Source organism: Chiloscyllium plagiosum, unplaced genomic scaffold (assembly GCF_037043375.1).
Source record: "Chiloscyllium plagiosum isolate Xiang-an unplaced genomic scaffold, Cpla_swu_hap1 HiC_scaffold_37, whole genome shotgun sequence".
In the NCBI taxonomy this organism is placed as follows: Eukaryota; Metazoa; Chordata; class Chondrichthyes; order Orectolobiformes; family Hemiscylliidae; genus Chiloscyllium; species Chiloscyllium plagiosum.
The window spans coordinates 18,875,437-19,019,615 of NW_028270175.1; the positions used below are offsets into that span (position 1 = coordinate 18,875,437).

Below are 144,179 nucleotides of genomic sequence, written 5' to 3' on the forward strand. Positions count from 1 at the left end.
AGCCTCCGCCACTTTCTCTAGCAGCTCATTCCATACACACACCATCCTCTGCGAAAAAAAGTTCTCCCTTAGGTCCCTTTTTAAACTTTTCTCCTCTCACCCTAAAAATATGCCTTCTAGTTCTGGACTTACCCACCACAGGGAAAAGACCTTTTCTAGTTATCCTATTCATGCCCCACATGATTTTATAAACCTCTATAAGGTTTATAAAATCAGCCTCCGACACTCCAGGGAAAACAGCCCCAGCCTATTCAGCCTCTCCCCATAGCTGAAATCCTCCAATCCTGGCAGCATGCTTGTAAATCTTTTGTGAACCCTTTCAACTTTAACAACATCCTTCCTATAACATGGAGACCAGAATTGCACACAAGATGCCAAAAGTGGTCGAACCAGTGTCCTGTACAGCCGCAATGTGACTTCCCAACTCGGATACTCGAATAGTTATATTGGAGTCAAGGATCAGCTACGTGGAGTAAAACAAATAACTGTGAACGCTGAAAATCTGAAACACAAAAGTTCTGAAGAGATCATACTGCACTCAAACATTAATTCTGCTTTCTGGCCACAGATGCTGCCAGACTTGCTGAATTTCTCCAGAAATATCTATTTTTATGTGTTTCAGCTAAATGGAACTGATCTCAGCCCCAGACTCAGTTTACTTCGGGTTCTACATCAAAGCGTTGCTATTAAGATTCTGAGCGAAGGGTTGCTATTAAGATTGCAGTGCAAACCCTATGTCTCACATTATAACAGACACCTGGCCCAACCGAAAGGAAGAACTAACATAGACTGTGGTTCTTCAATCAGACAGAATTATGTCCATCATCTAACAGCCTCTAATTATGCCAACCTATTTAGAAAGGTAAAACCTACATATGCAAACTAGCCTCTTCTCAATAATTTTACCAATTATATTAAAATATGCCTCTTTATGTGAATGAGCAGACACGCTTCAACAAACTGCAAAAAAGCTTGCATTTTGATAATATTTTAAGCTCAATACTTCTCAAAAGTCTTTGTAAACATCAGTAAATATTTCTGAAGCGATGTTATTTTTACTATTGGAAATGTGATAACCAATTTGTCCATAAATATTGGCTAGGACATCAGGGAGAACTCATTAATTCCCTATTCTCCATTTAAAAAAAGAATCCATGGGACCTTCTACATCCTTCGAAGAGGAAAATCAGAGTCTCATGCAAAAGTCAGCGCCCGTCTGAAGGATATGCTCGAATCAATTAACTGAAATGTCAGTGTTGCTAGCTGGGTCACAGCTAACAGTGAAACCGATAAAATATTGGGTTTTATGTTCTGCACAGTGCCTTTCTCATTGAGGATGTTAACTGATTTATCCTTAGTGCAGTATTTCCCTATTTTCTAAGTATTGCACAATACAGGATTATCAGTAACCAGCGTTACAGAGTTGTCAGTACCCAGTATACATTATTGAACTGTCAATGCAAATTGTTTACTACAGGATTGTCAATGCTCAACATCGAGCTCATTGCAGGATTATCCCCATTCAGAGCTCTCCGCCAGGCGAATCTCGCGATGTTTCTTGTGCCGGATGAAGTCTCGCGGACCTTGGTGCGAGTTCTCGCGAGATTGTCGGGGAGATGGCGGGTGGCCGCCTGGTACCTGAGGGTCGCCTGAGTGCCGGCTGCTTCGCGCTCGGGGTGTCAGTCACTTTGGTGCCGGGGCTGAGTGGCACCCAGTCTGGTTTCATCACCCGCGTACTGCTCGCTATTTACCTGGCCTTCATTAACGTCTTGTTACTGCTGTTATACCGGGGGCTCCATTACCAGGTAACAAGGGGCGGGAGGGGATGAGCCCGAGCGCGGACTGGGATCAGCCCGAGCGCGGACTGGGATCTCTGCTCTTTACACATGTTACTTACTGATAAAGCTAACGGAGTCATTTCGGGCGGTAACAAGGGGAAGCTCAAGGCGCCGCCCTCTACTGCCCCGAGACGGAGTCAGCAGTGATGGCTCCTGCAGTTGAATAACATGCTCGTTCTGCGCCTTTACCTTGGGGCGGGTGGTTTTTGTTACAAAAACAGAAATTTCTGGAAAAACTCAACAGGTCTGGGCACCAGCTGTGGGGAGAAATCCGTTAACACTTCGGGTCACTTCGGAACTGTTCCACTTTTTGTTTCTGATTTCCAGCATCCGCAGTTATTTCGGGATTTTTTTTTGTTTCTCCTTGGAATGTTATTTTTTTTAACCATATATGTTCGCAATAAGAAGCAGAAATATTGAGTTCAGAATCCGAAACGTCAGAGCTCAGTAAATTTCGCTGAGCTACTGCTCTACCAATTGGGCAATAAACTGTCCCTGCTTTTTGCTACCTTTTTCAGTAGTGCCAAGAGATTTTAAGATCCGTGATAAATAATTTTCAATTTAATGTCTTTACTACAAAGATTTGCAAATCAATTTAATAACTTTGCATTTATAAAACTCAGAGAAAATTCCATCAGATGCTTTTTGGGAACTTTATCAACTCGTACTTGATACCAAGTCTCATGAGAAATTACTGTAGCTGAATAAAATATTGTCTCAGAGGTTTTAATGTATTTGAAAAGCTAGGACTGATTTAGGGATAGTCAACGTGGCTTAGTGTGTGGGAAATCGTGTCTCACTAATTTGATTGAGTTTTTTGAAGAAGTAATGAAGAGGATCGATGAGGGCAGAGTGGTGGACGTGATCTATATGGACTTCAGTAAGGCATTCGACAAGGTTCCTCATGGTAGACTGGTTAGCAAGGTTAGATTGCATGGAATACAGGGAGAGGTAGCCATTTGGATAAAGGACTGACTTGAAGGTTGAAGACATAAGGTGGTAGTGGAGGGTTGCCTTTCAGACTGGAGGTCTGTGACCAGTGGAGTGTCACAAGGGTTGGTGCTGGGTCCACTACTTTTCGTCATTTATATAAATGATTTGGGTGTGAGCACAAGAGGTATAGTTAGTAAATTTGCAGATGACACCAAAATTGGAGGTGTAGTGGACAGCAAAAAAAGTTACCTCAGAGTAAAATGGGATCTTGATCAGATGGACCAATGGACCGAGGAATGGCAGATGGAGTTTAATTTAGATAAATGTGAGGTGCTACATTTTGGAAAGGCAAATCGGGACATGACTTATACACTTAATGGCAGGGTCTTGGTGAGTGTTGCTGAACAAAGAGACCTTGGAGTGCAGGTTCAAGGCTCCTTAAAAGTGGAGTCTCAGGTAGACAAAATAGTGAAGATAGTATGCTTTCTTTTATTGGTCAGAGCATCGACTGTAGCAATTGGGAGGTCATGTTGCAGCTGTACAGGACATTGGTTAGGCCATTTTTGGGATTTTGTGTAATTCTGGTCGCCTTCCTATCGGAAGAACAGTGTGAAACTTGAAAGGATTCAGAAAGGATTTCCAAGGATGTTGCCAGGGTTGCAGGGTTTGATCTTTAGGTTGAGGTTGAATAGGCTGGGGCTGTTTTCCCTGGACTGTTGGAAATTGAGGGGTAACCTTATTGAGGTTTATAAAATCATGAGGGGCATGGATAAGGTAAATAGACAAGGTCTTTTCCCTGGGGTGGGGGAGTCCAGAACTAGAGCGCATAAGTTTATGGTGAGGGGGAAAAATTTAAAAAGGACCTAAGGGGCATGCAGAGGGTGGCGTGTGTATGAAATGAACTGCTAGAGGAAGTGGTGGAGGCTGGTATAATTACAACATTTAAAAAAGCATCTGGATGAGTATATGAACAGGAAGGGTTTAGAGGGATTGGGCCAAGTGATAGCAAATGGCACTGGATTAGTTTAGGTTACCTGGTCGGCATGGATTCTGAAACAGGCACTGAAGGGGCCTGTTTCCGTGCTGTACATCTCTAACTGTATTACAGCACATAAGATGACTATTCAGCCCTTTGTATGCACTCTGGGCTATAAAGATCTGACTAATTCCATTTTCCAGCTCTAGACTCATGGGTCTAGAGGCTGTGGAGCTGCAAGTGAATATCTAAATTGTACTTCAATGCCATGAGACTTTGACTCAATCATTCTTTCAGATAGTCAATTTCAGATTCTCACCACTTTAAGTGAAAAATGCCCCATAACTCTCCTCCTATCATCCTTACTACCATAAACCTATGCATCCTGGTTTTGAATCCTTCACTAATGGAAAAAAATGCCTATTTATACCCCTCATAATATTTTATATCTATCATGTCCCCTCTCAACTATCGCTGGGCCAAGAAAACCAACTACAGCCCTTCAGATCTTTTCCACAGCTCAGACTGTAGCCTAAACAACACTGATGAATCACCTCTCCATCCTCAAGTGCAGTCACATCCTTCCTATTATGTGGTGACAGAACTCAGCAGTCAAAGAGATACATTTTAAGTGTCTTAAACGAGAGATGAGAAGGCTCGGGCAACAGCATTCTGTGAATTTAAACTGATGCAGGAATTAGTGATTGAGAGGTGATTAAATTGAACTCTCCTTTTTAAAATTCTATCCAAGATGCTAGCTCTGCAGTTGGAAAAGGTCCTGCTTCATATTTATAAAAGAAGATCAGACTGGTTTTATCAAGGGCCATAGCTCCTCCAATAATATCATGAGGGTATTGAACTTAGTGCAGGTATGCCAGCAAAGATTGATCCCAGGATTAGTGGTGTCCCTTGACGCATAAAAGGCATTTGATCGGATAGAATGGCCATATCTGTTTGGGGTCCTGGAGCGCTTTGGTATGGGGGGGGGGGGAATCCTTTGCCAGATGGGTGGCAGTAATGTATAATGATCCTACAGTGGCAGTCATTACAAATGGTGTTAAGTCAGATAACTTTAACATTGGGAGAGGTAGTTGATAGGGGTGTCCTCTCTCACCGCAATTATTCACCTTGGCAGTTAAGCCGTTAGCTGAGGCTATCAGGAGGGATCCTGAAATAGTGGTGCCAAGGGTGGGAATGGGGGAGCATAAGGACACCTTGTATGCTGACGACATCTTGTTCTTGGCCAATCCGGAGAAGTCTGTTCCTCGACTGATTCAAACAATTAGTTTATTTGGCGATATCTCAGGTCACAGGATCAACTTTACAAAATCGGAAGCCATGTCAGTTGGGGAATTAGCGGAGGTGTCTAATCTGAAGGATGGAATGCAGTTCCTGTTTAGATGGTCGCCAAAAGGATTTTTTGGGAATTTTTATTACCCCTTCCTTCCACCAGCTGTATAAAGCTAACTATGTACAATTACTGGAGAGGATAAAACAGGATTTGTAGCTGTGGGAGGGGTTACCGTTATCATGGTTGGGCCGAAAAACCCTGATTAAAATGAATGTTATTCCCCCCCCCCGTTGTACCCCATGAGAATGCTCCCGTTGCTGCTACGCAGACGAGTGTTAACTGAGGCTCTGTGGTTGGCTAGGGTCCTTTATTTGGTGCCACAGGCGCCCTCTAATTAAAATCACTAAATTGCAGCTTTCACAGGGTGAGGGAGCGGTGGATCTTCCGGATTTGAAGAAATATCAAATAAGCGCACTGTTAGCATATGTTGGTGACTGGGTACGGGGGAATTCGGAATTGATTTGGCTTGACATTGAAGCCTCGCAGTCGAGATGCCCTCTAGTTAATTTATTATTTATGAATAAGATCAGGGTGTCCCAAATGTAAGATTAATATCGGCACTCTCACACACTGCTACTGGTCCTGTTGTAAGATCTAGAGATACTGCAGTGCTATAGTAAGGGAGCTAAAGGACATCCTGGTGATTGAAATTAACATGGATCTGGTATTTCTTCTTCTGGGGTTGCCAAATTTGCCCTGTTTGGGGGAGCACTGGAAGAGATTGTGTAACATTCTTACCCACTGTGCAAGGAAGAACATTCTAGCGAATTGGGTGTCGGAAAATCCATCATGTCTTATGGGGTGGCGTTGGCTGGTGATGGAGCATCTTCCCCAAGATTACCTCACAAATATGGTGCACCACAAAACGGAGTCGTTTTACAACTGCTTTTTAAATTATATTGATTCAGACTTATCAGCAATATTAATTAGGGCCGTGGTATAGCCATGGGAATCAGTATGGGTGCCTGTGGGGCCCTGGGAGGGGGAGGCTGGGGCAAAAAAAGAATACGGGTACTGTAACTGGTCCTCCCAGGGATGGGAGCCTCAGTGGAGGTGTGATGAGTGCCCAATTGCTTCTTATCTCAACTCATTCATGTTTCTAAAACCTCTGGGCAATTATAGGTGGGCAATAAATGCTGGTCTAGCCATGACACCCTCATCCTGTGAATGAATTAAAAAAAAACCTGAATCAAAGAGTCAAATGGCTTACTCCTGCTCCTCTTTGCAATGTTTCTACATCACTGCTGAGGAAATCACTTACACTTAACGTATCTCATTTATCTAGTTTTTTTTTAAATTACAACAGGATATAGCAATAATTTTCTTTCTTGACAAACAATAATGTTTTGAAGGAGTCCTGTGAGCGTTATCTGAATTCTTTTCCCAATCTCTCTTTACTTTTTCCCAGTCCCAATCAGTTAATCAAATTAATGATTATTATTATTTTATTCCAAACTGACCAATGCCAGCCTCTATTTCCCTCTAATAGAGCGACTGTAGTCCAAACCTATCAATGCAACAATCTGTTTTTCAAATCTTTGCTGTCTGAAGATAATTTCTGCACACATTAATCTGCTCAACATCCAGTATTCCAACTTTACTAAAGTTCACATCTGTTAATTTCCCCATTATCCAATACCCATTTCATTGACTGCAATCCTGTTCAGATTATCTTAACTGTATCCCATCTTAACTGTCTCCCATTTTCCCCAGGGCTGACGTAAGTGCCTCATAAATTGGAAACTGTGCCTGACTTCACTAATTAGTCACGTATTGCACACAGTTGGAGAACATAACCTGATTACAAATCTTAAGTCCTCCTTCTGAATTGCTTTGTAATCTTTTAAAATACCTTTTGCAGAATTACATGTTTTTCCTTCTCATGTTTTCAGCTTCCACTGTTTGTGGAGACTGCTATTACTTCTCCCTTTCCATAATTTTCTGTTGTCCTGAAATAAAATTTTACCTTGGAGTTGGGAGGTAATAAATTTTACTCCCACCACCCTCTCTGACCACAATCTTCTTACTCAGGCTGGTTGAAATAATTCAGGTAAGGCAGTTGAATCAGATTTGTGGATGAACACGTTGAGGGTGAATTTGGTAAATTGGAGGATTAATGGGTCTCATCAATTTTTCTCAGCTGAAGCTGAAACTGTACTACTTTGCTTGAGTTCCTATTGAGTTGAGGTTACTCCTCAAATGTATTTCCTGACTTTTAATCTCTGCCCCTAGGTTGCAGTGAGGGCTTGTTTCCTCGGCTTTGTTTGTGGCTGTGGTTTGTTACTGAGCTTTGGAGGATCATCATGGCAGCACTTTGGCTGGTAAGTTGTCTGTAGAAGTAAACCTCATTTGCCACCTCATGTTTGAAAATGTTGCTCACTGGTTTAAAAGTTGATTTGTAATATTGATGCCTGCTGTGTGATCCATCTAAAGCATTTTATCCTGTTATACTATATATGGCTCATGAGCATCAACTGAAAGGAATGCTATGGAAGATTCATTCATATATATTCTTTAAAGAGAAGTATGAATGTGACTAAAGACTTTCAAGCTGTTTCCAAAGATCTCTCCCGGTACTTAACCATCTGTTTAGAAAATGGGAGCAATGCACTAAAACAGAGTGATTTTCCTACAAATATAGATTATAGAATGCAACACTGGAAGGGTAATTACAGTCTCGGCACTTTCCCCTTCCAACTGTTAATGCTCAGAATTGTACTGTCTGTGACTGTTTTCTGTTTAATAGTAGGCATAAAAAACTCATGAGTTTCACAGTAATGTTGCAAGTTTCTGTTTATTCTTTGACAGGTACTTGTGCTCTCTGAGTTTTTTTCACTATTCAGAATATCTGGTGACTGCAGTTATCAATCCCAAGTCTCTCTCTCTGGATTCCTTCCTGTTAAATCATAGCATGGCATACACACTTGCAGCTATGTCATCCTGGGTGGAATTCACAATCGAGAAACTTCTCTTTCCAGGTGTGTGAACAGTTATGGCATTGTTTTCTTCTGTGATCTATAGAGTGTAGTGCTTTGTTTGAGGAGTGGTGCTGAGTACATAATTTTTCTGCACATCATAGGTCTAGTGTGGTTCATTATATGTACCCAGATCTATTTTCTGGCGTGGTGTGTTGTGGTAAAATCACTGTATCACAGTTTTGTTCAGTTATGACACCTAAGCATTAAACATTTGACTCTGCAGACCACAAAACAGCCGTGTCCATGTGTGACATTTGCATGAGGACAGTGACCCCTAGATAGTAATGAGCATTGTATATTCTTATGCATTTGTTAACCAGGAAACCAGTATCTTTTTTTGTATTATTCCAATTGTTAGCTCAAGGGAGATTAGCTAACTCCTGAAGGAGAAATTCAACCTGAAGCATTCCTTTTTCTGTAGATCAGGTCAATGTAATTGACCGTATTTTTGTTGAGTTGGTCAGGATCAAGAGCAATATTGCAACTCTCATTGATGTAAAGCTCATAATGACTCTTCATTCACAGGAACTTGAGTGCGTAATAGGAAGAGTTAGAATGATTACAGCACAGAAAGAGACCGTTTGTCTATTCATTATGTTCTGGCTCTCTTCATAAGAAATGTGTTTTTTGAAAAAGTAACAAAGAGGATTGATGAGGGCAGAGAGGTAGATGTGATCTATATGGACTTCAGTAAGGCATTCGACAAGGTTCACCAGGGGAGACTGGAGAGCAAGGTTAGGTCTCATGGAATACAAAGGGAACTAGCCATTTGGATACAGAACTGGCTCAAAGGTAGAAGACAAAGGGTGGTGATGGAGGGTTGTTTTATTAGATTGGAGGCCTGTGACCAGTGGAGTGCTACAAGGATCGGTGCTGGGTCCTCTACTTTCTGTTATTTATATAAATGATTTGGATGTGAATATAAGAGGTATAGTTAGTAAGTTTGCAGATGACACCAAAATTGGAGGTGTAGTGGGCAGCGAAGAAGGTTACCTAAGATTACAACAGGATCTTAATCAAATGGGCCAGTGGGCTGAGAAGTAGCAAATGGAGTTTAATTCACATAAATGCGAGGTGCTTCATTTTGAGAAAGCAAGTCTTAGCATGCCTTATACACTTAATGGTAAGGTCCAAGGGACCTTGGAGTGCAGGTTCATAGCTCCTTGAAAGTGGAGTCGCAAGTAGATAGGATAGTGAAGGTGGCATGTGCTTTCCTTTATTGGTCAGAGTATTGAGTACAGGAGTTGGGAGGTCATGTTGCAGTTGTACAGGGCATTATTTAGGTCACTGTTGGAATATTGCATACAATTCTGGTCTCCTTCCTATCGGAAGGATGTTGTGAAGCTTGAAAGGGTTCAGAAAAGATTTACAAGAATGAAGGGCTCATGCCCGAAACGTCGATTCTCCTGCTCCTTGGATGCTGCCTGACCTGCTGCGCTTTTCCAGTAACACATTTTCAGTACAAGAATGTTGCCAGGATTGGACGAATTGAGCTATAGGGAGAGGCTGAACAGGCTGGGGCTGTTTTTCCTGGAGCGTCTGAGGCTGAGGGGTGACCTTATAGAGGTTTACAAAATTGAGGGTCACGGATAGGATAAATAGACAAAGTCTTTTCCCTGGGGTCGGGGAGTCCAGAACTAGAGGGCATAGGCTTAGAGTGAGAGGGGAAAGATATAAAAGAGACCTTAGGGGCAACGTTTTCACACAGAGGGTGGTACGTGTATGGAATGAACTGCCAGAGGAAGTGGTGGATGCTGGTCCAATTGCAACATTTAAAAGGCATTTGGATGGGTATATGACTGGGAAGGGTTTGGAGGGATATGGGCTGGGTGCTGGCAGGTGGGACTAGATTGGATTGGGATATCTGGTCAGTGTGGACGGATTGGACCAAAGGGTCTGTTTCCATGCTGTACATCTGACTCTATCACTTGTGGGACGTGGGTGTTAATGGCTGGCCAGCATTTCTTGCTTGTCCAGAGTTGCGCTGCCCTTGTCCTTCTAGATGAAAGTGGTTGTGTGTTTGGCAGGAGCTGACTAAGGATTTTTGGTAAATTTCTGCAGTGCTGCTTCTACTTAGTATTGGTAATGGAGGGAGTGGATCCCTGTGGATGTGGTGCTGATCCACTGGGATGCTTTGTCCTGGATGGTGTTAAGCTTCTTGAGCATTGTTGAAACTGCACCCATCCAGGCAAGTGGGGAGTATCTCATCACACTCCTGATTCGTACCTTGTACACTGTTTATGCAACAACTCCAGTTTCTGGGCAGTGGTATCCCCCAGAAAGTTTATAGTGAAGAATTCAGTGATGGTAATGTTGTGGACCAGCCAAATCCCCTCAAATATATTAAGCTAACAGCCTAGACCCCAACTTTTGCATATTTTTAAGGGCAAGTGTAAGGCTTTATGCTTGGGACACAATTTGATTAGTCAGGCCTGAAGCAAAACACTTTGTATTTTAACAATAGTGTAAAAATACAGGCAAAATATTAATTTTAAAAATCAGCTTTACTGTAACTCTATTGAAATACTTAACAAGATAATATATATATTAACGCCACTAATTAGATGTTCCAAGATAGTAACATCCCACAAACACACCCTTGGCAGAGGCAAATTCTGTAAAATAGATTGTCCCACATGCAATGTTTCCCCAGTCCCGAAGGAAGGAATATCAAGAAAAAACTGTGTGTCTGTGTAAGAGAGAACTCAGGCATTTCACTGTAGCAGGAGAGATTTATAGCAGCTTCCAAACGCCAACAGCTCCTGAAAGTTAAACTAAAATCCTGGTTCTGTGGGAGCTTGACCCCACCCCTTCACATTGCTTCTATTATTCCAATTTTTAAAAAGCCAACACTAGCTGGGCTCCAAGTTTACAACACTTGCTTTCAAAAGATACATGACAGACAAATCCTTCTTAAAGGCACATCTCATAACAGTATGTCAAGGGACAATGGTTAGATTGTCTCTTATTAGAGATGATCATTGCTTGGTATTTGTGTGGCTCGAGTGTTATTTACCACTTGTCAAACAAAGTCTGAATATTGACCAGATCTTGTTGCTTTTGAGTATGGACTGCTTCAGCATCTGAAGAGTCGCGAATGGTGCTGAACATTGTGCAATCGTCAGTGAACATCCCCACTTCTGACCTTATGATGTCGGGAAGGTTATTGGTGGAGCAGCCAAAGATGGTTGAGCCTTGCTGAGAAACTCATGCAAAGATGTCCTGGAGCTAAGATGACTGACCACCACCAACAACAACTATTTTCCTATATGCCAGACATGACAAAAACCATTGGAGAGTTTGCCCCCAATACGCATTGATTCCTGGGTGCCATACTCAATTGAATATGGTCTTGATGTGAAGGGCTATCATTCTCACCTCAACGTTGGATTTTAGCCATTTTGTCCATTTTTGAACCAAGGCTGTAATGAGGTCAGGAGCTGCGTGGCCCAACTTTTATTTTGAGCATCGTCTACCAGCATTAATTGCCCAGAAGGCGGTTAAGTGGCAACCACATTGCTGTGTGTGGCATTTTCCTTCCCTAAAGGACATTAGTGAACCAGATGATTTTTTTCATCAATCAACAATGGATTCATGGTCATCATGAGCCTCCTTCTTCTAGATGTTAGTCTAGTGATAATACCACTAGGCCATTGCCTCCCTTGCTATCTTAAGTGCTTCCTCCAACTTTTGTTCAACTTGGAGGAATCTAACTGGCCCAACTCCAAATCCCTTTCCCTATAGCCTTCCAATTTTATTTTTTTACCTTCAAGTACTCATTATTAAATCTGCCTCCACACTGTCAGATAGCATATTTCAGTTCATAATCGCTTGTTGTGTGTAAAAGGTTTTCCTCATCACATTTGGCTCTTTTGCCATCTGATTAATATTGGTGTCCTCTTGAGGCTTCTGCCAGTGGGAACACTTTCTGTCTATCTCCACTATCCAGACCACTCAAGGTTTTGAACATCTCTCTCAAATTTCAATCTTCTCTGCTCTAAGGTCCACAATCCCAGCATGTCTAATCCATCTGGAACCATTCTTGCACATTTTCTCTGCACACTCCCGAAAGAGTTCATTTCCTTGTTAAAGTATCGTGCACAGAATAGGCCACAATTTGCCAATTCAGGCCAAAACAGTATTTTATCAAAGGTCACCATTACTTTTCTGCTTTTGTACTCTAAGACACTATTCTGAGATTCTATATGTGTTTTTAACCATTTCTCAACCTGCTCTGTGAATGTAGATAATTTGTGCAAATGAAGTCTCGGGTCCCTCTGCTCCCTCACTCACTTTAGAATTGTATCTATTGGCTTGTCTTGCCCCTCACCTTTCTTCTTACCAATTATTCATCCTGCAGTTCATCTGTCAAGTGTTGGTCCATTCCATCAGCCTGTCTTGCTTCTTGAAAAGTGTTACCATCTTCCTCGCTGTTCGCTGCACTTCCATGTTTTGTATCATCTGCAAACTTTGAAGTTGTCCCATGTACCCTGTATCTCCAGGTCCAAGTCATTAATATAGATCACGAAAAGCAGTAGTCTTGGTACTGGTCCCTGGTGAACGACACTGTAAACTTCATCCAGTTTGAAAAACAAGCATTCAGCACTACTCCTTCCTGTTGTGATGAAAGGTGTGTGATTTATATATAAAATATGACTTTTAATAATGAAACACTGAGGCATTAGCTTGTTTTTAATTGAGAATAATTGAGGATTGATTTTAGCTTAGAAAATCCCAGAGATTGGAAAGCTTTTAGGGTAGTTTTTGAGGAGACCTGACTGAGGTCAGGAGCAAATATTATATCCCTCTTAGAAAAGAGTGTACGACAGTGCAGGAAAACTCTGGTATCTCGCCAAAAAAAGTTTAGCATGTGAAACTTCCACAACAGGAATGTCTAGTAATAAAAGACTGAAAAAAATTAAAATACTGCATGTTTGTGTGAGAATACCTCATGGTTCAGAGAACAGAATTAGGGAGAAACTGTTAAGTTAAACCTAAAGTAGGAGTAAATTACTGCAGATGCTGGAATCTGTACTGAAAACAAAAAGTGCTGCAAATCTCAATGGGTCAGGCATTATCTATGGAGAGAGAGCAAGCTGAGTCTAGATGACTCATCTTTAGAGCTGTTAAAGCTAAAATTTGATATGAAATGCTAATTTTTCTGGAATTGAATATCTGTAAAGTAAGGATGTTGGGGAGTAGATGAGACTTTGTTTTCCTTAATGTTTTATATCTTGCAAACAGTGTTCTATATTTAGATAGCCTTGCTTTGCTTTTGTTTCAGTTTTTGTAATAAACTTGTTTTATTTTTAAATAAAATGTACAGTCTTGTGTACTTGTTCAGTGAATGACCACCACGTTAAATTGAAAGATTGAAGCCAGATTTTATTCTGGGGTCTTGTTTATTCAGTGGTAAAATTACCTGGGAACATAACATTGTATTTTAGCCAATTTCTATCAATTCTGCCATTGTCCCCTATATTCCATCAAATTTGTTGACGACAAGCATTTTCATTTTATTTTGATTGAAAAAAAATACATTTTTTCTCTTCACTTGCAGGTCTGAAACAGATTACGTGGCTCAGTTTCTTGGGTTTGCTGATGGTTCTCATTGGCGAATCTCTACGTAAGGCTGCCATGTTAACAGCTGGGTCAAATTTCAATCATATTGTACAGAATGAGAAGGCTGAAAGCCACCGGCTTGTCACCAATGGCGTCTACTCTTGGTCGAGGCATCCTTCCTATGTGGGCTGGTTCTACTGGAGTATTGGCACTCAGGTAGGTTCACCATTGGTTTCTGCATGTTCGTTGTGCCTTTTGGAATAGGAATGTGCTACTTTGATGTGCTGAAAAGTGGACCAACATTTTCTGGTACCGGTGTTGAAGTTTCTTCCTGTTTCTTATGGCCTTATGGTTATAGCACAGATAAAAGCCATTTTTACTGGCGGTCATAAGGAGCAATTCACTGCAACACCCCAAAACCTTGCACATTTCTGCTCTTCAGATATTTAGAATATTTTTAAAATGTTTAAACATTTACAGCACAGAAGGAGGCCATTGTGCTCATTGGGTCTGTGCACATTCATAAAGAACTATTGAAATCAGTCCGCTTTTTCACCAATATCCAGAATGCAGAAATTCGGGTGTGTATCCAAACGCTTTTCTGCCTCTACTAGTCTTTTAGGCAGAGAGTTCCAGATCCCTGACATTCTCTGGGTTAAAAAAAAAAACCCCACCTCTCCTCTAATCTTTCTGCTTTAAACAGATGCTTCACTGTCAATGAACCTTCTGCTAAGGGAGATTAGTCCTTCCCATTTACTCTGTCTAGTTCCCTCACAAATCTGTATACCTCAGTCAAATCTGCCCTCAGCCTATCTCTTCCCAGAATTATGAAGATGCTTTTTTTTTGAGGATTCATGTTTAAAAGATTGTAGGTAATGGTTCATTTGAAAAGATTGAGGAGGTAGGTCGACTTCTGTTTAAAAGGGGTCACTAAAAGGACACATTGAGACGTTTTAAAAACAAACTTGAAGTCATTTGACTAACTTACTGGACTTATTTACTGGGTAAATGCCTGGATTTAGGGCTGTCAGGATTAAGTCTTTGGTTTGGGTATTATTTGGAGTTTCATTTGTGTTAGCCTGCTGAGAAAGAGAAAATAGTCAGCTCATCCACTGCCTTGCAGAGAAAGCCTTTTCAGGGTCCAGTGTGGTAACTGGAACACTCCTGAAAAGTCTCTGTAGGGACTCTCCTTGATGTTTCCTGAACAAACTCTATCTGCAAAGTGACAACTGCTTGTGTTTTTTGACAGGCATTTAGATATGCCAGGATATTAGTTTAAAGCCATCATGAACATTTTGTATCTTACCCTTTTTCTTTCAAGAACTAATTATTATTTAGCCAAGTCTTCTTTCTTTAATTTGATGCTGAAAAAAATCTTTATTTCCTTTCAATTACCTGTGTCTAAGTCTGCGTTTGTGTTGAGTTACTTAGAAGGGTGGATAAAGAGTGGAGCTGGAAAAACCACAGCAGGTCAAGGAGCATCAGAGGAGAAGTCCAAAGCTGTGCAGGTTAGGTGCATTAGTCAGGAGTAAAATGTACAGTAATGGGGAATGGGTTTGGGTGGGATACTATTGGGAAGGTCGGTGTGGACTTGTTGGGCTGAAGGGCCTGTTTCCACACTGTAGGGATTCTACTCTATAAAAAGAGTTGCTGAAAAACTCCAGCATCTGCAGTTATCACTGTCTTGGAAAAAGACACCCCTTCTCCTTTGCTGCTTGACCTGCTGTGCCTTTTCCAGCTCCACTCTTCAGCATCTACAGTTCTCACTATCTTCAAGTTATTTAGAAGGATAAACACTTACACTTTCATATTTCAAACTGTTAAAATGATTTGTATATTTGCCAAATAAGTTCTGTTTCCCCAATAAATCAACAATTTAGAAACATAGAATCCCGACAGTGTGGTACGAGGCACTTCTGCCCATCAAGTCCTGCCCTGACTGTTGAAGAGCATCCCACCCAGTCCCACCTCCACCTTTTCCTGTAAACCTGCATTCACCATGGTCAATCTACCTAGCCCACATATCCCTAGATACAACAGGGCAATCTAGCATGGCATACTCCACACAAACAGTCAATCAAGGCTGGAATCAAACCTGGGTACCTGATGTACTAAGCCACCATTTGCCCAGTTTGTTTATTAAAGAAACCTGGTTAGTTTTTTTTTATTCTAAACGTAATATAGGTAAAGTATGTATTGGTCAATATTGGTAACTGGGTAAAGTATTTAAATTTATAATATCAGAGGGACTAGAGGTAGACAATGCACGCTCCAACTTCAGTCATATCACAGGGGAACAACCTCAGCCTGTCTAATTTTTCCTCAAAGCTGCAATTTTCTAGTCCTGGAAACATTTTTGTTTAAGGCATAGGAAAACAAACAAAATTATTCTTTGTTGTCTTCCGATTGATGTGTTGGGAGATCTTGTCAGCCATTATCATATTGAATGGCGGATCAGACATGAAGGGTCAAATGGCCTACTCCTCCTATATTCTATGTCATGTGTCTCAGTGTTACATGTGTGGAGCCCTGATGCTGATCTGAAAGTCCCCTGAAAGATTAGGTTTGAGGATCTGGAATGGTTCTCATATCAAATGGAAAGGGCCTCTAATGGTCTGGATTCATATGACTGGTTTATTTCTTATGATTAGCACTTAATATAAGGTGTGGGGGTTTGGACAAACCAGTGAGGGTTTCTTGCTCTGTAAATGCGTCTTTGACAAGGAACTCTGACTGGTACGAGATCCGGCACAACCAAATATACTATGATACAAAGTTTGTGAGCAGATTTGTAGCTCGGGTGCTCGTTACTGTGGTTCTGTTCACTGAGCTGGACGTTTTTGTTGCAAACGTTTCATCCCCTGTTTCCCCGGAGGAAACACCACAGAAGCGCTTCACAGGAGGCTCCCAAGCACTGAAGATGTCACCTAGACAGGGGACGAAACGTTTGCAACAAAAACTTCCAGCTCGGCGAACAGAACCACAGCATAGTATGATACAATTAAGATAGAATAATTTTTTCTTCCTTGGTCTGCCACAACATATAGGTGCATCAGAAACGGTAACAGCCTTTTTCCAAGTAATGAATCAATTGTTGCCTTTTGTTTCTTTTCAGGTAATTTTGTGTAACCCCATCTGCATTGTAGGATATACGTTGGCTTCATGGCATTTCTTTTGTGAGCGAATCGAGGAAGAGGAGATTACTCTGATTCAGTTTTTTGGCAAAGACTATGAGCAGTACAAGAAGCGGATTCCAACACGGCTTCCCTTCATCAAAGGTGCCAAAATAGATCCATGATGTTCGACGATGTGGGAGAGGGAAATGCACAATCAAACGGACCGTGAATACATGGGCTACCGTTTAATCCTTAGTACCTGAATATTGTTTGATTTCAGCTTTGAAAAGAATTCCACAGCTGTTGCTGTTGAGAATATGTTAGCTAGCTTCTCACTGTTAGAGCAAGGAAGTGGTGCTGCAGGGGACAATGAGTTATGAATGGTGGGAACCAGAAACATTGCGAATTGTAGAGGCCACTTGCTGCAGCTATTGCTATGACAAAGCCATTTGTTATAAACTTGGTACTTCTCATAAAGACTGTTCTTTTTTGACCAAAAAAAAGTCCACTGAGGGCTGCTTTATACTGTGTAGGGATGCAGCAGTATTGCAATATACGAACACACTTTATCAGGAAAGTAAATTCCATAATTTACTGTTAACAGAGGATAATCATGATTTGTAGAAAACTGGGTCAGTTGCTTTTTGTTTTATCTGGACCAAAACTTGTTGCATCTTATTTAGGAAGATGCTAAAATTAGTGATATTCTGCATTGAACTTTTTTTTTAAAATGACTATCAAGATCAGTTTTCCTCCTTTGTTCCAGTTAAACATACAACCAGGCTAATAATATGCAAGTTTCCAATGCTAAAGGACCTTCGTGAACATATTGCGTGATATTTCTACTAGCTATGGGTCAATTTTTCACAATCTACAACATTTGAGTCAAATTGGCAAATACATTGCCATTTTCAGTGAAGAGAAGTGAACTGGGGATTGGTGATATTGGTGTAATCAAGAGTGCCCTTTTGAATGTTTTGCTGAGACATATTGAATTGTGTAGAGAGAGCTGTATCTAATACGTGCTGTACTAGTCCTGGGAGTATTTGAGGGGGCCATCTATAAGAACCTTTGTTCTATATTTAACCCATATGGTATCTGACCTGATCAACTACTTGATGATTCCAGGTACTTGAAATGAATGTGTCCCATTGCCCAGCACATCCCTCAACTTCATGAGAAAAATGCACACAAATAAATTTCCTCATTCTATTGAGTACAATTTGATTACCTCTGCACTGTTGGAAAGGGAAGGGGAAAGCTTTAATTTACTTAAATATGATAAGTAAAAACTGTAAATGCTGGAATTCTGAAATAAAATGGGTGCTTACCTGAAATATTAAGCTGTCTTTTCTCTCATGCATGCTGAATGATTCACTGTTTTCCATCATTTTCTAGGTTTTTTTTGCACGTGCCATGCTTGATTCTAAGCCTCACTTTGAGTTATCATGAGCATGATCAGTACTTATTCCTGTACCTGTAGATTTCATGAAGATATTCATAACCAGGTTTCTCTTGAAATCTACCAGCAAATATCTTTTCAAATCCAGAAAAAGTGCTGCACCAGATCATCATCTGCCATTTTGATGTCCGGTCCTCATCTCAATTTCTCCCCTTTTTCAGGCTGAACAATGTGAAAACAGCTGATTATTGATTAAGATTCCAAAATAATACGAATTTTTCTCTGACATTTTGGACCATCGATAATAGCATTTATATTGTATCTTTCATGTTGAAAAATGCTCCTCTGCTTCATCAAAATGTAATCAGTCAAAAGTGGGTGCCATGTCAAAGGTGATATGAGGGGAGTGGGGTCATCAATAACTTGACTAAAAACTAAGGGGGAGAATTAGAGGTATGCAGAAAGAGCAGGGACTAAAGAGGGATTTTTAAAATGTTCGCACAGGCACAATAGGTGGAATTGCAGATGCTGGAAATTTGGAAATAAATAAATAAATAAAAACAAAATTGTTGAGAAACTCAGCAGGTCTGGCAGCATCAATGGAGAAAAAGCAGAGTTAACATTTTGGGTCCAGCGACCCTTCTTCAGAACAAAGAGACTTGCCTGTTTTCATGCTGGAGGTTTAAATAATTTTGAGGAGAGTGATGTTGAGAGGTTTATGGAGTAAGGGCACATCTATCAGGTGATGTGAGGAGGGGAGTGAACAAAAATGATCAGTTTGTTGGAACATTATATGGGGAGAGTTATAGGGGTACGGCAAGTTTTGTATTAATGTCAAGGATATTGTGATTAGCCTGCAGCAATTGTGTTGTACTGTTAACATAGTCACTGCCATCTGTAATAATCATGCCAAGGAGTAGAGGTAGACAAAGAGTGGATCTCGAGACTTTGCTGAAGACCCAGTGACAATATTGATGTAGGTGAACATATACAAATATGCATCAGAAAGTTATACCTTTGCAGAGTTATCCTATTGTATATTAATATTCTGACATGCTTATTTTATGAATGTCATTTCAGTTGCTGCATAAGCTACTGTTAATGGCTATTATTAATGCAGCTTTGGATCAATATGTCAGAGACTGGATTCCTTATTCTTAATGAGGAAATTGACTTTTTAGAGATGACGAATATACTGTAATAGTTTTCTTCAGAGCTGTTGGTTTGGTGGTGGGGGCGTATTTAGAGTTCCTCTGGTTGCAGTATTTTGATTTCCCCAAATGAAATTGTGTTTGAATGGATGTTAACTGTAAATGAGCTTGCTAGTGCTCGCTAGCATAGGCTCCATTATGAAGGGCTGTTGTGGGACAGTAACAGTTTCTCTACCACTGAGTTAGGAGGCCTTGATTCAAGTCCTCCTGCTCCAGAGGTGTGTAATAACATTGCTGAACAGGTTGATTAGGAAAATACCTCGGTTTGGATACAGGCTGGCTACTTGGAGTGTGGTAACAAAGTGCACTGATACCAATTGACTAGTGCCCTACTTAGCACTGCATGTCCAGAAAAGGAGTTAAAGGTTTTGGGAACATTCTTAACAGACTAATACGACTTTTGACATATTAAAATCTGTACTGTCACATTGTCCCGTTACCTCCTTTTGCTTTATAATGACCGCTGTCTTTGCCCAATACTGTGATTTGTAGAATCACAGAGTAAGACCATTATGTCTGTATGAAATATGATTTTACTAGCTATGGCATATTATAGATTATGTGACTTTCCTGCATTGTACAAATTTGAACAGAAATAATACTAATCTTATTTGTAGATGAAAACTTTTAAATATACATTTATGGATGGATGCTTAAAGTCAGAACCTACAGGTGCTGCGCTTACTGTGGTAAGTGATTAACTGTTAATGTGCAAGCTCTTTGGAGATGATGATGGGCGAGCTGGTATAGAATCGTCATCCAGTCTATAAGTTTTTCTAAGGTATAACTCAGGATATTTATGTTTTGTGAGCACTGCTCATCAATTCGCCAGATACGCAGCTGATAACGGGAGTAGAGATTCCCGGCAACGAAATCCCTCAGAGGCAATCCAATACTAGAGAACAATTCCATTCAGACCATGGAATCTGAGCCTAATTATACTCCCACTCAAAGCCACACACAATGGCTAATGACCTTTCCATTTTAAAGGCTATATAAACAAAGAATCCCAAAGTGCTTCAAAAAGATATGATTGATCAAAGTTAATGGAAAGTCATAATGAAAGAATTCAGTGAGGATGCATGTGGAGAAACTGCTTCCAGTAATGGGTGAGACCTGAACAAACCATATATTTATAGATCAAATAAAGAATTTGGAAGTAATTTATTTTACAGCATAAGAATGTGGGATTCTCTTCCATATGGAGTGGTTGGGCCAGATAGGGAGCTAGAAGTGATGGGCTTGAGTCTGTCAGAACAGTAATTACAAATTAACTCTTTACTGCTTACTTTTCTGAATTGCTATTTAGAAACAGACTAAAATAAACCATAATAAAAATATGCATGTCAGTTCCCAGTCAGACTATTACTTCTGATTACTGAGTTGGTAAAGACATTGAGCCATTGGGAACAGGAATGTTTCACAGACTTCATTTTCTGGTCAAAGGGGATCTGCTTTGAGCCTCAATGCTCTGGGTTAAAGAAAGGAAGAATCAACAAGAATTCTTGCTGTTCAATGGGTGTGCAAGGTTTAGGTGATGACAATAGAATCTGTTACAGTCCACACCACGTTTAAGTTCTCTATCCACGCTGTTTATTTTTAGCATGCTTCAGGATGTTGACATTGTTCTCAAGGCCAGCATTTATTGCTCATGTCAAGTTGTCCTTGAGTTAGAAATGTTAAGCTTTTGAGTAGATGCATTGTCAATAAATGGGGGAATTGCTAATTCAGCTTAAATCCATCAACTTTTTAGCCTGAAACAGATCTGAGGAAAATCACAGATGACGTATAGAATGTGCAGCAATTGTCAGATTTTTTTTTTGAGCTGACATTTTTCATATTTTTGATTTCCTTTTGTTTTGCTTAATGTTAGTTCTTTCATGGGATCCTATTCCAAATATGTCAATGCTATAAATTCTTTTCCCAAACAGTTGCTCTTCTTTACAAATGTTTAAATGTATGAAAGATAGTCAACTATTGGGAAATCATTTTCAAGCCTGATTCTATCATAAGTCATTGCGCATTTCTTGCAGATGCCATTTGAAGCACCCAGCTCCAACAGAGCATAAGCCCTTCTTCATGTCGATTCTCCTTCTCCTTTGATGCTGCCTGACCTGCTGCGCTTTTCCAGCAACACATTTTTAAGCTCTGATCTCCAGCATCTGCAGTCCTCACTTTCTCCTAGTTATCACAGAGGACAAAGTAAACCTTCTGGTTGTTACAGGCCACTGCACAGAGGTTACATCATAGAAATAGGTCATTCAGTCCAATAGGAAAATATCAGTGCTTATGTTCTCCTCTTCCCCCGCCCCCCCCAAATCAGTGTTTACTTCAGCTCATGTTGCACATGAACCTCCTTCCACAACAGATCCTATTCTTTTCTCCTGCCTCTACTACCTCGTTTCCCTTTTAAATGTACCTATACTATTCTCCTCAACTACTCTGTTCCACATTTTCACCACTCTGGATGAAATACTTTCTCCCAAAATCTTCATTGGATTTATTAGGGACAGTGTTCTATTTATGACCAATAGTTGTGGATTTCTGCTATAAATGGAATTATTTCCACCTCGCATAAGAAGCCATTTCATAATTTTAAAAGTCGATCATTCCTCAGTCTTCCTTTGTGCAGACAAACGTGCCCCAGGTTTGCTTAATCTTCCCTTCTTATGTGAAGATGTATTTCGCTCCTAGTGCTGTTAAACTAATTAAAGTGCTGTTAAACTAATTAAAGACTTATTTGATAGACAGGAGCTCTAGTTAAGAAACAGATTCATTTTCTGCTTGCTTTGCAACATCCCCAAATCTGACCACTGCTTCTTGTTTTCACTTTACAATTCCTTGTGGCAGTACACTGTTAAAGACAACTAACATTCTGCTTCGCGTTCCTGCATTTTAAATAGAACACATCTGTACTCAATCTTGTAACCATCACTATTCCTCAGTAAGGTTGCCAATCCTCCAAAGCAGCCCTGGCATCTTCAAAAACTAAAGGTTAATCTCCATGACCCTGCTGCAAGCAAAATCCAGTGTAAGAATCAGGAGCAATAAAACAAAGTTCTTTTTAAAAATGTTTGAATACCATTGTATACAATACTAAGCGAGCACTTCACCTTAGAAATGATATTTTGAACATGGATGGAGTGCAGTGTATATTCACCAGAATTACTTAAGACTTGACTTTAAAGATTAGAAGGTTGAAGGGAGGTGATTTAAAATTTTTTTGGGATTTTGATAGGAATTGACAGTAGATAACTTTTGTCGCTGGTAGAGGAAATATAGGACAAGTGAACATAACCTTAAAATCAGAGGCCGCCTATTCATTGAAGAGGGGTTAGGACACACTTCACACAAAGGATGATAGAAGTTAGAATTCTTTCTCACAAAAATTATATCTCTCAACAACTATCAAAATTAATTGTTTAAATCTAAGATTAACAGATTTACACGAGCCAAGGACATGAAGCCAGGATAAGTAAATGATACAGATCAACCATGATTTAATGAAAAGGCAAAGCGAACTTGAGGGGCTGAATGGCCACGATTTTCTGATTTGTTACAAAAATATTGGATTTTCTGGGGATGGATATGAGAAAAGACTTTGACTGAGAATAAAGTATCACCCACTTTGGTAACCCTGTCTGTTCACCTTCTGATTAAGGAAAGTAGGCCACCGTGAAGATGGGGAGGTTGGTTGACCAATGACAAAAAAATTGAAGGCAAAAAAATAATGTGATATAATCTCCAGGAATAGTCCAACCAGAACTCTAAAACTGCTTTCTGGATACGTCCTGGGAACTGATTTTATTTCTTCTCCTTCCCAAAGCAGAACCCTCCTTCCCACCCCAACTGGAACTGCACAATGTTCTATTCCTGTGATATTTTGTGCATTGTGGGGTGGTCTCATTCTGGTGTATGATATTTAAAGCATGCACCACCTGTGGCAAGGCCTGCACAACATAACAGGATACAAAATGAAGCGGACAAAAACACATCCCTCCCTGATGCGCTCGATACTTTCTATGCTTGGTTCGAGCAGAATGCCAACAGTGCAGTGTCATCTGTCTCAACAACCCCGGATGCACCTGTTCTATCTGTCACCGTTGCAGATGTCAGATCGGTCTTCCTGAGAGTCAACGCAAGGAACGCGATGGGCCCAGTTGGAGTCCCCGGCCATGCACTTATATCCTGTGTGGACCAACCGGCAGAGGTATTCAACCCCTCCCTCTTACAGGCCCAAGTCCCCAACTTCTTCAAGAAGACCACCATCATTCTAGTAGCAAAGAAAGCACACGCAACATGCCTTAATGACTATTGCCCAGTGACTCTGACCTCCAATATCATGAGGTGCTTCGAGAGGTTGGTCATGGCCCACATATGCCTTGATCTCCTAATTTGCGTACTGACGTAATAGGTCCACAGGGGATGCCTTCTCTCTGGCCTTGCACTCAACCCTGGAACATCTGGATAACAAGGATATTTACGTCACACTCCTATTAATCAACTACAGCTCATAAACCTCTCCAGACTGATCTCAGAACTCCAAGACCTAGGTCTCTGCTCCACCCTCTGCAACAGGATCCTCAGCGTCCTTACCCACAGACCACAATCAGTGAAGATAGACAATTGCACCTCCTCTTGATAACCCTCAGCAATGGAGCCCCCTACTATACTACCTGTATGCCCACAACTCTAGACAAATTCTGAATGAATGTCATCTACAAGTTTGCTGACGACATCACCATGGTAGAATGATTAGTCAGAATACAGAAAGGAGATAGAGGCTTGGTGTCGTGGTGCAATGATAACACACACACACACACACACACACACACACACACACACTCTCTCTCTCTCTCTCTCTCTCTCTCTCTCTCATCAACTTCAGCCCCCATCTACAGCATTGGAGTGGAGGATGGCAGTGGAGTGTCAAGTTCCTCAGAGTGATGATAATTAACAACCTGTCCTGTACTTCCCACATATATGCAACAGTCAAGAAGGTACAACAATGCCTCTTTCTCAGAGAAAGTGAGGTCTGCAGATGCTGGAGACCAGAGTTGAGTGTGTTGCTGGAAAAGCACAGCAGGTCAGGCAGCATCCGAGGAGCAGGAGAATTGACGTTTTGGGCCAGAACCGTTCCTGATTAAGGGCTCTGGCCCGAAACATCAATTCTCCCGCTCCTCGGATGCTGCCTGACCTGCTGTGCTCTTCCAGCAACACCCTCTCAACAATGCCTCTTTCCCCTCAGGCAGCTCAGAAACGTTGGCACGTTGATAAGGACCCTCACCAACTTCTACAGAAATACCATTGAAAGCATACTGTCTGGGTGCATACTGCTACTGGTATTGCAACTGCTCTGCCCAGCACTATAAGAAACTACAGAAGGTTATGAGCACAACTCAGACCATCATGGAAGTCAACCTTCCATTTACATTTCTCATTGCCACGGAGAGGCTGTCAACATCATCAAAGATCCCTCCCACCCTGGCAACGCTCCCTCCAACCTCTTTCATCAGGCAGAAGGTACAGAAGCTTGAGCACATGCACCAACAGCTTCTTCCCTGCTGTTATTAGACTGATGAATGGACCTCTCTAACTTCAAATGACATTGATCTTGATCTTGCTTCGTGCATCATCTGTGCAGTGTAACCTGTATATCTCACTCTAAGCATCCCATGATCTTTATCTCCTTGTTTGCTATGATCTGCCTGTACTGCTTGCAAACAAAACGTTTCACTGTATTTAGGTACACGTGACTGTAATAAATCAAAGCAAATCAATTATTTTTACAGGAACCTATAAAGCATCTACTACAACTTGCTATTTTGAAGCCCACCTAACTCTTTCCTGAGGAGGTGTCAATTTAAAGTTTCACTCTGCAATTTATCCATGAGTTGCACTGTCTGAATGAAATTTGTACTTTCTGGAAATTATAACCTTGTCTTTCTTGTCTAACTTTTATGATGGAAATATTTTGAATGTTTGATCTTCAGTTATTGAGACCCATGTGACCAATTGATCTGTTTATTCCCTTTCTTATTCTTTTTGCTGGAAGCTTTCCTTGCTGTTTGTTTTCACAGACAATAAAAATTACTGCTGGAAGTATGTAGCAGGTTAATCAAAAAAGACAAAGCATTAGTATTTTGGGTATGCACCTTTCATCAGAATTCCATGGTATAAACAAGGACATTAACTTGTAATTTCTCTTTACAGGTACTGACTAATATTGTGTTTATCAACACATCAATTTTCATTTCAACCCATCAGTTTTTGCACTCTTCTATTTAATTTTTGGTGAGTCAGAAGCTCATGGGTTCAAGTGGCCAGATTGAGTGCCAGTTGCGAGTGCTGGTACAGAGGGAGTGCTACACAGCTTCATTGCTCAGTTTACTACTTGCTAATTCCTTGTTTTTTGGTTGGTTTCTCATCTGCATTTCAAGCTACACAGTAACACTTGAGACGTTTGTAATATTCAGCTATCAGCTTTTTTATCACTCCTATTGTATTCAATCAAGTATGGATGATTCTTGAAAGTATGAAACATCTTATTTACGCTCCATATGAAAAATTATTAACTTATTTTAGCAAGGAGCAATAATGGGGGAATTAGCTAAAACTGAAAATCTCACCACCTTGTCACTATCCACCAACTCTTGCTGTAAAATTTTGTGTGTGGATATCAAGTGAGGACAGGATCAGACTCTGCTGGATTGCCTTTGATGACTGAACTCTCCGCAACAAAATCCTGATTTTAATCTAACCCATGCTTTGAAAATGGGATTACTTTGGGTTGGACACCGGCTTATGCCCGAAACGTCGATTCTCCTGCTCCTTGGATGCTGCCTGACCTGCTGCGCTTTTCCAGCAACACATTTTCAGCTCTGATCTCCAGCATCTGCAGCCCTCACTTTCTCCCCGGCTTCACATCATGACCAATTTATCCAACTTTTACATTTATAGAATGTATTCCCAGCAGCTATGTTCCCTTTTTTTTCTCTACTGTGTGAACCTTCAAGGTTCATGTGTGGCAGCAACTTCAGCATGCACAAGTCAATGCATTGACAATGCAATTGGGACCTCCAAGCTTTGCCTGTGTGAGATGTGGTTGTGCAGTTCAGACAGAACATTGCTCACCAGGGAATTTGGTTTTAATCAGGACTCATAGATGAAACATTATAATTGTGTACAAGGTATATCTGTCAAATTGTACCTAGAAAGAAACTAGAACATACAAAATTTTCACATGGGAAGAGACCAGCTGACCACACCGCCTGCTGCATATAATGACCAGATCATGTCTCCTCACCTGCGAAACCTATTGGATTGCAAATTTCCTGGATGGAGATAACTTAAGGTTTTGAATTCTGAACAGTTTAGTAGTTCTTAATTAAGCAATTATCACTCTGTGTACTACAAACACTTCAGAGCATTTTAAGCTTTAGTTAAAATAAAATGTACCATTTTAAGGGCAGTGATCAGATTCAGATCTATATAAAATGAGAAAAACCAGAACGTGCTCAAAAGGCAATATCATGAACAAACTGTAATATCTGCTCTTGCATCTTTGTCGAACTTTGTATGTTAATGCTCCTGTGAAGTGCCTAAGTATACCATACAACACAAAAGTCAATAGGTAAATGCAAGTTGTGGCTAGTCATTTGACATTAATTCCCTGCTAAAAGATAATGCAACCAATGTTCTTATCCACACTTATCTTCTATTCTATTTAAAAGAACAAATCTGCTGATTGTGCACTAGATCCAAGGTTGCAAAAATCAAATGCAGATCATCAAAGTCATGGAAAAGTTAATGTCTTCTTCTTAGATTCGGAGGGCTATCACAGTTCATTGGATGTGCTGTGTCTCTTGTCACTCTGCATTATAAGGTGAGTTCCATCCTGTCAGAGCTGTCCAGTCCAGTCTTTTGTTTTGTCCGGTGCAATTCCCTGGATTTCAGCTCTGAATCCGCTGGCAGAATGTTCAGAGTTCGATTGTCAATGACCTTGTCCTTGTTGTCGGTAAGTTTTTCTTTGTCTTCACTGGGACACGTGAGATCGTTCCTAAAAAGGAATCAAAATATTATACTTGTCTTTTTACGGAATCCTCCACTGTCAACATCCTAGGGCTACCACTGACCAGAAACTCAACTGGATTTTCCATACAAATACAGTGACTACAACAGCAGGTCAGAGGCTAGGAATATTGCATTAAGTAACCTAACTCTCAACTCCCCAAAGTCTGTCCACCATCTAAAAAGCACAAGTCAGGAGTGTGATGAAATACTCCCCACTTGCCTGGATGACTGAAGCTCCAACAACACTCAAGAAGCTTGACACGAAGCCAATTTAGCTGGCACCACATCCACAAGTATGTGGATGTGGTGCCAGTTAAATCAAGTGGGGAGTATTTCATCACACTCCTTCACAAGCATCCATCCCTACTCCCTCTACCGCCAACATTCAGTGATTGCAGTGTGTGCTATCTACAAGATGCACTGCAAAAATTCATCAAAGACACACTTAGACAGCACCTTCCAAACCACTTCCATCTGGATGGACAAGGGCAACAGATACCACTGCAAGTTCCCCTCCAAGTCATTCACCGTCCTGTTTTGGAAATATGTTGCCATTCCCCCATTGTCACTGGGTTAAAATACTGGAACTTCCTCCTGAACAGTATTGTGGGTTTACCTACAGCACATGGACTGCAATGTTTCATGATGGCAATTCGCCACCTTCTCAAGACCAACTAGGGACAGGCAATAAATGCTGACCATCAAGTAATGTCCACATCCCACCAGAAGACTTTTAAAAATAACTGGCCACTTAGTTTGTACCCACCCTCCTTACCATCCCCACCTTACTATCTCCAACCCATTTGGCATGAGATCAATTCTGTTAATACCAAGTCACCCCAGCCACAATCAACTAATTCAATACAAACTGAACTTTAATGATGTATCACTTCAGCACAGTGACTGATGATATAGTTATTTACTGGTTTTCAAGGAACTACCAGTTTAAATATTGGACATTGAAAGGGAATCATAAATTGTGTATACAGAACTTGTATTTACCTGAAACAGCACTGGAAGTGGATTAATTGTAACATTCAAAGCAGAATTGAATATATACTTAAAAAAGAAAAATATGCTGGGTTCAGAAAGTAGGGGGATAAGATTAATTGATAGTTATTTCAACACAGAAACAGGCATGATGAACTAAATGACTTTCATGTGGTCTATATGTTTCTATGACATTCTACTCTATCACAGTAGTTCTACAGTGACACACCCACAATTCCACTACCTATTGCATTGATTATTGCAGTGAGATCTGAATTAGGATCAATTCAGCATTTGAGTCACTGTAGAATGACTGGTCAACCTCTCCCCTCTTCTGTCCCCACCCAACACATACACACAAACTCTACCATAATTCACCAGTATAATTGAGAGGTATATTCTGATGTTGTCAATCTTTGGGTAAGTTACCAAAATGAACCTTAGGCCTAGGATACTACTGGCTTATATCAGCTATCTCAGAATAGATCATTAGCTGTGCTCAACAGGTAGCACTTACTTCTGAGGTGAAGGCTTTTGGGTTGAAGCCCTACTTCAGAAACCTGAGTACATCACCTAAGCCAACATTTTCAGCTTAATATTGGTGGACAGCTGCAATGTTGAAAGAAATGTTAAACTGAAGACCCATATGCCTTCTCAGGTGCAAGGAGCCAATCTCATGATGTTAATTCAAATAGAACAAGAAAGTTACTTGGTGTCATGAACCAGAGGTGAGGTGATGTGAGAGTAACAGCCCTTGACATCAAGGCCACATTCGTTTGAGTGTGGCATCAAGGAGCCCTAGCAAAACTGGAATGGAGGGGTATCGGGGCAAGCTCTCCATTGGTTGAAGTCATACCTGACACATAGGAAAATAGTTACGGTTGTTGGAAGTCAGTCATCTCAGCTCCAGGACATCTCTACAGGAGTTCCTCAGGATTGTGTCCTAGGCCCAACCATCTTTAGCTTCTTCATCAATGACCTTCCTTCCATCGTAAGGTCAGAATTGGGAATGTTCACTGATGATTGCACAATGTTCAGCACTATTGCGACGACTCAGATACTGAAGCAATCCATGTTCAAATGCAACAAGATCTGGATCATATGTGGGTTTGGGCCTACATGTGGCAAGTAACATTTGCACCACACAAACGACAGACTATGACTATCTCCAATAACAGATGATCAAAGCACTTAACATTCAATGGCATTACCATCACTGAATCCCCCACTATCAACATCCTGAGTGTCACCATTGACAGAAACTCAATTGGACTCACCACATTAACACAGTGACTACAAGATTAGGTCAAAAGGTAGAAATATTGTGTAACTCACCTCCTGACTCCCCAGAGTCTAACCACCGTCTACAAGGCACAAGTCAGCAGTATGATGGAATACTTTTCACTTGCCTGGATGTGGAGTTGCAACAACACTCAAAAAGCTTGACACTATTCAAGACATAGCAGCCAACTCAATTGGCACATCCACAAGCATCCACTCTTTTCCCCCGCCAGCCCTCAGTAGCAGCAGTGTGTACTATCTACAAATTGCACTGCAGAAATTCACCAAAGATCCTTAGCCAGCTCCTTCCTAATCCAGAAATACTTTCATCCAGAAGGGCAAGGACAGTACGTGTATGGGAACACCACCAGCTCCAAATTCCCCTCCAAGCCACGCAGCATCCTGACTTGGAAATATGTCGCTGTTTCTTCACTTGCTGGATCAAAATCCTGGAATTCCCTCCCGAAGGGCATTATGGGTCGACCTACAACAAATGGACTGCAGGAGTTCAAGAAGGCAGCTCACCACCACCATCTTCTCGAGGGCAAGTAGGGGCAGGGAATAAATGTTGGCCAGCAGTGATACCCATGAGCCATGAGTAAATACATTTTTTAAAAAAATTATCTCCCAATCAACGTTTGCTGTTTCTGGGACATTGCAGTGTACAAATTAGCTGTGACACATCTGAATTAAAATAGTGACTAAATTTCAAAAGGAATTAATAAAAATAATGTGTCATATTTAAGATCATGAAAGGTGCTATATTCATGCAATCCACTCTCTGGAGTCTCTTCGAACAATTCAGCATGAGGGATAGTGCTAATAGCCACTTTGCAAGAACGATCTTACCTGTGCTGACCATCTGTAGTCATGATGGAGCTTTCATCGTAAATCTTCAGCATGCTGTCTGTTCTGTCATCCTTTGCATCTCTTGGCTCTTTCAGTCTGACAAAAGCAAGTAAAATCCAAGTTTTGATTAAAGGAACAGTCATGAAGGATGGAATGCCATTTGTTCCATTGGGAGAAATGGATCAAAGATTATGCTGATAAGGTTAGAATGGGAAGGATGGGAGGAGGGTTCCTGCTCTTTTCAGGTCCATAGAGGATTCATATCGGATTCAACACATTAACTTGGTTTCTTTCTCCATAGATGCTGCCAAACCTGCTGAGTTTCTCCAGGAGTTGTTGTGCGATTCCTTACTCCGATTCAGTTTGAGAAAGATGGACATAATGTAGAGGAAATGGTGTGTTACAAGGCATTATGTACAAGTCAGCTGTTTTTCAGTGTAAAGCATTAGTTGTATCAATAAATATTCATAACCACCACCTGAACAGTGCTGGAAAACCTCGCTGTATCTTCAAGAGGCTGCATGTCATAGAGTCAAAGAAATGTACAGCATGGAAACAGACCCTTCAGTCCAACTTGTCAGTGCCAACCAGATATTCTAATCTAATCTCGTCCCATTTGCCAGCAGTTGGCCCATATCACTCTTAACCCTTCCTATTTATGTACTCATCCAGATGTCTTGTAATTGCACCAGCCTCCACCACTTCCTCAGGCAGCTCATTCCACACACACACACAACCCTCTGTGTGAAAAAGTTGTCCTTAGGTCCCTTTTAAATCTTTCCCCTCTCACCTTAAACCTATGCCCTGTAGTTTTGGACTCCCCACCCTGGGGATGAGCTTGTGTACTTACCCTATCCATGCCCCTTATGATTTTATAAACCTCTATAAGGTCACCCTTCAGCCTCTGACACTCCAGGGAAAATGGCCCCAGTCTATTCAGTCTCTCCCTATAGCTCAAACCCTCCAACCCTGGCAACATGCTTATAAATCTTTTGTGAACCCTTTCAAGTTTCACAACATCCTTCCTATAGTAGGGAGACCAGAATTGCACACAATATTCCAAAAGAGGCCTAACCAATGTCGTGTATAGCTGTAACATAACCTCCCAACTGCTATATTCAATGCACTGAACACAGGCAAGCATACCAAACGTCTTCTTCACTATCCTATCCACCGGTGGTTCCATTTTTAACGAACAAAGATCCTGCACTTCAAGGTCTCTTTTTTTCAACAACACTCCCAGGACCTTACCATTAAGTGTATAAGTCCTGCCCTCATTGCTACATTTCCAAAATGTAGCACCTCACATTTATTTAAATTAAACCCCAATCGGCACTCCTCGGCCCATTGGCCCATCTGAAAAAGATCCTCTTGTACTCTGAGGTAACCTTCTTTGCGTCCACTACACCTCCAATTTTGGTACCATCTGCAAAATTACTAACCACATCTCCTATGTTCACATTCCTTATGAGAAAATAAACATGTGGAAAGGTTACATGAAAATTTGTTTCTTTTTTGTTTCCATTTGTGGGTTAAGGAGGACAATGTGAGAATCGAGGTCCCTGCTTCAGATTATCCCACTCAGTAATTAATGATCTGTGTCTGTTAATATTGGCTGAAGACCTGCTCTGAATGCTGTCAAAAAAGAAACAACTAATCCTTCATCATCTGTGGATGAAGACAAGTCAGTAGAGGAAGGCTGGTACTTGCAAGGAAAATACCCACCCCAGTGAGAGACAGAACTTCTAAGAGAGGAAAGGAACACAGAAATATAAGGGAAGAAATGTAGGTATGATGGGAATTACTAACCTGGGCTCGAGGCGTTCCTTCACCTTGGCAATTGAGCGGATGTATGGACTTATTTGACGTGCAATTGTCATTAGATAGGTGTTCTCTTGTTTGAGCAGCATGAGGTCGTGCAGTTGGGCTGGAAAATATAACAATATGGAATGCATATAAGAGTCCTGGGTTTACTTTATTGTAGTCACATGAATGCACATTCTGTACTGTGGTACGACAATGATGGAATGCTGACATTTGTCTGGTTCTTGGATCTTGGACTTGACAAGAACCCCAAAGGGATAGCAGAAGTGCTTTGGGATGCCTTCAAAGCATTCCCATAGAGGTCAATCATCCCTAACGACTCAAGGGAGATCTGGCTTGTGACCAACCAAAATAGTGAAATCTCGGTTGGGAAGGCACCAAACCCATTATGTGACTTTGTTGGGAACGTGCAGAGGTACAATGGAAACATCAGAGTGGGTGCAAAAATCTAATCAGTCCATTCACTCAAACTCTCAAGCACCATGTGCCCAACATGTGGCTGAATCTGCAGGTCACCCACTGGATTTATTAGCTGTCTCAATCCATCGAACCTGAGTGGAAGGAAGTCCTCCTCCATCCAAAGGGATTGTTAAGAAGGAAGACAAGCTTGGAAAGGGGAAGTACAACTCTTATCATTTCAAATGATGCAGACTGGGGTTAGGGTAGTGATGCCAAAGAAGTCTTTGGTGAGTTACTGCAGTACATCTTGTACATCCCACACATATTGAAGGTCTAGTATGCTGGTAGTGGGAACTATATGTTTACAGTGTTTTATCAATTAGAAACAATAGATCTTGCAGACCAGATTGTGATGGAATGAGACACCTAAAGTCTTCCCACAATGGAACATACAACTTTAAAAAGAATCCAGCCAACCAAGTGCATGAGCAACATTTGGGTGAGAAACTGACACAACTAGCGATACCTTCATAAATCTCATGTTCATTTGCAACTCTCTGGTAGGTTTCCTCCCAAACCTGAGGAACAAAGAAGAGTGAGCATTGGTTTATCCTTCCTGTATGAGGATTTATGTAACTACGTGCATTTCTTTAGCATCTTTAACACAGATAAATCCAAAAATACTTCAACAGATGTGTGACTAAAAGGTATAAACTGGGTCAAAGGAGGAAATATTACAATAAGTGATATTGGTCAGATGTGTATTTTAATGAGGCTGTGAAGAGGCAGAGAGAGGAATTTAGTGTGGAGCTTAGGCAGCTGAAGGAGTGTTGGGGACAGGTGACATACTTGTATTTATGTTGCAGAAGCGCTGATCTTAACAAGTCCAAAAATGTATTATTGTTGTAATATAGGAAACGCAAAGCAAGGTCCCACAAGCAATGTGAAAATGGTCAGGTAATCTGTTTCTTGTGATGTTGGTTGAGGGATAAGTATTGAACAGGATACTAGACGGAGTCCCCCCTGCAGTTCTTCAAAATAGTGCCGTTTTTACGTCAATCTAAGAAGGCAAGCAGTGCCCGAATTTAATGTCCCTGACTTCAGCTGAGGTGACAATTAGGTGCAACCAAATTGTTGTTCTGCCTCTGCATGAGCAAGGGGTCAACTGGCCAGCAGTTCCAGTTACTATCTGATGATCCCTGCTGGGAAAAACAAATCTGAGAACCATGTGTGAAAACAGGAATTAGCTCACCTATGATCTCTTGCCCTATCAAACCCACACATATCAGCTGCTGACATTGTGAGTTTGACCGCACACCCTAATAGGCACTTGATTGGACTTGTCCAATTTCCGTGGATTTGAAACACTCCTTGAGCTCAACCCAGGGGAGAGAACTGGCAAGACGATGAGTTTAGGCAGAACTTTCTCAACCATTGAATAATACGAATAGTAGAGCCAGGTTTAAGCGAATGACTTTTAGGTGGGTGTTATAAATTTACTTCTGTTCCTTTATTAATTCATTCATGGGATGTGGGCATCAACGGCTGGGCCAGCATTTATTACCCATACCTGATTGTCCATAGGGCAGTTAAGAGTCAGACATTTTGCTGTGGGTCTGGGGTCATTTGTAGATTAGACGAGGTAAGGATGGCAGATTTTTTTCAGTATAGGATACAAGTGAACTCATTGTGTTTTTACGATAATTGACAATGTTTATGTGGTTGCCATTAGACCAGCTTTTTATTGGATTTAAATTTCACCATCTGCCATGATAGGATCCAAACCAATGTCCCCAGAGCATTAGCCTGGGCCTTCAGTAACAATGCCAGTGGGCAATCATCTACCAGAGAATTTTCTAAAGATAAAAAATTGAAGGATGTGGCAAGAAGATGGGTGAGTTGAGTTAATCTTTGAAAAGAGCCAGGTTGTGGAGCAGTTGACATTCTTGTTAGGTGAGGCAGTCAAGGGACATGGAGCAAAGGCTGATAAATGGAAGTGAGAAGCAAGTCAGCCATAAAATACTAGACTCAAGGAGTAAAAAAGTTTATGCATGTTCTTGTGCCACTAAGTTTGTACAAAATGATTATCTCAGAGCGTTTGGTAGAGACAATATAAAATATTCTGTAAAAGAGTCCTCCCTGCCTGGCATAATGCATTGGATGTTTTACTCTGTAAATAACCAGGCCATGTACTGACAGAGCCCCTCAATGATCCATCATTCATTCATTCTAATTTTTACTGGAATCAAAACAAAAACCAAGAAACCTCTACAGTGAAACTATTGGCATTATCTGTACCTCCTCAAACATGGTCCTCATAGTCTCCACAGAGGAGTATTGGGAAGAAATCTGAGTTTCCATTTGCAGCGATTTCTGTAGGATCTCATCAATTGCATCTGTCTTGACGAGCGAGTGATGTTTGGTCAGATCCCGGTGCATCTCTTGCACCTGGTCCTTCAGTGACTGTAGTTCTGTCTGTAAGGCCTTGGCAAATCAGACAATCACCAGTGAGAGACAGGAGATGGGCAGGTAGTTGCTAACATTTCTTAAGCCTCACAATTGCCTCCCACTAGCCTCTTTACTCTCAAGGTCATTTAAGAATGGTGACTCCTTTTAAGTCATGTCTTTACTGAACCCCTGGCTTTCTCTCATCTCACTCAGATGGTCATTCCTCAGGAATGAGCCCCGACAATGAATGTCACCATGATAGTTACCAATGAAAAGTGTCACATTACCCAAACTGTCTACACCCTGGATAGTGATTGGAATTGGGAATCTTGCCTGATCCTGCCCTTGCTCCCACCAGAGATGACAGGCTTGGTGGAGCTGGAGATCAAATCTAGGAGTTTGTTGTAAGTTAAGAAAGAATATATTGCATTTATACCACATTTTCTCACAACCTCAGGATGTACCAAACATGAATTGATTCCAGCACTTCCTTAATGACAATGCTGCAAATGTATTTGATTGTCTGTAAAACTCTTGGAGAAGTTTCTAGATCAACAAGTGCAAGTCTTTCTTGTTGATGGATTGTCAGCCTGTTCCACAGTAAAACCACCAGACAATGTCTTGATCTCTGGTCACTACTTATTCCATACTTCTCTTACCTTGAATGTATTCTCGTAAGTCCGGCAATGCTCTGTGAAAGGACTGTGACCTCCCTCTGCCAGCAGGACCTTTGTGCTAATGTAACGATGCGAGGTGGGCTTACATGTCACTGTGTTTGTCAGGGACATTTCGCCCATGGATGCACAAGAATCAGAAAGTGGAAATGTCTTGGTGCCCACCAAGTTCCTGTATTTAAAAACAAACACAAATAACATGGCTCATTGTTAAAGACAGACTACAAAAATGTTATGACGGTGTTCTCTTGTTGAGTTCCTGCTTTTGTCCGAAGGTGTAGACTGTTACTGAGATTGAGTTTGATAGGTGTCAATCCCTCACTCAACAGTCTTTCAGCTGTAATGTTAAATGAAGGCCCATCTGTCCCCTCAGGTGCACTGCTACTACAAGACAGCACTGTGTACTTGCTATCTGTCTTTTCTCTAATTCTAAACATTACATGTAGTCAGTCTATTCTGTGGTGAATCACACTGTTAAGACCAGTCCAGCAAGGATCATAGAGTATTAATGATGAGCAGGGCTCCTGGGTGACAATTAACTCCTCCTTTCTGTACCACATTCTTAATTGCTTTTCAGTATGAGCTACTAACTTATTAGAGAGTGTGGCTAAAACCCATGCACTCCTGGAATATATGGTTCGAGAACTTACTGGATAAATATGCCATCAAGACAGCTACCAAATCACAGATCTGTCAAAAAGCCAACACTTATCCAGAGGGCAGTGGGTTCTGCAGAGTGACTGCATTTGCCAAAAGATCAGAGTTCATATTTCAGGAGATTGTTGTGCTTCTCTTGATGCTGAGGAACATTGTATGAAGTTAAATATTTAGTCCCAAGTGCTGAAAGCAGGAGATGTAAGCATATTGGCTAAGAGTTTCAGGCGTGATTCAGATCCTCAGAGTTTTGGGCTATCACAAACCTTAATTTACTCTGATACAAAAACTAGTAGAAAATAAGGGTAGAGAGAAACAGGAACGACTGCATACCCTCAAAGGGAAAATGTGCCAGAATCTTGGCAGTTACAAGCAGCATCAAAGGATGTGCAGAGAAAGATAGAGTCAATTGCAGCCTCAAGGATGACAATCTTAAATTGATTAAAGAATAAGTTAAATCAGCAACTTACCTGTGACCTAACTTCCCTCTACCTCTCTGCTCGCCAGGCAGAAGACTTCTGCTTTGAAATCTCTTGCAACTATCTTTCGTACTCCAGACCCTGGTCTCGTTGATGCTCCCCCCTGTCTGTGTAACTATTTCACTTTGTGAGGGCCATATACTGACATCAACAAGACTAAATATAAACAATCCCAGTGAATTGTGTCCTAGACAGTTCCCTGAAATTCTGATAAAAATAGTGGCAGCAGGCAAGGCCTTGTTCCTGCAGGGGCCACACTCGGCTGGAGACATTTGTCAATCACTCACGGGAGAAACTGGGCCTGAAAACTGCAGAGGTTATATGGAAAATATTACAGGGATGTACGTCATCATTCAGCAAAGAGCAGATAATGTGTTAATCCATCCAGCACAGCCTGTACCATTGCACTGACTATAAAAGGCAGATAAGGGTCTGACTGCCATCTTGTGAAGGTACTGTTCACAAAGCAAAGCTGCCGTAAGTTCACTGAATAACTCATTACCAGCAAATGACAAAGGGATAATATACAACTTTAAAAAGAAAATACTTGCATCTGTATAGTGCCTTTCAAAACCCTAGAATGCCACAAAGTGTCTTACAGCCAATGATGTACTTTTGAAATGTAATCCCTGTTGCAGCATAGGAAATGCAGCAGTCAGTTTACTTACAGCAAGTTTCCACAAGCAGCAATTTGCTGATATTGATTGTCAGATAAATATTGGCCAGGACACCAAGGAGATTTCCCTCTGCCTTTTCTCGAATAATGTTGTGGAATTCTGCACATCCAGCTGACAGTATATAGGCACTGGTTTAATGACTGATCAAAAAGAAGGCACCTCTTACAGATGAGAACAGAGGGACGGAGTGATGCCCCACACAATTGACCATCCATCTCACAATTGCCAACTGGTGCAAAATGAGCTTAATAGCAGAGGGTTGTTTTTGAAACTGGAAGGCCTGTTACCAGCAGTGTTCCACAGGGATCGATGCCACGTCCACTTTTGTTTGTCATTTATATGAGTGATTTCGATGAGAATATAGAAGGCATAGTTAATAAGTTTGCAGATGACACTAAAATTAGTGGTATAGTAGACAATGAAAAAGGTTATCTAAGATTACAAATAATTCATGATCAATTGGGTCAATGGGCTGAGGAGTGGCAGATGGAGTTTAATTTGAATAAATATGAGGTATTGCATTTTAGTAAAACAAACAAGGGCAGGATATGTACAATTAAAAGTAGGACCTTGGGTAGTGCTGAAGAACAGAGAGACCTAGGGGCTCAGCTATATAATTCTTTGGAGCTTGTGTCACATATAGACAGGGTGGTTAAGAAGGCATTTAGCATGCTTGTCAGTCCTTTGAGTACAGGAGTTGGTAAGTCACGTTGAGGTTGTACAGGACATTGGTGAGGCCTCTTCTGGAATACTGTGTCAAGTTCTGGTTGCCCTGTTACATGAAAGATATTATCAAGGTGGAGAGGGTGCAGAAAAGATTTACCAGAATATTGCCAGAAATGGAAGGTTTGAGTTATAGGGACAGGCTGGATAGACTGGGACTTTTTTCACTGGACCGTAGGAGGTTGAGAGATGACCTTATAGAGGTTTTTTAAATCACTAGGGGCATTGATAAGGTAAATGGCAGGTGTCTTTTCCCTAAGGTGGGCGATTTCAATACTAGGGAGCATATTAGGAGGAGAAAAATTTAAATAGGATACGAGGGGCAACTTTCATATATAGAGAGTGAATAGTGTGGAATGAACTTCCAGAGGAAATGGTGAATGCGGGTACAGTTACAATGTTTAAAATATGTTTGATAAGTTTTGGGGGATACGGGCCAAGTGCAGGCAGATAGGATGAATTTAGTTTATGATTATAGTCGGCAAGGTTGGGCCGAAGAGTCTGTTTCCCTGCTGAATGACTCTATGACACTATCTTCCCAGATTCACACAAAGGTGCTGAGTGGTTGTTTGGACTATACAGCCATTTTCTAGTGTGAGCTTGAAGAGAAATATAAGAAAGAATTGGGAAAGAAAGTAAAAGAAAAGGATTGCAATGGGTTTGCTTCAGTCTGGAACATGTGGCTGTGCCCAGCCCCCACGGACCACACTGCAGCACTGCTTGCCACACTTGCGTATCGACATTTCCAAGAACTGTCAGATTTGGCAGACATAGCTTGGAAATAAAACTATTCCATGTAATAAGGTTATCCATCTGCCACCTGTTAGCTGATAGAAAGCAGCTCCACTTCAGTCAAGTAAAGATTCTGCCTTGCACACTAAGTTAGAGATATTTTCTAAGCAACCTGTTCAGAGAATTTATTACACACTACTGGTACAAGTGGGACTTCAATCTGAGCCTCCTAGATATGAGTTAGGAACACTACTACTGTACCAACATGAGGCCCCTCATGTAATATTATTGAATAATATTGAATGGTGAAGCAGGTTCCACAATGTGTATGACATTCTGCTCCTGTTTCTTATGGTTTAATATAGCATCTGGCTCCACTGAATACAGAGTTGGGAATGGGTTCTCGGGTCATCCCACTGGGGTCTTATCACTGGGGACGAGTTTGTAGGTATATGGTTCACATGAGACACAAGTGGAACTCAATCTTTCCCTTGATGTAAATTGTGTGTGGGACTGAGAAGCAATTAACTGTATAAATTTAGATGAATGTTATCGCAATGTGTCTGTTAGGCATCCTGGATCTTGGGTTAGCACTGGGCCAGAGACAGAATAAACTCAACAATGAAGGTAGGTACCATGGATATCACCAGGGTCCTCAGAATGATTTTGGAACAACAGGGGGTTTTTTTGCCCTTGTGAAAGAAGGAAAGAACTACAGCAAAAAGGGAAAGTGAAACAAGTTCATGATATTTATCGACAAACCAAAGTAACTAAAATTGCTGCTTGTCACCTTTTTTTTGTTGTACATCAATAGATCATTAGGCCTCTCCAGATTATCCCGATGATTAACTGTTTTGATCATCTTGCTGATCTTTATTACTCATTCTTGTTTCCAAGTCCCTCCATGGCTTCATCAGCCCCTTCAACATGTTATTATACATTCTCCAGCTCCAAGATCTCTGCACTCCTCCAATTCCGACCTCTTGTGTTTCCCCAATTTCCTCATCCCACCAATGGCTGCTTCATCTCCAAGCCTCTTCATCTCTGTTCTCAAAGATTGCTCTTTCAAACTGCTCCTTCTACCCTTCTGACTTATGATTACATACGAAGCCAAGGCTGTACCTGCTTTCTCAGGTGGACATGAAAATTCCCATGGCACTATTTCGAAGAAGTGCAATGGAGTCACCTTCAATGTTCTGGTTAATATTTATCCCTCAATGACCTTTATAAATAAACAGGTTATCGAACAGGCCAAGGCTGTTTGTGGGAACTTGCTGTTCACAAATTCACTGCACTGCTTCCATACTATAACAACTGTACTTCAAATAAGTACTTAATTGAATATAATTTGCTTTGATTCATCTTAAGTTCATGAAAGATGCTACAGAAATGTATTCCTAATATCTCTTCCTGTAGTTTGATGTCAGATTTTGTTTGTCTGATGATGCTGCCATCTAAGCGATCATGCAACATGTCCTGTGCCAAAATTGCTACGTAAATGCAACGTGTTGTAGACCAGCTTACATTCCATTTCCATTGCTTATTCCAGTTCCTGGACCTCCTCCAGTCATTGATCCAGAACGCCGATGGTTCAGGAAGAGCAGGGGCTCCAGACATCGGGCAAACTCTGGCCTGTACTCTGTGTTAATCTGGAAAAGGAAATCACCTCTGTTGAACTTAGAACAGTTGGCCTTTCTCAGTGGTGTTCAATTCCTAGTGCTGGCAGCTTGTATCTTACCTTGCTGCTCTGTGTGGGCCTCAGGCGATGGGGGAGTTTAACAATCTTCTGCAGCCTCTCCATGAGTTGCTGTGGAAAGATAGAAAGTAAAAAAAAAATGGAATTCCAATCCTGGATTAGGAATCCCAATGTACTCCCAGTGATGTCATGAAAGCACATGTTGCCAGTCAGATAGCTTTTCTTTCCCTCATTTCTAGTATCTTTTAATTAACAATTTGAAGTTATTTTTAAGCCTTTTTTCTGTGTTGCTTGCAGCAGCCTCCAGCATATTATGCTTCAGTTGCTAAAGACTGTAGGGCCAATTGTGGATGGCTAACAACATCTGCCAAGACTCAACTTCACATCTGAAAAACTTTACTGAACTCAACACAAAATAAATTAGACATTTGTGAAGATTCTGAACTTTTGCAGGCCAGAGCCTTTGCACTAATCAGTCCACACCCATGATTCACAGGTTCCTCACTGTTTTTCACATTGGAAGGTGTGACCTTATTGAGGCAATGTTTGTATCCTGTTCAGTAATCATCCCTGTGCTCACTGGCTCCTGGTCTAGAAACACCTCAAATTTAAATTGCTTATTTTTGTTTTCAGATTCCTGCATGGCCCCAACCCTTCCCCACCTCTGTAGCTGCTGCAGTCCTATACTTCTAAGATGCTGTACTCTTCCAATTCGAGCCCCTTTCATGTTCATGATTTCCTTTGTTTCACTATCGGAGATGCTTTCAGCTTCCTGGCTCTCATGTTCTAAAATCCATTCCCTAAACCTCTCTGCTTTTCTATACATTTCACTATTCCTTTTAAGATGCTGCTTAAAATCGACCTTGCTGATTACACTTTTGGTCATCTATACTAATATTGCCTCCCATGTCAAGGTTTATCTGATAATTCCTCTTTTGAAGTGCCTTGGGGCATTTTTATGAGCTAAGGATGCTATGTGAATACAAATTGTTTCTGTTGGTTGGTGTCCGATTCTGTGGTTGAAGAGCAGTAGTTCAAACTGGGTGGAGCTTTTCCAAGAAAACAGTACTGTTAACCTTTCATCCAGGACAAAGCAAGGAGAGTGGGGCATGAGTCTGTGCATGGCAGAGCAATGACTGGAATGCCCCAGTAATACCTCATCACACATCTGATACCCTGTCCACATGTAATGAACTTTTGTCTGATTGAAGCCATTTACCTCAGATACATTTTGAGTTGTCTTTAAATGGGTGAAAAATTGTTGTCATGTCAGTGCATCTTTATTTTTCACCTACAACTCTCATTAACCTGTGCTCACGGACTAAAATCAGCTCCCAGACCAGCAATGCCACCAGGTTAAAATTCTTAACCTTGTTTTTAAATCTCCCCAATCTCTGTAACATCCTCCTTCTCAACAACTTTGCACTCCTCCATTTCTGGCCTTATGCACATCTCTGATTTCCTTCATGCTTCCGTTGGCAGGTTTATCTTTAGCTGTCTAAGCCTTCCTCTCTGGAAATCGCTCCCTAAGCCTCTCCACCTTTCTATGCCATAAAGATGCATCTTAAAAATTCTCTCTTCAACCAAGTTTTTGCATGAGATATTTGTCAATCAATCACAATGTATATTGTTCAGGGAATTAGGAGACAATTCCCTGTCCTGATGCTTAGTAACACCTGTTAGAAGGGTGAGCAGCTCCTTATTTAAATGCAACATGGACTCCTTTGTGATACCTCACGCAGTTGAATAGATTGTCCAGAGTGCATACAGGGTCAGAAAGGTATCTTCAGGACAATAAGCAGAAAGGAAAGCAGGGGAGAAAGGAATGCAAAGTGAAAAAAGAATAATTTCAAAAAATCATTGAATGAGAGAGGAGGCAATTTGAGATGGAATGTTCCAGAAATGGAAGTAAGCAAAGGAATCAATGGGAGATGGAATGTTGGATCAGTGGAGAGGTCAAAGGTGGTGGAATGTATATGGGGATAGAAATGCTAAGAAATCCAAGAGGCATTACAATGAGTTATTCTGACAATGTATTTATGACCTTTCTTCCCAGAAGGAAGGCCATCAAAACTGATCCTGCCCTTGTCCAATGTGAACAAACACACGCATGTACACACACGCGCATACACACACACACACTAACCATATATTCCAGGGGTTACTGCAGGCAATGTTAGTTCCTATTACTGACCCAGCCAAGACTGGCTAACTAGGCAGAGTTAAAAATCACACAACACCAGGTGAGGCCCTCCAAAAGCTAGTGCTTCCAAATAAACCTGTTGCATTACAACCTGGTGTTGTTTTAACTTTGTACACCCCAGTCCAACACCTTCACCTTCACGTCATATCCGAGCAAAGACAGTGCTGGATCAAACCCAGACTCTGTTCAATAGAGCTCAAAGTGTTTACAAACTGGATAATTGAGGTGATAAGAGACCAAAATATTCCATCAGTAAGCCAATTGTGTTTTTCAAGCCTTTTGGTGGCTGTTATGAGAGCACTTTCCTCCTTTCATGTCATTCACCTTTTAGAAACTATTGCACATACTTACATAGCCCAAGTCCAAGAATTCAAACTTATTGGCAGAGCTGAGGAAAGCAGAACAAGTGACAAGGTGGACCTGACCAGAAAGGAAAACGTTAGAGAGGGAAAGCAATTAGATGATCCCGTTCATTTACTTGAAAGAAGCAACAAAGTAAATGTTTTTTTAATGTTAAACTTTATCATGTCTTCAAAACATTATAAAGCATGTTACACTGTGATCCAGCTTTGTGTTCAGTGACTGTTGTGTAGAGCAAGGATGAGGCACACCATGACATAAAGGTACACAAAGTGAGAAAGAACGGAACAGAGAAAGGAAAACTTGCAATTAGATAGCTTTGCAACCTTTGTAGCTTTATAGCTATTGCATTAATTGTATGGTAAATACAATACAAGAAATGTGACAACCAGGTCTTAATCAGGTACCTACTGATATGAATTGGGGATAAATATTGATCCCAGAACACCAGGGAGATGTCCCCGACTCCTCTTCAGAAAGGCACAGTGTAATTTCTGCATTCTGCTTTACAGAACAAATGAGGCCTTGGCTCAACACTCAGCTAAAAGATGGATGTCTAATAATGTAGCACTTCCTCAGGGCAGCACAGCAGTGTCAGCCCTGAGATTTCTGTGCACACAAATTGGTACATTGTTGGAGAGAGATTGTTAGGAGTATGTTGGAGTCCAATACCCAATGGCACACAGCAGTGTACTATATAAACTCCAGCCAATCTTCCAAATTACTCATCTCTGTGGTTTGAGGAATGGTGAGGATTAGCTCAGATCTCACTATGGGACAAGGATATTCCTGCAGGACTCATGTTTTCACACACTCCCTGAAGTAGGCCTGGTGTTTTGTTAGTCAAGAGAGTCAAGGGTTATGAGGGAGAGACAGGAAAATGGAGTTCCTGATTCACTCACCTGAAGGGTGGGTAACAGTGCAGCCATATTTGAAAGCTGCTCTTTAAAAGCTTTCTCTTTATCTTCATGTTGACTGGAAAAAGAATCAGAAGTTTTAAGTTAGAGCAAGAGGCTCATTTTACTGGCTTTGTGATTCCTCTAGTCAGTTTCATACTCAAGTCTTTTGAAGGTGCAATAGGTACAATAGTTGCTTTAGTTACCTAAGGGGGGCAACAACCAAGGAGCAGGAGAGTCGATGTTTTGTGCATAAGCCCTTCATCCTAATGAAGACCTTACGCTTGAATTGTCGGACTCTCCTGCTCCTTGGATGCTGCCTTACCTTCTGTGCTTTTTCAGCAACACCTTTTTCGCTGACTCTCCAGCATCTGTAGTCCTCACTTTCTTGTAGTTACCTAACCCAACTGACCTTCATTGTGCAAGGCTGCAGTAATTGTCACCAATTGATCACAACAATATAACAATGGAACTAACATTCAGTCTTTTCCAGCAGGGGTCACTGGATGATCAGGAATGGGAATGCTACCACAGGGACATTAAGGCTTGATATTATGTCCGTTATTGCTGGGTTTCTTTTGTGTATCTATAGCCTGCTGTTCCTCTTAATCAATATGAGATGAGGATAGCACGTGAAGCAATGAGTCTGGATCTATTATACATCTCTGTATGTGGGAACCACCGCATCAAATAATGGGAAAAGATTTCACAAAATCCCTACAGTGTGGAAGCAGACCATTGGCCCATCCACACTGACCCTCCAAAGAGAATCCCACCCAGACCCAGACTCTTATTCCATCCCTGTGATCCTGCATTTCCCATAGTTAATCCACTTAATCTACACATCCCCGGACACTATGGGCCAATCCACCTAAACTGCACAATCTTTGGACTGTGGGAGGAAACCAGAGCAGCCAGAGGAAACCTATGCAGACATGTTCAAATTCCAATCCATCTCACTCTTATTAGAATCATAGAGTTCTTACAGTATGGAAAGACGCTTTTCAGTTCATTATTTCCATGCTTGTCATCAAACATCCACCTTTCCTCATCCCAATGTTACATTCAATAATCACTCAAACTGAAGAGACAATGTAATATCTGCTTTAATTAATACCTGCTGAGCTTAAGTTCCTTCAATGGAACTTAAGGCAATCCAAAACTAGAGGCTGTAAATAAAAGATAATCACCAACAAATTCAATAGGTAATTCAGGAGAAACCTCTTTACCGAAAGAGTGGCTAAAATGTGGAACCCTCTACCAGATGGACTGATTGAGATGAATAGCACAGATGTATTTAAGGACAAACTCAGCACATGTGGGAGAAGTATAAGATTATGTTGAACCGGTTAGATGAAGAGAGGGAGGGAAGAGACTCGTGCAGAGCATAAACAGCCTATTGGGCTGAATGCCTATTTTTGTGCTGTAGATTCAATGCAAGGGTAATTCCTGCAGTACACTGACAGTACTGAGCAGACTATCCAGGAGGAGGTGGAAATGGTAGATTAGGAGAGTGGGTCTTTGCTTAGTTCCAGTCCTGTTACTAATCTATACCAGCAGCTGGTTGGGAGCAGTGCACCATGACATTCCTCTCAGGAGGACATATTGTCAGGATTAACTGATCCCAGTGCAATGAGTGGGTTAACTATTCTAACTTCAAGCTGCCCTGGGGCACAGGAATAAAACTGTGTTGAAGGTACTTTATAAACTGTGCCCATCAGGGAGGCATTCAGATAGGCAGTTGCAGTTTGATAAAATATTATGATATTAATGATACATTATAATTAGGAGCAGGAAACCTGGCTGATTTATCTCCCTTCTCCAATAACTCAGGCCGTACAGAAGTTGCATTATTTATCACAATCATAGCAGAGACTTCAGTCTTTTGAAGAGACTGAAGTGAAGCTGCTCTTCACTGAGCATGGAAGATTAAGGTGAAACTGAGTAGACATTCAAAATTATGACAGACAGGGAGAAACCATTTCCAATAGAAGAGGTTATTAACCAGAGGGCACAGGTGCAATCTGATTGGCCAAGGAACCAATGGCAAGAACATGAAGCAAAACTCAAATTCGCTCTGAGTGCTCATCTGGGTGGATCAGCTACTCACCGCCTCAGCCAATGAGCCTTTAGGGAGAAGCCTAGCAATATTCTGTTGTCCTGCCCTCCCACTCTGCTGTCCCCCTGACAATCCCCTCTGCTGTCCCCCTGACAGTTCCATCTGCTGTCCCCCTGACAGCCCCCTCTGCTGTCCCCCTGATAGTCCCCCCTGCTGCCCCCTGACAGTCCCCCTTGCTGCCCCCTGACAGTTCCATCTGCTGTCCCCCCACAGTCCCTTCTGCTGTCCCCCTGACAGTCCCCCTTGCTTCCCCCTGACAGCCCCCTCTGCTGTCCCCCTGACAGTCCCCCTTGCTGCCCCCTGACAGTTCCATCTGCTGTCCCCTTGACAGTCCCCCCTGCTGTCCCCCTGACAGTCCCCCCTGCTGCCCCCTGTCAGTTCCATCTGCTGTCCCCCTGACAGTCCCCTCTGCTGTCCCCCTGACAGTCCCCTCTGCTGTCCCCCTGACAGTTCCATCTGCTGTCCCCCTGACAGTCCCCTCTGCTGTCCCCTCTGATGCCCCCTGACAGTCCCCTCTGCTGTCCCCCTGACAGCCCCCTCTGCTGTCCCCCTGACAGTCCCCCCTGCTGCCCCCCTGACAGTTCCATCTGCTGTCCCCCTGACAGTCCCCTCTGCTGCCCCCCGACAGTTCCCTCTGCTGTCCCCCTGACAGTCCCCTCTGCTGCCCCCCTGACAGTTCCATCTGCTGTCCCCCCTGACAGTTCCATCTGCTGTCCCCCCTGACAGTTCCATCTGCTGTCCCCCTGACAGTCCCCTCTGCTGTCCCCTCTGATGCCCCCTGACAGTCCCCTCTGCTGACCCCGACAGTCCACTCTGCTGCCCCCTGACAGTCCCCTCTGATGCCCCCTGACAGTCCCCTCTGATGCCCCCTGACAGTCCCCTCTCCTGCCCCTTGCCCTCTCATTCTACTGAGAAGATCGCACTTACTTCTGAGCAGTTTTCAGGAGTATTTTCTTCCTCTCGGCTAATGTTTCCTGGAATATGAAAAGTAAACTGTCAGGTCTTCATCATGTAAGCACCATTTAGAACCCACCACTCTGAATCTCCATCCCTTACACACTCACGCCTCCACTCTTAACACCCAGCCTAGCATACACCTGCAGTCAGAATTGCTGACTCAGACATGTTTTTATTAGGATTGCACCAAGGACCCAATGAACAATTGCTTTTTTTTGTTCATGTGACCAAGTCCTCACTTCAGTCAGATTTGGGCATTACACTCATTGACCTTGAAGGGGATGCCGCAGCGAAGGCTCACCAGATTATATGCATGTAAACATTGAGGCCTGGTTCCATAACTTTGGCTTGTACTCACTTAAGATGGTTAAACTGGGATCCTGATAACAGTATTAAAAATGTTAACAGGATTAGAAAGTGTGGAAACACAGAAAATGCTGGAGAAACTCAGCAAGTCAGGCAGCATCTGTGGAGAGAGAAACTCTCCACAGATCTTCTTCAGAAAAGTTGAGGGGAGAGGTTGAAAAAGAGAGTCCTCTGTGTAACCTCAGCCAGTCGGGAACTGAACCCAAGCTATTAGCATCACTCTGCATCACAAACCAGGTCAGTTAACTCACTTGGCTGGATGGCTGCTTTGCAATGCAGAGTGATGCCAAGAGGCATTCAATTCCTGTACTGGCTAAGGTTACCATGAAGGTCCCACCTTCTCAACTTTGCTACTCACCTGAATCTGGTTACCCTTAGGTTGAACTCACAACCAGATATCTCTCTGTAATGAGAGACGAGCCCTATAGTTCTCTGGGACTACAGCGACTTTAGCTCACTCTGAGGAATGGAGCATCTTTAACACAGTAAACTGTCCCAAGGTGAAAATTGACACTAAGATACATGAGAAGATATTTGTACAGGTGACCAAACGTTTGGACAAATTGAGTTTTCAAGAATTATTTAAAGGATGAGAGAGGGAAGGAGGCAGAGAACTTAGTAAAGGAATTGCGGATTAAGACATGGGCACAAATAGTGGAATGATAAAAGTTTGGGGTGTGCAGAAGATCAGACCTGGAGGACTACAACCTTGGAGGATTGTAGGACTGGAGGAAGTTACAGAGATAAAGAGGGAGAAGGCCATTGAAGATATGAACACATGAATGAGAGTTCTAACATCATGATAATGCCAGACTGGGAGCTAATGTGTAGAGAGCACAGGCATGAAGGGGACTTTGTGTCTGATAGGATATTGCTAGCATAATTTTGAAAGAGCAGAAAGGATGGAAAGTCAGAAGAATGTTGGAATGGTCATGGTGACATTAGCGTGGATAAGGATTTGAGCAGCAAGTGACAAAAGAACAAACCGTGTGAACAAACTGTGAGCCTCCTCTGCCTCTCAGTGGTTCCTTATACTCAGTGACACCTTTATTTACTTAATTTGTTTTGATGCTGTATGTTACCTGCATACTGTTGAACAGTGAGCTGATGGCTGACTCCTCTTCAATGACGTTGGCTCTCACCTCGTTGATCATGGCCTTCAAGAGGATGATGGCTTCTCGTGTGGATGTTTGAAGTTCCTTCACTGCCTAATGAACAAATTGACCATGAGGACGGAGGGTCTTTAACAGGAAGTAACCCCCTTGTTCTTTAGCTGAAACATTACTTTCAGTACAATAATGCCAATTTAGTAATCTCATTAGGCTGGCTGTCAGTCTTCACTCCATAAGCAGCATGTTTACCTCTGCAGTGGAAGACTGTGGATTCAAATTCTATATCGGGGCTTAAGCCCAAAACTCCTAACTGACATTCCTAGTGTAGTAAGTGGAGTAGGGGTGTTTGACCCACTGTCCAAGCCAATATTTATATTTCAACCAACACCATGAAAAATCAGATGATCTGGTCATTATCGCATAGTAAAGGGTAAAGTCACTAAAGTCCCACCAGACCACATGGCTGCTCTCTCATTATAAAGTGATGACTAGTGGTGGTTTAACCGGAGGATCACCATGCCTCAGGCAAGGGAGAGGCTGAGAAGGACCGTCCTTCATGGTAACCTCAGCCAGCATAGGAATTGAACCCACACTGTTGGTATCACACTGTATCACAAACCATTTGTCCAGCGCAATTGAGGCCCAGAACTATTATTACACAATGGAGTTTAATTTAGATAATGGTGAGGTGCAGCAACTTGGAAAGGCAAATCAGGGCAGGACTTATACACTTAATGGTAAGGTCCTGGGGAACAAAGAGACCTAGGAGTGCAGGTTCATATTTCCTTGAAAGTGGATTCACAGATACACAAGATTGTGACGAAGGCATTGGTATGTTTGCCTTTATTGGTCAGTGCATTGAGTATAGGAGTTGAGAGCTCATCTTGCAGCTGTACAGGACCACATTTGGAATGCTGTGTGCAATTTTGGTTTCCCTGCTTTGGGAAGGATGTTGCGAAACTTGAAAGGGTTCAGATAAGATTTACAAGCATGTTGCCAAGGTTGGAGGGTTTGAGCTACAGGGAGAGACTGAATAGGCTGGGGCTGTTTTCCCTGGAGCATTGCAGACTGAGGGATGACCTTGTAGAGGTTTAGAAAATCATGAGGCGCATGGATAAGGGTGTGAGTAGACAAGGCCTTTTCCTCAGAGGTGAGGGAGTCCAAAACTAGAGGGCATAGGTTTAAGGTGAGAGGGGAAAGATTTCAAAGGACCTATGGGACAACTTTTTCACACAGAGGATGGTGCGTGTATGCAATGAGCTGCCACAGAAAGTGGTGGAGGCTGGTGCAATTACAACATTTAAAATGCATCTGGATGGGTATATGAATAGGAAGGGTTTAGAGGGATATGGGCTAAACGTTGGCAAATGGGACTCGATTAACTTAGTATATCTAGTCCACATGGATGACTTGGATCAAAAGGTCTAGTTCCATGCTGTACATCTCTATGACAGTTTGTGGAATTATATTGCCTGCAAAATAGGTGCTGAGTTTCTTACATTACAACAGTAGCTAAATTACAAAAACACTTCTTAGCTATAACACACTGGGCCATAGCCCAGGGCAAAACTGTGCCCAGCAAGGAATCAGATGCTTCAGTAAAGGAGATGGTAAAGAATAAAAAGGAGAGGTAAATGAAAACTTGTATAGATATTAATACTGTTGATGTGTAAAAATGAAACAATTACTGTCTACCTCTATTTGTATAAAGCAATGGCCATGAGCAATTAACTTTCACAGACACTGAACATATTTTTAAATCAGGGATCCTACATTATTAGCAATAAAATGGTTTTGAAATTAACAGAAGTGTAAAGCTTCCTCCCCAATATTACTTTCTTAATTATTTAAATTAGAATTGCAAGATTCCCTGCAATCTGCAAATTGCTGCCTACTCTGACCAATGATAAGCCATTAAATGACTCAGCATGTGTTACAGCGTGCAGGAGATTGGCCTATAATTTCTGGAGAGGCCAGGACAATCCTGGAGCGTTAGCAACCTTAACTATACCTCTTTCCCGCTTGTAATCCACATACCATCACAGCCTGGTCCAGCTTCTCGCAGCCTTGCACATATGCAGTCTCAATATCAATACAGTGGGCTCGACTTTCACTGAGCAATGAGATAAAGTTAGTGTCAAATTTGAACAGCTCAAGAGAGGCAGCAAAACATCTTACATGTAAATTTACTTCAAGAGATGTCTATAGAGCTTTCAATGTTACCAAGCGGAAATATTGACTCTATTCCTCTCTCCACAGGTGCTGCCTGGCCTTCTGAGTTTTTCTCACCATTTCCTGGTTTTATTTCAGATTTCCAGTTTTTCAGTATTTTGCTAATATTACCTATTGGCTCAGGGGGTAAACTTCAGCTGAGTGCAGGACTGTGGGGTGATACATACCTGAAGTTCTGTGATTTCAGGCACACATTGAGTTTGCTGATACCAACCAGTGTGCCAACTGTAGGCCATTGCTAGTAAAGCCAGAAAAAAAACACCCTTGCTTCTTACTTCAAATTGCAGTACCTGCTAAAGAGATTTAGCTGAGATTTTCCTCCCTAGCACAGAGAACTGCAGTTTCTCCTAGTCCCATTTTGTCTCAGGTCAGAGAGAGAACTAAGCCTGGAATTCCCTCCCTACTATTATTGTGGGTCATCCCACAGCAGGTGGACTGCAGCAATTCAAGAAGGCAGCTGACCACCACCTTCTCAAAGGCAAATAGGGATGGGCTATCAATGCTGGCCAACAAGCGACGCCCAAGACCCACAAATGAATTTTTAAAAACCCTCCTGGTCGGTGAGTCACTCGCAAGGAGACATTGCTTGTCTCAACCAGCAAACGGGACCAGTTGGATATTTGTATGGGATTGAATTGCTTGTTTTTGTGCTGTACATTCTGTGGGTCCTAGTCCACAAATGCCTGACTCACACTTGCATGTCCCGAAAGCAGTTGATACAGAGCATGGACTTCTTCTCTGTGGAAAACATGATGTACGGTTCCTCGTGAAGAGCTAAAGAGACAAGAGGGAAACATAAGAACATGTTAATAGGAGCAGGATTAGGTTATAAGACTCCTCAAGTTTACTCCGTCATTCAGTGAGATCATAACTATCTTTTTTAACCACTTTGATATTCTATTCCTGTACAATCTGATTCTATTCATACCTTATGTTGCGAGACTACAACAGGGAGGAGAATGAAGTTGACTATAAAAGAATTGAGTTTGACAGGGAACAAACATAATTTGTCTTCTCAATATTTAATTGAAATAAACTGAAAGAAAAATTACAGAATGTTGCTTAAGCTGACTGATAATTTAGAGACGGCGGAGAGTTGGGAGAAATGGTGGTGAGGTAGAGCTTGGTGTTGTCAGTGTACATGTAGGAACTGGCATGTTTTGGACAATGTCACCATGGGGGAGCTTGCAGATGAAGTTAAGCCTAAAGAACAAAAAAAAAGCCAAGAAACTTTGGGGGAACACAAGCGGAAACTGTTCAGGCATGGGCAGAAAAGGCTCAAATGTGAATCTTTGGCTACAACTCGATAGGTAAGAATGGAATCAGGTGTTTGCAAACCCAACTAGTTGGATGATGATTTTATCAACCAAGTAAATTTTTACAATAATCCAACACCAGTATGCTAATTTCAATGTTTAAAGCCAAAATTAAACCAGGTTTGAATGCTCATTGCCTGTGTTATTAATCTACGACTTGTGGATTATCCATTTCTACAACTCCATACCCAGCCCCATCCCATTTTAATTTCATTGTCAACAATTTATAGAATTTATAGAATCCCTACGGTGTGGAAACAGGCCAATTGATTTGTAATGAGTTTGCAGCTTTCCGAGCCTGGGACTGGGGATCCTTACAGCATTTCTTATGCAGCGCCTTGGTGCGTTTGGCCAGAGTTACAATCTCATGGCGGGCAAACATTTTTGCTCTGTGTGTGTCTTCACGACAGGTGCTGCAGAGTGGCTGGTTACACGTGTTGCAGTAAAACATGGCAGCGGCGTCCTGCAAGAGGCAAAGTGAGAGCATCAGACACTACAAGGAGCTAATTGCTGAGGGTTAGCTTGGAAAATATATTGTGTGTATACACACACACACACAAAATTTTTCTGTAAGCTGAGCTAAGGCATCGGTTGGGGAGACCAGTTCTGCTGTGCGTACCACATGTATGAGGAGTTACTGAGTAATAATCAAAGTTTTACTACCAAATATTCTCACTTCACAAAATCAACTGTGATTTCTTTAGCTTCTTTAATGTAGTAAAAGTTAACACTGATCTATATAGATGTAATAGGACAGCTGATCAAAAGACTGATTAAAGACACAGGTTTTATTAAAGTATTCTTTAAGAGGAGGGAGAGAGTATTGTTTTAGGAAGAGAACCCTGGAGCTCGGGACCTGCACAGCTGAAGACACAGCTGCCAACAGTAAAGGGAAGCAAGTTGTGGATGGATTTGAGGTCAGGAATGAGGAACACAGAGAACTTGGAAGGTTACAGGACTAGAAGAATTTAAAATCAAGGCGTTGCTGGACTGGAACTAATGAGGATCAGTGAGCACAGAGGTCCCCAGTCTCCTGATCCAGTGAAGGATATCTCAATAGTAATGTTTTTCCTGTCAAAACTGAGAAGAGCCAACTCAGCACAGACTGTGGAATTGAGCCTACAGCATCAAGTTCAGCAGATTGAGTTCCCAATGTGTGGTTAATCCTAGTCTACGCTCCATTAGCTAGAATGAACAGTGAAGTATTTGAAGGATGACCATTGATCTCACCTCTGCTATATTGAATCTGGTTGAAAGATTATGTCAGTATGATGTAGCCCACAACTGAATAAAGGTTCAGGTTCTAGGTTTGCACGTGGCTCCTTAAGCAATGTTAGCTGGTGCCAATATAGCACTGTACCATGAAATAGACGATGTCTGCAGGACAGGAGGAGTGAAAACCCCAGAATTCCATTCTGCCCAACCTCTTTGAGCCCTCTCAGTGGTTTCACAGGACCTCCCAGTTACCTGTTTCTTGCACTCAAAGTCACAGTTTGCACACTGCACAATCTCTTCATTGTCAGCTGAGCTGTCGACCAGGAACTTCAGCAAGCGATCTACCTTTGGGAGCCCACTGGTGCCCTTCACAATCGACAGACGTCTGGAATACAAACAGCTTTGTGAGATCTTTTCTTTCCACTACAGCAGGCAGGCAAAGCCTCAGCTTAACATCTCCTTTAAAGGATGACAGCCAATAGCGCATCATTTACTCAGTATTGCCCTGTTGTGCTCAGTCTGGATTGTGGGTTGCATTTTCTGGAGTGAAGCTATGACCTCAAACAGAGAAACTGTTACCACTGAACAACAACTGAAATATTGAAGTGAATTGAAGTGGTCCCTTTACTAGTCATCATGCTAGTCAGAATGACAACGTATTTCTGTTTTACTTGTGTCAACATCACAGACTAATATTCTGAATTGTACGGACAGCAATAATTAAACCAAGCGTGAGCTGCTGCGATGATCATTTTGATAATGAAAACTTATAAATAGATAGAATCTAAAGATGGGCTTTGAAGAGTTTGAGTGATAGGGCTGTGACTATTTCCTTAGGCAGATTAATCTGTTGTAGGATTGCTTTGGGGAAGAATAATTGTCAATGCACTGTGTTGGAAACTAATGTTTGTGTGGATGGCTCCTTGGTGTTTTGTAATTGTTGGAGGAGGCTAGGTACTTATTTCCATCAATTCCTACCAATCCATTCCATATTTTCTCCCTCACCCCATTTCAAACCTGTGATCAAGGATGTGACACTGACGTTGAACGAAAATCGAGTCTATGTCCCCTATTCAGTTACAACATGAACAAATCCCATCCAGCTCATTGGCTAACCACTGTCAAACAGCAGGTTCATCAAAACAACAATCTACAACGCTGGAAGTAACATTGCAGAAAGAAATGAGAACTCTCACCTGTGATCGTCTGTGATATCCAGCCTCATGTCTGATCCTCCACAGATTAAATCATCCAGGTTACGTCTTGTGTGGTCTCCCCAACTCTGCTTCCCCCCTTCCAACCTCCTTGCAGACTCCACACCCCTCCCACCACTAAAATGTCCCAAATACTGGACAGTATTGACAGTATTGCCGGACTATTGAGTGCAATCAGTGTTTACTGGAGGATCTTGCAGGGTCAAAATTGTACACCAGGTTGGGGAGGGAGGCAGCAGAGCGACTAAAAAAGACACACAGTCAGTCTGTCACCTATGGGGGATTGAATTTCATGAGAAAGGGCTCCAGCTGCCCTGAGCTATGCCTACGCTGCACACTGGCCCAGCTCCTGGCCTCAGCTCACTGACCTTCATGATAATACCCATTGTCGAACTGTGTTCGCAAAACAATGAATTTGGCACCACTTTGGAAATTATTTAAAAAAGTATATTCAATTCCTGAAATAAATCATTTGTTCACCAACATGTTTTTTTTTAATCCCATGAGTTTAGATTTTTATAATGTCAGATCTAAAATTAAAAACTGACTGGAGTATCAGATCACCTTGTAAATATCTCACGGGGTCACAACCCAAAAGACACAAACACCAGGGCTCTTGAACAACAAACATTTATTTCTGTTTATATTTTTCTTGGATGTTGAAGGCGGGGTTTGGAGAGTTGGTGGTGGATGGGACTGTACAGCTATCCTTTAATTGGTCAGTGCTGGAGTTCACGGTGTTCTTAGTTTAGCAAACCCTTTATTTATTGTCACGGGGATTGGATGCCTTTGCTATCTCTCTCTGATGAACCTGACTTGCCTCACATTCCAATCTTTCTAAAAGTAGCCTGCCTTCTATTGTGCAGCTGCTTGACAATGTGATTGATACTTTCCCTTCATTAGGGTTGAATGGCTGATAACTGGATGATTTCAGCAAGTTTAGATCTAAAAGAGGAGGAATGTGTCTTTATCTCTCCTCCTGTACTGAAGGTGCTGTTTAACAGCCACCACCCACCTTCTCCACCTCAGCCTGTGTGGACACTGACATCGATCTGACTTTCCCCTGTAAGAAACTGGGGATTGGAGTTTGACTTCCCACTTGATTTTACTCTCTGTGGGTCACTGAATGGGCTGTAAAATAGACATTCCAATCGATCCTATGGGATTCCTGTCTCCAGGTAACATGTTATAACACCCCAGGAGGGCTGCTAACACAAGGCACAGGTGAATGCATTCCTGCTCATGCCTGACCTCTGCCAGTTGGGCTCCCTGCAGAAATCCTTTTCCTTTTCTTGCTTGGATCGGTAGTCGCCTCCACCCCACCCTTCTGTTTCCTCTACCCCCACAGCACAGTGATACAACTGGGTGTCAGCCCCATGACCTCCGTGCCCCATATGACTGAGTGGATCTTCTCTCAGGGCTCAACGGCAACATTCCCAGCTCTGAAAACTCCCACCTCAGGCATCCCACTCTGAAAACCTGAGTACAGAATCCAGTCTAACACTCCAGTGCACTACTGAGGGAATGCCTCCATGTTGGAAGTGTCTTCTTTCAGATGAGACATTGAAACCCAGTCCGCCTCTTAGACAGAAGTAAATAAATCTCACAACATTATTTTGAGGAACAGTATGCGAGTTCCCCGTAGTGCCCTGGCTAATATTCATTTCTCACTAGAAATAAATTATCTAGGCATAATCACATGGCTGCTGGTAAGACTCTCAAACTGACAGTGACTACACTTGAGAGGGTTTACCCACTGTAAAAGGTCTGTAATACGTTTGTGAAAGTTGTGAAAGTATAAATGTAAACCTTCATTTCAGTGCCACACAGGACTGAATATTCACAGAGTGAGTTTCAAGAGAACTATGCAAGTTTTGTTTGAAATGGAAACAATTGCGAACTGTGCTGTCATTTTCATGTTTCTTACCCACAAAGGGGGCAGGAGAGACGTCCTTCCGAAGCTCTGCCCCGCAGGCAGGTGGCGCAAAAGGTGTGGTAGCAATCCAGGAGGCAGGGGTGTTCATATTGCTCATAGCAGAGGTGGCAGACCAGAGGGTGACAGTTTGCATTATCCAAATCGTACAGGTTATCCAAGGGAGAAAAGATACCCCCAGACATCTGCAATAGAATTTCTGGGATCACTCATTGTTTCAAAGCATAGACGTAAATGATGTATCACCTTTCCCCAACACCCAAACCTGTTTCACACCCTGTCCCACTGTTTTATTTATTCTTTTTCATGGGATTCACTGGGCTTTTGTTGCCCATTTCTAATTGCCCCTGAAGTGAATGGTTTGCTAGACCAATTCTGAGGTCAGCTAAGGATCTGAAGTTATGAGTCTGAAGTCATGAGTAGGCCTGATGAGGTGAGGATGGCAGTGTTCCTTCCCTTATGGACATTGGTGAGCCAGATGGATTTTAACAACAATGATGTAAGATGATGATTGTTTCATCATCATCATTACTCACATTAGCTTTCAACTCCAGTTTTATTAATTGAATTAAATTTCTACAGTTGCCATATTGGATTTTAAACCGAGGCCTCTGGATTACTAATCCTTGACAATAACTCTACGTCATCTTCTCACCAATCCCATCCTTTACCCAATGCCTTCCTACATCCAATCCCATCTAACCTTCATATAGCTGACTACATCCCCTACGCCTGAAATTCCCCTATACCCAACTCTCTCTTAGCACTGACCCAATCCTACACCCAGCCCTCCTATATACCCGAACCCATTCCTACATTTGAGCCTGTCTTAAATCCGTCCATCCGACATACCTGACATTATTCTATACCTGATGTTCCTTCATACCTGACCCTGTCCTAGACCTAATCTTTCCTACACCCAACCCTCTACAAATCCCAACCCACCATACACAACCCTGCTCTAGATTTGACTCTTTCCAATATCCAATTTCATTGTGCACCTGACTTTTCCTTACACATTTATTCCCATTTCCCCACCACATCCAACCTTCCCCTATATCTGGACTGTTCTCTCGACCCAGCCCTGTCCTACACTGCTCCACTCCATATGATTCGGTATTACTCAAACAGGCTTTGGAATAGGGGATACTTACTCCGTGCTGAATTACAGTCAACTTTCTCAACACGGAAGTTTGACAATGACTGTTGCCGGTTATTGTCACCGTGCGGGAAAGAGGACACTGGACACAGTCCTGATCTTCTTTTCAATTAAATATCACACATATCCTTTCCAGCAAGGGGCCAGCGACGGGTGATTGAAGGGGAAAACTTGTCCAGCCAAGACCCTTCCTACTACTCTGGCTTAGTACTACAGAACCTGAATACTACTGAAAAGGACATTTTATTAAAGCTTTCTGTCTTGTACTTATCAGGACAATTTGCAAGAATACTAATTCCGGGGAAAACTAACATTCATTCTGCACGAGTAGAGATTGATGATTGTTTGGCTCCTCTTATCCAGTACAATGTATGATTTCCCCTTCAACTGTGACGATTACAAAACAGAAAGATTAATCAAATGTGTCTCTTTTCAGCAATACTCAAATACCAGCTTAGATTAAACTCTCATGAGGTAATACATTTACTTGAGTGTGTATTTATAGGAAAACTAGTTGATCTCCATGGAGGTACACACAAACAGACAGGATCAAACATAGACTTCATGTGAAAATGAATAGAAAATGGGAGAAATTGGAGTAAGGTAAACAGATTTAGAATGTTCAACCATATATGGATTACTTTGTCTACTCTTTACAACAAAGATACAGAGGCATTGAGGAGGTTCACAATAGATTATTAGGATAAAGCAACACCTGCTCAGCAATAACCTGCTCAGTGACATCTATTTTGTGTTCTGCCAGGGTCACTCAGCTCCTGATCTCATAACAGCCTTGCTTTCAAATATGAGCAAAAGAGCTGAATTCCAGAGGGGAGGTGAGAGTGACAGCCCTTGACATCAAGGCCACATTCACACAGTCATAGAGATGTACAGCATGGAAACAGACACTTCGGTCCAACTCATCCATGCCAACCAGATATCCTAAAGTTTAGGACCTAAACTAATCTAGTCCCATTTGGCATCACTTGGCCCATATCTCTCTAAACTCTTCATATTCACACACCCATCCAAGTGTCTTTTAAATGTTATAATTGTGCCAACCTCCACCACCTCTCTGGGAGCTCATTCCATACATCCATCACCCTCTGTGTGAAAAAGTTGCACCTTAGGTCTTTTTTATATTTTTCCCCTCTCACTCTAAACCTATGCCCTCTAGTTCTGGACTCCCCCACCCCAGGGGAAAAAACCTAGTCCATTTACCCTATTCATGCCCCTCAAGATTTTATAAACCTCTATAAGGTAACATCTCAGCCTCCGATGCTCCAGGGAAAGCAGCCCCAGCCTATTCAGCCTCTCGCTGTAGCTCAGATCCTCCAACACTGGCAACATTCTTGTAAATCTTTTCTGAACCCTTTCAAGTTTCACAACATCCTTTCAATAGGAGGAGACCAGAACTGCGCACAATATTCCAAAAGTGGCCCAGCCAATGTCCTGTACAGGCAACATACTCAATGCTCTGACCAGTAAAGGAAAGCATACCAAACATGTTCTTCACTATCCTATCTATATGCGACTCCACTTTAAAGGAACTATGAACCTGCACTCGCAGGTCTCTTTGTTCATCAATACTTCCCAGGACATTTCCATAAGTGCTTGAGTCCTGCCCTGATTTGCCTTTCCAAAATGCAGCATCTCACATTTATCTAAATTAAACTCAATCTCCCACTCCTCAGCCCATTAGCCCATCTGATCAAGATTCCATTGTACTCTGAAGTAACCTTCTTCGCTATCCACTACACCTCAAATTTTGGTATCATTTGCAAACTTACTAATGATACCTCTTATGGTCAATCCAAATCACTTATATAAATGACGAAAAGCAGTGGACCCAGCACTGATCCTTGTGGCACTCCACTGATCACAGGCCTCCAGTCTGTAAGACATCCCTCCAGCACCACCCTCTGTCTTCTATCCTCGAGCCAGTTTTGTAGCCAAATGGCTAATTTTCCCTGTATTCCATGAGATTTTACCTTGCTAATTAGTCCACCATGAGGAATCTTGTCGAACACTTAACTGAAATCTATATAGATCACGTCTACTGCCCTGCCCTCATCAATTCTCTTCAATACTTCTTCAAAAAACTCAATCAAGAGGCATGATTTATCATGCACAAAGCCATGAATATCCCTAATCAGTCTTCCCTTTGCAAATAAATGTAAATCTGTCCCTCAGGATTCCCTCCAACAACTTGCCCACCACCAATGTCAGGCTCACCTGTTCTCTGGCTTTTCCTTACTACCTTTCTTAAATAGTGGCACCAAGTTAAGCCATACTCCAAGCTTCCTGCATCTCACCTGTTAGTGTAGCATCAAGGGGCCTGAGCAAAGCTGGAATCAATGGGAATCCGGGGGCAAACACTCCACAGGCTGGAGTCATAACTGGCAGGTAGGAAGGTGAATGTGGTTGTTGGAAGTCAATCACCTCAGCTCCAGGACATCTCTGCGCGAATTCCTCAGTGTAGTTCCTCAGGCCCAGTCATCTTCAGCTGCTTTATCAGTAACCCTCTGTCCATCATAAGGTCAGAAGTGGGGATTTTCACCAATGATTGCAGAATGTTCAGTATCATTCATGACATCTCAGATACTGAAGAAGAGCTCATGCCCGAAACGTCGATTCTCCTGCTCCTTGGATGCTGCCTGACCTGCTGCACTTTTCCAGCAACACATTTTCAGCTCCATCTCAGATACTGAAGCAATCCATATTCAGATGCAACAAGATCCAGGCTTGGGCTGACAGGTAGCAAGTAGCATTTATGCCACACAAATACCAGGCAATAGTCATCTCCAATAAGTGACAATCTGTTCATCACCCTTGTTATTCAATGGTGTTACTATCACTGAATCCCTCACTATCAACATCCTGGTTTATTTATGGTTACCACTGACCATAAATTCAACTCGCCACATAAACACTGTGGCTACAAGAGGTGGTCAGAGGCTAGGAATACTGCGGCAAGTAACTCACCTCCTGACTCCCCAAAGTCTGTCCATCATTGACAAGCACAAGTCAGGAGTGTGATGGAATACTAACACTTGACCAGATGGGTGCAGTTCCAACAACACTTAAGAAATTTGACACCATCAGGACAAAACAGCCTGTTTGATTGGCACAACATCCACTCCTCCACCACTGACGCTCAGTAGCAGCTGTGTGTACTATCTACCATCCTGACTTGGAAATATATGACCATTCCTTCAGTATTGCTGAGTCAAAATCCTGGAATTCCATCCCTAACAGCATTGTGGGTCAACCACAGCAGGTGGACTGCAGCGGTTCAAGAAGGCAACTCACCACCACCTACTTAAGGGCAACTGGGACAGTCAATAAATGCTGCCCTGCCTGCAACGCCCATGCCCATGAGAAAATATGCTTCTCAAGAATAACTGAGCAGGCCTCTTTTGTCCTCTGGAAAAGAGGAGACTGAGGATTGACCTGGCATATGAAATTAGATTAGATTACTTACAGTGTGGAAACAGGCCCTTCAGCCCAACAAGTCCACACCGACCCGCCGAAGCGCAACCCACCCATACCGCTACATGTACCCCTTTTTACCTAACACTACGGGCAATTTAGCATGGCCAATTCACCTGACCTGCACATCTTTGGACTGTGGGAGGAAACCGGAGCACCCGGAGGAAACCCACACAGACACGGGGAGAATGTGCAAACTCCACACAGTCAGTCGCCTGAGTCGGGAATTGAACCCGGGTCTCTGGCGCTGTGAGGCAGCAGTGCTAACCACTGTGCCACCGTGCCGCCCACAAATTATGATAGGGTAGAAGTAGAGAGAATGTTTCCAATAGTAGTGAGTTCAAATCTAGAAACTATTAATACAGGAGTTCCTAATAATTCCAATAAGAAATGCAGGAGAACCCTCTCTACTCAACAGAATGATTAGTATGTGGAACTTGCCATCACAAGAAAGATTGAGGCAAATAGCTGGATGTTAGATAAAAAGAAACACAGAAAATACTGGAGAAACTCTGAAAGTTTGGCAGCATCTATGGTGAGAGAAATACAGTTAATGTTTCAGGTCCAGTGTGACTCTTCCTCAGAATTGGAAGTCATACAGGACTCAAAACATTAAGTGTTTCTCTCTCCACACTTGTTGCCAGACTTGCTGAGTTTCTCCAGTATTCTCTGTGTTTGTTTCATATTTTCAACATCCAGTATTTTGCTTTTATTTGGATATTTGATGGATTAAAATAATAGATGGACTGAAGGGAAACTGGATAAACACCTGACTAAGTAGGAATTGTGTGAGTGTGCTGCTGGGGTGATAATGAAGAGGGCTGAAGGAACCTTGTATGGAAATGTAAATACCAGTAGGGACTTGGCGGGCTGAACAGCCTGTTTCTCTGCTATCATTTTTATTTGACATTCACAGGATGTGGGCACATCGTGGGCATCATTGATAAGGCCAGCATTTACTACCCATTCCTAATTGCCCAGATGGTAATTAGCAGTCAGCCACATTGCTGTGGGTCTGAAGTTACATGTAGACCAGATCAGGTAAGGAAGGCTGATTTCCTCCACTAAAGGGCATTTGTGAACCAGATGGGCTTTTTCCAACAGCTAACAGTGGTTTCATGATCACCATTAGACTCGTATTTCTAGATTTTTATTCAATTCAAATTCCAGCATCCCCTATGGCAGGATTTACATATTGAGATTGAGAGAAGGCATTAATACTACTCAGCCATGCCTCTCCATAGTAATTCAATCCCAGTCTAAAATCATACATGATCTTTGTTTCTATGTTTTATTATAAATTAATTTGTCAACATTTATAAGAAAAACTACTTATATAAACTTATCCTGCTCTAATTGTTCCCTCCAACCAGTAGTGGCATTGCAGTACCGTATCTCCATTGGTGGAATGATGTCAATACAGTGTGACTGTTTATATAGGTACTTTCTCTTATAAATAGGGACATAAGAACCCTTAATGGAAAAGATTGACAGGAAGTATGCACAGATGTAATTTTTCATGTATCATGGGAATGTCATCAATTTTTAAAAAAATTATGATTTATATTTTTAAAGTTATCTGCATTATTTTTAAAAAAGTAAAATTGCAATTGAATTATTTCATGGCTCCATTAGTGAGAATTTTTTGAGAATGATGCTGTTTAATAATTACTTCACAAATGTTAGTCAGATTATAATGATGTGCTTTATTAATTGTAATATTATAAAACACATCAGTGTATGCAGTAAATATTCAGCATGCAATAAGCCCAATAGTTTGTTTCAATCATCATTTGCGAGAAATGGAAATTAACTAAACGTCTGAATTCTGCTTCAATTTAGTAATATTCTAAAGATATACTTGTGAACCTTATTCTCACAGCAATATTTTACTGTGCTATATTCCAATGCTAAAAACAGGCTCACTGAAAGAAACAACCAACAGATCTCCAAGCAAGTACAAACATCACAAACTGAAACGACACTCATCCATCTCACATCACACAGCACATTTTATTACAACACCAGACATTAGTGATTTTAATAAGAGGAGCTGGAGATGTTATCTGGGACTCGGTTGTGTTCTCCTTACCTTGATTCTGTCTCTCTGGCCTTGGGCTGGTATGAGAGAAATCTTTGAGCTCTTTTAGAAAGCAGCTGCCCAATGACGTCAGGGACTCATGAACTTGTGTCCTTCACTGGAAAGTTCCTGGATTATCAGCAGTCTGGAGATTGGTTTGGGATTTGGCCTTCTGTTTTTTTTTCCCCTCGTATGTTTTATTTCAGCAAAGTGCTACTGCAGAAATGATGGTGAATTTTATTACTATGTATGAAGAAACGTTTTTTTCATTTCACTTTACATGTCTCAAACATTTTTCCTACAATTCTAAACAACTTTCCACCTCTGCCACAGCACTGAAAATAAACTAATCAAAGCCACATTCTTTGTGACAATTACCATAATAAACCAGCTACCATCATCTTTCTGCATCTCTCCACAGTCTTTGACAGGTGGACCACACTGCCCTCCTCCCAAGCCTCTCCAATGTAATTGAGCTGGGTGGGACAGACCTTGCCTGTCTCCATAATTTATCTATTCAGTCATAGCCAGATAATTTCCTGCAAAGATTTATTTTTCTGCTTCTGTTACTTTGAATTCCCCAAGGTTTTCTCTGAGTATTTCTTCCTATTTCTGTTGCACATGCTACCTCTAAGCAACTTCACCTGAAGCCATGAAGTCAGGTTCCTTTTCACAGGTACATGAACAATACCCAGCTCTACCTCTTCAACACCTCTCTCAACCCCTCCACTGCCTCTGTATTGTCAGACTGCATGTCCAGCATTTAAGCTTAAATGATTCCATCTCAATCTCTGGATGCTATCTCAGGCTGAAACAGGTAGCTCATATCCTCAATGTCACATTTGATCCTGAGCTGAACTTTCAAATGCATATCTGTTTCATTAAAAAGATCATCTATTTCCATAATATCATCTATCTCTGCAACTGCCCCATCGCATCTATTGTTGAAATATTCTTTCATGTATTTGTTATCTCCAGATTTGACTATTCCAATGCTCCTTTGAGATTAGATTAGATTCCCTATAGTGTGGAAACAGGCCCTTCGGCCCAACAAGTCCACACCAACCCACTGAAGAGTAACCTACCCAGACCCATTTCCCTCTGACTATGGGCAAATTGGGATGGCCAATTCACCTGACCTGCACATCTTTGGTTTGTGGGAGGAAACCGGAGCACCCGGAGGAAACCTACACAGACACGGGGAGAATGTGCAAACTCCACACAGACAGTCGCCCGAGGCTGGAATCGAACCCGGGTACCTGGTGCTGTGAGGCAGCAGTGCTAACCATAGAGCCACCTTATAAAATGGATTAATGGTCATCATTAGATGATTGATTCCAGATATTTATTGAATTCAAATTTCACCATCTGCCATGGCAGGATTTGAACCCAGAATGTTGCTTGGGGCTCTGGATTAACAGTTCAACTATAATACCACTAGGCCATTGCCTCCCCACAATAGTCAGCCTCCATATTGTCTACACTATAAAAATATCAACTCATTCTTTACACAACTTTGAATTGCTGCTATAACAATGTCTATTAATTATCATTCTTTTATTACACTGTAATTTGCATGTTTTGCACTTCATATGCACTTTATGCCACCCTTTGTATGATCGTGTAGTTTGTTTTGTCTATTAGCATCTTGGACCTGGAGGAACGCTGTCTCATTGTTTACCGTATCAGTTATATATGGTAGAAATGACAAATAAACTCTGTTCTACTCTTATGGAAAAAACTCTGGTTCCATTGCCTAAGTTGCACTAAGTACCCTTCATCCCTTGTGAATGCTGATCTGCATTGACTCACGGTCTACCAATGGCTTAAGTAGTGTTCACATCCCTTCATGGCATCCCTTCGTCCTTATCAGTGCCATTCCTCCAGTAAATCTTTCTTTCAATTTCTCTTTATTGTGGACTGTCTGTTTACTGCACTGTGTTCTCCCTTCAAGATTGTTGTGCGGCTGAGCAAGTGAACACCTTCACAGAATGTTGCATGTGCTCAAATTCATTGCTACATTATGTAACATTCAGGGTTGCTGTGTCAGTGCACATCCATACAACCCAAAAACCCCTTTGGATCTCTGAATTCTTCTGGTTCTGACCTCTTGTTCATCTGTGCCTTTCTTTGTCCTATTAGTTGAGGCCAAGGCTGCAGCCATCTAGACCTAAGTTCTGGAATTCACCTCATCACTACCACTCTCTTCTTTGAGTCCATCATTGAAATCCACTTTGATGAAGCTTAGTTACTTGTTGTAATTGCTGCTCCATTTGCTTGATGTGCAATTTGTCTGATTACATTCCTGTTTCACCTTAGAATGTTTTCCTTCATTGAATGCCTGATATAAGTGCTCTTTGTTACTGGATCATTGTAGGGACACTTTAAACTACTACATTAAATGTTTTGTGCATTTGACTGTATAGACCAAAGAAGTAAATTCACAGTGGCACAGATATCAGTTGAAAATGTGTTGCTGGAAAAGCGCAGCAGGTCAGGCAGCATCCAAGGAGCAGGAGAATCAACGTTTCAGGCATGAGCCCTTCTTCAGGAATGAGGAAAGTGTGTCCAGCAGGCTAAGATAAAAGGTAGGGAGGAGGGACTTGGGGGAGGGGCGTTGGAAATGCGATAGGTGGAAGGAGGTCAAGGTGAGGATGATAGGCCGGAGTGGGGTTGGGGGCGGAGAGGTCAGGAAGAAGATTGCAGGTTAGGAAGGCAGTGCTGAGTTCGAGGGTTGGAACTGAGACAAGGTGGGGGGAGGGGAAATGAGGAAACTGGAGAAATCTGAGTTCATCCTTTGTGGTTGGAGGGTTCCTAGGCGGAAGATGAGGTGCTCTTCCTCCAGCCGTCGTGTTGCTATGGTCTGGCGGTGGAGGAGTCCAAGGACCTGCATGTCCTTGGTGGAGTGGGAGGGGGAGTTGAAGTGTTGAGCTCAACAATGTGATGAGAATTTTTCATTCAGTGTTATTTTGTTAGTAGTTACTCTGCTGATTGGGCCATGTGAACCAAATGGATTCCAGTCACATTCCCAAAGATATGATCTAAAATTACCTTGCTATCCACATAAAACCAACACATTACATACATCGCCGATATAGAATCATCTGTAGGTAAGACCTCAAGTTGACCAGGATCAGAATTGGTCCATTAGAACTTCTTGTTGTTCACTGAATTACTAAGGCTTCTTGAAAAGCAACTTCTAAACCTGTGATATACTGTAAACAATGGCACCAGCTGTACGGGTACATGACAACCTGCAAGTTCCTGTCCAAGCCATGCAACATATTGACATAGAACTACATTGGTGTTTCTTCACTGAAGGCAAAAATCCTTCCTAACAGCTTGTGTGGGTACTTACACCAAATGGAGTGCAATGGTTTAAGAAAGCAGCACATTGCCACCTCCTCAAATGACAACTAGGGATCGGTTACAATTGCTTTTTTAGGCGATAGCACCCACATTCCATGAAAAAATTACAATGAATAATAATTTCAAAACAGAATTGGATAAATACTTGTACTTTTTTTGAAAATTGCTGGACTATGGGTAAAGAACATTGGGTACACAAGCAGGAGGCTGGAAGACCATGGAGTGACAACAATGGAATACTATGGCTAAAGAATGAAAGGTCACAGATTCTTGATTATCTGTTTTCAACTTTCAATTCTTCGTCGACTACAGTATTGTGCTTTTGTACTGGCAGAGATGGGCCAAATGGCTTCCTACGCCTTGAATTATTTTCTAATTCTTTGATTCTGGTGCCTGTTTCTTTAAAAGCAGGCTTATCAATGGATAACGCAAAGGTGGAATTCGCTTCTCCCAGCCCGGCCCCCTAGCACGGAACACAGCACAACAGATTGAACACCCAAGCAGTAATGCGCATGCGAATCGTGTCTGTTCTATCATTGGTTTTCTAGTGACATGTCAAGACGCATGCGCCTCTCTCTGTATTTCGATTGGTCTTGCCGATATGGTAATACGCATGTGCGTTGCTCTGAGCTGTGGTCTGTTTTGCCCGGTTGGTAATACGCATGCGTTCTTCTCTACGCTGTGAGTGGCCAGTTCCGCGATGACGAGCGATAACGTATTACGCAGGCGCGGCGTGATCTTTCTCTCTTTTCGTACCGCCATCTTGTGCAGACATGGCTCCTGCGGTGAGTCCGACCGCGCTGTTCATACCTGAGCTTCCCCAGAGGGGGTTTGCGTGCTTTGTACCGGTCCTCGCAGTTGTGGGGCTTTGGTCCTTTCACGGCGATGTGTTTGGAATGGTCGGTTCTTGTCCTTCCACCGCTGACGGCGTGTATGTGGGGAGACCGGCGGGAGCAGGCCCGAGCTCTGGGCCACGGCCTCCGGGTGGGAGTGGAGACCAGTTTCGAGCTCTGTGTCCCCGAAGCTCCACAACTTTCTGCCTTTGAGGCTGACCCCGGAGGCATCGTCTGTGCTCACCCCACCCCAAGTGGAAAGGCCCTCCGAAGCTCTCCGCGCGTGTGTTGCACGTGTTTGTCAAAGTTTAAAAACTTTTCTGTTTAAAAATCAATAAAATATAAAGTAAATTTTCTTATTAAATGATGGTTTCGACCCTGCCACTGACTTTCGGATTCAGAACGCCGCATTTCTTTAACTAAGCTGCAGTTTCACAACATGTTCGATTGAATACTCTGTTACTGCTGTATCATTCGGCCATTTGGTGAGCGTGATTGCAGTATGCCTTTTTTTTGGTTTTTGTATTAATCCTAATGACTTTGGTACTTCCGTTTTCCCCCTTCTCCCTTTCACACTATCTCTCCTCCCCCACCCACTTCGAAAAAAAGAAGCTGCATTTGGGTCGACTGTGAAGCCTTCCACGATGCAATGTCTTGCCAGTTCCCGTCCAATGGGCTACTCTAGAACCAGTCCTGCGCCTGCCTGTCTGTCTCTCTCTGCGCCTGCCTGCCTATCTCTCTCTCTCTCTCTCTCTGCGCCTGCCTGTCTCTCTCTCTCTCTGCGCCTGCCTGTCTGTCTCTCTCTCTCTCTGCGCCTGCCTGTCTCTCTCTCTCTGCGCCTGCCTGTCTCTCTCTCTCTGCGCCTGTCTGTCTCTCTCTGCGCCTGCCTGCCAGTCTCTCTCTCTCTCTGCGCCTGCCTGTCTGTCTCTCTCTCTCTCTGCGCCTGCCTGTCTGTCTCTCTCTCTCTGCGCCTGCCTGTCTGATTCTCTCTCTCTCTGCGCCCGCCTGTCTGTCTCTCTCTCTCTCTGCGCCTGCCTGTCTCTCTCTCTCTCTGCGTCTCTCTGTCTCTCTGCGCCTGTCTGTCTCTCTCTCTGCCTGTCTGTCTCTCTCTCTCTCTGTGCGCCTGCCTGTCTCTCTCTCTCTCTACGCCTGTCTGTCTCTCTCTCTCTGCGCCTGTCTGTCTCTCTGCGCCTGCCTGCATGTCTGTCTCTCTCTCTCTGCACCTACCTGTCTATCTCTCTCTCTGCACCTGTCTCTCTCTCTCTGTGTCTGTCTGTCTGTGTCTCTCTCTCTGTCTGTCTCCCCCCTTTTCTTCCTGCCCTGAGCACTCCCCATGACCCATAACCCATTGTCTTCACCTTTTGCTTTGCAGAAGAAGCTTCTGACAAGAGGCAAGAAGAAGAAGCAAGTGCTGAAGTTCACCTTGGACTGCACGCATCCAGTAGAAGATGGCATCATGGACGCCTCCAATTTTGTAAGTTTATCTAGTATTATCTGGGTCTTTTCAATAAATTAAACCTGACTGCAGTGTAACCCACTTTTGTAATTGTACACAACAGGACTGTGGCAACTTTGGGTGAGTTGGCGATATTCCTGGTCACTTCTTGCTGGCTACAATAACAGAGGAACCATGATTATCTGGCTTTCGATTATCCAAATTTTGGATTATCTGGGCAAGGTCCCGATGCTTGGCTAAACTGTGCTATCAGGCATTCGATTATCCAAACATTTGATTATCCAAACAAAATATTCCACGCCCATGTCATTCAGATAATTGAGGTTCTCCTGTACAGAAGATATACGGGACATGGAGCATCCTTTAGTCATTTTTGGCTGTAGTTGTGGTTAATTGCCAATGCTGTGGTGTAATGTGACACCCATAACATAAAATCTCTACATGGTACTGCTTATGCTTGTGTGGATGGTTGGAAAATATTTGCATGTTGACATAACTGTTTAATTCATGCAGTGATGTCACTAATTAGCGTATTGGTGTCAATATGCTTTGAGAATAGACATTCTAATGTGCTTTCCAGTTGTCCAGTATTCCTGTGCCAAATTGAATCTGGGCCCGCTTTCTAAATAGAAAGTGGTGCCTGTTTTTCTTCACGCTTCTGTTTTTCAGATCTATGGTGGACAGATTCTGGGCATTGTTATAGAATCAGAATTGTTCTCCACGCTGTGATGATTGTAAACTATGTTGCCTTTTTAAAATCTATTCACTAGCTTTGCTGATAGCACTTAATATTTGACTGTACTTTTAGGTGGTGGATTGGTGAAGATGGGAAAACTGTCTTCTTGAACCACTGCAGTAAGTGCGATGAAGTTACACACACTGCTGTTGGGTAGGGAGTTTCAGGGTTATGACCCATTGGGTGATAATGGAGCAGTAATACAGTTTTAATTGTCAGTCATGCTATCATGTGACTTATTGGGAATTTCGAATGTGCTGCAGCACAAAATGAGTTGCTGTCTAAGAAGCCCTGGCAAAGTTGTGCACTGTAGTCGAAGTGTCAATTCTAATCTTTCAAATGGTGTTTTTATTATGAAGTGAGTGGCTAGCTGTGCGTGTCAGAGGGTATTTAAGGATCAAGCATATTGCTTTAGTGCATACAGGCACAGACTAGAAAACCATGATAGATTTCTTTTCCTGCATTAGTGTAGCAGATGGATTTTTAGAAGAATCTACTTATATCATGTTGACCATTTCTGATATTAGCCATTACTACAGATTTAGTTCATAACTGGTTTTACAATTTCTATCTGCCATGATGGAGTTGGAATTCATGTTTGGATTGTTGGTGCAGGCCTCTAGATTTGTAGTCCAGCCGTGTAGTAATCAGTATGCTGTCATATCTGACACACGTTTGTATCGTCATGGTAATTTGAGTGCTATATGCTACTTCAGAACAATAGCTTTGCATACTTTTGTTATGGAAACATCCAAGCGTGTTACATAAAAGTATATAGAAGTTAGTCATTAAGCCCATGGTGGTGTCCAGGAGTCGAGCAAATGTTTGATCCAGTGTTTTGTGCAATGGGGATGCTGGGAGAGTATGAAACCCATGCAGATCCACTACCGGCACTCAGTGGCAGCAGTGTGTAAGATGCACTGCAGGAATTCACCAAAGATCCTCCGACAGCATCTTCCAAATCCACGGCTATTTCCATCCAGAGGGACAAGGACAGCAGATATGTGGGAACACCATGACCTATAAGTTCCTCTCCAAGCCATTCACCATCCTTACTTGGAAATATATCGCTGTTCCTTCACTGTTGCTGGGTCAAAGTCCTGGAATTCCCTCCCTTATAGCATTGTGTATCAACATACAGCAGGTGGACTGCAGCGGTTCCAAAAGGCAGTTCACCACTTCCTCAAGGACACTTAGGGATGGACAATAAATACTGGCCAGCTAGCGACGCCCACATCTCTCAAATGAATAAGTTTTTAAAAATGAAACAAAGATATTTGTAGGCAAGGACTGAAGTGATTAAATATGAAAATGATATGGTAAGTTTTAAGGCACTGGGTTAGCAAGGATGTGGGTTCATGAATTGTGATCGATTCTGACAGTGTAGGTTTGGAAGGTGGGCAGTTGGCTACATGAGCATTTGATTTATCATGTCCAGCGGTCAAAAATCACACCACATTGGGTTTTAGGTTTATTTGAAACTGCTTGGACTAAACCCAGTGATTTTTCATTTTGTCCACCCCAGTCCAACACTGGCACTTCCGCGTTAGGTCTAGAGATGACATGAGAATAGAACGTTGAACATAGATCTGTATGATTGGCAGTTATGTATGTGGACAGCATTACCTTGTGATGGAGAAAGTATTGTGTTGAATGCTTAACTTGTAGAATGATGTGTTAAAGTTGTTTACAAGGAAGAGTCTGAAGAGGGCTGGTATCGGTATGATTGCAGTGTTTGTGTTAGCACTGTGGACAATGACTTTAATCTTCCTGGTGGTTATCTGGGGCAAGTAGGACTAGATTTTGGATATGATTTGCAGCAGTGAGACCATGGAACTTGTGAAATGGATCTGTGTACCAGCAATAAACATATGGAGGTTGGTCCTGTCATTGTTGAAGTCACCAAGAGGCCGCATGCAGACGAGGAAGAGGACAGGGCTATGGATGAATCTTGGAAGTTTCCATGCTGACTGCGAGGTGGAAAGAGATGTCGTTAGTGATTTTATTGGCATGAGTGAAATTGAGTGCAGACGTTGGGATGTTTGGATCATGTCCAAAGCTGAAGAGAGTAATGTATCGCAGTCATTGTCTTTTTCCATTTTTCTCAAATCTAAATTGCTGCTCTCATGGAAACCAGTTTGGAGGATTTCAGAGGAGGAGTTGTCATAAAGGGTTGCCTGTTCTGTGAATTGGCAGGGTGGTTGAGATGGGGACTGTTGTTTATTGCCTATTTTCTGTCACAAAATAGTATTCACGTGCAGCCTAAATGTGGCTTTTGAGGTGCTTTTTGTCACCACAGAGCACAGATGATCCGTCACAGCTTGATATGATCCTTTGGCTTCCTCTTGTGTGCACTTACACATTTGTTTGTGTGGTGCTGGGATATACATATCTTATATCTGCGCCATTAGCCACCAATAATGTCCATATGGAATGCATTTTGGCCAACTTTGAGATCACCTTGATTGAGTGAGGTGAAGTTCTTTCCTCCTCCTTTGTGTGGTTTGAAACAGGGATATCTAATCAGCGCCTGTAAGTCTGGGCCGTTTGGTGACTTTAATTGACTATGCCCTTCCCTACTATGCAGATTGATTTTAGGAGTTTTTGAATCCTGATTCCCCTTCCTCTTCCGCACTGACTGAGTGAGTCACGGCATATTTGGAAGAGCACCACCAATAGAATTTTAAGACTTTGCGCAGTGGTATATCAGAGTGCATTTATCCACTGGTGGTGTTGCTTGAGCAAAACATTTGGAAATAATTGAGTGATTTTGGTTTAACTTCAAGAGCTTTCTCTTGTACAATGGAGTATTGTGCTTTTTTTCATTTGGAACTCCCTTCTGTGACATTTCATAAGAGGACAGTTTGGAGTGCCTTCCTTTAAAATGAATCCTGCTTCTGACATGAGGGTTTTAATTTTGTGAGTCTTTATGCTCAAGATGAGGAAGAACAGTATAAGGGAATGTATTTGAGGTTGATGTTTTTGGCTCACTATCTGAGCAAACTTGGTTAATCGTGGTCCTCTCTTTTGTGGTTCAGAAATTCAGGATTTTATCCCTTTTGTGGCTAATAAGAGTTGACCCAATGTGCATGTAGTAGGTAAACCATTAATGTTTTTCAAATCGTCAGCATCTGCTGGTAACAAGTAATATGTTTCTCAAGTAATCAGAATATGTAAGTCAGGTGAATAAAATCAAAAGGATTGCTGAAAATATAGTTTTGTGCTGTGATGAGAAAATTGGTGTATGGCAGGAACAATCTCCAAGTTCTAATCTAATTAAAGCTGTGCAGTACAGTACAGTATACAGCTGGCTGCCTAACATTTTACTGAACAGTGCTGCTCATGAGGCCAAATTGAATTTTTCAAAAATTGTTTTCAAGATAAATTGTTTATATTTTTCTGATTAAAAAGTAATTTGCTAAAACAATACCTGTGGCCCATCTGATTGCATGATTGATTGCTGCTCAGAATTGCTGCTTCTAACTCCTATCGTGCATATTGCAATTCAGTCCAGCTTCTTGGGAGCTGCAGTTTAACTGCAGAAAACCGCGTGCCGATCAATGCAGTTTATGGTGCTAGAATTTCTTGTGATTCTCTAAATGGTGATATTATGGGAAAGTAGAGTTTATGCTGAAGTTCAGCCACAGTCTTCTATAGCAGAGCAGGCTTGAGGGGTGTTTTGACCTGTTCTGCTGCTTTTTAATGTTCCTCATTCACCATATGGACGTACATGGAATAGTGTAGGTTAGATGGGCTTCAGATTGGTATGACAGGTCGGCGCAACATCGAGGGATGAAGGGTCTGTACTGCGCTGTGATGTTCTAAGTTCATTCCCACTGGCTACTGACTGACCTGTAACTATCTTTATTTCACTGCAGTGTTATCAGAACTGGAACCTAGGTCTGAAACTTAGCTGTCTCATAATCCAATGGGAAGCAGTAACAGCTCTTTATATTTATACAGACTCTTGAAAATAAAGCCAAGTTACTGGGAAAGAAACAAGTATTTCTCCCACTTCATCAAATTTCAAGTGACAGAATTGCTTCCTGTGACCTGACGAACTGAAACACCGATTTGCATCTTTGTATATGGTGTTGCAATGATAGTGTGCCAGTGCTGGATGTAATAGCACCATTAGGCACAGTGTCTGTATCGCATCCAGATTTGTCAAGTTGGATGTTTCTGGAGTTTTTTAAACTGAATTTTCTAATATTGCCTTGTCGAAAATTACATTATAAAATAGTTTTAATCATTGTCCTTTGTTTTAGTTTGTTGAAGACCCTTTGCGAGTGTACATGTTCGAGTACTTTATCCAGTTTTCATGCTTGGGTATAATGTTAGCCACTCTTGCCTGGTCAATCAAAGCTAAATCCTATTCAGGTTTTGCTTAACCTGCACGCTGTCTGCTTTCCATTAAGCTTCATTGGGTAGCAATTGAGAGTTTCCCTACATTCCATATAGCTCATTGATAAACCAGACTGTGCTCTTTCCCATTTGGTAACAACATTGTTAATACAAAAGGTACACTGCTAGTCCAGCTACACGTGCATGATTGAAAATTTACCCTATACTCATTAATTATTTGTCTTACAGGAGCAGTTCCTGCAGGAACGCATCAAAGTGAATGGTAAAGCTGGAAACCTAGGCAATGTGGTAACCATTGAGAGGAACAAGAGTAAGATCACTGTTACCTCTGAGGTTCCATTTTCTAAGAGGTGAGTCAGACAAGGAAAGCATGATGTGAATGTGTGATGTATTACAAGGATAAGTTCTTTTGCAGACACCTTTAATATTTGGGTCTTTATGTTTGTGGACATTGAACTGAGTAACGTTGGTTATTTGGGTGCCGAATGTTGGAAACTGCTGGACCACTACTACTCACTGGGCTCTGAAAACAAAGGCACAGTTTTAATATTTGTGAATAATCCTAAAGTAGGAAGTGTAAATAATATTGGGGTGTGAAGGTGGGGGTGGGCATTGGTGAATGGAGTAGCTCATTTCAGGAGGGGGAAGAAAGTGATCACATATTTATTGGAAAAACAAGTACTTAACCTGGGTAGAGGAACGGGGGGGGGGGAATCTGGACATGCAGATGTACAAATTGCTAAGATAGTGATAAAAGTTAATGCACAATAAAGAGCATATAGGAATAGAAATGAAAAGTAAAGATGTTTTTTTAAACTTGTATGGAGCCTAGCTTGAGCACATGTAGAGTACAATGCAGAGGCCTGGACTGTATCTCTCAAAACAGACCTAAAAGTATTGGAAAAGGAACAATAAAGGATTTATTGAATTATATCTGAACTAAAAGGTTGTGCTGATTGAGAAAGATTGATCAGCTGGGGTTCTTTTTCTCTGATGGAGGTCTTCAGGATAATGGAAAGATTTAATAGCTGTGGCTGCAGTTAGAACTAAGGACCATAAGTTGCTTTAAATTCAGTAGGGAATTTTAGATAAATTTTTCAAGAAATGTGAAACTTATTGCCACAAGGATTAGTTGAGGCTGTATCTCTTGGATGCATTGGAGGGGGGGGTGGGAAGGAGGAGAGGGGAGGAGAGTTTTAGGGTACACCCCTCTGCAGAACTCCAGGGAATGTGTAGGGTGAGAGAGGGAGGGTAGGAGGTCAGTCATTTGGAGACTGTCCCTGTTTAATCACTGTAGACAAAAGATGCGGTCACTGTTGGAAATACGTCTGTGATGTAATGTTTCTATTGGGACCTCGAGATCTCTTTTGAATAATCCGATTTTTGGATAATTGGTATCCGGATAATCGAGGTTCCTCTATTTAAAAGCTGGAACCCTCCCCTCAAAATGGAGAACTTATTTGTACAGTACTAGTTTGAAGGAGTTATTTAATTACATTGAAAAAATAAACACTGGATCATAGAGTCATAGAGTTGTACGTCTTGGTTGTCCAACTCGTCCATGCCAACCAGATATCCTTAAACTGACAAATGGGACTAGATTAATTATGGGCCATATCCCCCTAAACAGTTACGATTTATATACCCATGCACATGCCTTTAAAATGTTGTATTTGTACCCATGTCCTCCTCTTCCTCAGGCAGCTCATTCCATGCACATACCACCCTTTGTATGGAAAAAGTTGCCCTTTAGGCCTGTTTTAAATCTTTCCCCTCTCACCTTAAAACTATCCCCTCCAGTTATGACTCCCCTGCCCTGGAGGAAGAACATGACCATTCACTCTATTTATGCCCCTCATGATTTTATAAACCTCTAAGGTCACCCCTCAGTTTCTGACACTTCAGGGAAAATAACCCCAACCTATTCAGCCACTCCCTATAGCTCATACCATCCGACCCTGGCAACATCCTTCTAAATCTTTTCTGAGCCCTTTCAAGTTTCCTGTAGCAGTGCGACCAGAGGTGAATGCAGTATTCCAAAAATGATCTAACCAATATCCTGTACAGCCCACATGATCCCTCAACTCATACTCAATGCACTGATAAATAAAGGCAAGTGCATCAAATGCCACCTTCACTACCTTGTCTAACTGTAACTTTACTTCCAAAGAACTATGAACTTGCACTCCAAAGTCTCTTTGTTTGGCAACATTGCCCAGGACCTTACTATTAAGTGTATAAGTCCTGTCCTGATTTGCGCCACCTAAATGTAACACCTTGCATTTACTTATATTGAGCTCCATCTGCCACTCTTCGGCTCATCTGATCAGGATCCTGTTTTATTCCGAGGTAACCACCTTTGTTGTCCGCACCAATTTTGGTATCGTTTGCAAGCTTACTAACCATACCGCTTACATTCAAAGCAGTGGACCTAATGCCAATCCTTGGGGCACACCACTGGTCAAGGGCCTCCAGTCTGAAAGGATGTTGATTTGTACCCCTCAGCACAGATATCTGGACCCATCTGGACAAGAGCTAGAGAAATCTCAATGGTCAATGTCACAGCTGTTGGGTTCCATGGTAACACAGGAGGTGTAATTTTAAAGATCTGAGTAAAAAGCGTTTTCTGTAGTTAAGGCTCTTTTCTATTGCTCTGCATTGTGTCCTGACTTGTGGACAAATCGACTAGCCAATGGCTTCAAGAATGGAACTTGTTTGCAATCAGGGGGCAACCTTTACCCTTTAAGCTTGGCTGTTAGTGTCTGGTGTTAGATTTCACATCGTAAAGGTGTGAAAGGCTGAGAATCAATATGGGACAAATGAACATAGCTTCCTTTTCAATCGTTTCAGTGTTCGGATTGAATTGAATTTGTTGTCATGTGTACTGAGGCACAGTGAAAAGCTTTGTCTTGCGAGCAATACAGGCAGATCACAGAGTTAAATAGCATAGATAAGTAAATAATAGGTAAACAGTGGTAAAAACAAAAACACAGGTACAGGCGAATGTCAGGAGTTTGAGTCCATTCGGTATTCTAACAACAGTAGGGTAGAAACTGTTTCGAAACTGGCTGATGCGTGTGTTTTTAGGCTTCTGTACCTTCTTCCCAGTGGTAGAGGTTGTAGAAAAATATTGCCAGGGTGAGATGGATTTTTGAGAATGCTGGCGGCCTTACCTTGACAGCAGGCCTATATGGAGGTTGGCCTTTGTGATTGTCAGGGCTGAATTCACCACTCTATGTAACCACCTCCGATCTTAAATGGTACAGTTGCCATGTTTAGATTTTGAAAGGCTTTGGGGCCAGTGGAATATGTTTTGAGGTCAGGGAGCCGAGGAATAGGAGTAAGACAATGTCAGGAAGTCTAACCTGTCGGTTAACCCTGGTGTTATCTTTTGAACTGGTCGTCTTTTTGTTTTACAGGTACTTGAAATACCTCACCAAGAAGTACCTCAAGAAAAATAACCTGCGTGACTGGCTTCGCGTGGTTGCAAATAGCAAAGAGAGCTACGAGCTCCGGTACTTCCAGATCAATCAGGATGAAGAGGAGGAGGAGGATGAAGACTAACCATATGGCTAGTCTGAACTTTTGTACAAATTATCTTCAATAAAATTGACAAAAAAGAAAGACACATCTGTGCGTTATGTTTTTATTCACACAGGATTGTACAACAATAGGTTTTAATTTGGAATATTAATGTGAATACATTTTTGTAAATGTGCTTCTGTAATTTTGATTTTCCCTCCACTTTTGTAAATTTTAACTCGAGCTCCACTGGTATCGATTTCTGGTTTCTTGATCTACTGGCAATTCATACTGTTCAAATTATTAATTTTTTTTATTTCATTCTGGTGTCTACATCTCCCTCTTTGGCCTTCAACTGTTTGTAGTATCCTCCACTTCTAAAATTCTCCAAGATCTGTGTTCCTTCCGTTCAGTACATTGTGCATCCTGGTTTCCTTCCCTACCATTGGCCAATCCTTCAACCCTCCTTAGATATAGATCTCTCTTCCTAAACCCTCCCATCTTTCCTTATGATGCGCTAAAACTTGTATTTGTCCAAGTGTTTGGCTCTGATGCATCAGTGTCTTTGTTACAAATTACAGTCCCATGAATCCCTTGCAAAGTTTTACTGTTAATTGCGCTGTGTAAGTGTGATTATTCTTGCATTATAGATTGAGTTTCACCAGGCTACTTAATACATACCTGAACCTGATGTCTACTTGCAGGTGTTACCGGTCAACAATGAGAAGGAGCCCTCACTGATTTCCTAGTCCAGGAGTTGAAATAAGTTGCCACTACTTTTAGCTCAGTTGACAATGTATCTCGGTACAGACTGAAGACTAAATCGGGCTTATTAATTATTGAAACAAACAAAATACTGCAGAGATTGGGAATCTGAAACAGGAACAAGTGCTGGAAAAGCACATCAGTCAGGCAACGTTATGGAGAGCAATGGATCAACGTTTCAAGTCTCTGGCCTTTCATAAAACAAAAGTGCATTAAAATCTTGGAAGATAGCTTTTTCTTTCTCCCTACGTCGGGCTATAATTTTTACACTACAGTATATCTTGTATAATTCACTTACTTTTCATTAATTTGATTGGTCTGAGTCATGTAGTGTTACCTCAACTGACAGTTACGAAGTGAGAATTTGAATATTTGTTCCCTCAAAATACTGATCCTGTGACATCTCTGGTGTAATAAAAACATCATGGAGCAATTTGCATTTCTGAGGGAGGGATTGGATAGTTATAAGGGTTAAAGGAATCAAAGGTTATGGGGAGAAAGTGAGAATAGGGTACTGAATTGGATGATCAGCCATGATCATATTGAATGGCTAAGCAGGCTTGAAGGGCCAAGTGGCCTCCTGCTATTTTCTATGTTTAAATATGCATCCTTGGTTTGATTTCTAAATCTTTGCCTTTTGCTTGTCTGATGCTAAGTGACTTCTTGTGAGAAATTGGATGTGGCCTAGAAATAATGGTGGAAGAGGTGGATACATCCCTGTTGTATATTAACGCTCAACATATTGTATATTAACTCAAGCCAATTGTATTTTGAGTTGCCCTGCCAATTTTCCCATAAGCTAGCTTGCTTCATAGAATGCTGAAAGTTTATCACTCGGGACATTTTGGTATCCTGTTCTTAAAGCAAAGAATACGTTTAAAAGGAACAGATATTCAACACAATGGGAAAGAGCAACTAAGTTGAGAATTGGTAACTTCCAAACAGACGAAAAAGAGAACACCTGCTTTCTGTTTGAACCTTTTTACATCAATTTACAGCATCTAATTCTACTTAGAATCTAGGTTAAATGTTTTTTGTTCTGGCAAATTCTATTTGTATGGACAACATTGCCTCAATTTTCCTTACTGTTATCCAGGCTTCAGTTTTTGTTATAAGCTCCATCAATTCCAAATATCATTGTGTGAGGTTTTATGGCTAGTTTTTCTCTTGATTCCCAGTTTTCTGTTGAAGATGCCTTTGTATGGTTTCAGTGTTCCATTCAATTTCCCATTTGTTACTCATTTTTTATCCTCTTATTGCTGCAAGTTTCTTTCGGTGTTTCTGAAATAGCCCCTTTTGGGTAGTTAGTGCCACAAAGGTTCCGGTAATTTAGCTAATGAGGAATTCTGTCTGAACCAAAAAGAAACCTGAATTTTGAGACTTTGTAATCAGAGAATTTCTGTTCTTTGAATGGGAGTTGCTACCAAGACTGCTATTGTCTATCTTACATGCCCCAAACAGGAATAGAATCGAATCAAATTGAATTTATTGTCATGAGTACCGAGGCACAGTGAAAAGCTTTGCGAGCAATGCAGGCAGATCACAGAGTTAAGTAGTATAGATAAGTAAGTAATAGGTAAACAGTAGCAAAAACACAGGTACAGGTGAATGTTATGAGTTTTAGTCCATTCAGTATTCTAACAACAGTAGGGTAGAAACTTTTGAGACAGGCTTGTGCGTGTGTTCAGGCTTCTGTACCTTCTCCCTGATGGTAGAGGTTGTAGACAAACATTGCCAACGTGGGATGGATCTTTGAGAATGCTGGCGGCCTTTCCTTGACAGTGGGCCTGGTAGATGGATTCTATAGATGAGAGGTTGGCCTTTGTGATTGTCCAGGCCAAGTTCACCACTCTTTGTAACAGTCTCCGATCTTGAATGGTGCGGTTGTCATACCAGGTAGTGACACATCCAGATAGAATGCTCTTGATGGCGCACCTATAAAAGTTGGGAAGGGTATTCACAGTCATGCCAAATTTCCTCAGCTGCCTGAGGAAGAAGATACGTTGTTGGGCCTTTGTAACAAGTGCCTAGACTAGAGTGGTGCTGGAAAAGTACAGCAGGTTGGGAAGCATCCAAGGAACAAGAAAATTGACGTTTCGGGCAACTTCCTGATGAAGGACTTTTCCCGAAATGTGATTTTCCTGCTTCTCGGATGCTGCCTGACCTGCTGTGCTTTTCGCTGAAAATGTGTTGCTGGAAAAGCACAGCAGGTCAGGCAGCATCCAGGGAACAAGAGAATCGACGTTTCGGGCATAAGCCCTTCTTCAGGAATGAGGAAAGTTTGTCCAGCAGGCTAAGATAAAAGGTAGGGAGGAGGGACTTGGGGGCGGGGCGTCGGAAATGTGATAGGTGGAAAGAGGTCAAGGTGAGGGTGATAGGTCAGACTGGGGTGGGGGCGGAGAGGTCGGGAAGAAGATTGCAGGTTAGGAAGGCGGTGCTGAATTCGATGGATTAGACTGAGACAAGGTGGGGGAGGGGAAATGAGGAAACTGGTGAAATCCGAGTTCATCCCTTGTGGTTGGAGGGTTCCTAGGCGGAAGATGAGGCGCTCTTCCTCCAACCGTCGTTTTGTTGTGGTCTGGTGATGGAGGAGTCCAAAGACCTGCATATCCTTGGTGGAGTGGGAGGGGGAATTGAAATGTTGAGCCACAGGGTGGTTGGGTTGGTTGGTCCGGGTGTCCCAGAGGTGTTCTCTAAAACGCTCCGCAAGTAGGCGGCCTGTCTCCCCAATATAGAGGAAGCCACATCGGGTGCAGAGGATGCAATAGATGGTGTGTGGAGGTGCAGGTGAATCTGTGGCGGATATGGAAGTTTCCTTTGGGGCCTTGGAGGGAGGTGAGGGGGGAGGTGTGGGCGCAAGTCTTGCACCTCCTGCGGTTGCAGGGGAAGGTGCCGGGAGTGGAGGTTGGGTTGGTGGGGGGTGTGGACCTGACGAGGGAGTCACGGAGGGAGTGGTCTTTACGGAATGCTGATAGGGGAGGGGAGGGAAATATATCCTTGGTGGTGGGATCCGTTTAGAGGTGGCGGAAATGACGGCAGATGATGTGCTGAACATGGAGATTGGTGGGGTGGTAGGTGAGGACCAGTGGGGTTCTGTCCTGGTGGCGGTTGGAGGGCAGGGCTCAAGGGCGGAGGAGCGGGAAGTGGAAGAGATGCGGTGGAGGGCATCGTCGACCACGTTGAGGGGGAAATTGCGGTCCTTGAAGATGGAGGCCATCTGGGTTGTGCGTTTTTGGAACTGGTCCTCCTGGGAGCAGATGCGGCGGAGTCGAAGGAATTGGGAGAATGGGATGGCGTTTTTACAGGGGGCAGGATGGGAGGAGGTGTAGTCCAGGTAGCTGTGGGAGTTGGTCGGTTTGTAGTAGATGCCCGTGTTGATTCGGTCGCCTGAGATAGAAATAGAAAGGTCGAGGAAGGGGAGGGAGGAATCTGAGACTGTCCAGGTGAATTTGAGGTCGGGGTGGAAGGTGTTGGTGAAGTGGATGAACTGTTCAACCTCCTTGTGGGAGCACGAGGCGGCGCCGATACAGTCATCGATGTAGCGGAGGAAAAGGTGGGGGGTGGGGCCAGTGTAGTTGCGGAAGATGGATTGTTCCACATATCCTACGAAGAGGCAGGCATAGCTGGGGCCCATGCGGGTGCCCATGGCTACTCCTTTCGTTTGGAGGAAGTGGGAGGATTGGAAAGAGAAGTTGTTCAGGGTGAGGACCAGTTCAGTCAGTCGAAGGAGGGTGTCAGTGGAAGGGTACTGGTCGGTACGGCGGGAAAGAAAGAAGCGGAGGGCTTTGAGTCCTTCGTGATGGGGGATGGAGGTGTACAGCGACTGGATGTCCATGGTGAAAATAAGGCGCTGGGGACCGGGGAAGCGAAAATCATGGAGCAGGTGGAGGGCATGGGTGGTGTCCATGTGCTTTTCCAGCACTACTCTAATCTAGACTCTGATTCCAGCAGCTGCAGTGCTCACTTCCACCTTTGTTATCAGTGCGTCCACATGAAGAGTCCAAGAAAGCTTGTTGTGGATGACCACTCCCAGGAGCTTGACACACTCCATCTGTTCCACCTCTGTGCTGTTAATGTGTAGAGGGGCATGAGTAACATCCTGCTGAAAGTCAATAATGAGTTCCTTTGTTTTGCTGGCATTAAGAGCTAGGTTGTTCTCAATGCACCATTTTTTCCAGTCTTCCACCTCCTGGCTATAGTCTGTTTCATCGCCATCTGAGATTTGGTTGGTATTTGGCGGGAGCTACTGCCTCAAATTGCTGCAGTCCATAGTGTTACTAGGAAGGGATTTCAAGATTTTGATCTAGTGATGGCATAGTGATGTAGTTTCAGTCAAGATAGTGAGAAGTGGGGAGGAACTTGTGGAAGTGATGTTTCCATGTATTTTTTTTTCCCCTCTGGTTGTTCAAGATTGAACCCTGTGGGCAGCACGGTGGCTCATTGGTCAGCACTGTTTCCTCTCAGTATCAGGGACCCGGGTTCAATTCCAGCCTTGGGTGACTGTCTGTGTGGAGTTTGTACATTATCCCTGTGTCTGTGTGGGTTTTCTCCAGGTGTTCTGGTTTCCTCCCACAGTCCAAAGATTGTGCATGTTTTGTGAATTTGCCATGCTAAATTGCCCATAGTATTCAGGGATGTGTAAGTTAGGTGCATTATTCATGGGAAATGTAAAATAATAGGGTAGGGGAATGGATCTGGGTGGGATACTCTTCAGAGGGTCTGTATGGACTTGTTGGACAAAACATTTCCACACTGTTGGGTTTCAATGATGATTGGAAGGTGCTGTTGAAGGAGTCTTGGTTAGAGACAATAAAGCTGCAGATGCTGGAATCCAAAGTTGACAGGCTTCAGGTGTAACCCTTCTTCAGGGGTGGGATGGGTGTAGGGAGAGCTGCAGTTAAGGTGGGGATAGGTAGAAACAATGACTGCAGATGCTGGAAACCAGATTCTGGATTAGTAGTGCTGGAAGAGCACAGCAGTTCAGGCAGCATCCAAGGAGCTTCGAATACAGGTAGAGCATGACCTGATTGGTCAATAGGAGGAATGAATCCGGTTAGTGGCAGGGAGGAAGCGGTGCAGCTGGGAATGGAGTCAGGGGATGAGTAGGGAGGTTATTTGAAATTGGAGAGCTCAATGTTGAGTCCTTCGGACTGTAGGCTACCCCGGTGGAAGATGGTGTGGTTCCTCCAATTTGCAGTTTGGTTTGTTGTGCCAATGGAGGAGACCAAGGATAGTCATGTCAGAAATGGAGTGGGAAGAGGAATTTAAATCGGCGGTGACTGGGAGGTCCAATCAGCCCCTGTGGGCCCGGCTGAGATGCTCGGTGAACCGTTCTGTAATTTTATGTTTGATCTCCCCGATGCAGAGTGCAGTGCTCCCCGTCGGGAGCACTGGATGCAGTAAACTAGGTTGGAAGAGAGGCTAGCGAATCTCTGTCTAACCTGGAAGGACTGTTTGGGGCCCTGGATGGAGGTGAGGGAGGTGGTTTACCGGCAGGTTTTGCATCTTTTTCAGTTACAGGGGAAGGTACCGGGGGGGTCGGGATTGGGGGGGGGGGGGTCGGTGGGGTGAGTGGCGCAAACCAAGGACTGTAGAAGGGAATGGTCCTCGCAGAAGGCAGAGGGGTGGGGAGGGGAAGATGTTCGTGGTAGGGTCTAGTTGGAGTTGGTGGAAGTGACTAAGGATGATGTGTTGGATGCAGAGATTGGTGGGGTAGTAGGTGAGGACAAGGCGGACTCTTTATTGCATTTGGAGGGGGTTTAGAGCAGTACTCTCTGGATGACAGATGGAGGAAAGGCACGTTTGAAATAGCTGGACATCTGGGATGCTCGCAAGTGGAATGTTTCCTTATCCGACCAGATGCGGCAGAGGAATTGGCGGAATGGGATGGAGTTCTGACAGGATATTAGGTGGGAGGGGGTGTAGTCCAGGTAGTTACCGGTTTGTAGTAAACATCCATCTGGAAACTGTCACCAGAAATGGAAAAAGGAGAGGTCAGGAAAGGGTAGGGAGGTGTCTGAGATGGACCAAGTGAATTTGAGGGTGAGGTGGAAGTTATGGGCGAAGCAAGTTGTTGCGTTGTGCCATTTAGATCACACATTGCTGTCAATGTGCACTGTTGGTGGAGGAAGTGAATGTTTAAGGTGATGAATTGCCAATCAAGTGGCTGCTTCGCTTAACTAAACAAGAGGAGCATATTCTGACAGTGGTGAAGATTTTGGGAAACATTTGTCCACAGGATATCTATTATGTGATGTCTAGTAGCTGCAGTTTGTATGACAGTCTAGTTAGTTTCTGGTAAATGGAACTCTTAAAATGTTAGGGTGGGACTCAGTAATACTTTTCCACCTGAAGGGAAGATAATTAGATTTTCCCTGATTGAAGATAGGCTTTGTATTGCAGAAGTCTGTCTTGCTATTTATCAGCTGAAGCTTGGAAGTTCATATCTGGATATAAGTAGGTACAGATGACTTCAGTATCTGAGTAACACTGGCAGACTTCATTGGCAGACTTCCCCACTTCTGACCTTGCATTAGAAAAGAGGTAATTAATGAAACAACTGAAGTTGGTTACGTGATACCACGCTGAGGTGCTTCTGCTGCTGTGACCTGGGGCAAAGGTGAATAGTTTTGACCCCAATAACTTTTTTCTTTATGATAGGTATGGCTCCAACCAATGGAAAGTATCCCCCTTATTTTTTATTTGCTTTAGTATGTTAGGGTTCCTTAATGTACAATTAAATGTTGTTTTAATGTCAAGGGCAATCACTATCCCATCTGACCATTTGGACTTGAGCTACAGTATGATCTGGAACTGAGTGCGCCTATTGGAAATCGAATCACTTTGGTCAATAGTTATTGCTGAGTAAGTGACCCCTGACAGAATTGTCAAAGACCTCCCTCCATCACTTTGACTGAAGACTGATGAGAGGCCAACTGGCTGAATTACATTTATCCTGCTTTTTGCGAACAGGACATAACTGGTCAATTTTTCACATTGAGGTAATTACCGGTATTTCTAGAACAGGGTTTTGGAGCACAAGGCTGGGATGTTATAAGGGGCCCATTGTCTTAGCTGTATGCAATGCCTTCAGCCAATTCTTGGCAATCTTAGTGGATGGAATTAGTTGAAGGATGGCAACTGTGCTAGGAAACTCAAAAGAAGACAATGATGGATCACTGACTCAGTAGTTCTGGTTGAAGATTGAAAATTCTTTTGCACTGATGTGCTGAGCACCTCCATCGTTGAATTTGGACATGCTTTTAAAGTCATTTCTGTGTAGTTACTTCATTATTCACTGTTATTCATTGTATATTTCAAGAATGCAGAGATTTAATTTGATCCTTATGAAATCACTTAGTTCTTTCTACCTTATGCATGTTTCTTCTGCAGTTTAAATATTTCTTCTAAGTATTTAGCGTTCATGCAGTCCTGTGTGGTGGCTTCACCCGGTCAAAAGCCCATTTTAAATGTGGTAACTGTGCCATTATCTCCTCCTTCAAACATAGTGGTAATGTCACAGGAGTGGAAATCCAGGTGCATAGACTAGTGCTATGAGCATGATGTGGAGGTATTGGGGTTGATAAACTTTAAAAATCTCACAACACAAGGTTATAGTCCATCAGGTTTATTTGGAAGTACTAGTTTTCGGAGTGCTGCTCCTTCATCAGGTATCTGTGGAGCAGGATCATAAGACACAGAATTTATAGCAAGAGATCACAGAGTCATGCAACTGATACATTATTTTGAACAAACCTAGATTTCCGTTAAGTCTTTAATACTGTGGGTACATTGTTTCATACCTTACCCCAGCAGCTTGTGGAATTTAAAGTCATAAGTAAATCTGAAATTTAAAAAATGTTCTCAGCAATGGGCACCATGAAAGTATCAACAGTAATTGGGAATAACATGGGGGTCAAAAAGTGTGGCACTGGAAAAGCACAGTAGGTCAGGCAGCATCTGAGGAGCAAGAGACTCAATGTTTTGGGCATAAGTATTCCATCAGGAATGAAACGTTGACTCTCCTGCTCCTCTGATGCTGCCAGACCAGCTGTGCTTTTCGAGCCTTTTGACTCTGACCTCCAGCATCTGCAATCCTCACTTTCTCCTAATTGGGAATAACATGTCTGGTACATATTCCATGATCAGACTCAACTAATTGACAGTATAAATTATTTTCCTTTTAGAATGTGGTAATATAATTCTGTCCTGATGAGTGCAAGGTGAAAAATTTGGATAGCTTGTTCAGAGTATGGTGTAGTGGTAATGTTACTGGAACAATAATCCTGAGGCTCAGATTAAAGCTCTGGGGAATGGAATCAAACTTCTCCACAAGAGCTGGTTAAACTTAAGTTCAATGAAATCTTGTCCCTATAATGAAAACCATGAAACTGTCATCAATTGTCATTGAAAATTATTCGCTTCACTATATCCTTTTTAGGGGAGGTAATGTACCATTTTTACCTAATCTGACCCATATTTGACTCCAGATTGACAACAACGTGGTTTATTCTTAATTGCCTTCTGAAGTGGTGGAGCAAGTAACTCACTTCAGATGTAATTCAGGATTTAAGACAAATGCTGGTTGTACAAGTGGCACTTACCCCCCACTGCCTTTCTACCCCCTCCCCACCCCCTCCACCCCCAACCAAAGAATATAATGCTGCTGAAGGTCCAAAGTGCCTCACACATGCAAAGATTTAGATTTTTTTTTTTAATTGTCCTGTACTCAAATACATAGTGAAAAGTTCACAAGTCACTGCTTATGGCACCATCTTAGGTACAAGGATATCCAGATCCAGATTCTTAATTACAAATTCTTAGGGGGAGAAAAATTTACAAAAAACTGAACTGCTAAATTTGTTCTGAATCTAACCCATTTAACATGAGGGTAGTGACACACCTCATAATAAAGGGTGTCCTCAATATGAACAGGAATTCCTATCTGTAAGGGCTGTGTGGTGGTCAATACTACAAATACTGTACGATCAAAGACAGCATGTAGATTAGAGGGGTCAAGGTCACTAAAGAATGCTGACAGCACTGAAGGTTGGCAGATGGCTTGTCTGCTTCCCTTTTGAAGGATCAATTCAGCTATTACTACACCCCGTCTTTTCACTTTAGCCCAGCAAATGTTTTCTTTTCAGATAACTGAGGCTTTCAGAAGGGAATTTGATCATTGAGTCTGTCTTGACGACACGCTCAGGTGGTCAGTTCCAGATCATCATTTCACTGTGAGCATATTTCATTTTTGTTGCCATCGCTGCTTTTAACAATTATCTTGCGTGAGGTAGGCTTTTCCCTCTTGTTAGTTTCTCACCACCTGCTGCAGGTCCAGTCTGGACATGGGCAATTTAATGAATAGTGGTGCTACTGAGACATTCTGATTGGAACTTGAAGCCTTTTGTTCACTCCCCAGTCAGAATATATTCTGATCCCTTGCTACTCTGAGTGTATCTTCTAAGTGTTCAACGTAGAGGAATACCAATTCATGAACAATGGTAGGTGGTAACTGGGCAGTTTCCTTGCCTGGGTTTTACCCGATGCAATGAGACTTCATTGGGTTTGTAGTCAATGCAAAGGACACCTTGGGCCACTGACATGAGTATACCACTGTGTTGCTACCTTTAGTGAACCTACTTTTGTGGGATTGGGTAGCCCAGGGAAGGTGGTGGAGCACCTATTCTAAAGTGATCTATGAGTAAGTAAGACTTTGTGAAGCTGTTGCTTCACTAGTCTGTAATACAGCTTTTTCAATTGTGCCACAAATCCTCTGCCAATGAGGAAGACCTTTCAGAGTCAATTGGACAGGGGATAACTTTGTTTCCAGTCCCTAGACTAATGCAGCATGGTCAATCCAGTTTTACTCAATTTTTTGGAGGGGTTAGGTATGAGTTTTTTTTATGTAAGTCAGAACAGTTAAGAGTCAACTTTATTGCTGTGGTCTGGAATCACAATTAGGCCAGACTTGGTAAGAAAAGCAGATTTCTTCTCAAAAGACATAAGAGAATCTTTAGCTCCTGAATTAGGAAAAGTAAAGATTTCCTGTTCCTAAGGGCTATGCAGTGATCCTGTTGGAAAATAGATGTTGGTTGTGTACCAAAACCAGTTTCACTGCAATGATCTCAATGGTCAGAAGAATCAGTTGACCTTCATTAACAACACATATCAGAGACATGTTTACTCTGAAGGAGATTATAGAATTTTACCGCAGCAGCATTTGACATCATGCTTTTCCCCTTGAGTGCACACACTGGTTACCTACTGGCCTTGCAGGATTTGAATCTCTCCGGGACTTTGCTTTTGCACATCATGCATTGTGTGAAAGGGAACCAAATGCTATCTCTGTAGTAAGCCACAGCAAGGACATGTACGCACAACTTTCAAAATAAATTTGCCAACCATAAAAACCAAGTTCAAATAACCAAATTTTGGAATGATGCTACATAAATAGATGATGCATTACTCCACACACTTTCCTGCTTTCCTTCTGGGACTTTAGATATTCTTTATTTTTCTCTGTCTTCAAGAGGTCAATAATGATTTCAAAGGTGTCCTAATAACTTATCAAAATGGCCCTTGTTTTGCATGCAAGAGTCTAAACTGAGGTTAGGTTGGTCTTCCTGACCAAAGTTGGCTGATGTAACATCAGTTGCCATTAAACTTTGAACTGGATGCTGAACTGGAATTGTTTGGGAACCAACCATTCTGATAACTTGCCAAAATTGCCTAAAGTTTATGTTTTGATCTTTTGGTCAGTGCCAGAAGCTGTTAAACTAGCTTGTGGGTGTACTGGGGGCTAAATGCTGTCCTCAGTTGATTCTAATTACTTGCAGATGCCAGACTCACTGATACTGACCTGAAACAACACGATGATTGTTTTTTAGTTGTTAATCAACTTATCCTCTGGAGGTGCTGAGTGATACCCAACTACTCCAGGTAATTTCTCTAGGCTCAAAGTAGCACACCCACCAAAGATTAAAATTATGGACTATGATGACCTGTGCAATTCAAATGACCTCTTGGAAACATACTTAAGTACAAGTAACAATTTTCATTTTATACATCCATTTTCATCTCTACATAGGGGAAATAGAAAAGTTGGAATTAAAATTAAAATTTTGAGCTTTTCCAAAAAGATCTTCTCCCTCACTCCTGCATCTTTGGCTTTTGTATTTCCTCAGATTTGCAACCTGTTGGTGAATTCTATTGAGGTAATAATAAGAAGAATGCTCAACGGTTAATGCAGATTGAAACACTAGAGGTGTTAGCTCAGTCTGAGAAAAGCATGTCATAAGCCTCGGTAAGAATTTTTTCAGAGTATGGTCCCTGATCTTGGTCTGCTGCCAGGAGCTGACTGGCAGTTAAGTTGTATACCATGTACCTGGAAGAGTTGCCACCTGTCAAACACAAGCAGTCAGACGAACTGGTGATAGGCAAAATCCATGAACCTCTAACAGTGGAAGAAAGCCTCTGTATATACATACAACTGACACTATCCAGGACCAGGATCCAGTCACTCAGTATATTTTGTTGCTGATCACAATAATTCATACACTGTGTTGTGAAAACAATTTATTTGTTATAATCAAAGGATAATGCAACAAAACAAACAAAAAAAATGAAATCAGTTTTGAATTGTTATTCCCATGTCTTATAAAATCTTAAAGAACAATACTGGGCTACTTAATATCATAAATTACAAACGTTAAAGTTAAGTTTGTTGTGTAAAAGGAACAGAGCCAAATTGTAAAAAATAATTTATTTATTGCATTGGATCATGTATTTTCTCTCACTGCACCCTGTATACCTGATTATACGAGTTTTTAAAGTAAGAATTTACTGTGCTGCTGTATGTTGTGCTGATTTAAGACCTGTCTACTGTGTTGTACCTGCTTTGAGATTTTAACATTTCTAAAGATTGTCTCTTAGATTCACATCTAATATTTAGAACCTGCAGTGATGCATAATTGGACAAATGTCTGCTTTTATAAACCCTGTATAAACTAAGAAGCTTTCCACAGCTTTTCCTCTTTATGTATGTTTTATATTCTGGAAATTTAAGTGTGGAGAATGTGCCCACTACTTTGGTGCACAATTTGCTGTACTTTTTTAAAAACGTTTTTTTAAAAATTAACTGTGGCACATAGTTTTAACTATCAGAAGGCATGAACTTAAAGCTGAGCAAGATCAGAACAAGGAAGTACATGATCTTGCAATGGCTAAACGAGTTGCGGAATAGATTGTCAATAAAAGCTGCAAATCAGGCAATTTGAGTTGAAATGATAATTGGATGTTTGTCTCTAGAGAATAAAAAAGTTAGGTTATTGAATTCAATGGCTGTGTACCACAGTTTTCTGTGTATACCATATTTTCTAGTAATGTGGTGCAAATTCATTCTGCTAATCTCACTGACTGTATGTCAACTATGTGGAGTATTCTGGACAAAAAGCCAATAAACTGTTGAAACTGCAACAGGCCAGGTGCCAATGATGTTGCTTGGATATATTTTGGAAATGATGAGTATGTATGCAGAATATATATACATATTAAGTGAAAATAATCTCACTGAGGGTTTTCACTGACAATAAGACCCCCTACAGAAATGCATATTGCCTTGTGATTCCTGCTGTCTCATTATTTTCTAAGAATCCCCCAATGATCTGCTAAATGTCTTGGCAAAATAGTTGTTCAACCAGATCAGAGTTGAATTAGTTACAAAGCATGAGGAGTTGCACTGTGCTTTTAAAGACAAATATTTGCAGCACCAATGTGCACTGTATGTTTTTAAACCATCTGTAAATGTGAATTTAAAAGTTGAAAGTAATTAGGGAATATTTTAACAGTAATGGAGAGAGGCACTAAAACTTCTTCCCTTCCCCCCCCCTCCACTACCAACCCCTATCCCACATAGCAGATTCCACTAGCACCAAAACCTGGTTAACCACAACCATAACTAGCAGGTTAGCGATCATTATGGGATGCATGGTTACCGGGGCGACCAGACGAGACGTCACAACTGGGCATGTGCGTTCCAATTTTTCTCTCCCCTCTTTCTGTCTTTTTTTGGATTTTTTTCAGGCGGGGGGCTGAGGAGATTTTTTTGTTGGTGTGTGGCGGCCATTTTTCCACCTCACCCTGACAAATCTGTCAATATAGTCACTCCATCCGGCTCTTGCCCTTTTCAAAAAATCCAACAAGGACTTTTCCTCCTGTCTTTTATTAATTTAAAAATATTCCTTAATTGCATTTCCTTCCTCTGGATAAAATCTTCTCCTTTCAGGATTTTATATGTGAATTTTCTGTGCTTTATCCCCCCCCCCCCTCCCCATCTCTCTTTAAAAAAATACATTAATTTAACATTCAATGATGCCGGCATCGTTTGGCAATGAGGAGGACGGGATGGAAAACGATGAGGGAGCCCCAGGTAGGTGTTGATGTAGATCTCATTAATAATAATTTTCATGCTTAAGTTGTCGGTGGAAAAAAAGATGAGGAAAACCAGGCAGCAACTCCCTTTATATGTAATACATATGAGAACATATATACATTGAACAGAACCTAGAGCCTAGCAGCGAACGCCGGCAACTTCAGGATTTGGCCAAGCCGGGAGTGTCTGCAGAAAGTGTGTGACGAAGAGGAGGAGGAGCGGGAGCGGGGGCCGCGGGAAGCCGCCTTTCGGGGGCTTCTCGTCGGCTTATTTCGCAAGTTTTTCCGGTTTCCCCCCTCCGCTCCCTTGCATCCGCCGGCGACACTTTGTGTTCGAAGCTACCCATGGCGCGGATCTGGACCGAGAAAAGGATCTGATGCATATTCATTACGAATTGTTTGGTTTTAATAATCTTGCGGGGGGGGGGAGGGAGGAGAAGAGATATTTTGAGTCGTGTCTTTCTAAACGCTTCCTAATGGGGAAAGGAGGCTGTTTAAACAGCGTAATCAAATCATTTTATTACAGCGCCAAAAATAATTCGCCAAACCCTTCTGAATCCATATTTAACATCATTTGATATTCGTGGCTTAAATCCTGTACATTTAAAATCTTATTTTAAATTTCCATGTCTGTTTTCGTAATCCATTTTGATTTGTTGTATAATGGATCGTGTTTACAGATCATATCTGGACCTCTGCAGAAAACAGTGTTCATACCCAGCGACCTTTGAGTTACTCCCTGTAGTACATCAACCTGTGCTTTTGCTTTCTATCCACAATAACTTTGAATTAATCAGATGCTGCATTTTTTGCAGTGGTCAGTATAAATGCAGCATTGCCTTTCTGGATGATATTTTTTTCTTGGAATGCAAATTATTGATCCCTAATTTTATCTCTTCTGCCATCAAAGATGACTGTTAGATTTACTGGATAGATTTGTTTTTAACTAGCTATAGGAACTTAATATATCTCATACGTTCCATGTACAGATTTGTTTTCAAGGAGGGGGTTCTAATGCCAACTGTCTCATTTGATTACCAATTCTTGTATTGCATTTCTGGAGAAGTTTTTTTTTCAACGGGAAAAGTTATGTGAGCAAACTTTTTTCCTGGGGAGTGGGAGAGTTTGGGGCCGACACTGAATGATTTGTGGTTTGTTTTCTCACCCCCTCTAGTCAGCTGCCCCTCATCCTCTCCCTTGACGAGAAAATGTTATTCAAAGCAGGCCTATTATGACGTCACAAAGCCGACCGCAACCTACCCTGCTTGCGGCCGGAGCCCCGCCTCCTACTTTGCCCTCCTATTGGCTCGTTGGCGAATGGCTGGCTCGGTGATTGGTCAGTCGCCGATGGCTGACAGGTTAGGTTGAGGCGTACTGACATGTAGCAATTACTTGTATCTTTTGTCTCAGCTGTTCCAGAGCATAGTGCTGATGCTGCTCCAGGGAGAAAGTGAGGTCTGCAGATGCTGGAGATCAAAGTTGAAACTTTATTGCTGGAACAGCACAGCAGGTCAGGCAGCATCCAGGGAACAGGAGATTCGACGTTTCGGGCACAGGCCCTTCTTCAGGAATGACGTTTCGGGCACAGGCCCTTCTTCAGGAATGCTGCTCCACCCGACTGCATGGCAGGAGGCAGTGCCGGGTTGCTTCCCAAGTTTATTTTCCTGCTCTCATCCCTGAATTCTTTCCTGCACCGAGTATGGTGACATCTCTCAAACGAGGGCTACTGTTGATTTTCCCACCACCCCAATTTTTAGCATTTCACCCAAGTGATCATTCTTTAGGTGTGAATCTTGACAGTGAGTGATTTATTTTGGTGTGACCTTGTGTCATCTGTCCCATTTCATGGACACACAATAATACATGGATGCTCCATACATGCATACTTTGCAGCAGAACGTGAAACAAATTTCTGATAAGTATGTGCATTGATATAGCCCCACGCAGGATCCTTTACCTCCTAAAGCAGCCAACGAAACTTTTTTGAAGTGTCACTGCTATATTTTTAAGTACACATATAAGTTTCACCAAGAGAAATCTGATAATGAAAGTTTTTAAAAATTATTTTGGTTGAAATATAAATAACGGTTAGGACAGCAATGAAGCCACCCAGTTCTTCATTAAAAGGCTTTATTTTCAATTTATATTGCTGTTTCTCGGTAGGGCCAGAACTTATAGGAGCAGGAAAATCATCGTTTCGGGCAATAGCCCTTCAGGAATTTTGCCCGAACCGTCGATTTTCCTGCTCTCGGATGCTGCCTGACCTGCTATGCTTTTCTAGCACCACTCTAATCTAGACTCTGATCTCCAGCATTTGCAGTACCCACTTTTGCCTAGAATTTATAAGTCTGTCTCTGCAGATCTTACCAACCCCACAATCCTCATATTTAATTCTATTCTGCCCTCCTGGCATCCCCAATTTTAATTGTGCCTTAATTGATAGCTTTCCAAATCCCTGAGTGCTCTCACTGTTTCAATATGTTGCTTAAATCCAAGCTTTTGGAATCTGCCTCGTGTGGCCTAATGACTAACTTTACTTCAGGTTCCTGTGAGATGTTTTATTACTTTGGGATGTTCTATTACATTAAAAGTCTTTTATACATGGAAGTTGGTGCTGATGGGCTGCTGCCTTCACTTGTTGCAGTGTTTCATTCAGTCAAGAGGATTGTAGGTCACTTCAGATGCTATTTCAGAATTTCATGTCACCGTGAGACTGAAGTGACATATAGGCCCAGATTGGGTAAGGAAGAGAGGTTTTTTTTCCCTTAATAAATATTAATAGATCAGAATATGCACAATATTATGTTTTAATCTGACTAGATGTTATAGTCTGGCACTGCATTCGGGGTGTAGTCTGACTGCAGACTCTGTAGTTTGGCAGTTGTCTCAATTGCATCCTGTCTTGTTTTGGTTGGGTAGCTTGGCATCCTACAGGCCTTGATTTTCTGCATTGGTTGATGTGTTAATAATCTTGGTTCCTGGCATTTCTTTCTTGGACTCTAAGGTTTCTTTCTACTTCATCTATAGTTATGGTACCATCTTTGTGGAGTTCTTGCCTCTAATTTAAAGTTTCCTTGAATCCCAGGAAGCTGAGAACTCCTGTGTTGGCAGGTTTAAAATTGTTCTCTTCCATTGCCCTTCACTCCACAAAGTCAGAGCCAGTCTCCTGCCCACCTACTCCTACCTTGATCCTGGCTTCAGCAAAAGGCAGCCCCCAACTCCATCCCTGGATCTTCTGATGGCAATCCTGTTCTCTAACCCAGCTTCATCTAAAGTGTACACCCAACTTGTCCAAACTAGCCTAGCCCTGAGCTAAAGGCAGCCCCATGCCCTGGCTAAATCTGGGAACATTACCTTTTGCTCCTGTGTTTACATATTGCTTCTCCCCCTGCCTCTGTTGCTGATGTGCTTGCTGCTGTGAGCCAACTAGAGGTAAGCGTAAGAGAAAGCTGGCCTGAGATTGAAGGAGAAACTCCCCAACAAATCTTTCCACTTTTTTAAAAAAAAGATGAAGTTTGCCTTGTTGCCACTGAGAGTGAATTTTCCTGGGTGATTTGGGGACTTTGATGGGCAGGTTCATCTGCTGCCGTCATATATTTTAATCTTTGTATCTTGGTGTAACTTGCCACTGAGTGCCATTTGGAATAGAATGTTGATAGTTTTATCAATAAGAAGAATCTTAATCTGTTGATAAAATTCTATCTTTTCTTGTATTTAACATTTTAAACATTGAAGTAAAATTAACTGTTTAAATTCTAAATTTCATCCAGAATATATATGCTCTCCACTAGACCGTAGCTGGTTAGTTGATTAAAGAAACAACCTTAAATGTTTTTTTGTACATGGGGTTAAACTAACACAACATATAGATATAGGCGTCTCAGTGCAACTCTCAGCAGCATTCTGGGAGTTGGGTGAGTGTAGGAATTAGTGGAAAGAAATCCTGCTTTGGTTTTTCTAATGTTTTCACTCTGTAGGAATTGGTTATTGCCCTGCTAAAAGGGAAAAGCTAGCTGTTTGGTGATTATCTGGTAAGTGGTTAAGTTCTCTTTCTGTTCGCAGGGTTTAAAACAGTACAGGATTGAAGGCAAGGAAAATAAATTTAAATAATTAAGTAATTTTTAAAATTAAATGATGGCAGGATTGGTAATGGGCCATGGTTATGGCTTGCAGGAATACTGTTGTGATCAGAGCAAATGTCTATAATATGTGATTGCGACTCAATGAGCTTCAGCTGTGAATGAACTGGAGGCTGAGCTGCTGATACTGTGTGACATGCCAGGAAAGGGGAATAGTTACCTGGATATTTTGCACCAGGAGATTGCCACATCCCTTAGGATAGGACCTTTTGATTTGTTCAGTGATGAGGGATAGATGAATCTAGCTGCTGCTTGGGTCAGTATGCAGGAGCCTCACCGTTGCAATTCTCCCACAGGTTTGGAGTTGTTTCAGCTTGTTTGGTTGCGAATGGGAGATGCAGGGTGGACGGGCTAGCCAGCATGGAACCATGTTACAGGAAGTTATTTGTTTGGGGAAAGAGAAAAGGAATATGAAGGTGGTAATAGGCAGTATGGTCGGGGGATTGACACTCTTGCCTGTAAAGAACATGAGAGCTGTGTTGCCTTGCCTGTGTGTTGTCAGGGTTTGAGATGCTTGCTCAGGGCTGGAGTGGAATGTGCAGTGAAAGGGTAAGATAGAAGGTATTGTGGTCCATGTCGACGCCAATGCCATTGGTAAGACAAGAAAAGTGTTACTGCATCATCAGTACGTTGAACCAGGCACCAAATTAGGAATGAGAACTGGAAAGGTAGTAATCTCTGGATGTGTGGCTCAAATCCGGATGTGATAGAAGTGGATGTTTGTTTGTGAGGCAGTAGCTGGCAGACTGTGGGGTACTGGGCGATGTCAGGGCTCTACCATTGGGAAAATGGTACCTGAATTATGTTGAGACCAGTTTTCTAACAAGCCACAAACATAGTTAAGGCAAGAGGTCAAATTTGATAAGGATAGTTAATCAGAGTAAAGTCTTGGAACAAACTTTCAGTAGAATCCGCTTAGTCCAAAAAAAATTGAAGCATCTCTTTCTCTGGGGATGGTTGTGGAAATTCTTCGATGGCCTTCATCTTGGCACTCCTTGGAGCCAACCTTCTATGACCAATGTTATGTCTCAAGAATAATCACCTCTGCCTTCAAATTCTGTTTTCTTTAAGTTTATTAGCAGTTTTGCTTCACATAATTGTTCAAGGAGCTCTATCAACTGTACCATGTGATCTTTCCATCTTAAAATCTGAAAAGGATTCTAATCTACACAAACTGGAAAAATGTAGCCGAAATGAATTAATAAAATGTTGTCAGGCTAGTTTCTTAGAACAGCATATTTTGGTATCAACCAGAGAGCAGGTTATAAAAGATGTTGTATTATCCAATTCCAAAGTATTTATTAATGATCTCTAAGTAAGGCAGCCTTGGATAGTAACAATCTTAATGAGTTAATTTTACATGCAGTTTGAAGGAGACAAGAGTGGGACTGAGACCAGTATTTTAAGTTCTTAATTCAGAACAATTGCGAGGACATGAAAGCAGAATTGGCTAAAGTGAACTGGCAAATTGGGTTAAGGGATTCGATTAGATTCGATTCCCTACAGTATGGAAACAGGCCCTTTGGCCCATCAAGTCCACACTAACGCTCCAAAGAGTAACCCACCCTGACACATTCCCCTACCCTATTCCTGAAGAAGGGCTTATGCCCGAAACGTCGATTCTCCTGCTCCTTGGATGCTGCCTGACCTGCGCTTTTCCAGCAACACATTTTTCAGCTCTGATCTCCAGCAGCTGCAGTCCTCACTTTCTCCTACCCTATATTTACTGCTGACTAACGCACTTAACACTATGGGCAATTTCAAATGGCCAATTCACCTAACCTGCACATCTTTGGATTGTGGGAGGAATTGAATTGAATTGAATTTATTGTCGCATGTACCGAGGCACAGTGAAAAGCTTTGTCTTGCAAGCAATACAGGCAGATCACAGAGTTAAGTAGCATAGATAAGTAAATATAAGGTAAACAGCAGCAAAAACAAAAACACAGGTATAGGTGAATGTGAAGAGTTTGTGAGTCCATTCAGTATTCTAACAACAGTAGGGTAGAAACTGTTTAGAAACCAGCTCGTGCTGTGTTCGGGCTTCTGTATCTTCTCCCTGATGGTAAAGGTTGTAGAAAAGCATTACCAAGGTGGGATGGATCTTTGAGAATGCTGGCAGCCTTTCCTTGACAGTGGGCCTGGTAGATGAATTCTGTAGATGGGAGGTTGGCCTTTGTGATTGTCCGGGCCGAGTTCACCACTCTTTGTAACCGTCTCCGATCTTGATGGTACAGTTGCCATACCAGGTAGTGACACATCCAGACAGAATGTTCTTGATGGTACACATTTTCAAGTTGACAAGAGTATTCGCCATCATGCCAAGTTTCCTCAGCTGCCTGAGGAAGAAGAGATATTGTTGAGCGTTTGTAACCAGTGCATCCAAGTGAAAAGTCCCAGGAGCTTGACACTCTCCACTCGTTCCACCTCTGTGCTGTTAATGTGTAATGAAACCGGAGCACCCAAGAGAAACCCACGCAGACATGGGGAGAATGTGCAAACTCCACACAGACTGTCGCCTGAGGTGGGACTCGAAGTCGGGTCCCTGGTGCCGTGAGGCAGAAATGCTAATCACTGAGCCACCGCGCTGCCCTTAAATAGGTCAATACAAGTGCAATGACAGTCATTTAGGGATATTTCAGTGTACAAAAGATAGATACATTCCAATGTGAAAGAAAGAATTCCAAAGAGAGGACCCTATCCAAGGTTAACTGAAAAAACAGTTAAAGGTAGTCCAGTATCACTTTGAGGAAAAAAAACATATAATTGTGCAAAGGTTGTTGGCAGGTTAGAAAATTAAACAGGAAATGTTTTTAAAAGCAACAAATGACCAAAAGATTGATAGAGGGAATGTTATTGTTTACTGCAAGAGGAACTGAATACAAAAGAAGTAGTTATGCTTCAGTTTGACAGGATATTGGTGAGATCACATCTAGAGCATTATACAGTATTGATCATCTTATTCATGGAAAGATGTGAATGTGTTGGAATCAGTTCAGAGGTTTAGCAGAATTATAGCTGGAATGCATTAATCACCTCATTAGGAAAGGTTGGACAGGCTGGGTTTGCATCAGCTGAGATTAGAAGAATAAGAGTGACTTGATGGAAATGTATGGGATTGTGAGGGGTCTGATTGCTCTTGTGGAAAAATCTAGAACTTGAGGTCACTTGGAGGGTAGTGTGTCTTTGGACTCTCTCAAAAAATGGTGGAAGCAAACTCTGTGAATGTTTTGAAGGCAGAAGTAGATGATCCTTAAGAGGATAAAATGGTATTGGGAATGTGAAGTAATCAGATCAACAGTGATCTTATTGAATGGTGGATCAGGCTCAAGGAGCCAAGTGGCCTACTCCTGTTCCTAATTCACATGACATCCTATGTACATCTTTCACAAACTGAAGAGCATAAGACTCTGCTAATCTGTCCTACTCCTGACATCACACTATTAACTTTGTCACTGTCTTCTGCACTTTGTCCAATACTTTATTATTGATTCTTAGCTATTGGCATTGGTCAGGATGCTAAGCTTAAAGTTTTAACTGGATCCCTATGCTGAGTTAATTGGTCCCAGTCAGGATAGTCTTTGTTGTTCATGGCTTAGCTTCAGAACCCTTGGGCTGTGTGGAGAGTAACGCTGATTCATTGGCATTGACCAGGAAACATTAAAGTTCTCAAAGATCCATCCCACTCTGGCAATGCTTTTCTACAACCTCTACCATCGGGGAGAAGGTACAGAAGATTGAACACACGCACCAGCTGGTTTTGAAACAGTTTCTACCCTACTGTTGTTAGAATACTGAATGGACTGTCAAACTCTAAACATTCGCCTGTACCTGTGTTTTTGTTTTTGCCGCTGTCTATCTATTACTTACTTATCTATGATACTTAACTCTCTGATCTGCCTGTATTGTTCACAAGTCAAAGCTTTTCACTATGCCTCAGTACTCGTGACAATAAATTCAATTCAGTTCAATGTTGGATTGTATTCAAGCCCTTGATCCTGCTTCATTGTTCAATTATATCATGAATGAACAGTGCCCTAACTTTGATATTCTAGCCTTTGCTGCATATGTCTTGATAAATTTTTTTTTGGTAATGATATCAGTCTCAATCATGCACATTTTATAATGACCTCAAGTATATACAGCCTTTTAGAGAACTGAAGATCAATTTTCCATTTGCAGTCTGATTATACTTCACAACAATCTAGCCTTAATTTTATGACCCCTTGTTCTGGCTTTCCTCTGATGGCTCCTCTTCACTCAAGTTTTAAAACTTATGGGACAGTCTGACTGAGGAGTTTAAAATGACATGATTCGGTAGGGTTGAGATGGAGTAACTAGAGGAGCCTACTTTGTATAAACTGTCCTCATGGTACCCCCGACTTAAGCACTGGTGTCATTTTGGTGAATTTTCACTGCACGCTCTTCAGATTAAGACATCCTTAGGTGCTCAAAATTGAAAGCAATACACCAGCTGTTGTTAATTTCATCCTATTTGTATTGTAGGCCCCTTGTGATAAAGGTAAGAGAAGTTTCAGTAGTACTTTTTGAACTGGTGTACCTGAGCTCCAGCAACCCTTGGGGAGGAGGTATGTGAAAATATTGAGTGAGAACAGGGTTGGACATCATTCTGATCTGAATGACCTTCCAATATTAAAGTGGCTGGATTCGGACATAGCAACCATTGGGGAAGAAATGAGAGGATAATCAGCGTCTGTAGATCCCTGGGCCCTGGCAAGTCAAGCAGCTAATAGAGTAATTTGGTTAATGATTTCTAATAATACCTTTCCAGCATGGTGCTGCAGTTTTGGCAAGGAGCCTTCTTTAATATTTAGAGTCCACTACACTGTGCAAATCATAGTCTTCACAATTTTACTTTGCTCGGTATTATATAGATTACAATTAGTGTGTATTTTCTTCCTGAGGAATTACTGTTTGGATGAAATGTATTCATGCAACAACAATCATTTATATTTTTCTGGCACTTTTAACCTAAAATGTTCTGTGCCAGTTTACAAGAGTGTAATCAGGTGGAAAAAAAAGTGACGTACATTTGTGGCAGAGGTAGATTTTAAAGATTGTCTTGAAGAAGGAGAGAGTAGAGAGTGAAGATGTTTTTGGAGGGATCACCAGAGTTTAAGACCTAGCCAGCTGAAGGTACAGTTGGCAAAGGCAGTGGGCAAAAGACCGGACTTTGAGGGAGATGGTTACAGAGGGTGGGACTGAAACCTTGGAGGAGCTTTTAAAAATTGGGATAAAGATTTTAACTTTGAGGCTTTTGCTTCAATGGATAAGATGATGGTGTTAGGATCTTCCTGTTCTACATGGCCAGGTACCTTGCCATTTGTTGAAAAGTGTGGCGCTGGAGAGGCGCAGCAGGTCGGGCAGCATCCGAGGAGCAGGAGAGTCAACATTCATCACACCTTGCCGTGTGTATCTACTGCAACAAAAACAGAAATTGCTGGGAAAATCTCAGCAGGTCTGGCAGCGAGTGTGGACAATAAGCAGAATTAAAATTTTGGGTCCAGAAACATTTCTTCAGAACTGATTATAGCTAGGAAAAGGTTGCTGAAGATGGGCTGTGTGCAGGGGGTGGAAGAAGAAAATGGCAGGTGGGGATGGAGCCCAGAGAAAGGGAAGAATAGTTGGACAGACAAAGGAATGGGTGAAGATCAGCCTGGGGAATCAATGCTGTGAAACGGAATTATTTGTAGCTGATGGTGGGATAGTTGTGGTTGTAACTCATGTGATGACGAGGCCTGGTGTGTGAGGGATTGTAATAGGGACATGTAATAGGGAGGTGGTGCTCATGACCTAAAATTATTGAACTTGATATTGAGTCCTGAAGGCTACAGAATCCCCAGGTGAAACATTAGATGCTGTTCTTCCAGCTTGTCGCTGAGCTTTGATGGAACACTGCAGTAAGCCTGAGACAGAAACATTGGCCAGGGAATACGGCCACGTCTTGATGTGGTAGGCCACCGGAAGCTCAGGATCACAAACAGGACTGCTCAAAATCCACAAACAGCTCTGCCTGAGCTGCTTGCCTATTGTGCAGAGGTGTAAGTGTTCTGCAAAGTGATCGCCCAGTCTATGTTTTGTCTCCTCATTGTAGAGGAGACCACATTGTGAGCAGTGAATACAGTAGACAAGATTGAGTGAGGTGCAGGTACATTGTTGCTTCACCTGGAGGGTTTGTCTGGGACTTTGGATAGTGAGGAGGGAAGAAATAAATGGGCAGGTGTTGCACCTTCTGCGATTACGTGGGAAGGGGCCATGGGGCTGTGGGCAAGTGTTGGAAGTGGAGGAGAAATGGACCAGAGTGTCCCAGAAGGAAAGGTCCCTGCGGAAGGCTGACCAGGAAAGGGAAGGGAATGTGTGTGTCTCTGGAGGTGGCAGAAATAGTCGCTAATGATCCTTTAGTTGTGGTTGCTGATGGGGTGGTGAGTGAGACCGGGGAACCGTATTGATGTTGTAGAAGGGATGGGGGCCGAAGTGCAGGAGATGTGTCGGACGTGGCTCAGAGCCACAGTACTGGGGAGTACTCAGTTGAGGAAGAAGATAGACATTTCAGAGAACCCTTGTAGAAGTTGGCATCATCAAAACAGATGTGATGGAGGTGGAGAAACTGGGAGAATAAAATAGAGTCTTTCCAGGAAGCAGGGTATGAGGATGTATAGTTGAGGTAATTGTGGGAGTCGGTGCATTTGTGGTGTATATTGGTAGCCAGCCTATCCCCAGAAATGGAAATGTGTGGAGGAAGGGAAGGGAGGAGTCAGAGATGGACATGGTGAAGGTGAGAGCAGGGTGGAATTTGGAAGTGAAATTGGCAAACTTTTCTGATTCTGATAAGAGGGAAGCAGCATTGATGATGTAATTGATATAGCGGAGAATGAGTTGTGGGTAAGGACCAGAGTAGGACTGGAACAACTCATGTTCTGCATTCCCCACAAAGAGACGGGCATAACTGGGGCACTTTGGGTACCCATGGCCAACCTGAAGAAAGTGAAAGGAGTTAAAGAAGTTGTTGTTCAAAGTGAGTGCCCAGGTGGGGGAGGGTGGTAGCAGTTGGGGACGGTTCAGGCCTTCTTTTCCAGAGAGCCCTGAGACCATTCTGGACATGTGAAGGAATTGCATGTCTATGATAAACAGGAGGTGCCTGGAGCCTGCAAACTGGAAATTCTGAAACTGATGAAAATCATCAGAAGAATGGTGGATGGAAGTGGGAAGAGACTGGACAAGGGGAGACAGTATTGAGCGAGGGAGGAAGAGATAAGTTCTTTGGGCAGTTGCTGGCATAAACAATGGGTCTGCCCAGGAAGATCTATTTGTGGATTTTGGGAAGGATGTCGAAGAGGGCAGTGTTGGGTTGGAGGACTATCAGCTTGGAGACAGTGGGGGTAGGGAGATGACCAGACGATATGAGACATTGTGGACAATAGCCTCATGTGGAATTCATTGCCACGGAGCGCAGTGGAGGCCGGGATGTTAAATATCTTCAAGGCAGCGATTGATAAATTCTTGATCTCGCAAGGAATTAAGGGTTACGGGGAGAATGCGGGTGTGGAGTAGAAACGCCCATCAGCTATGATTAAACGGCGGAGTTGTCTCAATGGGCCGAATGGCCTTACTTCCACTCCTGTGTCTTATGGTCTTGTGTTCCATGGTGGGGCTGTGGGCCGGGGGAGATAGGAAGAGGTGTCCGAGACCTCGTGCTCAGCCTCCCTGCTATTTCTGCCACCTCTAGCAGGATGCCATCACCATACACACATTCCCCTTTCTTCCCTTGGAGGTCTTCTGCAGGGACTGTTCCCTCCAGGAAACCCTGGCCCATTCCTCCTTCACTCCCAGCACCATTTCACATGGCACCATCCTATACAACCCAAACAGGTAAAACACCACCCTGTTTATTTCCTCCCTCAGAAACCCTCCAGGTGAAACGGTGGTTTACCTATGTGCCATGCAATCTAATCTGCCATGTTCGCCACTCACAATGTGGTCCTCTCTACATTGGGGAGATGAAACGCAGACTGGCAACTGCTTTGCAGAACGCCTACATCCTGTCAGTAAGAATGAGTGAGCTTCCTGCCACTTCAGCACACCTCTATGTTCCCTGGCCAACATCTCTGGTTCAGGCCTGCTGCAGTGCTCCAGTGAAACTCCGTGCAAGCTGGAAGCGCAGCATCTCATTTTTCACTTGGGGATTCTGCAGCCTTTGGGACGCTCTCAGGTTAGGCCCTGAGCACCACCTCCCATTTGTTCACCCCAAGCCCTGACACAAGGCCTTGTCATCACATGGGCTGTGACCACAGCCATCCCATTGTCAGCTACGAATGTTACTAGTTAACGGCTGTTGATTCCCCCAGGCTGACCTTTACCCATTCCTTTGATTTGTCCAACTGTTCTGTCTGTCTCTCTCTGGGCTCATCCCCACCTATTGTTTCCTCCTTCCCACCTTTAGGATAATCCTAGCTACAATCAGTTCAGAAGAAGGGTCACTAGAACCAAAATGTTAACTCTGCTTACTCCAGCAATTTCTGTTTTTGTTTCTGGTTTCCAGCATCCGCATTTTGTTTTTCTGTGTACATCGACTGAACTGTTAGAGGAGATAAGTTTAAATATTAGTTGAGGCTTCAGCTACTCAGTTAACAAGTTCCCATAGTTGCCTTTGAGATTTTCTTTGGATATGGCATGGCAATGTGCCCTGACTGTTTAGTTGACATGCAGAATCTGGCTCCAGACAAACAAAACGTCGCAACACTTGCAAGGAGGTGTGAGGTTCTTGTTGCTTTTCCAGTTGTACTGAGAGTGAGGTGTGAAACTCTACTGAGTCTGCTTAGTCTTTTTTTCTCACACAGATTGGAAGATGTGCAATTAGCAACTCCCAAAACACACCCTTCAATCTCTAATAAGAATTTAGTATTGCTTGAGCCAGCCACAGGCAAGAACACTGCAGTGCAGACGTCGGTCTTCTGAAGTGCTGTGACAAATTCAGATTTGACTCCTGAAATTACTGGTTACCTCCAGCACTCTTTTCTGTCCTAAAGCAGTCAGAACTTGTTGGGTGGTCTGAGGACCCTTGTTTTACATGGCTGTTATTCATGTGTGAAGCTGTGCAGGCTGTTTGACCAGATGGGCATTGTAACAGAGCAAAGACCTTCCACATGGCATCCTTTCACCTATAACTGTCTGTCAGGATAGTCAGTGGGAGATGGAACCTGGCTCTAAATCTTTTTACCTTCATTCTCTTTCTCTCGTCACCAGTCCATATCACACGAGCATTAAAACTAAATGTAGTAATCCTCCTATCCATGGCTGAGATCAGCTAACTCGGAACAAATGAGAAATTTGAGACTGAGGTGTATTTTGCCCTGTGTAATCCAGCTCCTTTATAGCCTTAACTGGCTATGTTTGTGGTCCAGTTATTTGCTTTTTTGCCTGTAAGTCAGGTAGGTGTGCTTTTACCTCTCCATCCTGAAGACTTGAGAAGAAAATCTAAACTGGTACTCCAATATCTGAGGGAATGGAGCATCACCAGAAATGCTCCTTTTAAAGGCACCTTTAAACTGAAGTTATGTCTGTCCTCCCAGTCAGATGGAGGAGATGTATTATTTGAAGGTGAGTAAGGGAATTGTCTCTAGTGCCCTGGTTAATATTTATTCCTTGACCACTGTGATTAGGACAAAGTTAAAAATCACACAGCACCAGGTTATAGTTCAATAGGTATATTTTGGAGCATTGCTCCTTCTCCATAACCATCTGATGAAGGAGCGTCGCTCCGAAAGCTAGTGCTTCCAAATAAACCTGTTGGACTATAACCTGGTGTTGTGTGATTTTTAACTTTGTACACCCCAGTCCAACACCAGCATCTCCAAATCATCACTAGGACAGATATCTGGACATTATCATGTTAGTGCAGGTTTGCTGCATACTCTCAGCTGCCGCATTTCCTGCAACATGACCACTGTTATTAGCATCAGTGTCCATTGTCTCTATGATAAATTTCTGCCGTGAACCTTTGAGGGAACAGTCTGATATTTGATCTGCAGGCCTTTTTTATGTGTGAGATCTGGAGCATAAGATGTACTTCTGTTGTACCATGATTCATTAAGGAAGCAGTAGTTTATATGTAGCATTTGAGGGCGGGGGAGGCCATTCAGCCCTTTGAGCTTACGCAGGCATTCAGTGAGATCATGGTTGATCTGTTTACTGTCTCAACTACACTTTCCTGTCTGCCCCTAACCTTTTGGACTCTCTTGTCTATCAAAAATCTATCTAGCTCAGCATTTAATAACTTTAGTAACCAGCTGTCATTGCATTAAAAATTCTTCCTATCGAAAGGATGTTATGAAACTTGAAAGGGTTCAGAAAAGATTGAAGGATGTTGTCAGGGTTGGAGGAATTGAGCTACAGGGAGAGGCTGAATATGCTGGGGCTGTTTTCTCTGGAGTGTCGGAGGCTGAGGGGTGACCTTATAGACATTTCTAAAATCATGAGGGGCATGGATAGTGTAAATAGGCAAAGTCTTTTCCCTGGGTGGGAGAGTCCAGAACTAGAGGGCATAGGTTTAGGGTGAGAGGGGAAAGGTTTAAAAGGGACCTAAGGGGCAACCTTTTTCCTGCAGAGGGTAGTACATGTATGGAATGAGCTGCCAGAGGAAGTGGTGGATGCTGATGCAATTACAGCATTTAAAAGACATCTGTTTGGCTATATGAATAGGAAGGGTTTAGAGGGATATGGGCCATGTGCTGGCAAATGGATTGAGTTGGGATGTCTGGTTGGCATGGGCAAGTTGGACTGAAGCGCCTGTTTCCATGCTGTACGTATATATGACTAACATTCCTTTGAGAGAGGAATGAAAAACCCCATTCTTAAATACCTCGACCTGCCAGCGTTAACTTGTCTACATTGAATTTAGACTGTGAACTTGGGAATAACTGCCTCCTGATGCACTATCTTCAACAATGCCTCAATTGATCATGAGCCCACTTGTTAACCGATAAGCAATCCTTTCCCATGCAATATAAATTGTTGTTCCCCATGAAATTTGTATTCCTAAGAGTGTCCTGGTGAGCACAAAGCAAACAGCTCAGCTTGTCCAAAGGGAAGACAGTATTGTAATGGTCATGTTGCATGACTAGGAATCCAGAGGACCAGGCTAATGCACTGGGGACATTGGTTCAAATCCCACTGGTCAAATTTAAATTCAATGACAGATAGTCTCACTAATAGTGACCATAGAGCTAACATCGATTGTTGCTGAAACCCATCTGACTCACTGGATGATCTTTGGGATAGGAAGTCAGCCATCCTTACTTGGTCTGGCCTGCATGTGATTCCAGACCCACAGCAATGGGAATGACTCTTGAGAAATGGACAATAGTCACCCTGTGAGTCTCTGCTCACATCTCGTGAAATAACTTTTGTTTTTAACAAGTGTCTCTTTTACCACAACATTCTTATCCTGTGTCTCTTAGTTTTAGTCATCTCAACAAGAGGGTACATTCTCATTATATTCACCCTGTCAAGTCCCCTCAGGATCTTGTATATTTCAATTAAATTACCTCTCATTTTTCTAATCCCCAATGAGTATTAGTCCAATTCTACAGTTATCAATAATTTTAATGAGATTGTTCAGTTGTATTAAGTCCCACCTCTGAAGCAGGGGGGACTTGAATCCAGGATTCTGCCTCAAAGGTAGGGAAATATGGCATCCTTGTGATTTATGACCTGATGACAGAAGAGCTCTAATTCTTTCAAATAACGAGACCAAAACTCGACATAATGCTCCAGATGCTGTCTCACTAAGGCATTGTAGAACTGCTGTGAATCTTTCCCTATCCATCAGAAATGAGACTCCTGACTGTTTGCTGCCCTACATTGGTTCCCTGTCTGGCAAGGTCTTTATTTCTTTTAAATTCTCAAGAGAATTGATTAAATGCTGGATGGGTTGGGGAAAAGAAAATACAGGGCTTTTGGAGGGAGGAAGCAGCAAAGTCAAATTATTTGAATAGTTTTACCAAAGAACAGGTACACTTATGATAGACCATATAGCCTCCTTTGCAAAATCAGTGTGTAATTCACCCTCCTCTCAAACCCATCCATGGCATTGCCCCGTCCTACCTCTATAACTGCCTCACTCCCTCAAACCTTCCACAATCTCTAAACTGTTCCAATTTTAAGGAGATTTTAATTGCCTTACCATTGGCAGCCATATCTGCAGCTATCTGTGCCTGAACCCATTTGCCTTGCCTCTAATCCCAGCATTTTAAATCTGAGGATTTGGTCACCTGTTCTAACATCTACTGGTAGGACTTGATGTCAAATTGTTTTTGATAATGGTCCCATGAAATGCCTTGGGTGGGATGTTTTCCTACTTAGTGCAAATTATTGTTTCAGGTGCCATGCTGTGCTTGTGAGTTCTGTCACTGTCATCCTGCTGCATTTCAGCAAGGAATGTTTGCAATGTTTTCATGACATTGACAGAAAATGTGAATGCCTCGAGCAGCCTCATCCCACACATGATCTGCTTCTCACCCTTCCACACTTTGACTGATGTGATGCGTGTTTACAATGTCTTTTTGCATGTGCGTTTTGTCAAGTTCCCAATGTAGAGTTTTTAAATTTCAAAGTAGACTCCAACCCGCTGTGAAGGCAATGCCTTATGATGTTGTACGTTATTTTCAGAAATGGATTGGAGGGCAGTTCCCTTGTCTCTCCACACTTGGATCAGTATCTCGGTTGAGACAGTAATTCCATGACAGCATTTTTATCTTTGCACAAGGAATAATAAATTGTACAGCAGGGTGACAGTTTACTGACTGAATCTCATTTGCTGTCCTCTGACCATGAGCTATTCTGCTCGTCTTTCTAACCTGGCACAGGATCATTAGTACAGCAAATTATTTTTTTCTGTTTCATTGTGGCTCTTTCAAATGTACAAGTTTTAAATGCTCCCAAATCGTATGGCACCTGGAGGCACCAGCTGGCAAATGGATTGAGTTGGGATGTCTGGTTGACATGGGCAAGTTGGACTGAAGCGTCTGTTTCCATGCTGTACGTATATATGACTAACATTCCTTTGAGAGAGGAATGAAAAACCCCATTCTTAAATACCTCGACCTGCATTGTTGACAAATGCTCCCTTGCAGGTCGTGGGCAGCCGTTCTTCACACGGGTCTGTACAGAGAGTGGTGATGGGCTGCCCAATATCTGAAGGCACAGTGCTCACTTACTCCCATATATGCATCCCTCCCCCATACCGTCTGCCAGTGACTTTATTGGTTTTAATGCAGTTATGTTTTTAATAATGACTGTCAACAGGAGAGACTGAAATGAACTCTCTACCCCTTGGATTACGACTATGAGCTGGAATCCAGGCTTACTTTTAATTTATCCTACAAAAGTATTTGATTGGCCAGTTACTCTTCGGAGGGTTGGTGTGGACTTGTGGGGCTGAAGGGCCTGTTTCCATACTGTAGGGAATCTAATCTAATCTAATCTAAACTGATTTGCGAGATATTTAAAAATGTTAATTGTTTCTATCTTTAATACTGACCACCTAAGTTTCTCTTTTCTTCAGTTTCAGCTTTCATCTTCTTTCTCATCCTCTTGCTTTTTGCCTTTTCTCTTTTGCACGCTTCTCTTTCCTTCTGCCCCACACAGTGCCCAAGTGCCCATTCTGCTGTCTCTCTGGAACATGGTTGGATGTTCCTTGCCCTTTGCCCTCCTTATTGGTCAGTTTGTTTTCTCGTGTTCATTTGGAACATTGATCATTGGTTAAACCAACCTTGATGATTGCCCTCCTGTCGAGTTGCTGGTGTTTCTCTGTCAGTGATGTCTGCTTCAGTTAACCACGTTACAATCTATTCCAGCAGGTAATCAGGCAAGGAAAACACATCCAACAATCAAAACACACTCTTACTTTCTGACAATCTTTTATCAACAGGCTCAAAGTAGGTTTGCTTGCAGAGAGACCTTTTTAATCAGCCTGTTTTGGAATTTTATTACATACCAGTGGAGCAGGTGAGACTTGACCTGCTGGTTCGGCGGTAGGAACTTTTATCACTGTGCCACAACAGCCTGGTGCAGGGGTAAGGACACTACCAATGCACCACAATAGCCCTTCATTGACTGTGAATAATGGGATCATTATAACCAATTGCTAGCATTTAATCCTCACTTTATATTTACCAGTTAGTCAGTTAGCCACACCTGGATTCTAAATTAGCCATATGTAGTTCGATGCAAATGCACTGGACAGTAGTGAAATGTAGGAGAAATGTCCATCACAGTAAGACGTAGCCCATGCTGTTAGTTGCAGATGATTCCTAGATATGTTGCTAAGTGAATCATTGATGCTATAGTACAGTAACAAAATAGCTTGTCATCACAGTACTCCATCAGTAAATGGCTGCCTGCATCACTCTGACCTTGAGCTAGGTACCATCTTCTGCTATTGACTACCCAATGGCCTGAGTCACGTTGCTCTGTTGATGTTCTCTCCCGTCCTTCATCCTATCAGACCATGCTGCCTTTTTTCTTGTGTGGATTTCTTGAGGATTTGGAGCTTCCAGTTAGAATTAAACAAAGAATCACTGAGCACTCTGCATCTGGAAAATCTAGTTAAGTATCAGGTTTGTGTTCTGATAGTGGGAAAGCTTCAGCAAAATCAATAATCATAGTGCAACCTTGAGCAGCAGAGATTGTTGGGGATAGTCGATCAATTTTTGGGTCATAAACCATTCAAGGGGTCATCCAGTTGGAAGTGAGAAAGAACTTTACTCCTCACATTGGAAATATAGCTTAAAACAATAAAGGATTTGTCCAAAAAAAGTATAAAAATGAGTATTAACTTTTGTGTATGACATTGAAGGAATTGATTTAAAAATATCAATTGTACATAGCTTGTAACAATGAATTTTTCCATGTAGGAGCTATGTTAATGAGGACTAACTAAAATACATTGTACCTACACTGGGCTGCTTGATGGGACAGTTTAGGTAGAGCTTTACTCTGCATTTAACCCATGCTGTTTCCTCATCATGAATGAGTCAATGTAGAGGCTGCTTTACTTTTTAACTTATCCAGTGCTGAGCCGTGAGTATTGGAGACTGTTAATGGATACTCTGGTGTGGTGTGAAAGGTGGGGAGCGAATCATTTTTGAACGCTGCCAACTCTTACTTTTGAAGAAAGCAATCTACTGTAAAACATATGACATAATGTACACTGACTTACAATGTTTTGAATATGAGCACCATCTTCTATCATGGTATTGAATCCAAGCACCTTGATTGAACTGCAGCCTGTAACTTGCTCTCTGTAACACTTAGTTATACAATGTGCACTATTGATCATTTATCTCAACAAAGGATATTGATAACTGTTGCAAAAATAAAGTGCAAAAACAATGTATAGAATGAATTCTCTTTCTGATTAGATTAGGCTATGGTCTGGGTTTGTACGATGGACAGGTTTGTGGTTTTACGTTCCATTTCATGTTCGCAATGTAAGTCAAGTTAATGTTGCAATATAGCTAATCTTGCACAGCAAACTTTTACAAACAGTAGTATAATAACAACCTGTAATAAGAAACTGTTGTAGCGATGTTGGTTGAGAGATATATAATGACCAGAACACTGAGGAGAACTCCTTATTCTTTGAGAAGTCTGTTACATCCCTCTGAAAGAGCAGACAGGGCCTTGATTTAACGCTGCAATGATGAAGAACACATGGCCTCCTGGTTTACTCAGAGTTAAGAATATTTTTAATCAACCTGATGAGATATGTCTGGAGGATCCCGGGTTATCTGGCCCAGACAGGACATTGTATGGAGAACTCCCAGCATGCCTCAAGGACATGTGGTATCTTGAACCATGCAGGACAGTAGGGTCTGTAGGCAGTCAGCCAATCTCTGGCCAGGCTTCACTGGGCTATCATTAAAATAATCAAATCAGGCTATATTTTAATGGACGTGTGATAAAGTTGTTGTTTATTGTCTGTTCGTTTTGCTGCGAAGAGTCGTTTGACCACCACCTGTTGTGGTCCTTAACTTTTATTCTACAATGAAAAGTTTGTATTTAGAAAGATAATAAAGCTCGCATTTGTACAGCACATTTTATGACTTCAGGATGTCTCAAAGCTGGGTGCAACAAATGAATACTTTTGAAAAGCAGACACTGTTGCAGTGTCGGAAATGTATTGGGTTGCTCTTTCTTACAAGAGTTAATCTTCAGTCAGCCACATAGCTTCTGCTTCTGGCTGATGGAAGCCAGACCGAGTGGAGGTTTCAGCCTTGATTCCAGAAAGGACAGTTATGAATCCTGAAGTTTTACAACAATTATGTGGCTTTAATCATTTTTCTTCATACCTGTTCACATGTGACAGATTATTGAAATTTCAAAGCACCGAAACAAATGGTGGCGAAGGACATCAGAAATTACACACTCATTGTTCACCTAAGGACAGCAGAAAATGCAAGGAGGAATGTGCTATAACCATTTTAGCTTAGAGTAAGGACCTGCTGGAGTTCTTTTGAGGAGGTAACTGAACCTGTGCTTGAGGATAAAGGAGATGATATCATTTGGTTAGGTGACAAGAAATTTGTTAAAGTTACACATGTGAAGATGTTAACAAAGATTACCACCCAGATAATTAATGACAACTAAACCTGCTGGGCCTGTTAATCAAGTGGGAAAAGCTCTGTCTGGGTTCCAGTGATTAAAGGAACATTTCATAAGAGTCTATTCTGGGATCCTCACTGTTCCTAACGGAGTTGGAGAAAAATAAGCATTAACTCTGCTGTTCACATTAGTATATTCAATAGGTAAATTTGGCTAATATTTGATCTGGTTTTTGTGGTTAACAGTTATAGTTCTTCAATTTAATAAAAAACATTCTGCTTCAGTTTTCTGTCCCAAATCCTTATATGTCAGGCTTGGGAGTAAGTCAGAAGGCTGTACAACTGTTGGAGATCTCTGCATTCCTCCAGTCCTACAACCATTAGGATCTCTGCTGGTCCAATCCTGGCCACTTTCATTCTTGGATTTTTCAGCTGCCTAAGCCCCATATACTGGACGTGCCACCATAGTCCTCTCCACTGCTCCACTCACCTAAAGGCACTCTTTAGGACCTATCTCCATAAAAGGAAGCCAGATCAGCACCTGGTGGAGAAAGGAATAAGCAGAAGATTATCCCCTTAGGGATTGCTGGCAATTTATTTTAAAGAGATGAATGTTTTAAATGGCAAATGGAATAACTGAAGGACAAGATTTCACATTTTAACAAGGCTATTGAACCAAACTAAAATCAAACATTGACCAAATATTTCATTTAACAGGCAACTTGTATAACAAACTAAAGAGAAGGTATTTTTGCATCAGTTAATGAATAGAATTGAAATATGATGTACAAAATGTTTTAGCTTTATGCCATACTTCTGGGAGATGTTTAGCAATGCTAGGTTAGATCTCACCTTAGTCCGAGCTCTCCAGCAGGCTCACCCCTCTCTTCCTTGCCAGAATGAATCCTGAAATTGCTCCACTCAGTCTGTGTATTTCAGAAATGACTTTCACTAGCAAAACCCACCTCAGTAACATCTTGTTCCCCGCATCTCTATTACTCCTGTTCCCCTTTTGGTTTGAACAGAAAATTAACTTTTTTTTTTACAAACATTTCCCTTAGTTAACACGAGAGCAGTTCACGTTGCTCCTCACAGCATTAGTTTCCAGTCAGCAGTGATTCTTTCTGTCGCTCTCTCTCTGTGCATCTGTGTCTGTCTCCAAAAGCAGCTGTCCCTTCTGTTTGTCATGGTGTTAAAATTGTCACTTGTGTTTCAATATATTTCAGAATGACTTTCTTTCACCATGGTAACTACATCTAGTGGGCCAGTTTCTGGGTGGCAGTTGAGCAGCAACATTCAGTGTTGTTGTAAATTGAGAGACATATTAAAACGTAACTGTCTTGTAAAGTCTCACATTTATAACCGTATGCTAATAGAATTAAATGGAGAATCATGGGTAAAAGTTTGTATGGAGCATGATCATTGAGACACTAATTGAGTCAAGTGACTTCTGTAATGTGTGCATTTTTTTTATATCTTTCTAATCTTTTGCTCATGTTCTCATTTTTCCATGTGTGTTCTTTTGTCATTTTATATGATTATGCTCCTGTAAAATTCTTGGGACATTTTGCTGCCATAGAAGTGCTATATAAATAAATGCAAGTTGTTTGTGATCAGCAATGTCTTTGAAATATTTTTGTCCTTTGTTGAATTTTTCTGTCTTTGTAGGCCAGGATATTGTTTTTGTACTTAGTGAGCGACTGTGATCTGTAATTGGTAACTGATACACACACCATCATTGTCTTAACTAAATTATTTTCATGTCTTTCCTGTGTGGAATCCAGACTAACACAATTTAACCCTTGGTTGAACCCTGAAAGTCTGTCTTGATTTTCACAGAGGAAGAGGAGGAAGAAGAGGAGGAGGAAGAGGAGGAAGAAGAATGTCGTGAAGTAATGTTTTCCGAAGAAGAGCCAGCCAAAGTGAAGAAAAAAAGGAAACCACGGAAACAGAAAGAGAACAAGACGCCCAAAATGAAGAAGCGAAAGAAAGAGGTAACAAATGTGGGGTGATCTACAGATGAAGACACTGAGAGAGAAAGTTGGACTCTGAGGCAGTTGGGGGGAAAAAAAAGGATTGCAGCCATATTGAAATTGGGAGATGGAGGAGAAATTGCAGTGAGGCCAGCGGTAATTGGGGGATCTGGGTGAGAAATTTGTTTTTATTCATTCATTGGATGAGGGCATCGCTGACTAGTCCAGCATTTATTACCCATCCCTAATTGCCCAGAAGGCAGTTAAGAGTTAACCACCAGATCTTTCTTTGTTGGGTACTTTTTTGTGAGTGCAGCATAGATTACAGGGTGATACCCCAAGTGTTTACAGTTGTGAAAGGATGGGCAGGACAGGTGGGCTCAGACTGCTTCTAGGTGAGGGGATCAAAAGCAGGTCACAGCAGAGACAATGGTTCAGAAGAGATGGAAGGTAAAATTGCTCCTATCTCAATCGAGAGGTTGCGGAGTTCACTCCTGCCTCATCCACGAAATAATATTTGACTTTCAATTGATGGGGAGGTTGCTACGGGGTTGGAAACGAGACATCGCTTATTTGGAGGGTGAAAGTCAGTGTTTGAGTGATGTGTTGCCATGTTGCAACTACTATTTATTGAGGGTGTCGTTGTGAGGTAATATGTTCCAGGGTAAAATCCTGGAAGTGATGGTATCAGCAACGAGAATACAGTTGTCTTATTGTTACAGAAACTGCACAAATTCTGATTTTTAAGAAGCTGGCCTTGGCCAAAGGAAAGATATTTTATTGAGAATATGTTCACACTTCTCTGTCATGTCCTTCCCGAGTTGCTTGCCAACTAACCACTGTCTAGGCTTGAAATAAAAGAAAGCTTTGCATTTATGTAGTGCCTTTCACGACCTTGAGTCAGCCCAAAGCATTTTACAGCTAAGGAAAATACTTTCCAAGTACAGACTTTGTGTTCTCACAAGCAGCAGTGAAATAAAAGGCTGGATATTGATTAATAACATTGCCTGGAGAGGGATAAATATTGGCCGGGCGATTTGGGTAGTCCACTTGAGGAAACTGACAGGGGCTTCCAATTAATGTCCCATTGGAGGGTCACCACCTTTGACAGCGAAGCATTCCCTCAGTATTGCACTGGGACTGTGGCCCTCTGTTGGATGCTCCTGGAAAGGGGCTTGAACCCACAACCTTGTGATTGAGGCAAGAGTGCTCCCCACTGAACCATGGCTGGCTCAGCCTAGTGCAAGGGCTGCCTTACGAATCACAAATTGGCGTTGGGACAATCTGAGCGATTTCCTCCAGCTGCTTTTTACAGCAGTTGAAAATTGGCCCAGTTATGTGAAGTTTAATTCAACTCAGAGGCTGGTTTAAAAATATATATTTCTCAAATCCCCTCTTAACCACCTGATCTTTACCTTAAAAGTATGCTGCCTGGTTATTGAGCACTCTGCTTAGTGGGAAAGCTTCTCCCTATCTACCCTGTCTGTGCCCTTCATACTTTGCACACCTCAATCAGGATCCCCCTCAGTCTTTGCTGCTTTTAAGAAAAACAATCCCAGCCTATCCACTCTCCCTTCAGAGCTGAATTGCTCCAGCAGGCAACGTCCTCGTGAACCTCCTCTGCATGCTCCACAGTGTAATCACATCCTTCCTATACTGTGGCGACCAGCACTGCACACAATACTCCAAATGTGGTCTACCAATTGTTATATGTAGCTCTATTGTAACCTTATTGCTGGGACAGTTGCTGATAAATTGAACAGTAGATGAAGATACTGGGGCTTTTTCATAATCTCGAATCATTTCCATTCTGGTGAATTTCCCCATTTGTTTAAAAATTAGTTGAGGGATATTTCAGTAATACTTGATTTTCAGGAAAGCCATTTGTTTGTGGAAGCTGATGTTTCTCCCTGACCTTGTGTGTGCTTGAATTTTGATACCTTATGAGCGGGGATATTAGGAGCTTAAAAGGATTAAAAACGTGTTTGGGTCCCTGCTAACGTAGTTTAGTTCATTAGAAAGGTTCTCTGAGCTTTCGTTGCTTAATTTGAGCTTTCATTTTGATAGGACTGTACATTTCCCTCTTTCCCCATTATCAGTGTTGGCCTAAGAGGGCATTTGTACTACTTTTTATTGTTTACTGATTGAGGCAACTGTCTTTTTTTTATTAGCCCATCGGAGGAGGCTCCATCTGTATTACTAATTGGTGGTTAAGTCTGGGCCCTTGCAGGAAGTGATATGGTCTGGTTGTGTTTGGTTTGACATCCAGAACAAGAGTTGATGAACTTTGTGCTCAAGGTGACAAAGTGATTTGCTCCTGGAAGTCGATCCAAACAGCTTTCAGTTCTGAAGGAGGGTCACTGGACTCAAAATGTTGACTGTTTTACCAGATGCTGTCAGACCTGTCGAATTTCTCCAGCAATTTCTTTTTGTGTGTTTTGGATTTCCAGCATCCTCCGTTCTTTGTTTGATCACAGCTTGCAAGCTCTGCATCATTTTGTATATTTGTGTGTGTAACTTGTTCCAGACTATGGTACTGTTTCTGCCCTGAAGTCCATGCTTGGGCTTGAGAATCTAAAATTGGCCACCCTATCCCTGGCATAGTAAGGATTTGGGATGGACAGGCAAGAACGAGGGCGGTATCAGCCTTAGTTCCTACCTGTAGTCTTCTTGGTGTCCTGGGTCCATGTCACTAGAAGCAGATTAGCAGGTCATTATATAATCTGCTGTTTGTGTGACTTTGCTGTGTGCACTTGTCTTTTATTTAACAACTTTAACATTGGAAGGTGTTTTAGTGAATATAACTGTATTATCAAACAAAACTTGATCCTGACTTACATGTGATGTCAGGGCAGGCGACTAAGAAACTTTTCTCAATCATGTGTACTTTTAAGGGTCAGCTGAAAAGTGGAGGAGTGGTTTGGGGGTGGGGTGGGGGTTTAGAATGCAAATTCCAAAGCTTTAGCACCCAAGTAGCTGAAGACAATGTCACCTACAGTGGACAGATTAAAATCCCCTTTCTCCAGAGGCCACAATATTGAGGAGCACAGGTAGTGTGGAGAGTTGAGCAACTGGAGGAGGTTGCAGAGATGGGCGAGGCCTTGGAGGGTTTTGAAAATGAGGATGATCGTTTTAACATCCTCGTTAAATTTATGTTGCAAAGGTGTATCACCGTTGGTAACAAAGCGATCAGAGTATCTAAGTAAAGCATACAATCTTACAGGGCACTAATGAGGTCTCCTTACCCAAGAAAGAACCCATTTGCTCCATAGCGGGGTTAACCAGGTTAGGTCCTGGGAAGAGCAAATTGTCCTAAAATGAAAGATTGAGTCAACTAAACCTACGTTTCCTGAGCTTTGGAAAATGAAGTGCAATCTAATTGAAAAATATAAAATTCTTAAGGGGCTTGACCAAATTGATTCTGATGAGATGTTTTCATTGGGTAGAGAATCTCCAACAAAGGGCCACAAACTGAAAATAAGCTGTTATCCATTTTGGACTGAGATGAGGGGAAAGGTTTTCACTGAGAGTTGTGAATTTTTGGAACCCCGAGGTCAATGGATGCTACATTCACAAGAGTATTCAAGGGAGTTCAATAGATTTAAGTAGTAAGGGAATTGAGGAACATAAGGATAGCCTGGGAAGGAGGGGTTGAGGTGGAATATCAGCTACAATCTTTGTGGGTGATCTACCCCAGCTCCAGGTAATTAACGCTATTACGACATGCAAGAATTTAATTAGTTGTAAAGTATTTTAGGAATTCCTGAGATTGTGAAGGGTGCTATGTAAGTTCAAGTCTTTCTGTTAATTTACCTGATTTCTATAGAACAGTCTTTCTTTAAAAGTGCACGTGTGTGGGTTGTGGGTGGCTGCAGCATTGGGCTAGGTCCTAGTGCGCAGTAGCCAGCTGTTACTGGCTGTCAGGGCTCGGAGTGAGGACTGAGCAGCTGGTGGAATGTGAAAGAGTCCCTGCTGATTTACAGCAGGCGAAAGGAAAGGACCAGCTTGGTTGTGTAACCTTGTGACAGTATGATATTTGGAGAAACTTTGTGGACCTTCAAGGTTTTTAATGAACCTGTGCAGTCTTTGTTTTTTGGGAAGCAAGGGTACGGAAGATAGGGGGAAATAGAAGCAGAAAATTCCGGAAGTAGCAGATCATGTTGTACCTCCGCAGGATGGAGCAAAGATGTTTGATATTGTAGGGAGTGGTTAAGGTTAGAGATGTAACAGGGTTTCAAGCAATTACAGTGAGGGAAGGACAAAAGGGAGTGTGAGAGACAGGGTGGAAGGCACGAGTGATTAATATGATGATGGAGACGTTGGTGTAAGTGAAAAGAAGATGGTAATGAGATAAGCAGAGAAGTAATTACAACTATAGATCCATTGCTTGGCTGCTGCAGTCTAAGAAACTGGAAGCAGTGGCAATTGCCTGAAATTGTTCGGTGCAGTGTTGAGTTTGGAAAACTGTAAAGTGCGTATCAAGAAATGATTTGTTGTTCCGAGCTAACCTCCGATGGTCTTGTGGATCAGGTAGAATCCCTGTGTCTTAGTGAGAAGTTGCAGGTTCAAGTCCCACTCCAGGACTTGATGACCACGGAAGGTGTGTTTGTAAATTGGCCAAACAGGTTGAGTGTCAGTTTGTAAATTCCTCCAACCTATATCATTAGCAGGCAATAAAGAACAGAAGAGATTCATGCAGCCGTATGCTGGAAGAAAATGAAAGCAGAAAATGCTGGAAATATTCAGCAGATCAGACTGTATCTATGGATCAAGGAGCAGAGTTGTTTAATGTCTCCACCATGGCCATGCACAGGCTGCGATATGTATATGTATGATGCAACATTAACCCTGTCACCTTTGGGGGGGAACCAATCAATCAATTGACTGGATGGTCATATTGGAACAGACTGTGTGCCAGTGACGCACGGTTTGATCCTTTTATAGTTGGGATCAATTCTGAACTGTGGTGGAGATTGTGGCATTTTGGGTAGAGGGCACTCAAAGGAGATACCAATCATTAAGGCTTTCAAAGGAATGGGGAGATGAAGAAGCTGTCAGTTCTAGAATCTTGGAGGATGAATACTCAAGTAATCCAATTTCTTGGTCACAATCTGTTTCCCTCTTTTATCCATGTTCTTCAGGAACAGAAGTCCTCCACATACTTAATGGATGATTGGGGTTTGGAAGATGTGGATTATGAATTCACAGAGCAAGATTACCACACTCTGACCAACTACAAAACCTTCAGTCAGTTCCTGAGGTACATGCTGCTGGAATAATTGTTCAATAATTTGAAAAAACCTTTCTTTTTGCTGTTCTGTTATATTCAGTTGTGTGTTGGTTTGCTTACATTCTGTGTCGTTCTGTGGCATTTGAACAGGATAAATTAGTTATTAAAAATAACTCCAGTTATTAGAAATAACTCCAATTGTGTTCAATCCCGATTTCCGAACCTTGGGATCTATTTGCATTCCCAAATGCAATTTTCAGTAATAGACTCCTGAAACTAAAACAGTTGCAGCTAGTGTTTTGTCCCATGTGACACACTCATCCCTTGTGATTCTGGCACAGTGAATTGTTCACTAAATACTGCTAATGATGGGGTGCTTGTAGGACTGACCTTTCACAATACTGCTGAGTATCTTATGTGAAGACGCTACATTCTCTTTGGAAAGTTTTAATTGGAATGTCAGGTGTTCTTTGAGTGAAAATGTTAGCTAATGTCTTGTTGGCAGCAGCAGGTCCAACATCAATTCTAAACATATACCCTGTAATTCAATGTTTTAATTTACCTTCATGTGTTTTGTATTAACATGGTGGGTGTGTGACCTAGCTACTGTACGCATACTCTTGGAATAGCAGAATGACGCACCATAGAATAGGTGGTTGCACCAAGGTACCTGTGCTGACTTTTTTCCTCCCTTGGACCTGGAACCTTTTCCCCTTCTAGCGTTTATCCAATTCTCTTTCTGATGTTGCCATTGAATCTGCTGCGGACACCCCTTCAGGCAGTGCGCCCAGATTACAACTTGCTGAGTTTAACAAAAAAAACACTCACGATGCCAGTGGTCCTTTTGTCAATTACCTTAACTATGTGTCCCCGAGACACAATCTCTTCTGCTACTGGAAGCAGTACTGGGTTAAGTTGTTGCATTTCTCTCCATCCTTCACTCCACATATGCAGCCCCGCCTTCACCTATTTAGACCCCACACTGTGGCATTATCTCTATAAATAAATTGGCAAAAGTTAAAATATATGGCAAAACGTTCAGAGGTGACCCAAGGAACTTATTGCCTGAAGTAATTGTGGGAATACTAGATTCAGTAGTTACTTTCAATACAGTGGGGCTAGTTGGAAAGCTGTTCCAAGGAGCTAGCACAGATACAGTGGACTGAATGGCAACCTTTTATGTTTAGATTAGGTTCCATACAGTGTGGAAACAGGCCCTTCGGTCCAACAAGTCCACACCGGCCTCCAAAGAGTAACCCACCCAGACACATTTCCCTTTCTCTAAAGCACCTAACACTAACACTACGGGCAATTTAGCATGCCCAATTCTCCTGACCTGCACATCTTTGGACTGTGGGAGGAAACCGGAGCACCCGGAGGAAACCCACACAGACACTGGGAGAACGTGCAAACTCCACACAGTCACCCGAGGCTGGAATTGAACCTGTGCTAACCACTGAGCCACTGTACCGCCTGTTGCATCATTGTGTCCTAAACCCCTTAAATGTCATTTTCTTTCTATTTATTCTTTCTGGGATGTGTGTTACTAGCAAGACCAGTTGCCTGTCTTACTTTCTCTCTAATTGAGAGACTTACTAGATCATTTTGGATGATAGTTAAGGGTCACTTACGTGCTGTAGGTCTGCACGCACGTGTAGGGCAGGCTGGGTAAGGAGAGCAGATTTCCTTTCCTAAAGGGGCATTAATGAACCGGATGGAATTTACAACAGTTGTTGATATCATCATTTAATTATTATATAAACACATCACTGTTTATCTTCCAGAATTATTCACTGAATTTGAATTCCATCATTTTCCTTTGTGGAATTTAAACCCAGCTCCCTGGAGTATTGGCCTAGTCCTTTGGATCACTACTTTACGTCTTAAATCTCTACTGGGGAACAATGTCTGAATTGGTATCTAGAATATTGTCTTTGCAAAAGGCAGTGAATGCCGAGAGTCAGATGGAGCTTTCAGCATGAGATTCATGGATTTTAATAGATTAGTGTAATAAGAGCGATGAGATTTGAGAGAAGATGAGCCATGATCTGGTGCAATAACGCTTCAGGCTTGCATCCTGAGCAGTAAGCTCCTGTTCCTCGGCTGTGGTGACAGGATGGCAGCTACAAGACTCCGCATCCTTCATGTGCAGGACAGGTATTTGCCAGGATTCTCTTCCCTGATTACTGTCCCATAAACAACTCTGCTTACCAGAAGTAGCTTTGTGTAAACCAGAGTCCGAGACAATAATTCCTATGGTCAAATAGCCACTAACTCTTGTGTTTATGGAGGGAGGTTAGGAATTTTGTAATGACCTTCAGGGATATGCCTTTGTTAACTCCAAACCTGACTGTTCCACTCTCTCTGTAAACTTGAGCTCATCCAAAATTCTGCTGCCTGTGTCCTGACTCTCAGAAAGTAGTGTTTACCCGTCACTCCTGTGTTCATGATAATACCGTCTGACCAGCCTTGTCTTCAATTCCCCATCAGGCCACTCATTGCCAAGAAGAATCCGAAAATCCCGATGTCCAAAATGATGACGGTGCTCGGTGCCAAATGGAGGGAGTTCAGCGCCAACAATCCTTTCAAAGGGACCTCTGTGGCTGCGGCAGAGGCAGCGGCAGCCGCGGTGGCGGCAGCAGTGGAGCAGGTGATCGTGGCACCACCGGTACCGATTCCTCTGCCACCCCCTATTCAGCCCCCCGTGCCCCTAAGGAAAGCCAAGACCAAAGAAGGGAAAGGTAAATGCTGTTTTCACGCACACATGTAAATCGGGCCTTGTAAATTGGGTGGGGAGAAATCCCTAGGCACTGATCTGTGAGATGTACTCCTTTCCTTCCCTAGTTGCTAGTCTGCACTGTAGTTGACCCTACAGTGTGGAAACGGGCCATTTGGCCTAACAAATCCACACCAACTCTGCAAAGAGTGACCCACCCAGACCCATTCCCCAACCACTCCACATTTACCCCTGACTAATGCACCCAATCTACATATCCCTGAACACTATGGACAATTTAGCATGGCCAGCACCTGACCTGCACATTTTTGGACTGTGGGAGGAAACCAGAGCGCCCAGAGGAAACCCACGCAGACACTGGGAGAATGTGCAAACTCCATGCACACAGTCGCCCGAGGCTGAAATCAAACCCGGGTCCCTGGTGTTGTGAGGCAGCAACGCCAACCACTGTGCCACCTTAGTACCTCAGTGATAGAAAATGCCCACATATATCCATCAGAAGCTACAAGATACAGATTTAAAATAATTACCAAACCTGGTGTGAGGAAAGTTTTAAATTTTTATTTATCCAAGCATCTGTTTCAACGTGAATGCACCAACTGCAGGTTCAATCGTAACCTTCGAAAGGAAATTTGACAAGTATTTGAAAAGGAGATATTTGCAGGGCTTTGGGAAAAGAATGGGGAGAGAGGGACCAATATTCCTGTAATTTCAAAAGAACTGGCACAGGCAAAAGCGTCGAATGACCTCTTTTCACGCGGTATGATCCCGTGACTCTGATCACTGAATCCAGGTGGGAAGTGTTTGTGTCGGGGTGTCTGGGCGGCACTCACTATGGCCTGATAGTCTGCCAGTGCTCACTGAGTGGGTTGGCGTATTTACAAATAGTGGGTTCGGTGGGTGTGGATGACCTGTACTGGTGGAGGTCCAATAAGAGTGACCGTCTCTGGGAGAGGAAGGGTGAAAGCTGAAAGGCATGAGGGGACCCACTCGCACTGTATTTTTCCAAGAATCTGCAGTGCAGAATGTTTCACCCTGCCATCGATACTCAGTCTGTGTTTCACAGCGCTGCTGCTGTCTGCTCACAGGTCCAGGAGTTCGGAAGAAAAGTAAAAGTGCTCGAGCGGCTGAGTTGAAGAAGAAAGGAAAAGGGAAGAAGATGACACCTCTGAAGATCAAGTTCGGAGGTTTCAGTGGCAAACGGAAAAAAGGGTCTTCGGTAAGGCCAACCCCTTGTCCCATTGACTTGTTTGATTTCTGTGTGCGCAAGCTCATCTCTTAACTGGTAAGAGTTGTCACTTCAGTGAGGTGCCAGCGGAGTAGTGGTGGTGGTGGTGGAATTGTATCCTACCTCGAGTGAACATTGACTTGTGGAAGTCTGAAACCTTTCCCCTCTCCATGTGTGTGTGTGTGTTGTGCTTGTGTTTGCAGAGTGAGGAAGATGATCACGGTGAGTCGGATCTAGACAGCGCGAGTGTCCACAGCTGCTCCTTGCGGCCTGACGGCTCTGCTGGTTTTGGCAAGAGAAGGAGGAAAGGTGGCAAGAGGAAGAAAAGATGTAAATACTTAACTTTTTTTCTGATGGATTTAAGATGCATTTGTGCAGTGTTGCCTTCTGACCGTGGATCGAGGGGAGTAGAACCTGCCGCTGCTTATGGGGAGGCATTACTGAGTGGGTTCTGGATTTAGTAACTAGCACCATCACTTAATGAAGTGTTCAGGACCTAAAGACCAGAACCCCCACTCTTGATTCCTGTTCTCTGCTTTGTTCACAAATCCCAGTTGGACTGCAGCTTTGGTGGTGCCACTGGTCTGAGTTGAGGAAAGAGCCAGGCTTTACGCTTCTGAGTACATATGTGACTATGCTCATTGCTTTTTGCTTTCCCCTTCCCATCATTTGATCTTGAGTTACAGAACTGCACACCATCCAGAGCCAGTCACTGGGAGAGAAGATTATTTAAAAACTGCTCCTCAGTATTGGTTATATTATGCATAAACCACTCAAACCGTTGATTCTGGGTTCTAATTCTTTCAATTCCACATTCTTGTTAAGTGCAAATTCTTCCATCCCCCCTCTCTCTCTCTCTCTAAATTGTGATAAAGATTATTGAGCTGTTTCACAGTTTAACACATTTCCCTGCAGGACCACCCCCAAATTTTACCTTGCAGACATCGAAAACCCAGTCATGGCATTAATGAGTCACCACTGTTTGTTTATTTAAACATGTAGCTGTACTGCACTAAAGCACATGGTTTGTTATCTTTACTTTCTCCAAAAATGTGCAAAATTGTCTTCTGCAAGTGTGTCTCATTTGCTTCCTTGCATCACATGCTGGGAAACTCTAACTTCATTGATTCTTATTCTTCTGTCTTTGCTAGTGGAGGAGGGTGATGGGTATGAGACGGATCATCAGGACTACTGTGAAGTGTGCCAGCAAGGAGGGGAGATTATTTTGTGTGACACCTGTCCTCGGGCCTATCACTTGGTCTGTCTGGACCCAGAGCTGGAGAAGGCCCCCGAGGGAAAGTGGAGTTGTTTGCACTGTGTAAGTTGTCAGGTTCCTGCTTTGTGCTTCCTTCTCGTCATTGTTAATGTGCTTCATGGGTTGATGTTGTAGCCAGTGCAATGCTCCAGTGTGACTGCATGGCGGTTGACCATCCCTGTTAAGGTTCTGGATCTGAAACATTAACTCTGCTTTCTCCGCACAGATGCTGCCAGACCTGCTGAGTTTTTCCAACAATTTCTGATTTGTTCTGTCCAGGTTGAGCTGCTTGATCTTGTCCAGCTGATACTAGTGAAGTTCCATTTGGCTCCCGTGTAAATGGGAAAGTGTTTGATGGCTGCTCCCATCTGAAATTCTCCACTGACCCCACTACAGGAAAATAAATGCGTGTTAATGTTTGGGGAGAGGATTGGGCCTGCAGAATGGTATAGTAATTATAACAGGCCATTTGGCCCCAAAAGTGTTAATGCTTCACATGAGCTCCTCCCGCTCCATCACTTGTAATGGTCTCATAACTGAGTATCCTCAAAGTTTGTGAGAAGATTTGTAGCTCGAGTGCTCGTTGTTGTGGTTCTGTTCGCCGAGCTGGGAATTTGTGTTGCAGATGTTTCGTCCCCTGTCTAGGTGACATCCTCCGTGCTTGGGAGCCTCCTGTGAAGCACTTCTGTGATCTTTCCTCCGGCATTTGAAGTGGTTTGAATCTGTCGCTTCCGGTTGTCAGTTCCAGCTGTCCGTTGCAGTGGCCAGTATATTGGGTCCAGATCGATGTGCTTATTGATTGAATCTGTGGATGAGTGCCATGCCTCTAGGAATTCCCTGGCTGTTCTCTGTTTGGCTTGTCCTGTAATAGTAGTGTTGTCCCAGTCGAACTCATGTTGCTTGTCATCTGCGTGTGTGGCTACTAAGGATAGCTGGTCGACCAATATACCGACCACTGCAGCAGACAGCTGGAACTGACAACCGGAAGCGGCAGATTCAAACCACTACAAATGCCGGAGGAAAGATCACAGAAGTGCTTCACAGGAGGCTCCCAAGCACTGAGGATGTCACCTAGGCAGGGGACGAAACGTCTGCAACACACATTTCCAGCTCGGCGAACAGAACCACAACACTGAATATCCTGTCTGCATTTGTACCTTTGCTCAGATGGGACCAATGTTCTCCCTGTGTCTGTGTGAGTTCGTCCAGGTGCTCAGTTTCTTCCCACAGTCCAAAGACGTGCAGGTTAGGTGGATTGGCCATACTAAAGTGCCCATAGTGTCCAAGGATGTGCAGGCTGGGTTGATTTGCTGTAGGAAATGCAGGATGACAGGGATTGGGTATGGGAATAAATCGATGTGGGATGCTCTTTGGAAGGTCAGTCTGGACTTGATGGGCCAAATAGCCTGTGTCCACATATGTGATCCAGTGTCAGTGTGGGGGGGGTATGTTTCCAAGTCAGGATGATGTGTGTCTTGGGGGAGAGCTTGGGATTGATGGCGTTCCATGGCATTGATTCCCTTGTCCTTCTGGATGTACTTGCAGCTGTCTTGGTGAGTTACCATTGTATATTTGTGTCTGTGTCTGAGAGTATTGTATAATCCATCCTGTATTCTGTGTACTGACTCTAGGAAAAGGAAGGAATCCAGTGGGAGCCTAAAGAAGATGATGAAGATGAAGAGGACGATGAGGGAGTGGAAGAGGAAGATGATGATCACATGGAATTTTGCAGAGTCTGCAAGGATGGAGGCGAGCTGCTGTGTTGTGACTCCTGTCCTTCCTCTTATCACATTCACTGCCTTAACCCTCCACTCCCTGAGATCCCAAATGGAGAGTGGGTTTGTCCACGTTGCTTGGTGAGTCTATAATTGTCCTGACCACTGTGGGTTGTGATATGGCCTGTAGTAACTTGAACCTTTTCTGATGAAGTGAATTGCTATGGGTGTTGAAGTGGCATCAGAGTTTGACCTCATCCCCTCTTATATGCTTTTTGTCCAGTATCATAGCCAGGGAGATAATTGGTCCTGTGCTAGGGAAAGAAAATCTACTGTGGTGTGTGTGTGTATGTGTGTGTGTGCCAGCAAGCCAAGACCCAACTGAGAAACCTCAATGCTGACCAGTTCCCAAAAGTCACCCTGTGGAACCTCCATAGTTATGAATCAGCACATTTGGAACAGGAGAGAAGAGATTTCAAATGGGTATGAATGCTGGCTGAAGAAAAGGGGTAATGTTTTGCTGCATGTTGCCCCTACTTCGGATATGGTGTATAGAGGGGAGAGCTCTCACTAGGGGTTGATCAGATTATGTCTGTCGAATGATTTAAAAATGTGTAAATATTTGTGTTGTCTCTAGTGCACACCTCTAAAAGGCAAAGTGCAGCGAATCTTGCACTGGACATGGGGTTCGCCCCCACCACCACGTACCCCCCCAGCTCTGATGGGTGAAGTCAATGAAGCCGAACAGCCCAAGGCCCTGAAAGGACGACCAGAGCGAGAATTCTTTGTGAAATGGGTGGGACTGTCATACTGGCATTGCTCTTGGGCCACAGAATTGCAGGTAGGTTTTATGATTCAAAGTCTCCTGGTCCTGAAGCGCACGCTTGCTGTGAAGCCAGGAGCTTCCCAGACCTGGGTTACTGAGGCCTGTTGCTGGGCAGGCTGCAGAATGGGTCACATGATTCTCTTAATTTAGTTCTAACTTAGAGACTGTCCCAAAACACACGCATCTTAACAGACCTCGCAGTAGCAACAGAAGTTATTTTGGTCACTCACTGCCTATCGTGCAAGGCTGATTGTAACCTTTCCCTTTAAGATCAAAATGTGGAAACATGGTTGAGGAAAGGCAGTGAGGCCGTTGATAAGAAATGCAAGTGTGTTAAAATGTAACTCTCTGCCCACTCCAGCTGGAGCTATACCACACTGTAATGTTCCGGAACTTCCAAAGGAAGAACGATATGGATGAACCACCGCCATTTGACTATGGCTCTGGGGATGATGAAGAGAAGAGTGAGAAACGAAAGAGTAAGGACCCACAGTTTGCACTGATGGAGCAGCAGTATTATCGATATGGGATCAAACCTGAGTGGCTCATTGTTCACCGTATCATCAACCACAGGTGAGGGGCTGATCTTGGAGACAGATCAGGTCCTGGGACATGTGCTCACATTCAGTTTGATCTGGACCTTTACCCCAACTGTCACCTTGCCTCCTTGACATTTAAATAACCATTGGCCAATGAAATTCTATCCCCCTCCGTTTTGAAATTCTGAACTGACACCCTGTAACCCTTCCCAAGCCACAACAACTTCTGTGTCCAAGAATTTAATCTCTCTCATGTGGAGAAATGCTTTATTGACCTGTGCCCTGAACAACCTAACTTGAATTATAAGGTTATCTCCTTTTTGTTCAGGGCCAACCCACCCCACCCCATTCCAGAGGTAGTTTCCCTCCTATACAGAGTTGATTCATTTATCAAAGCTGTGCTTTGCTGAATCATTCTCTAAGATGCTGAAGAAGAAACAAACCTGAGACGGTCCGAGCAATGTTGTCAGTGAGGTTAATGTTCCATTGTCTTTGTACTCTAATCCAGACCATGTTCCCTGCTTGATATCTCCATTGTTTTGTCGAGCGTTCTTAGGGTAGGAACAGAATAGTTTACACACTGTGTAAGGCTTCCTTTATCCTGCCCTTTAATACTTTGCAGGGTATGTACAGCACGGATTAGATGTGAGGTAAAGCATCTTTACACTGAGTCATCAAACATGTTAAGGGCAAAAACAGAAAGGGTCAGACTCCCTGTTAAACTTTCCAAAGTAAATAGAACATGGATGAGGTACAGAGCAAAGCTCCATTTGTACTGTTCATGAAACTCCACATAAAATGGAGGTGAAATTCTTGCATTCAATTTGTGCCATTGACATATTAGGATACAAAAACTTGCATTTTGTCTGTTTTCTTTCAGCTTTGATAAAAAGGGTGATTTGCACTATTTAGTTAAGTGGCGGGATCTGCCGTATGACCAGGCTACGTGGGAATTTGAAGAGTTTGATATTCCAGATTATGACACTACGAAGGAGTTGTATTGGAATCACAGGTCAGTGCTGCTTATTAGACACAATCTTAAACCAGGCCGAATGGCTTCACTGTCAGTTTCTTTAATGTAAGTATAGCGGGAATGTTATTGATGACCCAAAGTCACAAGTTTACAAGCTGTGAAACTGAATGCAACAAATCTGGCAATGTGGACTGGTTCCAGAAGAATATCATGAGTTGTGTTGGCTTTCCTAAAGAACCAGGTAAAAACAATGACTGCAGATGCTGGAAACCAGATTCTGGATTAGTGGTGCTGGAAAAGCACAGCAGTTCAGGCAGCATCCAAGGACCAGTAAAATCGATGTTTTGGGCAAAAGCCCTTGTGCTTTTCCTAAAGAACCAATTCAATGCCCAGTGTCCTCAAGTAAAGGGGACCAGCTACAATTTCCTGGTGAGCACTTCACTTGGCTCCATCCTAGGTTACACTTTTTAAAATTCATTCTCGGGATGAAGGCATCACTGTCAGACACCCCGAGAAGGTCATGATGTGCCACTATCTTGAATTGTTGTGGTCCATGTGATAATGGTACCGTTGTGGTGCCATTAGGGAGGAAATGCTAGGATCTTGTCCCAACCACGGTGAAGCAAGTGGTGTATTGATTTCAGGATGGTGTGTAGCTCTGTGGAGAACTTGCCTCCATGTGCCTGCTGCCCAAGTCCTTCCAGATGTTGGCCTGTGCCTGAGAAGGAACATCTGCCGAAGGGCAGCTGAAGCTAGATGCTCTGAAATTGAAATTGCAAAGCCAGACAGTTGTTTTCAAGGGCATTTTGTAACAAGAAAATATTGGAATCTGACAAAAGAATCTCTGACAATCTAAACTAGTTGGGAGTGTGGTGCTGGAAAGCACAGCAGGTCAGGCAGCATCTGAGGAGAATTGATGTTTCGGACATAAGCACTTCATCAGAAATTATGCCCAAAACATCAATTCTCCTGCTACTCGGACACTGTCTGACCTGTTCTTTTCCAGCACCACACTCTCGACTCTGATCTACAGTCCTCACTTTCTTTTCGAAGGGAAGTTGGACAAAGTCGGGTCAGTGATTAGATTAGATTAGATTACAGATTACATTACAGTGTGGAAACAGGCCCTTCGGCCCAACAAGTCCACACCGACCCGCCGAAGCGAAACCCACCCATACCCCTACATTTACCCCTGCACCTAACACTACAGGCAATTCAGCATGGCCAATTCACCTAACCTGCACATCTTTGTAGTGTGGGAGGAAACCGGAGCACCCGGAGGAAACCCACGCAGATGTTCACCTTTTCTGTGGTTATGGGGTCTTGGTGCTAGCAGAAGTATTGGAAGATGACCAGCCTATGTGGAAGAGGAGGGAACTGCATCGGGAGCTTGATTAATGGGATCGATGAATGGGCAATGGTTGGTGATGCCCTTCTGTTTCTGAGAGTGTTGGATTTGCTGACATGCTTTGATTTTTATTCCCCCTCTCTCGCTCTCTCTCGCGCTCACTCTCTCTCTCGCGCTCACTCTCTCTCTCGCGCTCTCTCTCTCTCTCTCTCCCGCGCTCTCTCTCTCCCGCGCTCTCTCTCTCCCGCGCTCTCTCTCTCCCGCGCTCTCTCTCTCTCGCGCTCTCTCTCTCTCGCGCTCTCTCTCTCTCGCGCTCTCTCTCTCTCGCGCTCTCTCTCTCTCGCGCTCTCTCTCTCTCGCGCTCTCTCTCTCTCGCGCGCTCTCTCTCTCGCGCGCTCTCTCTCTCGCGCTCTCTCTCTCTCGCGCTCTCTCTCTCTCGCGCTCTCTCTCTCTCGCGCTCTCTCTCTCTCGCGCTCTCTGTCTTTCCCCCCCTCCCCCCCCTTCCTCTCTCTCTCTCTCACTACAGACAATTAATTTTGGGAGATGATTTAAGACCAGTGAGAAAACCGAAAAAAGGACGTAAAGCCAGGGAATTGATCTTCGACCCGCCTCCAGTACAGCCCGTAGTCGATGTAAGTGAGAAGCAGCAGAGTTTGTTGATGCAGACTTGGTGTAATCAGATCCAGCATTAATCTCCGTCTGCACTGCATTGATTACAGAGTAAAGCTTTCTGTACATTGTGAAAATGCTTCCAGGACAGAGAGGATGTCCAGTTCGATCGAGAGTAATGCTTACTTTACTTTGTCCCAAACAATCCCAGGACAGGTATGGCATGCAGTTGGATAGAGAGTAAATCTCCTTCTAATATCTCTCTGTCAAGCATTCCCAGGACAGATACAGCATGGAGTTAGATACGCATTCTTGCAGGCAGTGACCAGAGAGGACTTGGATCCTGTTATTATATTTGAAACCAGGTTATTTTCTGGAATTTACAGAATTGGGCTGTTTGACTTGTAGTGGGATGTAGTAAATCTCAGCAGTTTGTGTTTTAAATGTACTGAATTAATTGTACCCTTTTCCTTCTCACCATAGCCAACTGTGAAGTTTGACAAGCAACCGGAGTACATTGATGCCACAGGTGGCAACCTCCACCCTTACCAACTGGAGGGGCTGAACTGGCTGCGTTTCTCTTGGGCTCAGGGCACTGATACAATTTTGGCTGATGAGATGGGATTGGGGAAAACCGTTCAAACGATTGTATTTCTATACTCTCTGTTTAAAGAGGTGAGGAACATTTTGAGGCTGGAGTTTTTGTGACAGGGATAGTGATTGGTACTTGAGATGTAGGCTGGCGTGAGAAGCTTTGATCATGTGTTTGGGTGAATGAGAGTCCAAGTTCTCCCAGGTTTGGGAGCAGTATTGTGGTTTCGTTTCAGCTCATCCTTCCAATAAATTGACTTTCCTTTGAAGCTGTTCTCTCTAGGAGGTTGACTCTCTCATCAGTGTTCACCTCTTGGCTATATCTCATCGTGTCTAATGTTATTTTCAATAACTCCAATGTACTCTCCTTTCTATCCTAGCTAACTAACATGTTGAGGGAAAATTCTTTTTGATAGCTCCTCTTTAAACTTGCTAAATGGCCCTTTGTGTTTGTGAGTTGTCTAATGATTTACTGACAATAATAATTTGGCCTTTTTCTATTTAATGATTATAGAATTAGACGTGATTTGCTGCTCATAGTTGAAGTGAAAGTTTAAATTAATTTATCTCCTTAAAGTGTGTTCATTAACCAAATTAAATATATTCTTTGAGCTGTGTCTCTCACCCTGGCTTTGATGCCTAACACTAAAATATTGAGGAGATATTGAGGAAATTGTGGATGTGGGCACAATTACAATGTTTGAAAGATATTTGGGTAATTATATGAATTGGGAAGGTTTTTTGGGGGGGGGGTGGGGGGCGCGGTTATGCCAGGAGCAGGCAGGTGGGGCTAGTTTAGTTTGGTTGGCATGGACTAGGTGGACTGAAGGGTATATTTCCATGCTGTATTACTCTGTCTTGAAACAAAATGACTGCTGTCTCTATTTTTGCCCTGGAATTAATTGATCTGTGGTGACACCTGATTAGCAAGGGCCAGTCAGTTCACAATAGTGCAACCACACTGACATGGATTTAACAGGGCGGATGTACTATCTCTTTAACAGGGTCACTCCAAAGGACCTTTCCTGGTGAGTGCTCCATTGTCCACCATTATTAACTGGGAACGGGAGTTCACGCTGTGGGCACCATGTTTCTACGTGGTGACTTACACAGGAGACAAAGACTGCAGAGCTGTCATCCGAGAGAATGAGTTTTGCTTTGATGATAACGTAATCAAGAGTGGGAAAAAAACCTTCAGGATGAAGGTGAGTATCTATACTTCTGAGCAAGACCCTTTATTCATTCTCAGAGTGGGGCGCTGACCCAAGGTGGATAGTTACTGCACAATTTCCTTTGTACTTGAGAAGGAGGTGGTGAGCCGCATCCGTGAATCCTACTGTTGTAGTGACAGTATTTCCATAGAAGCGAATTAACTAGTTTGAGGAATTTGACCAAGTGAAGGTGAAGGAACAGTGATATATTTCCAAATTGGGATGGAGGGAATCTCCAGAGTTGGTGCTGACAGGGTTTGGGAGGTGCTTTCAATGAAGCTTAGAGTTTTTCAGTCCTGCAGTGACGGTATCGATTCTCTAATGGGTTCAATTAGTAGATTAATTTTGGCATTGAGCCAGACAGATTAGGTCACTTCAGACTTAGTCTCTGTTTGTATGGAGTTGGCTGACTCAGCTGGGATCTGTGCTTGGGGCAGTACTGTGGACAAGGCAGGGAAAATATGTTGGGGTTCCTGCTGTTGGTCACTATCCAATGAACCTTTTTGTGTGGGGCAGGTCACTGAGCCTGGCTGTGATGCCCTCTATAACCAATAGTCTGCTGGCTCTCTCCATCATGTATGCAAAATGGCTGTCTGGGTGAAGAATTAGAAGATGATTTTGCCCATAACTCTGTGAGTAGATGTGAGAGAGATAAACGGCAAAGTAGTGTTAGTGTTTCTTAGGTCATGAAGTTCTAGTTGAGAATGAAGAACATTTTTGGTGATGGTAGACATTTTTAGTTTGTAGAGAATTACACTGCCTCTAAAATTGATGCAGCTGCCTTCAGTTCTTGTAGATGTGTCTGATTTGTCTGTCCAGGAGTCTTTTGCTGAGTAACCAGTGTGTTTGGGATTGATATTGACAAGAGGAAATGTTTCTGTTTTCAGAGCGAGGCGCAAATAAAGTTTCACGTGCTGCTGACTTCGTATGAGTTGATCACCATTGATCAGACGATCTTGGGATCCATTGACTGGGCATGTCTTGTTGTCGATGAAGCTCACAGGCTGAAAAACAACCAATCCAAAGTAAGTATGACATGGTCTCAATGCTCCTGGAGTCTCCGAGAGGACTATCACCTGGGGTTGGGGGGGGTGCCGTAGTGCTGAGTCTGGTCGTCATGGGGAGGAGAGGGAGAGGGAGGGGGAGGGGGAGGGGGAGGGGGATTTGTCTGGAAATTGAGTGAGGCAGTTCACAGCTGAATATTTTTGCTGACCTTGACTGAGGGTCGAAGCTGAAAAAGTGGTAACTTGGTACCAGAGGATCATCAAAGTCTGTAAAACTTGTATGTGAGGGAAGATCAGTAACATAATGAGAAGTAAAATAACAAGTAGTTCAATGACCATTTGCATCTTGAAGGCTGTGGAATTGTGGAGGTCTGTAGTACAAGTGGTGGCGATCTGGGTCACTATCTCTTTGCAAATGAAATTCAAAAATAAATTCGGTGCCCCAATGATCTCCCTTTCATCCGAGATCTGTCTCTGATTTGTATATTTATGAAATTTTTCATTAAGCAATAAGATGATATTTTCTTCAGGTATTCCATGTAGGGGGTGGAAATTCATGCTGCTGCTGTACAAGATAATGTATCTTGATTTTAGTCTGTTAAATTAAATTGATGACCCCATGTTGCTGACTCCCTGACCCCTCCCAGATTAAATAACTTGACCCGCTCACCTCTGTGCCTCAAGGACACAGACCTTCCCTCCTGCTCTGACTCTGTATTCACAGGCTGATCGCCATCATCTTCTGGTTTCTTCGATCTTAGTCAGGAACAGTCCATCTCCTTCAGTCCTTGAGGGTCACTTACTTCTCTCTTTCTGTCTTGGGTCCTGATAGCTGGCTCTGCCTCCTGTGTGCACATTATGGGAAGTATAGTCCAGACACCCCCTCAGTCTTTCTTGAAGTGCAGCAAAGTCAGTTGTCCCTTTAATATAAAGGTTCTGCACTGTAAAGCCACATGTTTCCTACACTTACAGCCAACGTGCTGCTTTGAGTGAAGAATAAATCCAGCTGATTTGCTTTTCAGACTCCACACCACGAGGCTGTCTGAGCTGCCACTGTTTTGTCATGTTTACTAAATGCAGGCAACATTAACCTAAGCCGCCACATGATTCACCTCTAAGAAAAATCAAACTGCTTTTAATCCATTTACAGAAGTGTAATTTTTTGCAAGCTGTGGTAGCAACCAGCCCTCCACCTCTACCAATCATAGCTACAATCAATGCTTGGAGCTGAGAGGGAGAAACTAGGATTATTCTCCTTTTGAGCAGAGAGGATTGAGGGGAAACCTAATCAGACTCTTCAGAGTTGTGTAAGGTTTTGAACGTCACGAAAAAGAAGCGGTGTTTCCACTGACAGAAGATCGGTAATCAGAGGGGATGGATTTAAGCTATTCGTCTAATGAGCCTGAGGGGAGAAGATAAACTTTGTTGCTGAACCAGCTGTTGTGATTAGGATTGCGTTGCTTGTGGATGAGACCAGATGTAGTGGGAACCTCACAATGAGAATCGAATACTGTACTTGAAGGAGAAATATTTGCAGAGTTATGAGTGTGGTATTAATCAGATAGCTCTTCCAGATAGCTGGCACAGGTTTAATGGGCCAAGAGGTTGCCCTGTGCTGCATGATTTTAAACCTGTGCCTTTGGTAGGGCGGGAAAGGTGGAGAGACCCTGAAATAAACTCGGACGAGTTACCATCCATAAATTAAAATGTGGGCTTGGGACACGTGGCTCTGTTGATGTCGCTGTTTGGCTCCAGATGCCAGTTTGTGAAGAGTTGTTCATTTGTCAGTATTGAATGTTTCAGTATTTTAGGGTGCTAAATGCTTACAAGATTGATTACAAGCTGCTGCTGACTGGGACGCCACTACAGAATAATCTGGAGGAGCTTTTCCACTTGCTGAACTTCCTTACTCCTCAACGTTTTAAGTAAGTTTGTGTTAATGCCTTAATTTGCTTCTAATCTATAGCTCCATCTGGTAGCAAGTATGAAATGGTAGACTATATAAGTACAGAGGTAGACAGGTATGCAACAAAAGCTGAGTTTGTTTTAATGTGGTTTTTTACTTCCACATGTTGGGCTCAACAGCAATGCTGTGTTCAGTGTCATTTTCTGTCACAATACCTCATGAAACCAAGGAGGTAGATCATTAACAGTTTCAGTAAAACAGGCTAACAGTTTGTGAACATTTTCTTAATATGTATGATCAAGTTCAACAGTGTTTGTTTGAAAGGGGAAATGTGAAATGACTTAAGGTTATGATTCCAGTGTAACTCCTGCTGCTGACTGGTAAGGAGTCCAGGGCTGGCACTGTGGCTCAGTGGTTAACACTGCTGCTTCCCAGCATCACAGACCTGGGTTTGATTATACCCTCGGGCGACTGTCTGTGTGGAGGTTGCGCATTCTCCCCGTGTCTGCATGGATTTCCTCCAGGTGCTTTGATTTCCTCCCACAGTCCAAAGATGTGCAGATTAGGTGGAGTGGCCAGGCTAAAGTATCCAGGGATGTGCAGGCTAGCTGGGTTAGCCATGGGAAATGCAAGGTTACAGGTAGGGGTGGGTCTGGGTGGGGTGCTGTTTGGAGGGTCGGTGTAGACTCAATGGGCCGAAAGGCCTCTTTTTACACTGGAGGGATTCTATGATTCTATTGGTTTCATATAGGCTCTCTCTCATGCTGATCTCTGGCACTTCCCTGGCTGCTCCTTATGGTCACTGACAATAGTTTGGATCTAATCAAAGGCTGTGCGATCTACAGCATGTAACTCTCCATGGGAATTCCACTCAAAGTTCAATACTTAGCAATATTACAGCCCAGTAGCATTATAATGGAAATTCCACTGTAGCTTTTCACTACAGCACTGTAATTCTCCAGCCTCAATTCATCCCTCATCCCAGTCTGGGATCAGATTGCAATTTCCTGCAATCTTATATGAATGCTTATAAGGCTAGATCCTCCTTAGGCTAGATCCAATGTGTGATAGCCTTGTGCTGAGAGTTCCCACGCATCCTGGGAGTGAAATTGATAGATAATGGAACTCAATGCTAGGGTGATCATTTTGAGTCTCGAGTCAAACAATTAATATTTCTTAAATATTTTAGTCAAAATACATTTTAAGCATTTTTCTTAAACTAAAAGTTGACAAACTATTGACTAGTTGATTTTATGATCAGTTCTCCACATTAGATGTTAAGAATCTCACTGAAATCCTGATTCTATATTTTTCATTGACTGAAATGTTAGAAATATGTTTAAAGAGAGGGAGCATTGGCTAACTGAGAGTGGACCAAACAAAAATTTGCAGATTGTTAATGGCTGCACAGACTTACAATAAATGATCAGATTATTTATTTTTTCATATTACAATCCCAGATGTAGGTACTACTGGCCATCTACTGCCTGATAGATCATTTGATTTTATTTTAGTTAATATGGTGATTATTCCCTAAAACATAGTCACACCAGGCTGGAGACTTCATTTAACATACGACAAAAGTATATTCAAAATCAAGAATCAAAGTAATCAAGCTCTCTAAATATGGAATGGTGTTTAAATGATTTTCACAGAAACAGCAAAACAAAGTCTCACCCTGTTATCCAACGCTGTCCATTACTGAGACTCAAATCCAGAGAAACTCCACGTCTAGTGAATGGGCAAAACTATGGCAATGGATTTAAATGTAGACAAATGTGAGCTCATCCACATTGTATAGAACCCTTTTTCCCCTCTTTTCCTATTGTCATTAAGTCTCTGGCCCCTTCCCTTACCCATTCTTCATGTGATATCGAAAGTGGGGGATTGCACCCAGATCCCCATTCACAACCGTAATTACCGGCTCACCACCTGGAGGTCTGATCCAGTTGCTGGTTTCCTTCGTCTCCCTAACTCTGGAATTGTTGTTTGGCTCTGATTAACTTTCTCCACACGGTAGATTCTGGAATCTCTTGGTGGGAGAGGCCGAGAGTGTAAAATGTAACTTTATTGAGAGCTGGCAGGAGGGTAAACTATAATGGAGAGGGAGGACAGTGGCTGTGTTGGTGAGAGAGGAAGGGGATTGTGTCTAAAATGGTGAAGGGAGAGACAGGGCCGTATTGGTGAAAGGAGAATGGGGACTGGGGTAGAAAGGGAGATTGCCATGATTTGGACACAGGCTGCTTCCATGGAAAGGAAGGGTAGGGCATAGTGCACAGGGACATAAAGCAGGTTTGTGCTGGTATGGAATTTACATCTGTCTCCCCATTGTTTCATTGGACATGTGTTTTTTTTTAAACCTCTGAGCCAGGAGAAAAATCACACACTGGTTTTTTTGCATTCCTCTTCTCTTCCCCACCCCCCCCGTTTATTTGGGAGCTCACACCATGAGCTCTGGCTGTCATTTTGCCACCTGAGGGATGCTACACTAGACCTTGTTCACCCAAGCATGGGTGCCCAGGAGTACAGCCCCCACGGTGAAGCTGAAACACCGGGTGTGTGGACATGATTGAAGGCAGAGTACGGGTGACTGGTTTTACAAATGACCTTGACTTTTGAATAAAGAGGGAATCTGTGTTGTCCAGTTGAGAAACTGGTTTGAGAAGGAGGTAGTGCTGGATGCACCTTCAGACAGCCTGGGTTCAGCACTGAAGAATGATGTGGCAGCTGTGACTGTTCCTGTTTTGTGGTGCTGGAAAAGCACAGCAGTTCAGGCAGCATCTGAGGAGCAGGAAAATCGACGTTTCGGGCAAAATCCCTTCATCAGGAATGCCAGGGTTTCCAGTATCTGCAGTCATTGTTTTTACCCTGTTCCTGTTTTGTTACAGCAACTTAGAAGGCTTCTTGGAGGAGTTTGCAGACATCTCAAAGGAGGACCAGATTAAGAAGCTTCATGACCTCCTGGGCCCACATATGTTGAGGCGTCTCAAGGCTGATGTCTTTAAGAACATGCCATCAAAGACCGAGCTGATAGTCCGTGTGGAGCTCAGCTCCATGCAGAAGTAAGTTGTGAAAACACGAACAGCGAATCTTCATCCAGTTCTGCTCAAGTCTCATCCTTTCATTTTATTCTTGTTGTTTGTGTGGCTTCACAGGAAATATTACAAATTCATCCTGACCAAGAATTTCGAGGCTCTGAATTCAAAAGGGGGTGGGAACCAGGTGTCCCTGCTGAACATCATGATGGATCTGAAGAAGTGTTGTAACCATCCCTATTTATTTCCGGTCGCAGCAGGGGTATGTGTCTGATACCACTTGAGAAATTGTAATTATTGGAATCCAATCTTGTTGTTGCCCTGCACTTGCAGTGGGAATTGTTGGGCACTGATTGTGAGAAGGAGCCCTGCATCTCTTTTTTCCCCCTTCCTTAATCAAGGGAAACCTCCAAGCAGTTCTGACTTGGATTGGGCAACTTAATTCAGACTGAGAACTCTTCTGGTCTGTATAGGTGAGTAAATCAAGGGGTATTTTCTAATTGACCTATAGAGAAATGTTATCACATACCTTTGGAGCAGGTGGGATTTGGACCCAGGACCCAGGACCCAGGACCCCTAGCTTAGAGGTAAGTAGGTACTCCCACTCCACCACAAGAACCCCAAAATGCCTTTCAGAACATCATCATGTTTCATATCACAGTCAATATAAATATATAGTCTCTGTTTATTTTTAACCAACCTGTACAGATGTGTTACAGCACACCTTTGGAGCAGGTGGGATTTGAACCTGGGCCTACTGGCTGAAAGGCAGGGAACACCAACACCATGCCAAAGAGCCTGATTTATAAAGTTCCTATTAGAGTCACAGATGTACAGCATGGAAACAGATCCTTCGGTCCAACTCATCCATGCTGACCAGATATCCTAACCTAATCCAGTCCCATTTGCCAGCACTTGGCCCATATCCCTCCAAACCCTTCTTATTCATATACCCATCCAGGTGTCTTTTAAATGATGTAGTTGTACTAGCCTCCACCACTTCCTCTAGTAGCGCATTCCATTTACGCATCACCCTCTCTCTGAAAAATTTACCCCTTAGGTCCCTTTTTATATCTTTCCTCTCTCACCCTAAACCTATGCCCTCTAGTTCTGGACTCTCTCACCCCAGGGAAAAGATCTTGCCCATCCATGTCCCTCATAATTTTATAAACCTCCATATGGTCACCGCTCACCTTGACTGAGATCAGGAACAAGGTGATACAATAGTTTGAGCTTTTATGCCCCAGTGACCTGGATTTGATCCGGCACTCACCTGACTGACTGACTATGAATAGTCTCCCTATTAGGACCACAGTGAATGTTTGAGATGCTCAGGGAAGTTTGGTCATCTGATGAGGCCATTATACCACATCGTTTGCATTGAGGCAGCTGCTACTACACAATATACAAGAGTGTGTAGTTAATAGTTCAACTACTGGACTAACAATCCAGAGAATATAAACACAAATCTCAATATGGCAGTTTGAGGATTTGGAGTCAGTTCTTGAAAATCTGGAAATAAATTCTAGTGTCAGTAAAAATGGCCACGAATCTGCTGGAACTTTCTGGTGAAGATGTTGGATATTGTAAAAGCCCCAACTGGTTTATTATTGGGAAGGAAATTCTTGGTCCTTATCTGACCTAGACCAATATGTGAACCAGTCCCAGCAGGACACTGGGTTATATCAATACCTGCTGGTTCATGAGGAAGGCCCTCATTACTCTGAGAAATAAACACTAGGCTAACCCAAAAAATGAACTGGCTATTGCGGCTTCTAAACATCCCTGAGGAATTATTGCTTCCCAGAAAGGAGTAGAGGGCTCTCTTCTATGGCTGTTCTGCAGGCGGGTGTATGTGGCAACTGACTGTGTGCACTGGACTTGTTAGCAGTATTAATGGTGGTGCTGCTTTGCTGGTGTTGACAGGAAGCTCCGGTTTTACCAAATGGATCATATGATGGGAACTCTCTGGTGAAGTCCTCAGGGAAGCTGATACTACTACAGAAGATGCTGAAGAAACTGCACAGCCACGGCCACAGAGTGTTGATCTTCTCTCAGGTAACTGATGTCCCAAATTGCTTTGCAGCCAGTTGAAGTGTAGTCACTGCAGCATTGCAGGAGATGTGGCAGCTAACTCAAACTCTGCAAACTTCCACAAACAGTCATGTGATAATGAGCAAATAATCTGTTTGTGGTATTGATTGAGGGATAAGGGTTGGCCATCATCAGGGAAGATGTCACTTTGAATTAGTGCCTTACGATAATTTGTGTCTGCCCGTGAGGGTAAATCAGAACTCTATTTAATGTCTCCTGCAATAGGTGACACCTCTGACGGAGTAGCATTTCCTCAGTGCTACACTGGGAGTGTCAACCTCTCATGTCTTGGAGTGGCAATTAAACCTCCAACTTTCTAATTCTGAGGTAATCAGGTACTAATTAGTGAGGCACTAATTGAAAGGACAGCAGGGACATTCTTCCTGTTGAGCTGGCCAGTACTTAACCCTCGGTCATCATCACAAATAGATTATCTGAGTAACTACCTACTGAACCAAGATCCCAAATGGGATCTCTATCTACCTCTCCTCACCCTCCACTGCTATTCTTCTCTCCAACTCCCCCCCCCTTCCCCCCGCCCCCCCCCCTCCCCTCCCCTCTGGGTGAGGAAGGGTGTATTTAACCCAGGGCACAGCTTCCTCTCCAGTGAACACTCCTGGAGATGTGTGGATGAACTGAATGTTTTAAGACTGAGGTCAGTTTTCTCTTGATGTGTCAGTTTGACAGCATGCTTTTTCAAATTCCACACAGACTAAAGCCACATAATCCAAGCTGAAACTGTGAGGGAGCACTACACTCTTCGATGTGCCGATTTTGGGATTTAAAACCTACCACCTCAGTTCTCAGATTAAAATACCTTCTGAAAGATGAGAAGGGCAGGTGGTCTTGGGTGTCCTTATCAGAGTTTAATTCTCCACCACTGGCTCAAAATGGATTGACTGGTCTTTTAATGCACTGCCATTTTGTGGACTCTTGTTATGCAATTGCAAGCTGCTACATTTGCCTATACTACAACAGTGATTACAATTCATAAGATTTCAGTGCCTTCAAAAGAGAGTTAAGGACATGGGAGGGATTTGAGCAAAGTAAGTAAATCTAAATTTCAAGACAGAAACAGAAATTGCTGGAAAAACTCAGCAGGTCTGGCAGCCATCTGTGGAGAGAAATCAGAGTTAACATTTCAGATCCAGTGACACTTCCTCAGAACTGAATTAATTCTGAGGAAGGGTGACTTGACCTGAAATGTTAACTCTTGATTTCTCTCCACAGATGGCTGCCAGACCTGCTGAGCGTTTCCAGCAGTTTCTGTTTTTTGATTCTGATTTACAGCATCCGCAGTTTTTACTAAATATTTGAGATGTTGCTGGACGGAAAGCCAGTGTACGTCGAGCACAGCGGAGAGAGCAGAGTTTGATGCAGGTTCGGGTTTCAGTTTTGGGTAAATATGCTGTTTGTGATTGACAGATGACTAAAATGCTGGATCTGCTGGAAGATTTCCTGGAATATGATGGATACAAGTACGAACGGATAGATGGGAGCATCACAGGCAACCAGAGACAAGAGGCTATTGACAGGTTTAATGGTGAGCAGATGTTGGTGGTTTATAGAGAAATTCTGCTTCCTTTTTTATGGCTCTTAGAAAAGCAATAATGTACCTTCCATCCAGGAACCTTGTTGAGCAGTCTCCAGGCTGGACGAAGTAAAGAACTTTTCTCCACACTGACAGAATAAACGTGACACTAGTGGCAAAGCTGTGACCACCATGTATCTCGGCTCTGTTTATTGTCCTTTTACATTAAGAAAAGATGTCAAGGTTCCAGACGAGATGCAGAAGGGATTTGTTAATCTGACACCAAGGATGAGAAACTTGAAGTAGGTGGGGAGATGAAAAAATGAGGTCTCATTTTAAAAAAAAAATCGAAAAATTGAGAGGACATCAGGCAGGACTGTTCATGTTTATAAAGGGTATTGATGTGTCACACAAGGAAAAATATGTCTGTTGTTTGCTCAGTTAGTGAAAAGGTAAGTTTAGAATAATTGTCAGAAGAATGAAAGAAAAGATTAGTTTTTAAATTCAAAGTGTTAAAAAAATTGGAGTCTCAAATTGTAAGAGAAGGGGAGATGAACAATTGTAAAATTGTCTTCAAGTGAAAGGGTACAGTGAAAGGGTTAGGAATGCAACTGAAAGGATAATTTGTGTCAGAGGGCCAGTATGGGCAGGCTGGGCTGATTGGTCATCTGTGGAATCTGTGATTTGATATAACTGTTCTGAAGCAAATCAGCACCACACAATGTCCTGTTAATAGGGCATGTGACTGATAGCAGAGGATTTGCTGTTATTTATTTAGGTACATGTACAGGAACAGGAGTAGACTAATCAGCTCTGTGTCTGTTCTGCCATTTAGCAAGATAATGGCTGACTTTCATCCGAACTCCAGCTGCCATGCCTCTACATCTTTTAATATTTTTGGTGAGCAAAAATATATTGAAGGTCCTTGAGAAAAGTTTTAGAAAGAACCTCCCTTTTCTTTGTGGCTGTACGGATTCTGAAGATTTACTGATTGGATGCTCACCCATATCTTTCTCTCTCTTTGTCCTTGCAGCCCCTGGAGCCCAGCAATTCTGTTTCCTTCTCTCCACTCGAGCTGGGGGTCTGGGCATTAACCTGGCTACTGCAGACACTGTTATAATCTATGATTCAGATTGGAACCCCCACAATGATATTCAGGTTAGAATACGCATATTTTCATGAGTCTTCAGAGAAGGACTGTTTGACATCAATTTCTTTCTTTCTTTCCGTAAAGTCGCTGTGTGGAATTTAGTTCTGTGACATCAGGGTTTACAGCAAACAGAGATTGAGTGTTCAAGCCCAAGTTCAGAAATCCCTGCCATCTGTGGATTGATACCAGATGAAATTACTCTGAAAGCAGCGTAGAATAAATCCAATTGATTCATTGATGCCATTGACAGAAAGGAACTTAATGTCATTCTCTATTGGCTTACATGAGATTCCATTCCCACACTCTGTAGTTCGTTAATTCTTAATATTCCTGCAAGTATCGCACAGCTAGCAATGGGCAGTCACTGAAGTTTGAAATTCTCATGTCTCCCAGAAGTACTTTTTCTAAAAGGTCATTTAGAGCTATCAAGGATCAACTTGGTCTTTTAGCAGGAGTGGCAAGTTCTCCT

The 144,179-nt window shown here is 42.6% G+C and overlaps 4 protein-coding genes across 7 annotated transcripts in view; 3 read left to right on the plus strand and 1 right to left on the minus strand.

The window, feature by feature from the left end:
* The first annotated feature begins 1,616 nt into the window (after window positions 1-1,616).
* Window positions 1,617-18,091, plus strand: icmt (isoprenylcysteine carboxyl methyltransferase). Its single transcript, XM_043675983.2, has 5 exons — window positions 1,617-1,805; window positions 7,331-7,419; window positions 7,907-8,076; window positions 13,637-13,854; window positions 16,754-18,091. Exons 1-5 carry the CDS (start codon window positions 1,617-1,619, stop codon window positions 16,934-16,936), a joined length of 849 nt encoding a protein of 282 aa, XP_043531918.1. The 3' UTR covers window positions 16,937-18,091.
* An 8,406-nt stretch (window positions 18,092-26,497) lies between these two features.
* Window positions 26,498-63,649, minus strand: rnf207b (ring finger protein 207b). 3 transcript variants are annotated; one of them, XM_043675979.2, is made up of 18 exons: window positions 63,533-63,649; window positions 56,784-56,974; window positions 53,895-54,027; window positions 52,746-52,890; window positions 51,804-51,885; window positions 50,917-50,992; window positions 48,850-48,975; window positions 47,372-47,418; window positions 44,332-44,404; window positions 43,421-43,489; window positions 40,909-40,977; window positions 40,695-40,819; window positions 35,891-36,077; window positions 35,082-35,267; window positions 33,310-33,361; window positions 32,370-32,487; window positions 30,561-30,656; window positions 26,498-27,426 (listed from the first exon to the last, which is right to left on the minus strand). In XM_043675979.2, the coding sequence occupies exons 2-18, from the start codon at window positions 56,972-56,974 to the stop codon at window positions 27,246-27,248; spliced, it is 1,956 nt and encodes a 651-aa protein (XP_043531914.1). In that variant the 5' UTR covers window positions 63,533-63,649; the 3' UTR covers window positions 26,498-27,245. The 3 variants fall into 3 exon arrangements, with proteins under 3 accessions (XP_043531914.1, XP_087836544.1, XP_043531916.1); XM_087980418.1 differs by lacking the exon at window positions 63,533-63,649 and adding an exon at window positions 60,264-60,747; XM_043675981.2 differs by lacking the exons at window positions 56,784-56,974; window positions 63,533-63,649 and adding an exon at window positions 54,839-55,362.
* Window positions 63,650-67,624: 3,975 nt separating this feature from the next.
* rpl22 (ribosomal protein L22) lies at window positions 67,625-77,907 on the plus strand. Its single transcript, XM_087980420.1, has 4 exons — window positions 67,625-67,674; window positions 69,095-69,196; window positions 74,508-74,629; window positions 77,699-77,907. The coding sequence occupies exons 1-4, from the start codon at window positions 67,663-67,665 to the stop codon at window positions 77,841-77,843; spliced, it is 381 nt and encodes a 126-aa protein (XP_087836546.1). The 5' UTR covers window positions 67,625-67,662; the 3' UTR covers window positions 77,844-77,907.
* A 13,704-nt stretch (window positions 77,908-91,611) lies between these two features.
* Window positions 91,612-144,179, plus strand: part of chd5 (chromodomain helicase DNA binding protein 5) — an 89,397-nt gene continuing 36,829 nt past the window's right edge. For both annotated transcript variants that reach the window (XM_043675984.2, XM_087980421.1), the window contains exons 1-21: window positions 91,612-91,992; window positions 114,595-114,749; window positions 119,870-119,988; window positions 122,449-122,699; window positions 123,784-123,914; window positions 124,127-124,253; window positions 125,075-125,241; window positions 126,810-127,034; window positions 127,531-127,734; window positions 128,081-128,292; window positions 129,139-129,270; window positions 131,106-131,211; window positions 131,672-131,863; window positions 132,784-132,984; window positions 133,878-134,015; window positions 135,798-135,919; window positions 138,789-138,962; window positions 139,056-139,197; window positions 140,862-140,993; window positions 142,455-142,572; window positions 143,594-143,718. In XM_043675984.2, coding sequence (XP_043531919.2) covers window positions 91,932-91,992; window positions 114,595-114,749; window positions 119,870-119,988; window positions 122,449-122,699; window positions 123,784-123,914; window positions 124,127-124,253; window positions 125,075-125,241; window positions 126,810-127,034; window positions 127,531-127,734; window positions 128,081-128,292; window positions 129,139-129,270; window positions 131,106-131,211; window positions 131,672-131,863; window positions 132,784-132,984; window positions 133,878-134,015; window positions 135,798-135,919; window positions 138,789-138,962; window positions 139,056-139,197; window positions 140,862-140,993; window positions 142,455-142,572; window positions 143,594-143,718 — 3,234 coding nt within the window. In that variant the 5' untranslated portion in view covers window positions 91,612-91,931. The remainder of the gene's footprint in view (window positions 91,993-114,594; window positions 114,750-119,869; window positions 119,989-122,448; window positions 122,700-123,783; window positions 123,915-124,126; window positions 124,254-125,074; window positions 125,242-126,809; window positions 127,035-127,530; window positions 127,735-128,080; window positions 128,293-129,138; window positions 129,271-131,105; window positions 131,212-131,671; window positions 131,864-132,783; window positions 132,985-133,877; window positions 134,016-135,797; window positions 135,920-138,788; window positions 138,963-139,055; window positions 139,198-140,861; window positions 140,994-142,454; window positions 142,573-143,593; window positions 143,719-144,179) is intronic.

Excerpts from the sequence above, each read along its gene's own strand:
- rnf207b (XM_043675979.2), bottom strand. The coding sequence starts at position 56,974 with ATGTCTGGGGGTATCTTTTCTCCCTTGGATAACCTGTACGATTTGGAT. Across the intron at positions 40,978-43,420 it reads AATTCTTGGACTTGGGCTAT|CAACTCATGGAGAGGCTGCA; the intron begins GTAAGTATGTGC and ends ATCTTTCCACAG. Across the intron at positions 27,427-30,560 it reads ACTACAGATGGTCAGCACAG|GAACGATCTCACGTGTCCCA; the intron begins GTAAGATCGTTC and ends ATTCCTTTTTAG.
- icmt (XM_043675983.2), top strand. The coding sequence starts at position 1,617 with ATGGCGGGTGGCCGCCTGGTACCTGAGGGTCGCCTGAGTGCCGGCTGC. Across the intron at positions 1,806-7,330 it reads ACCGGGGGCTCCATTACCAG|GTTGCAGTGAGGGCTTGTTT; the intron begins GTAACAAGGGGC and ends CTCTGCCCCTAG. Across the intron at positions 8,077-13,636 it reads CGAGAAACTTCTCTTTCCAG|GTCTGAAACAGATTACGTGG; the intron begins GTGTGTGAACAG and ends CTTCACTTGCAG.
- rpl22 (XM_087980420.1), top strand. Across the intron at positions 69,197-74,507 it reads TCATGGACGCCTCCAATTTT|GAGCAGTTCCTGCAGGAACG; the intron begins GTAAGTTTATCT and ends TTTGTCTTACAG. Across the intron at positions 74,630-77,698 it reads GAGGTTCCATTTTCTAAGAG|GTACTTGAAATACCTCACCA; the intron begins GTGAGTCAGACA and ends TTTGTTTTACAG.